Below are 118330 nucleotides of genomic sequence, written 5' to 3'. Positions count from 1 at the left end.
CCCACCCACAGAACTGCAGAATGGTCAAGAACACAAATTCTCTACAAACACCTACTACCATTTTCTCCATTTAAAAAGTTACATAGCGCCTTTCTTGGCTTAGTCTAACAGAACTCACCACACAAACCACCTAATGTGCACAGCAACACTTGTTTGTGCATGAAACCCCATCACGGGGAAAGAGGTAAAACGTTCTGAACTATGAGTATGTGGGGATAAGGGAGGGAGCAAGAAACCGGGGAGGGAAGGGAGGACAATGAGGTAGATAGAATTCAATTTTACAGGCTCACTCCCTGCAGAAAAGGTAAGTACATTCATCTGTAAAAAAATTAAAGATGAGGTAGGTTTGAATTAACGTTGTATTTTTTCATTTTCTCTTAGAAGAATTTCCCTGAGACAGTTTCTTCCTAATTCAAACACAGATTAGAAGACGAGAATTCGATTGTTTCCGAAGTCGACCACAACAATCATGCCATCAGGGGTGACAGCTATACCTGAAGGACGGTCCATCTGACCAAAGCCGCTTCCCTGAGTGCCAAACTTGCATAAAAAGCTACCATTGGACTCGAATATCTGCACCCGATGGTTCCTGGAGTCGGCCACGATGATGCGCCCTTCCTGATCCACCGCCACTCCCTGCGGGCGCAGGAACTGCCCGTTGCCGGTGCCCTCGGAGCCCAGGAAGCGTGCCGACTGGCAATCTGGATGGATGACCAGGAGCCGATGGTTGTTGAAGTCCGTCACTACCAAGTGGCCCTCGTGATTGAACGTCACACCTCTGGGGGAATCAAAGTGCTTCCAGAGTGCCCCTTCGAAGCCGTACTTGTTAAGGAACACGCCGTCGGGCCCAAACAGCTGAACGCGATGGTTCCTCGTGTCAGAGACCAGGATCTTGCCCTCTGCGTTGACAGCCACATCCCATGGGTAATTGAATTGCCCGTTCTTCGTTCCTTTCTCCCCAAACTTGAGAATGAACTGCCCCTCGAACGTGAAGATCTGGATGCGATGATTGTCCTTGTCGGCCACGACGATCCTACGCGAATTGTCACAGGCCACGCCGGCAGGGCGATCGAACTGGCCCGGCCGGGAGCCCAGCGTGCCAAACTTGTGATGGAAGGTCCCGCACGGCTTGAACACCTGGATGCGGTTGTTACTGCGGTCGGCGACGATGATGAAGCCTTCTTTGTCGACGCTGACCCCCCAGGGGCGGCAGAGCTTGCCGTCGCTGTCTCCCTCGCTGCCGAAGGACAGCCCCGGCAGCCCGATGCCGATGTAGCTGCGCCCGGACTTCACCACCACTTTGAAGGGGCTGTTCTCGATGTGTTGGTTGCACATCATCACGGACACCAGGTGCTCTCCCTCCAGCTGCGGACGGTAGCTGACCAGGTAGGTCCCGTTCTGCTGATCGCTGACGTCCGCCCCGAAAAGGTTTCCATCTGGGCCCATGACCACTGCAGAGATCATGTCACCCCCTGAAAGGCGAGGCTCCCCGTCGTGGTCGTAGCCCATCACGGTGAACGAGGCCACCTTGCCCTGCAGCGCACGCTTGAGACCTTCCCCCGTGGCTTTGGTTAAGGGGGCGAAAGCCCCGCTGCTGACAAAGCCCATTGATTTAATGGCCATATACAATGCCTGGTCAGGGGGGGTGAACATGATCCTGTCATCTTCCTGTGGCTGGAGAAGGCCTCTGACGTTCTTCAGCTCCTGCACCTGAGCCAGCATGCGGTCCCGAGCCAGAAGAATATCCATGGTACGACCCTCCTCCAGGACCTGCTGGACAGCACTAATGGTGTTATCCAGCTTGTTTAGGTTCTGACGCAACTTTTCAACTTGCAAGTACAGTGACTTGGCCTTGACTTGGCGAATCTTTTCCACCTTGTGGGAAACGGGGGAGAGAAAAGCACACTTGCATCAGGAAAGACAGACCACAACACAGATTTCCATCAGTCTCCCTGCTACATAAATGCCAGTTGGACAGTTGTTAGCTATACACAGCTGAGGAACAAACCTCTAAAAATGATGTAGACAAGAAGAAACAAGGAAAACTAATTACCCAAATTTAGGATTATTAGCCTCTCCTACCCTCCAGGCAAAACCATACATTCCTACTCTGCAGATCTGCTGCATCAGAGTGACATTTGAAAGCAAGACTCGCTTGCTTACCGGCAATTACTTGCTTCCTCAAATGCTATTTTGTTTTCTAGTAGCAAGGTTCTTGACAGATCATCCTGATGCACATCTCACTCAGCCCCCAGGGAGGTCAGAAGTTATTGCAGCCTCTCAAGAAGAGCAGAGGCTGAGGCTTCACTACCCAGAGCTGAGACAAATTTCAGAGGGTGGGTTGTTGTCCAGCTGAGCTGAGGCTGGGGAGTCAGCATCAGCTAATGCGTGTGGGCTCCTGTCCATGTCATTCCCCTGCCTGCCAGAACTGTTTTTGTGTGACTGGATAATACCAGACATCTATCTCCAGGGATTTTGAGGGTCCAATTAATTTAATATTTTCTTGTAAACAGTGGCAGTCATGCTGAGCTTGTGCTTTAAAACAGGATGCTTTGTAAATGTCACTTCAAATAACACAGAAGGTTGCTGCCAGCCCCTGCTTGAAGGACTGAAATTGGTGCAAAAATGTCTGTTTTGTAACTCATCTATATAAGCCTGTGTCTAAATTTACTTGTGAAAAAACACTTCAGAACACCTGGCAAAGGCACCTGCTTCATAAAACTAATAGAACATGTCTTTGATTTATTGTTGCAGAGGTACATCTCCCCGATGTCTGAATACCTTTTTGGCCACAGAACAATACCTGGAATGCATTTTAGTGAAGGAAGACTCAATGTCTGAAGACTCCTTGGTTGGACACTGACTAGATAACATATGTACAAACTTCCTATAAGTTGAGGGATGTAGGTTTTACCAGACTGTAAAAAAAAAATGGGAGATGCTTCTTCCAATAGTTGTTCAAGGCAAATTACTGATCTTAGGTCTCAGCTTAATCCTCAGACTCAGCTCTGGTATACAAAATTGTTTAATAGCATGTTCGACACAAAAGCTTGATAGCTGAGTTTTTATTTTGCTAAAATAATTTACCACCACATTTCCTTCTTAAAATAACGTTTTTCAAGTTGAAGAGAACTTGCTCTCAGTGCAGATATTCCAACAAAGTGCATTTGTGCAGCACCATAGGATAAAAAGAGCTTAGGGGCAGATCTTACTCCTCCTGCACTAGGAACACCTTAAAAGAGAAAGCCGCCACGCTTCCTGCAGAAGGTTAACAATGAAAATGAACTCATCTCCCTCAATCCAAATCCTCAGAAAAGCAGCATTCAAAGTACACTAACTATATAAAGTGCAATTTTAATCTTGCCATTGACACTTACAAAATAAAACAAATCTTCGCTTGCAGGTGACCACTGAATTACTTTTCTGGAATAAGAAACTTGCCTGTTACATCCTTTCCTCCTCTCAAAATACAACACATGCATTGTGGCTGAAATGAGCCCATCAGTTCAGAATTGTGCAGATACTCTTGCTGGAGAGCACTCTTTTGTTATACTAGTTAAAAAAAAAAAAAAAATAGAGGGAGGATGCTACCTTGATTGACAGTAAAGGTTTTTAAGGATGGGGAAAAGTTGGTCCCACAGAATTTCTACTAGCCTTTCTGAAAACAAAAAAAGGACAGGATAGGATCTACAGCTTTGCTCCTTTATAAGGAGTGGATTGGAAAACCAAATATACCATGTACCTGACTCTAGAGCAGCACATTTAAGACATCTTGAAGACATTGTTTAGAGAGGATCTCCCCTCGGGGCAGCTGCTGGGCCAGCAGAGGGAGTGCCCAGCCCACCTGTGGGGCTGCACTGCTCTGAGGATCCAGCAGCCCCAGCAAAAACCCCACCAGCAGCTCTGATTAAGGAAACCTGCAGTTTCCCTTGGATATCAGAATCTGGCTGTGCAGTAGTTTGAGTATTTTTTCAGTTTGAAAAGCACTCGTCAGCACTTACAAATGTAAAGGTGCATACCTTCCAGAGCAGCTCACACTCCCGCTCCTCCAAGGCCTTCTTATGTCTAGTGGTCACTACTTTGACTTCAGACTGTACCACCTTCGCTTTCATCTCGACTTGCTCTGCCACAGCCTGGGCCTGTTCAATACTCAGCTGGGGAGAAACAAAGACAAACACATTTAAGGCTTGACCAAAGCAATAAAAAAATGTGTCAGGGGACTGCTGGTTGCATTTCACTACGCCTGCAGGTAAAGGCGTAAAGTGACAACTCTTAGTTTCTTTCTAGGCCTTCACACATTTCATATACTGCAGCCTAAAAACTGACAGGGATTGCTTAAATACATCTATTACATGGAGTTTACACCTTCATTGTGCCTTGCACTAACACCACAGCGCTAAATTCCCTGTGCAATTCCAGCAAGCAGCTAATATGGTGAACAAGAGACTTGCACAGAAATTCATACTCATGTTTTCTTCCATGTAGAAAACCCAGTTTATCTATCCCCTCAAAACGGTTCAGACTGCTATTGTGTGATGGGTGCGCCTCAAGTGAAAAATGACACTGTAGGGAACAGACTGTGTGTCAATGCGTTTGAGCTGCCCCCCTAAAAGAGTATGGAGATATTTAATTTTAAAAGAAAAAACAAAGAACAAATGGTTATCAGTAAAAAGTATTCATATAGTTATTCACACCTTGGGTAGAGACTGAATTATTTCTAATATAACCTTGCAATGTTAGTATTTTAAAAGCATTCTGTAGTAGTATTCTGCAGAATGCACCCAGAAAGAATATGTCTCTTTTCCCCCGCCTCAAATTAAAAATGTTTTCCTCAAAAAATTCTTCCTAAACTACTCCCAAGTTCTACAAAATATTACAGAAAGGAGCATAAAAACAAAGATCAGGCAAATCTGAACGATCAGCTCCCAATGGAACAGGTTCAATAGCAATGGCTAACAATTTTTTCAGCCCTTTGTCATAAAGTGAACCAGCAGATGAACCTGTGCCCCTCAAAGAGGTTAAAAAGATAGTAACTTATTAGTTACAAAATTCTAGAACAAAATGATGGCCTGTGAAAGTATTCAGCCTAAAAAATAGAGGGGTTCTTACAAGTATACGTACACTGGAGGGGAGGGCACTGAGAGGGCAGAGCCAGGCTTTTTCCAGCAGTGCCCTGTGACAGGACCAGAGGCAATGGGCACAAACTGGAACAGAGGTTCCCTCTGAACAGAAGGAAACACTTTCTTTGTCTTCAGAAATGCAGGCTCATTGAAATCAGCTAAGAAGGAGCTTAAAGGCTTTCCCATACATTCAGAACCTTCAGGAAGATACCCTCATTTTAACTGTGCGTATGAGGATGTACCAACCTAAGAACTACCTGTTGCAACAATCTATGAAGTACCCAACGTGATCCAGCATCATCTAGAAAGTCAGACAGTACACTGTCATCATTCACTGAACAGTTATTAGGATTTTTGAACTCTCAGTTCAGCATCATCTAAGTTTAAGCCAAGAACAGGAATGCTAAAACATAAAAACTTAAATATACTTGGACATTTTCATTCCAGGTGAGTTATTTTAAGACAACTAGTCTGAACTAGACTTACTCTTCCAGGTCACACAGGAGATCCTTTCCTGAAAGAACAATGAAGACTAACTTGGCCAGGTGATTGCTCTCTAGAGATAAGTTGAAGACAACACTGACAAAATCAAACAGGACAACATTTCTATCTTTACTCCAAAGAATTCTCCTGCAAACTGTCAGGGGAAAACAGCAGTGCTACTTGACAGCCAGCCTACAGCCCAAGGCTCAGTAAGAGGAACATGTCTTTCAGCTCTTCCTCCTTCAAGAGCTCCCAGAGTCACTTTCCCTACAGTTTTAACAGGGAATGTCTTCAAACTCATAGCCTACATATCCCAGTCCCACTGGAGGCTGCCCTGGCCTCTCACAAAACTTCTGGCAGGCAAATTTGACAAAAAATGAAAATCTCATTACAGCATTTAGCAAAGGAGACATGAAATCACAACTGGCCAGGGATAAAGACTTCATAAAAGCCAGGAGGCTGCAGACCTAGCTAGAAGAAGTCACATATAACAATACTGCGCCTCGATTACCTCCTCTTTGCCATTCAAATACATAAGTTGCTCTACTGCATGGGAAAAGGATCCATTTCTTCCAAAAGAGACCTGTATTCCCATCAAGTACAGCAAAACACCTTCCTTCTCTTGCAAAGAGGAAGTGGTATCATCTTGAGAAGTGTCAGGAAATTATCCACTCATATTCCAATTTTAACAATGATGTCTGGGGAAGCATAAAAATCTTGATTTACTTATTTTTTGCTTTTTGTACTCAGTACCCATTTAGAACCGTGATCTGTATATACTTATCCTTTACTATACCTTAGAGATAAGAGAAATCCCAACTTCCCCCATTAATCTCCACTAAAACCAGAGTCCACCTTTCAAGAACTCCATCATAGCAGAAGGAGTAGTAATTCCCTGTGGATGCTGTGATCTTTCAGCTATAAGAACCAGCTATGCACAACTGGTTGTCTACTCATGTCATCATCTGGATTTATTTTTACTTGCCCAAGCATGATCAGCTCAGATCATAGGGGATGCCCAAAGTGCTATGATTCTAATATCACCCAGGATATTAGTAAAGTTTTGGTAAAATTCAGAGAGTCCTGCACTCTGCCCAAATAAGCTAGAACAGCCTAGGAAGGCTGACCAGCATCAAACAGCAGAGGTATGACAGGGGGAACAGCAATAGCAAGTTATCTATAACTGAAGCAAAACCCAAAAGCATAAAGTACAATTTTTGGGAGTCTTCTTCACATGGAAATCCCTTGTTCACTTTGATTACTGTAAGATGTCAGAGTTCTGCCATGAAAACTCACTCCTGCAGGCATTTTCTATGTGGAACTTGTCTTGGAGCAGTCAACTTTTTACGGAGCATGTTAAGCAGCAGTTTTTCTTGTTCTGGTCAGACACCAAGCAATCTTTTTAACAACAAACACTTGTAAAGAAAAATAGCTTTTATGATGCTCTCACCTCATGGCATGTCTTAATTTTCCCAGTGCTAGTGAATTAGATGGTCAAGCAGCTCACACACTCAGGAGACAGAAGACATGGCCTGTGTTTATCCAAGAATTCTGCTGGGTTACTGAATGTGAGATGGAAAACAACTGTTCCGTTTCCTGCTGCTGGCCAATAAGTAAATAATCTATTTGTACCTGTCCCTCTCCACCTGTGGCTTCTCAGGGCTCTAAAGATGGCCAATACCACTCCCCATTCTATTAGAGATGTCACCAGCGCTTTGTGTTTGTTAAAAACAAGTGAAAACAAGTAAAACACTACTTTGCAGTGTATCTTGTAAATTTCAGGGTTGAAACTGGTACTTTGAATTCCTCAAGAGTAAAACTGAAGTAGTAGCAGTCCTTGTGCAGGTGACACATTCCAGGGGGCCACCACACAAGGAAACTGCAGACAAAGCTTCCAGTGAGGCAGACAAATGTGTTTGCATGAAGGAAAGAAATGCAGACATCCATCATGAGCTGTACCACTGTATTAGGAATGGCAAAGTGATGACACAGACTCTCTAGCTTGGGTTGCAAAAGAGAGCAAGTTTTATTCTTCCAGATCTTCTTTTATAGACAGTTCTGAAAAGGTAAAACCTCTCACTGGTCATCAAACCAACACATCACCATCACTGGACAGTTGGGAACAACAGCCCTCGACCATTTCTTGCAAGTAAACAACAAGGAGACAAACAACACCTGCAAAGGTTGTTTTCCTTCTCCAAGGACTGTTTGGATTCCTCCTTATGATTTCCCAGGCCAGAGTGAGAAAGTTGTGTGACTTAATGCCTGAAGCCTAAAAATCTCTTATTTGACCACTGTCAGTTCCCAGAACTAGCTATTGCTACCAGCACATTTCTGTTTTGAGTAAAAGGTGGCAAACAGAGTTGTATCAGAATGTGGGTGTCCTTTGCAAGCTCCCTTTAGGTGGACATCTCTGCGAGCTCCCCTTTATCTACATTCCACCACCTCAGGGAAAAACTAGTGATGATCTTGCTCCAGTGGCTATGGCAACTGATGGTACAACATGAACCAATGAAGAAACCAACTGCAAGAGTCAGAAGTAGCAGGGTAGCATTTTAGAACTTGGCCATACTTCTGGATATCCATGCTGACCTCAGAGGTGCCCAAATCAGGACTTGTCATTTTTGTAGAATGGCAGCATTCAGTAATTTTTTGCATTTCCTGTCTTCTGTTGAACAACAGGAACTAGAGCCTCAAGTCATAAAAAAAAATTCTATGATTTCATGTTTATCTAAATATTCCAATGGAATATTTAATGTTCTAGACGCCAAAGTTTTCACTAGCTCTGCTTTTTTAAATGAGAAAAAAAAACCAAAAAATGATCACAAGCATAAAATGTTTCAGGAGAAAGAAAAACTGTTAAAAAGCTTGTGTACTGAAAAGCTACGACAGACGTGCTGATGTCCACGCTGTGTGGTTTCTGCTGTCTGATAGCCAAATCAAATCAGTCTGTCCACAGTTATGTCCACACAGCACACAGAGGCTAACTCAGGTCTCTGAAACAGCAGGGCCTGTTAATCCAGATGCTGAGCCATGATGTTAGATCACACCAATTCAGTCCAGGAATTTATCCAATTGAACAAACTGCAGCACAACATACCACAGTGGCAGCACCATGAGACACATTAAGGCTGCTTATGGTTATGTACGGCAACTCATCAATGCTGGCTTGCATGAACAAATTTGAAAAAGTCCTTAGGATTTTTTTATTCCATTCATCCATCCAAAGATGAGAGGGAGGTATAATTTTTCAGGCATTAATTCTGACATTTAAGTTTCCCAATCTCAAGTTTTCCAATAAATGTTCAAACCTCTGGAGAGAAAATTCAAAAGCAAATTTTGGTTCTGCTGAGGAATTCTTCAGTATTTGAAGAGTTGAATGGATGACAGGTATTGAATAAAGAATATTAAATATACACTTTCCTACCTCAGTATGTAGGATTTGCTGTTTAACCATTAAGGAATTTAAGACTAAGTTAGTCCTACTCAGAGGGAAGCAAACTGATGCTGAGATGCTTCTTCTCTGACAAACTCCTTTCTGGATTTTAAAAGCACATTAAATACAAAAAACCCTGAAGGAAACTTTTTGGTATGTCTTAAATTAGCCCTTTTCCACCAAATGGGAGGTGTTCCAGCCATAAGTGAATTGTTTTCAGTTCCTTAAGGCACAAAAAGATACAGAGGGCTGGTTTCACTGAACTTTTCCAGTTACTTATCACTGTGTCAAAGCAGGATAAAACAACCAGGACAAAACAATCTGTTGGCTTTCTCCAGCATCAAGAACTGGATACAAACTTCCTAATGTTCTTACACTAGAAAAATTAACTGGAAGATCCTACATAACTGCAGAGAAAGGTACCAGGATTAAGAAGCTTAGCAGTGAATTTGCAGTAATATTGGTGCAGCTATAGCACAAATCTCAGATGGACCAACTTAAAGGTTTCAGTCTAATGTGTGTAAAACACTAAAACATCCTCACTTGAAGTTTCTCACAAGGATAATTTTAAAAGAAGCTTTGATGGAGGGCAGGCTAGAGGCCAGGTTTACTCATGCCAGATACATCTAAACAATCATTTTGGTTTGTATTGCAAGAACAGACTTTTGGCCTACAGTTTTAGGCAGAACAGTAGTTTGGACAGTGACACATGTCAAATCCATCTTCCCCAATGACCATCTGCTCATGTGCTGCACTGAGGAACTCACTGAAATACCACACAAAACAATGACTGAAAGTACGAAGAAATTCAGCCTCTTGATATGAATCCCAGCTTTTGAAAAGCACACTTCATTTCAGAGTCTCAAACCTGCAAGCCTGACTTCAAAGCCATGCACAGGGCTGCCTGAGCTAACTCAATGTGACAACCCCAAAACGACCCCTCGCAGCCCAGCAGTGCCATCCTTCTCAGGTATCGGCCTCCCAGCAGCACAGATCCATATGGCAACCCACAGGGAAGCTCCCACGGAAGGGCAGAGGCTCCAGGCAACACACCAGCTTCCTCCTCTGGCCAGCCCAGCTTCTTACAGTACCCCCTCACCCCCCATAAAGGTGCTAATCTATTTCATACCACTTCCCCCACAAATTTGGGAGGGAAGCTCCTAAGCCTTTCAGGATAGATAAGAGAGCAGCTCCCGCTGTGTACTGCACATGGCCAGTCTCACCAGGCAGTGGAGATGCTCGCATGGTCAAGCACCCCAGCAAAACCAATTATAGCCTCAGCTAAGAAAGAATTCACTTTGTTTACCAATAAACCCGCTTTTTAAGACATCTGAGATGAACAAATTAAAATGATTTTAACATGTTCACCTGGAAATTGACCCTAAATGAACATGAGCACTCAGTGCTTTAGTGTTATGCTAGTGCATTAGATTACATGCATACATCCATACATATATACAGTTACACACGTATGGATGTATTTTAAGAAGGTGACATTTTGAAGAAGCCATCTATCTTTCACCATAACAGATTTACGTTCAGTTTGTGACCTAGTCCTTGGAAAAAATTCTGAAAGAAGACAGCTAAGTGTGCACTTTCACGAGGTAAAACAAGGCAGCGGGACACGCTCCCCATATAGAACAGCAGCAGTCCCGATTCCTCCCACACCATTTATCCAGTGTCAACTTTGGCTTTCATATCACCCTGTGAATCAATCCAAGTCTCTGAAAAGGCTGGAAAAGTATCCCAGATAGGAGCATAGCTTTCTGCTGAAATAAGACAGAGTCCTACCAGCAACCCAGTTGGATGTCGCTGCTTTCATTCCCTGGCACCATCAATGGTCCTTGTAGCACTGCAGTGAACCAGCCAGGGGGCTGACCCAGCCAAAAAGTAAACCCACAGAAAGGCTTCCCTTTCAGCTGGATCAGTTCACCCCACAGGCACAAGTTCTCATGTTAGAAACAGGCTTAGGAATGCAGGCCAGGACCTCATAGCACAAGGAAGCATGGAAAGCCTTCCATTACTGCAGAAATTTCACTCAGGAAAAACAAGCAAGCTTCTTGCTCTCAGGCTTGCTGTTTCTTACAGATGACTTCCACTTCCCTGAAAAGTGAGGTTTGGACTCTTCTGGAGTGACAGACTACATCAGGCTTCAGTGGATCAAGAGGTTGAAATGTATCCCAACTCACAGCATTTTTTTTTAAGTCTGAAAAACAATCTTTCCTCCAAAGCCGCAGGAAGAGCTTAAATAAACATTTCTTCCTAAAAGCCTTCAACTTTGGTTAACCAGATACTCTCCAGCCAGTTGACTCATGGCTTGATTTCCTCTCTCCTGCAACGCCCTTCAAATTCCACCTTTTCCCATTTACTCCCAACTACCCCTCCTCATCCATCCTCAGTGTCTCCTATCAGGGGAGCTATCACTTTCAGAGCCTATTAAGAAAGAGTTTATGGAACAGCAGTAAGTATCAGTCCCACTAAGAACTGTTACTACCACGTATTACTTTTCAAGCCTCTTAGAGCTCCAGTCTTGTGTTCCTCATATTACAGCTTGTACTGGCATTCAATTCTCTGTTGACTATTTCTATACTTTTAACAAAACCACTCAAGCCAATTTCTTTTAATTTAGAGACTACTTATTTTAGAGTTTGTTTTGAATTCATGCTGACAAGCTGTCTCCTCCCTAGGATAAACATATAGCTTCACAGCCATATTGTCCCAAGAACAAGGAGAGCTCTGCTCCATGGAAACTTTGAGTTAAGCACCTCTGCTTTTAACAGTATCACATGCTCTTCTGGCTGCTGCTGATGTTGGAGTAGCTGCCATGGACTGAACAATTTTCCTATTCCTGCACACGCACACAAAGATTTCCACCCTGGTAACTTTATCACTGATCTGATTGCTCACTACTCTTCTTCTGTGCAGTAGTCCAGATTAAAAACGCCATTAAATTAATGGCACAGCCCAGTTCTTGAAAACATGGCTCATTTTACAGATCTTTTACACAAGCTGCTCAGCTAGCACTTCCAAGACAGACTCTTAACCTGGATGGGCTGTAGCCAGACCAGGGCAAAGCTGCATGAGCTAAGTTCAGTAGAATTGCTTGCTCAAGATACATGAGTATAGTCAGAACCACGTAACTTTTACCTGCACCATCAAGTAACAATCAGCTCACTACAGTAGCAGGAGCCTTCAGCATAAAAGCCAGAAAAAAGGGAGAAACGAGCAAAGTAAACTCAGTGGGAAGAAAATCAGACACAAAAGCATTTATGCAATAGTAGCAGAGTGGTGATCCATGATCTCCTGCTAGCTTCCATTCCAAAAAACAGTCCTTACATGATTTAGCTGTACCAGTTAGATGATTAAGAGCCCTGGAGGTCAAAAGCAATAATTTAATTACTAATAGGCAAGCCCTTGTCTAGGACAGCCTGGAGAAATTCAGAACACCGCACCAGTGGTCTTTAAAGTAGTATCATTCCTTCCTTCTTGTCATTTTGGGGATGTGTGAAACATTTCAGTATGGATACTGCTGAAGAGCTTTGTAACCCAGTTTAAAACAGATCTTGCAAGATGCTATGTTTTCCAGGATTCTGCCTGAAGTTGGAGTGTAAAGTTAGCCATCCAGTGCCAAAAACTTGTTTACTGTGCAACAAGTTAACATCAGAAGTTGAAGGAAATGTCAACAACTGACTATTATCTATACCAACATAAACTATTATCATTCCACTGGTGCAAAGACTTAATGAGAGACCAATTAGTCGCTCTTGTTTCACGGAACAAGCTTAATTCCCTCATTTACTAGAAACAAGCAGCAAAAGGATGACAATGAGCTCTGGATTGTTTTAATTATTGTTTGTACCTTGCACGTGCCAGGGAAGCTCACCCAATTTGGAAAGTAAGATAACTCCCTATCCAGAGTCTCCCTATAGACAAAACTACTACTAATATAATATCAAACCTCCCACTAGGTATTACTCAGCAAAAGTAAGTAATTCTACATATCACAGCAGTTTAATTCCCTATGAAAACACCTTCTCTGGTTTGAAGCATTGTGCTACCTTCTTTCCAGCCCTTGCCAGGTATTAATAAATATATAATTAAATAGCTATAAAACACAGCTGAGGTAGAACACAGTGATAGGCAGAGTGTGCATCTGTGTGTGCAGAGCAATCCTCACATGGAGATAGCTCTAGATCCTCTAAGTATGCAGGTTAAGGAATTTCACACCAACCCAACAACTCATTAGTATTTTGTATTTGGTGGCAACACTGAAGACATAACAGGAGTCAAAGGTAGGCAGAGTGCTAGAAGCTATACAGGCAGGAAGATGCTCAAAGAAAGTCTCAGTTGTAAAAACAAAACCAGGTTTGGAGCTGCCACACAAGATCTTTCTGGAAATGCTTCACACTCAAGCGCATTTGTACAGAGCTTCATATATATTGTGATTTACATGACAGGATTATGCTGCAAGAATGCAAAACTCATATAACAGCACTTTTATTTTCAGCTCCATCGCCACTTCTGTCAGAGATCTGAGAAAACAGAAGGAGTGAGAAGACTGACAGCAGAAGCAGAGAGCTTTTTGCCTTGACACCTTGCCCTGTAACAGACAAGCTGGGGGGGAGAGGGGGGAGAAGAAGGAGGGGGAAATAAAGTATACAAGTTGGGAGTATCTTACTTGAATAGCCTGTCGTCCTTGCTGAGCATCTGCCAGGAGCTGAATGGTGAGAGTCCTGGAGTCCTGTAGGGCGTCTTGGAGGTAGATAAAGCTGTGACCCACATGTCGTCCCATGGTACATTCCCGACATATGGGGACAGAACAGGTATCACAGTAGAAATGCAGTACCTGGAAGAAGGAGGAAAAAAAAAAAAAAATCTCACTACATAGAGAAGAATCAAAAAGAAAACAGAGTCAGGATGTGTAAAAAAAAATTTTTCAAAAATATAAAAAAATCCAAAAGCTCAACTGAAAAGGAGATGGTTAGAGGCAGCAGCAATGGGCAAAGAGTTCACAATAGCTTCTCCACAGCTATCCTTCCCAGTAAACTCCAAATCATGCATAACAGTTGGATGGAAGTGTCATTGTTTTCTTTGCAATACAATACTAGGAAGAGTGTCCGCATCAGCTCCTCTTAAGAGCGGAAGCCATCTGCCAACACTTACAGATTGGAGATGGCATCTATGGCAAATTTCAGATGAAGACTTTTCCTGCAAATACAAACACCAAGTTCTCTTAAATGGGCCATTCAATAATCAATACACTGGAGAGCTGCAACACCAGCACTCCCACTGCTCACAAGGGGAAAACCAACCATGCATGCCAAGAACCATCCTCTCTTTTCAAAATATGCAAATTCCTTACGTTCAGGACAGTAACAATATTAGGCAAAACTCCCCCCTGCCACTTCCATCAACAAAGCAAAAAACCTTTGCTATGACAGTGTTTTCTATGCTAGTGATGCTTTGAGGTGCTTGAGTTGGAAAACAAGACTGGAACTTTGTCATGCCCAATCAGAGGATCTGAATGCTAGAGTGACCTGTGGCAACCACTAAATCCCCATTCTGCACACAAAGCACTTCCAAACCCTGTATTCAAATCACAACTTAGACCAAGATGCTAGCCTAGAAAGCTGGATCCATTCATCAGCTGTAGCTGCTCCCATTCCATCCAGTAGAGGGAAGTAACACACAGAAACAGCAACTTTCCACGGAAGCCTGTTTTCTTAGAGGGAAGCAGAAATCGGCTCTCTTAAGTTTTTGTTTCCAAAGATGCAAATGAAGGAGCACAATACTCCAACATAAGAAAATTCCATATTCAAGTCTTGCTGCTAACTACACACACTATTTTTCTTACAGTGTAATAATTAAAAATGTCTATTACCATGGAACAGTACAATGGCACAAGGTTTCCTATTAAGAACAACTTTTCCATCACCAGATATTTGAAGCCTACCTCACAGAAAGGAGCAAGAGCAGAACAAAGATTGGGCAAGTGTTTGATATGCCTGTCTTCTCCCAGCTGTCATCCAGCCACTCCCAACTCCAGCTTGATATGGTGCTTAACATCCCCCTTTCCCTTCTCCCTCAAAAGCAAGGGGAAGGACAGGACAGGTGACTCCCTTGGATTGCCTGGGCTGCATAAAGTGACATTTTAAGCTCCTATAAGCGCAACAGCTGAAGTGGTATATGGATTAATTTCTCAAAGGGGTATGTGTGTGTTCCTGTGCACATGTCAGATTTTACTAAGATCTGCCTCTTTTTTTTCCTCTGAAATTAAATTTTGCTGTAGGGAAACTGGAACAAGCTTATGTTTGCTTCTGTTCAAACACTAAACCCTCAAGCAGTGTCTCAGATTGCCATTTTCCCCAAGTAAAAAATGCCTTAGGTCTGAAATACATCGTTCAAACACATCGTCCTGCTCAACTAGAGGGATGCTTGTCCTTACACTGCGGTTGTCTAAATATGTATACAATGTTCACTTGCAAACAAAATTCCTTTTCTGTTGAAATTACAGGGAATGCTTATTACATGTTGCTGAATAACTCCACTTAAACAACTGAGAAGTTGAGAGAGAATGAAAACCAAGACAAGGTATCAAGTTAAGTCATATGAATCTGATATACTTTAAAAACATACAGCGGGGATTTGGGGCCTCAGTCAAGCAGAGCAGCTGAAAAGAAAATGGTGACCATATGAACAGAAGACCAGAAGCAAGTTAAATCTATTACTAGGTTACTATTAATACTCAATACCAGAAGCAAAAGCTCAGTCCACTCCTGCTGCAAGGTAACAGCAGCCACTGGGTAAAAGAGACACCCAGCTGTTCAAGCCAATGAAAAAACCAAGCTTAAACTGTTCAGCTACCTCCTGCCACCCACCAAAATGTGGTGGGAAACATCACTCCTGAATTTAGAATGAAGAGTGACAAGAACCATATTCTCATTTAGGAAATAAGGAGATTACACAGGACACGGCAGGGGAAGGTCTTGGGTAAGTACTACAGAGCCATTGATAAGGTCTTATTCATTTCTTTCTTAGTCAAACAAATAAAACAAAAAAGGTAAAAACAACCTAGATTTAAAACAGAGAGCAAAAGAGTTAGCAAGCTTGGGCAAAATGAGGTAGATATGCTGGTCTGATCTCTATCACTGCACTTTACCTTAAGTACACAAGAGGGGAAAATCACAAATGCACAGTCCCGTGTGCTCTCTGTGGGGAGGGGAGCTAGCCACCAGAAAAGCACTGAAGGTGGAGTCAGCTTCAAGGTGGACTAACAACTCCCCAGAAACTCCTTTCTGGGCACAAAGACAACAAGAGAACCCCCCAGACTTGGCAGGGGTACAAGGGCAGCTCTCCTCCTGTGGTCAGTGTCACACACACTGGTCAGGAGTGCCCAGCAGGCTCTACATCAGCTCTGCCCAGCAAAGGGGGCACACTCCCAGAGAACAGAGCTGGAAAGTCTTTGGCTGTGCAGGGGCTTTGTGCCAGCTGGGCTGATGGGGCTTGGGCACAGCATCCAACTTGCCTGTGCTTGCAGCCACGGCCCGGAGTTTGTTGTTAAGCTCAAGCCTGCTCACATCCCAGTCCCTAGGTCATGGCCACAAAGGTCACATACTGCTAGATTAAGTTTCTATGCCTGGTTCTAAACAGAGGGGGGCAGGGGGAGCCAGAGCTCCCCTTTCCCCCCATCCCTCAAAAAAGCAACTCCTTGTGGGGGGGGAAAGAAAAGGATAATCATACTGAGGATAGGTGTAGGACAATGCACAGCTGTGTTCTCAGTTCAGAACTGATGCAGCACATACAGCGCACCCAAAGCTGGCAGAGCCCCCTTCTTCCAGTTTCAGCAATGTGAGATGGGCTCCCCACATCTCACTGCTACTGCAGCATCCCAGTGCTCCCTCCCTGCTCCTCACAGGACAAATAACAGGGCTGGTCTTGAAGTGTGGATGTAGTAGGAGGAGGGAAAGGAGGAATAAGACTAAGTCTTCCTTAGTGGACATCAGCTTAGACTCAGTTAAAAAATTCCACACCACCTCAAATAAACCCAAACCAAAACAGGAGCTCCAACAAAACGAAAAACCAAAACAAGTGCCTCAAAGGAAAGTCCTAAAAATTTTCCCCCCTTCCCTATCTGAAGAGGCAGAGATGATACAGCCAAAAGATCCATCAGGCTGTAAATTAACTATTGTCTGGTTAATTTCACTATTTACCCAAACATGGGAAAAACTGGTTTATAAGCAAACACCTTCAAACATTGCTGGTTTTTCCAAACCACATGAATGCTCTGATGGGCAGCAGGGAAAGAAGTACAAAAGCAAAGACAGATTTCTCTTTTCAAAGAAATTTATAATCTGTGTAAATTGCATTTAATGAATTGTTTCTTTCTGTTGTAATTATTAAGTAATTAAGTTAAAATACCGTTTTAAAGATAAAAACTAGTGCCCTACAACACCCTATAGGGGGAAAAGATTAATAAGCAAGTTTAGGAGCTTTTATTTCTTTTTTAAAACTGTTCTACTACATTAATTAGTATTTTAGAATTTCCACCAGAATTAAGTGAAAAGAGAAATCAGAAGGAAGATGGGACTAGTTTTAGAGATAGTTAAAAGTGATTTATTTTAAAATAAATCAGCTATGGGTTGATTATTTCCCAAACAGGAAATATTTCCTGAATTGGTGGCATACAATTTTAGACACAAAACAATAAAGGGAGCCTACTTCAATTTAAACAGAATCAGTGAACCATGTTACAGGGCTATTCATCTTTTACAGCCACAGCAGCCCAAGAAATACAACAGCAAGGCCATAAATGTGATTGCTTCAGGAAAGGCTGTACAGTGCACCGTAAAAACATTTTACAACAGCAGGAATTCCTGGGTGTCGCTCTCCCCATTTTTTGGTCCATCTGCTTTCAAAGGGGGCAGGGGGATGGGCGGAGATGTTGTTAAACGTCCCCCGGGACTGCACAGCAATCAATCATCATCTGATGAATGGCCACTAAAGTTAAACCCTGACCCCACTCCACAATTCCCACACCAGCCCTTCTCTCCTCACTGCTGACCAGCTTCCAGCGTGCCCCCCCACCTCTTCCAGCCCTCACCAAAATTTCCCAAATACCAAGCCCCAGACAAAAGCAATGGAATGTAGTAGGGACCATGACAGAGGAGAATTCAGCAGAAACAGCATCTGAGGAGGCTTATCCTTACACTGTTTGAATAAATGTTCTTTCAGCAATACTCACGGTGCCCTTCTCCTCCCAGCTTGCCAACACTTCATTTCTCTCACTTTCAGAGCACATGTGCATGCAAATGTACAATAAAGCATGGGAAATCTAATCACATTAAAAATTTGTTTTCTGCCATGACATTTTAGTATCTTGCAAGGATTTTATTTAAGCCTACAATGTTAAGAATTTGTACAAGGCAACAAAACATAAGGTCACATTATTTCTAAAATGAAAGTCTGATGCTCTAAAAAGCTACCCTGTAATCTTAACCAACAATAAAAGAAGTCTACAGACAAAACAGTAGCCTCTTGGTTTCTACTTTTGGAAAAGTTTCAGTATGGTACTTATAAGTTAACTTAGGCTGACTTCATGATAAAAACAAATTTAAAAATCTTACTATAGTTAAAGTTTTCCATTACTAAAGGTGTTTTATTATCATGTTCCCTTGACAGTAACTCAAACACCAGTGGCTTTGTTAGGTAGTATGTAAGGCTTAGATGACTGAGTTTAGTATAAAGCAATTTTCCAATGAATTTTGGTCCTATTTCTTCAGCACTGTGGGGTTGTTTTTACCTTTTGCTTCCCTCCCTCCCTGAAGAAAAAGCTGCTTCCCTGCATGCAGAACTTCTTTTTTTAATTTTTTTTTTTTTTTAACAGTATACAAATTAACTAGTCCTCCTGAGTGGTGTAGAGTTTGAGACAGGTAATTGTTGCAGGTTTAAGCAAAAATAGTTATTTTTTTTACTCTGTAGGAAACTGGTCCTTAGTTTCCACCTCACTGGCAATTTGTGACAACTTGATTCACACCATGATGAAAGTAGTATTTTAGGAACCTTAATTTGAAATTTGAGTGCTAAATATCAGGACTGAAGACGTGGGCAAACCACACGACACATCAGAACTACAGGCAATTTCTCAGTATACTTTAAACATCTGGCATTCAGAGACACCAGTTAATGATCAAATTGCTCTTAGAACTTGTATTTTAACTTGATGCTCTGGTGTAGAAGGGGCTGGCTTAACACCCATCTTCCTCTCTGCATACGGTGGGTAATGGGAAATTGCACACCAACTCCAGAAGGTCTCCACAGCAGAGAAGAGTTACTTCTTGAACTTAGCTCAAAATTGTAATTACAAAATTTCTACAAAAGACGGGCACTCTGAAGTGTTACAGCTGTGTCCTACACAGGGCATGCAACACGCACAGGTAGCTGTACCAAGTGGCAACAATAAAACTAGTTTACTATTACCTTCCTTTGCTGCTTGGATGAACAGAGGTGGGTTTTGGTCCATTTAGAAATTCATCAAGTGCAAGAGGATCAATCAGCCCCCTTCTATTAAATTCACCTTGATTTCCCTATCCCACCTGGAATAATAAAAGTCCAGCTAACAGATGACTTGGCTCATGCAAGTCTGTTTATAGGAAATAAAGCTGTAATTCCACACGCTTTTTTTCCAGCACTAGTGTTAATACCCTCCCTTCCCCACATGCTCCAGTGGGTTCTGTTCCTCGTTTCTTAGCCACACAGGTATCTCTTGGCCCAGCACATGAAGAGGGGAAGGAAGCTCACAAATAAAACCCCAAATGTGAAACCACACACAGCTCAAGGCTGTCATTTCACTCCACAGTTAAACTGACAGCTACTCTGCAAGGAAGCCCTAAATCTCCCCCTGCCTTGCTCTTACCTCCCTCTCTTTACTGATTCAGTCTCAGTGAAAAGATCTGGGTATCTTCACAAAAAGCATAAAATTCATTTTTGAATAAACTATTTTTATCAGCTGAGCCTGGGATCAGAAGATCAGTAGGATCAGCACAGGGAAGGGGGAAGAACCCATAATTAAGGGCATAGAGACATTTGATGACAACTCTCTGGTACTTTGCCAACCTCACAGCTGGAAATCAGTGTAAATCTTCTCACTGATAGCATTCGTCTCAAGTTCTAACTGGAAGAGAACAGTATCTAACTGGAAGCAAGTTAAACAGGCTGGTAAATTAAACAGACTACTATACCCTTAAAATTCCTAATGTTTACCTTCTTCAATTCTCCTGTGATGTCATGAAGCCAGTAAAAACAGCTATTTATTTTAGAGAGGTGACAGCACTGAGTCAGTCAAACCATCCAGGCTAAAAGCAAAGATTTTTGAAAGACCATAGCCACATTAATCACTTTTGGAACACCCAGTAGGTATTAACAGTCAGCTGGGAGTGGAGCAGAGACCATTTAAGTTGCCTTCGCCAACACAAACAGCATTTGCAAATTTAAATGGATTTGGGGTAGAAGTGACAATCAAGTTCCACTTCAGTCTGAAGGCCACATGATCACTGGAATGGTGTGACAACAGGCTGCCAGCCGGGCCAGGAGACAGGAAGTCACACCTTTGACAAAGCTGTTTTAAGGATCTGCTGGCTCCAGCCTACTACGAAATTGCATCCTCTGTGTTTTAAGTTAAAATCTTACAAATGAAACTTCATGTGATGCCTGCAGCTTCTGGTTCCAGGCACTCACCTGGCACTGCAGCTCTCACCTCTTCCAGATGCACTACGCCCCCACTGATCCACTCTGATTATGGAGGGAGCACCACACCAGTCACTGGACTTTGCCCATCTCATCACCTTTCTAAAAGCTCCGGTACTAGGTAACTCAGTCAGCTGATCTAACTCACCACCTCAGAGATTCCAGTTACTGATGGAGAGGGCATCTTGCTTCCAACTTAACTCATTGGTCCAATTCTTCCTAAATAGGGATGAGCAAGGCTTAATACTATTTTATGTTAATACTGAGGTGATGCAGGTATAATTATCCCACAGTGGACTATTGTTTAATTATTACATAGTGGCAAGTCGACTTCAGCAATTTTCTTTTAAGTAAGTTGTCTGGAGTTTAAAAAAAAAAGAAAAATCTATATTTTGTTTTTTAAAAAGTCACAACATCTGTTTCAACATGGAAGCAGGTAAAGTAGCCAGTCTAGAGAAAGATGCAATGCTATCAGTAGCTAGTAGATTACTCAGCCCAAGATAAGTCACAGCTCTTTCACAGATTTCAATAGGGGAGACCAGCCTGTCCTTCAACATACAACTCATTAGCTGTTTAAATGCAGCTTCTGTGCCAAATCTGCATGACATGAGTAGCAGCAGGGTGGTCTTGGCACAGGGGACAGTGGGTGGATCTAAATATTCAACAGTTCAAGCATGCAAGCTAATAAATAGCCTGCTGTGGTAGCTGAGAGTGGGTCAGGACAGTTCTACTTTGAAGCCCATCTGTCCAAGGCACTGCTGTCAGTGTCCCTGCAAATCCTCCACTGAGACTCAGTAAACCCTTCAGCTCTCTGAAAACCTGTCTTAAAAGTTCTGATCCAAAGCTTGGCCATGATTTCAATGATGCTGTAAAACAGCAACAGGTTGACAACTTCTTTGCTGTTGCACAAGGTGTTTTGTGTTTTGGAGAGAACCAAATGTTAACATCTCTACAAACTCCTTACGTAACATGTTCTCCCCTTTCCCACACATTGTAAGAGCTTTTGAAAATTTTCCTTCTACGCACAGAAAGGGTTGGACTAAGAATCAGGGTACACACAAGGCTCCTGTGTCAGCTCTGTGACTACCATCAGTACAGGCTTCACCTCTCAAAATCCATATTCCTCAAACCCATGCTGTTCCCACACCAGTGCAGAAAACACTTTCTCTGTTCAGGTCCTTGGCAACTGTTGATCTTCACATGGAAGTATGACAGCAAGGATGCCATTATATGTCTCGCAATCAAATAGAAAGTTTTTGTCTCTCAATAAACTGGAGACAAACATTATTTCGGAAGGGAGTGGGAAGAGAAGCAAACAACCCTGAAGTCCCCAGATTTCACTCAAGGGCAGCTAGTCTTCATGCTGAGGACAAACCAATTGAGAAACAACATGTTAAGCAGATGGGTTGTGCGCAGTTTGACAGAGAGACCTCCCTGATCCCACCACAAACAAGTCTTGAGTAGGATTCATTCTTATACAACTAGTCCCTAGGCAATCCACCACTACCCTAACAAAATTCACTTTGATGCAACTGATTCCCATTAATATTGTCAGAGGGCTTCTCTGGGGGGGTCAGGAAGCCTCTCGGGCTAGATCTCTTAAATTCAAAATGTTCAGCTGCTAGGGAAAAACTGAGTATGAGAAGAAAGAACGCATTTATCCAGATAAACTTCCACTTTATCTGTTTGAACTTTGTGATAGGTTCTACTTCAGAGGTTTTTCTGGGCTTTTAAAAATTTTTTATTTCATGTGAGGTTTTGGGGCAGGGCTGGGACTGTTTTTTCCTTTGTTGTTTTTTTTTTTTTTTAAGCAGCTCTAGAAATCTTGGTTCAGAAAAGTATTTCTTCAGAACACGAGTTTGGACTTACTCTTTCACACAGCGTAATGCTTCAGCTACATCATCTAGTACTCATTTGGTACAAAGGAAAAAAAAAAAAAAAAAAAGATTGAAAGTATGTATTTGAAAACTCCCACAGCTGAAGCGCCACATGAATACCCTCTAAGTCAAACTGCAGAAGCTGGGGAATACTGAAAAACTAAGTAAGCATGAATGCTGAGCCCACTTTGCAGTTTTGTTGTCTCCTTGCTCCCCCCTTGCTTATGTGGCCATACTGACAATAATCACAGAGGAAAAGCACAGCAACCCAGAGACAAAACAATTAGTAGAGAACAGTGCTCAAGAATGTATAAGTTTTAGATAATGTTTTTACATGTTTACAGTTTTAGATAATTTTTACATGGAAGTAACATGAACATAAAACCAGCAGTAGGTAGCAGCTCAACATGTTTAATCTCTAATCTTCAGGTACATACATATTATTTAGGGGGGTTTATCTCCGTACTGATTACTTGTTCAAGTAATTTTAATAACATTACACCATCTCTACATAATTTTGAAAAAAGCTTCTTATAGATTTTAAAAGGAATACTTGTGTTAGGAAGGAAGACAAATGCATCTCCACATAACTTGTACAAGACACTGTCCCTCCTCCCCTGCTTCCCAGTATCAGCTCTCCAGAGAGTGACCCACGGGAGTGAATATCCCCGCAGAGATAGCACAGCAATTACCGATGGAGGATTAGGTTGCTTGCAATGAGAACTAGACTTTTACATATGCAAAACATTAAATACCCCTATCAGGTCTAAATTTCGTTTAAACTTCCATAGGATTGCTATGGTTCTGTTTTTATGTGCAGTAAAAGCAAATAACAATAAAAGCAATTTACCCATTAGGACATAAGCCAACCACCTGGGATACTAGAGGAAGGAATTCCTCCTCCCTGCGTTTTCTCAGTGGTAAACTTCCAGCTGGCTAAGCGTGCAAAGCAGACTGGGGAAGGGGTAGAAAGTGGCATCTTTTCTCCTCTCCTCCCCACCCCAGGCCAGCATTAGGCTCTGGGTACTGCTGCAGCCCCGATATCTAACAGGAACAGCACAGTTCTGCTGTTCCTCCCACTTCTTTCTCAAATCTCTGTCTTTAGGGAAAAGCTGTAACAGGAACAGCCATGGTATTGAACCCCCACAGCAGGAACTGTTAAATTTTTTCTTCTTTAATTGTGAAACAATCCATTCCTATTAAACAAGTCCAGTTACTACCAGTGCCATATGCACATCAAACTCAGGTCAGAGTAAATATGACCAACTATAGCCTTTTATTAGGAAATACAGGCAAGACGGTTGTCTGGGAAAAATGACATATAAACCCATTCCAAGTGTTTTATACTGCAATGTTTTTAGTTATTGCTTATGTGGAACAGCTTTTGTGGAAAGCACAAAGGCAGCACTGAACTGGCCCATTCTGTAGTTTGCCTTACCTCCTCTGCTTTCCTCTGTCCTAAAAAGCATTTTTACAACAACTACATACCCACATATGAAGTCCTTATAGAATAGGGCATTTAAGGGAACTTCCTTCTTCACCAAAACAGCCAATGTGAACATTTGAAAGGTATCTTCAAAAAACATTCAAGTTCTACCCCTATACCACCATCCTTTGAAAGACTAACACACCAAAAATATGCAAGTGTAAAATTTTTACTAGCTTAAGTGCACATGTTTTAGAGCAGGAAAAAAAAAATTACAACATGTTGAGGTTTCATTTGGGATCCCTCATAAATGAGGAATCTTAATTAAACAAAACCAAATTTGGATGGCATTAAAAGAAAAGACAAAATTGGTTTGCTTCAAATCCAGTAGTTTCTGGAAGTGTATTATTACAGGCTTCCTTAGCTAACACCATCAAATTGTAGCATCCACATCAAAAATAATCATTATCTGCTCCCAGCATAGGGCTTGGCACATACACTGGAGTATCTTATTCAGAGAAACAATGTTGTCCTTGAGGACCAAAGCTATGCTGCTTGGAACAGAATGTCAGACTGCATTTGTCAGATTAATACGCTTGTTACAACTCCTTTTAATTTTAAGGAGGATTATACAAATCACATTTTATGAAAGACTCCTGATGCAAGTGTTATCCTATGGGTGCTAGTGCACTATTACTTCCAACTGAACTCTCGTATTTAATGTTTGTTTTGGAAGACCTAGCTGTCTTAACAGCCACAGGGCATTTCAATAATCATATAACAAACACTACTGCAGGTTACTCTTTAATCCCTTGTGAGTGAATGAGTAAATTCTTGTCCATCTATCATATAATTACACAGCTCTGTAGTTACAGCCAAAAAAGGTACTGTAAATCATAAAGGAAAGACATCTAAGAATAAGAAAAGCTGTTCCAGGAAGTCAAAAGTGTTTGCACAGAATAATTTTTTTCTCCATCACCCTAAAAGAACATGGACAACAGAAAATTTTTTTAACAAGCCATTAAGACAAAGTGAGAGAATTTTTACTTATATATGAAAATTTAAATTTTCCACCAGGACTTAAGTGTGTCTTTATTTATCCCCCTTTACCTCTCTGACAACAGAGCAAAAGCAAAACGTCTGGTTTTGAATGAATGTCCTAGTCTGAATGAACTACCTACCCACCACATACTTATTTCCAAGTGGCTAAAACACAGGTACAAACAAGTTTAAAGCCCCTCTTCCCCCCAAGTGGTCTTTGTTGATTGTGGGAGGTTTTGGGTTGTTTTGGGTTTTTTTAATCCCTGAAAATGTACTTTCAGCATTTCTGTTGTAGATTTAAGAGCTGCACAGTGTCCTATTCTAATAGCCTTTTTCTTCATGGAGAGGGCTTCAGATTGCTCTCCTTCTGAATTTGGGAATGCTGGGAAGTGATAAGCTTTCCAGGATGAATATTCAAGTAAGTGGAAACTGACAGCATGGTTTGGGGACTGCTTCGAACTGCAGGACAGATGTGAGGTGCCTACAGATAATAACACTAATAACTACACTTTGTCACTGTGCCATAGACACCATCCTTGAGTGGTAGCTTGAGTTTGGGGAGAATGAGGACGATCTTCTGTCACAGTCAAGGTTTAAGTTATGATTGATAGGCACTATTTTTAATCCATTCCACGGCGCTCCTGTGGGGCAAGTAGACAGTGTGGCATTTCTACGAACACCAGAACAATTCTGCTAAGGAGCATTACAGCTTTGGTCTAACCAAACTTTAGTGGTTTGATGCCACCCTGTCATGGCTCAGAGCACTGTGTTTCAAGGACCTTTTTAAGAATTTAAAAGCATTCTGAATTTTTAAAATGCTTAAATACTTTGAGTCCCTCAGTGAAAGCACCAGTCATTTCAATTGAAGCATCCACAGTTTCACATTCCACTAGTTTTAGATTGCTTCTACATTGTGCAGGCAAGTTAGCCTTAACCTAAACTTTAACTGTAGCCTTGTTTAAGCTTTAAATCAGGATACATGTAATACATGTAAAGGATACTTGCTCAAATATCAGTGAAGGGAAGAAAAGGTATCCAGGCTGAACTAGAGGGAAATACTTGAATGTGATTCACTTTACCAAAGGAAGAAAGAAGAGGGAAGGGATGGCTAAGAAGGTTAAACCTTTGCCCAGCTCTTGAAAAGAAAAATACACATTGGTCTTAGTACAAAACAAAACAAAAAAAAACCCATCTACATTTTCTTCTGACACAAAAATTTTAAGGAAGTTAAATTCTAAGTTACAGTTCAAGTGCAGCATAAACACCTAAATTAGAAACAAGACATTTCTGACAAGGATCAGCAGGACTTTGATGCAAGTTTAGGTACATGAACTAGCCGAAAGGCTGGGTTAACACAAGGTATGGTCTCATACACCACACACATATCCTGAGGGAGGAAGTGGGTAGGCAAGGCAGAAGAAATTTTATCTGTGCACAATCAGCAGGTTGTGTTTTTATGAACGCTCTTGTGTACACAAATCTTGCGTGTTATGCCATGATCATTAATTTTTTATGTATTACCAAACTAGTCCTGTGTGTCCCCTGTTTACCAAGAAGCAAGTATGAGGAGGTCATAGATTAGGTTTATTCTCTAAAGAGGAAAAAGCCTTTCTGCAATCCAGGCACAAAACATGCTTAACCAGATTTCCAAGCACACGACAATTAAACTAGAGCCAATCCTGCTTATCAAATGAGTTTCAATTAAGCTACCTGCCTTCCTCCAGAAGATTCTTTTATGTACTATTTTCTCCCAAAGATAGTTATGCTGAATTAAAAAACAGGAAGGAGGTCAGGCTTTTGGACAGTGCTGTCATGCAGTTCTCTTGGCAACTGTGCACAGCATTAAACACCACGCTGGTTTCCTAAATTTGTAATAGTTAATTTATATTAAGACACAAACGAGCACTGGGACAGTGCAATGGGTGTGTGTGATTAAGAATGCAAGGGAGAATTTAAACTCCAGAAGCTAACACAATCACAGGTTTCAGGAAAAGCTGCGTTTCTTACCTTTGTGCTGTACCAAAAGGTGAACTTGTTACACCCCACACACCACCTTTGCTACTAAAGTAAAGGGAGCAGCTTCAAGAGCCACACACAGGCAAGTACCTCTGGGAGCTGACTGCCAAGACAGACCTACTGCATCAGGAACATCACTTCCTGTAACACTGCTTTCAAGTAATAACCAGACCCACTGATTCACTTAAGATTTAATGAGATTACAGCTTGAGGTGATTTGACTGGAAACCATAAAAGTTTTAGGAGCCCATCTGCTCTGCAAAACTAACCTCTCACACACAGGCCCGGGTATGCTCTGACCTCTGAGAGCTGCAGCATAGTTCAGGCAGGAATGAGTCCAATGGATGCTTGTGGTGGGCACACAGACCAGGCAAAACAAGGGATTTGCACTTTCAGGCAAAGAGGAGCTTCCATATGCATCAGTACACTCCAGGGGGAGCTTCCCAAACGATCAGCAGTCTTTTCATTAAGAAAAGAAGAGTCACCTCAGGGTGCTTTCCCCACCATTATCACACCATTAACAGCAAATGCAAATGGTACTGGCAATGGTAGCAAAATTACCGGTATTGCAAAAGCCTTATGCATTATTCACCTTGTGTATACACCAAAAATCCATGACAAAATACTCTCGAGGAGTGCTGTTTTTCGGGGGGGGGGGGAAGGAATTTTCCAATCACAATAAAGGGGTACATCAACACTGGTTTCCATCCCACTTTACACTTCTTTTAATTCCCTAACCCACGACAAGCATGTTTTCAACAAACAACTGGTCATTTTTTCCTATATTTCCCAGTATCAGAACAAACATTCACTTTTATTCCAGTGGAAAAAAAAAAATATTTGAGAGATTGAGGGTAGAATGGAGGGGAAAGAACTACTGTTTTTCCTCTGTTCCTTTCTAGAGACATGTGAAAAAGCAGCATTTCACTAAGACTGCTGTTAACGTCCTTTAGATGTGAAAGTTGGGACAAATATTCACATTTTGTTATTCTAAACCTGACCTTGGCTAGCTGTGGAAGCATCAGACAGCTGTATTTTGCAGCATAAGAAGTAGGTGCTGTTATTTTTCCTTCCCCTTGAAGGCTGAGATGTTTTGTTGTTTTGTTCTCACTTCAGTAACAGGCCTCAATATGCAAGTTACATCTGGAAACAGACAAAAGCCAACTGCCCAGCAGTATTGGAAAATTAAAACATTGGGTCAGACTCAAACGGACTAGGAAGCCAAAGGTCAAAGCAGCATTAAATCATTAGTTTCCCAGCTGCCACCAAGGCATGGAGTTGACCTTTGATTTTGTAAGAAGTGGTCCAAGCAATTTTCTGGTGGCAATATGGGCAATCTGGCACAGTGGAATATTATCCTTGAAAGGGGTTGGGTGGGAAGGAAGAGTTTAAATTCTTGCAGGCAAAGAGTAAACGAATTTTAATCTCTCTAAACCAAATTTGCACTGTGAATCCAAAGTGCAAATAACTAATATTAAATTATCAAGCTTTAAAGAAGAGACTCCAGCATTTGAAACATTCAAGTATCTTTTAATCATATAGCAGTGAGAGCGAGCAGAATTTAAGAACATAATTAATTCACTGCAGAGAATACTAGAATATTGCATTTTTTATCTGGGATGAGTTCAGTTTTTAGAAATTACACTTTAAAGAAGTTTACTTAGTTGTTTGTTTTGTTTTTTTAAACAGTACATCTGAGTTAGAGCTCATGTTTCCTCAGATGAAGGACTCAGAACAACACTTTCAGTCTACCTTTACTCCCACTACTTTTTTACTGAGGTAGGACAAAGTAACCAACTGGCCTCCACTTTCTCTTTCTCCAGCTTCTCTGATCTTAAACCTCATCTACTACTGCCCTCTTTTTCCAACTGGTCCTTATAAACTGCTCAGCTGAATGTTGGCACGGTAGGTGCAGAGTCCTGGTCTGGCTGCTTCCAAGTTCCTAGAAAGGGTTTGGTTTTATTGCTGCTTGGCAAAGGGCAGCACAGGTATCAAAAGGGGCTTCCGACCGACCAAGGGACACTTGAAGAGCGAGCGTGTCTCAGCCTCCATTAGCAGCTGAGCACACACAGGGAAAACCAGTTTGCATGCAATCAGCTGCTCAGGTATTTCTAGGTGGATTTAAGACATTTCTATGCGTATTTAAGCAACTTCAAGCAGTTTCTTTAGTCTAAGAGGGTCACACAACTGATGCGTTATTGCCGGGGCAGTACAATTATACGCTGTTGTTTCCCTTTGTAACAACAGCACAAGCTTTCCAAACAGAACTTAGAGAGCTCCCCATCCTATGTCAGTGTCCCAGGATTATTCTCTGCCAGCTCTTCACATGTGAGAAACTAAACTACAGCAGATACTTTAGGCATGGACTGAGTTGTATATCCACAACCTCTGATGAGGAAGGGGGAAGAAGAACATTTTCAGAGAACCGTCATTTGGCACTAGCAACTTCAGTAAAATACCTCCCTGTGCTGTAAACCACATGGTAAACTGTAAACCAGTTGGTCAGGGTTCTTTCATATGCAATCACTGTTTTCACCAGCAAGGTGAAAAGCACACCACCTTTAAGATGTACCTTAGTGGATAAGGATGAGCAGAACCACCTCTCCTCCCACACCCCTTTTTTTCTAGGAGAGTTTTGTGATCACGGAGACAGCACAAACATAACATATTCTGAATATACAGACTGCTACAGACAGTCCACTGAGCTAAACCACTCTGCTAAGACTTCTCTCTTCAAAGGGTGTAACAATCTCAGACAAGTGAAAGACTATTTAAATCTGTTTTAATAACAGATACTACCAATAGAACGCTGAAAGACCACACCGGTAATTGCTTAGAGAAAGCAACCTCAAACTTAGTCTACTTGCCAAATCAAAACATACAGATGGCACCAATCTTAATCCTTTCTGCACTCAATTCAGGTAGCACTGAAGGAGTAAAACAAGTAACCAGAAGCCTTCTGTTACAGAAGGCACACATTTCTCATCAAGACCATTCTGAGAAAAATACAACTGATTTTTTTTCTTGGTTAGTGTTCTGGTTTACTCACACAAACTGAAATTCACTGCTGAGACACCAGGGAAGAATCACCCTCACTTCATGCGGCCTGAATGTGCCCACTGCTTCCCAGACAGAGGATAGGTTCTACCACTGTACATCTTCCCTCCAAAAGAGAAAATCAAAGCTTGCATCAGGTCTGCAAGCTACTTCAGTTAACTCTCATGGCTGTTGCTGTACTGACTTCCGTGGTTCCAAGAGGAGTGTAAGACCATAGAATCCCAGAATGGTTGGGTTGGAAGGGGCCTCAAACACCATCTAGCTCCAACCCTGCTGCCATGAGCAGGCACACAGCTTCCACTAGACCAGGCTGCTCAGGGCCCCATCCAACCAGGCCTTGAACGCTGCCAGGGATGGGGCATCCACAGCTTCTCTGGGCAACCTGTGCCAGTGCACAACCACATTCTGAGAAAAGATGTACAGAGCATAAAAGAGGCCTTGCTTGAAATAGCTCTTTCAAGCATCTCTAGTTTTAAAAAATAATTCTCATACAAGCAGGCCAGTTGCCAAATTACATTGGTTTCAAACTGGAAATAAGGCTATTTCTGCATATTGGGATACTGCACTAACACAGCTTCTGCCAGAAAAACTTAGAAAATCTAGCTACTTGGGACACCTCCTTACCTGAAAAGAGAGTTCTGTTTCTTTGAGCTAGAAATGAGACTTGACAACGCCCTAGAATTCTTTGGGGGTTCAGGTGTACTCCCTGGACCAGAGTGAGGAGCCAAATGCTGGACTAGCACTGCAGCTAGTCAGTCAAGTGCTCTTCAGCAGAAGATGGCAAGGGGGTGGAATAGAATAAGGTGTGAATCACGCAGGTGTGACTGACTGATTGGCCCTGATCCTACCTCAGCCCTATTCTGACTGCCATGTGAAACTGAAAAAATCTTCTCTGCTTATACTGGGTGGGGGGAAAAAAATTCCATGAAATTTTCCATGAAAAGAAAAAGCTCCATGTGTAAATGGAACTGGATACAGGACTTCGAATTTAAAGTGGAAAGACATCTTGTATCTTGAAACCATTCACAAAAAACTCCTGGAGAATCACCACTATTTTTTTTTTTTTTTTGCAAGCATGTAGTCTCAATGCTGAAAACAACTGTATGTATGCCCACACAGCTGAAGCTTTACAAACAAGTCAATAGATTTTATTTTTCCTGATCGAAAAGGCTAATAACTGCCAAGACAATCATCAAGATAACACATGAAAAGAGAAGACTGTTATGCAACTACCCCCTTCCACACCCCAACTGAAGAGGCCCCATTTGATATCAACCAATGGCAGTAAGGGACCTTGTAGCCTTCTACAAGGAAGCTTGAGGAAAAGGAAGACAGACCTTTGGAGCTGGAACAGGGGGAAACAAGAGGCCTCCTTCTGTGGCTGCACATTCCTCCTCATCTTCCCTACTGCGTCCCTTATCACTAGAGCCAGATGCTAAGGGAGCACAACAGCCAGCAGCAGCCAGGGACAATAGCCTAGATGTTCGGGTGTGGTGGCCAAGAGCTGCTAAAAACTACTTAATGCAAGGTCTTGGGCATGGCTGAAAGCACCCACAGCCCACGGGATCTTCTGAGAGGAGAAGCAGGAAAGATGCACAGCTCCCTCCACCGAGCTCCAGCCCACACATGCACAGTGTCAGAGCTATCAGCCTGAACCTGCCTTCAGTGCAGGCCATTTGTTTTGCTTTGTCTATTACCAAGCAGACAACAGACCCGCTTCCACCTTCACAGAGGTGTTCTTTAGAAACACCTTGCCTAACAACACAACGAAAGTGATGCCAGCAAAGACAAACGTGGAGCTTCCTCTGCTAGCAAGTATCCTGTATTATCTCAGAATTCTTGCCCCCAATTTCTTTGTGACAGCAAAATGCTGCTTTGTGATGTGGCCTTTTTGCTTGGTCCTACCGCACAGCTCTGGGAAGAAGACATTACAAGCCATCATAGTTTTCTTACTGGGAAAACAGTCCCACAAGACTTCCTCAGGGCAGGAAACAAAAAGGAATTTGGAGATTCCTCCAAAACCAGCAGTTAACAAAAGCTAGTAATTCCCACAGCTTCAGGAACAAAGGGCTATTGTGTCTGATGTTCAGGTGCCATGGGCTTAGTGGATGGGCTAAGTCAGATCTCTCACTCCACAGGACAATGAATTTATCACTACACATAGACAGAGCTTCCAATCAGTTTGCTTTTGACAGGATAACTATACCCAGTTTTACTTTCCGGCTCGTGGTCTGCTTCTAGCTTTGTCAGTTCTGCTATTCAGTAATCTGTGCATTGTCAGTCACATGGCTCAGTGCCCTTTGGAACCATTCTGAGCCTCGACTGGGGTACAAAGATATCCCCAGATAGCCCAGAGTAGCACAAAGTACTCCTGGGAAGTGGTACAGACATCTAGCATTCCTCTGATCTGAGCAAGGCCATTGCACCTAGAACAGCTTATCAGCCAGCATCACTGCTCAGAGATACAAGGCAGGTTAAACGATCTATTTCCAGGAGATGAAGTCTTGAGCAAGGGCTAAGAATGGAAGACTACCTCTGACATGCAGCCTCACAGAAAAGAGGTTCTATGAGAACAGGAAACAGACTCCTTTTATCCCACTGCCTTTCTTCAGCTTAACTCTCTCCCTTGGAGCTGCTGTTAACACCTTAGAAAAGGAAGCACAAGCCGCAGCAGCCTTCTCAAAACCAGACCACACTTGGGCACAAGTGGGCTGGAACAATTAGGTCATGCACAAGTAAAATTTGAATTCTAGAGAGGTCTACTCCTGTGAAGTCTGGTTCAGCTGCCAGTGACAGGTAGTAAGGGAATACAGGGACCCGGGTGATTTGAACAGAACAAGTCTTCCTTTCTGTAACTGATACAATCTGGGACTGGCTGGCAGCAGACCCTTGTGCCTTAAAGTCAACAGCTCCCTTAATGGTGTAACGAAGATGTGGGTAAAGACAAACACGCAGCTTTCTCTACTAGGAGGAACCCTATATGATCCCATAAATACCTTCCCTTCTGCTGGCTTAAAAAAAAACACTAGAGGGAAATTAAGAGTCACATGCAGTATTCTTGATACTGCCTTGCCTATGATGGAAATACTGCCGATAAGATTAACCAAGTGCTCTAATGTGGTAGATCAGTAGCCTGTGAAAGCTGCAGTGAGGTAAAGCTTTAAATGTGACCTTTCTAAGCAGAGCTGATCTTGCAGGAAGTTGCATGCTCAAAAAAAGTAATTCCAGTGAAACAGAGGCACTCAAGATGCTTGAGATCTGGAGCTAATACATACCAGGAAGGGATTTCTTTTCTTGGGAGAAGGGAGGAGTCAAGCAGGAAAAAAGGAATAAAGCTTACTAAGAATGTTAACAGCAGACATTATATCTAATTTCTTTGCATTCCTTCCCCCCTCCTTTTCCTCCTGTTCTTTAAAAAACAGGAGCAAACTTGTGAGTTAAGGATTCTGATCAATGCAACATGTTAGGAAAAGAGAGCAGGAGGTCAAGAGGAAATGATTAATCCTGTGCAGAAGACTGGCAGGATGGGTCCTGGAATGGCTTACCAGAACAATGCCCCCACTAATAAGCAGGTCAAAAGACCCTTACAGTGAACAGAAGCCCCAGTTACACTGTACATTAATATTCTTCCCTTCACCCAAAGTTATATTTGTTCGTTGAAGCCACATTCAAAAAAACCCCAAGTATTGAATTAGAAGACAGGTGAAAAGTTTTGGTGCCAGACACAAGCAGGAAATCTGAAAGATAAAGGATTACAACTTAACAAGTCAAAGTGTAAAGAGCTCCACTGTAAGAGGGTATTTGCAGAAGGCTTTGGTAAACTGAGGACAAGGCAAGAGCCCTCTATTACAGATTTCACACTGACTTTTGTGTTCAGCTCATGCAGTAGACCAATGTCTCTTCTGATAAAGACTGCTCTTCTGTTCTGTTAGCAGCATAGTTTAATGTGCTGAAGAAAAAAAAAGAGCAAATTGACTGCAGGCAATACTTGGGACCTGAAGGTACACGTGGTTCAATGTTTGCTGCAAGCAGTAGCTGTTTAGTACTGTAGTTTCATGGCATCAAACAGAAGAGATTCAATCCCAAGAGGCTCCAAGTTTCAGGTAATTATCCCAATCCCACACCACTTCTCTCTTCCAGTTTAGGCAGAATCACAAGTCCCCAGGGCTGCACTGTGGATGCTGTCAAGGGAAGTCAGCTCTATTTCCAAAAAGATTCTGAACTTACATGAAGCATCTATCTATTCCACGATGCAGCACCCAGTACAAGCTCAGACTCGTGTTCACAAATACACACCAGAGGTTTCACAAAAGCTCCAAGGTTGACCCAAGCAAACCCGCCTCTTCCAGAACCACCACCCCCCTTTCAAGCACCCTCCCAGTTTAGACAAGCAAGCGTCAGCACCTCGTGGTGCCAGCAGAGAACTGATGTGAAGACTGCCCTGAGAACTCCTCCGTGTCTATAAAGGACGGACAGCTCATCAGTCAGCTCAGCTGGCTGATACAGCCCGCTGTACTGACGATGGGGAAGCGACAGGAGGACTGCCACAGGTGTAGAAACCTGTGCTGATGCACAAGGCGGCGGTGGGAAGGACGAGCCGGGCAGAGAGGAGCGGGGCCGGGCCGCCCCTCCTCCCCGGCACAGCAGCATCGCCCTCGGCTCGCTGGGGCCACGGCAGAACCAGCGCCTGGAGGAGCCAGGGGATGGCGAGGGAACGCCCTCCGGCAACAGCATCGCCCATTGCCTTTGTAGCAGCAAACAGCCTCCATTTTGAGGGGCTGGAGACACTGAGGCCGGGCTGGAGGAGGCCAAACTTCAGCTTCCAGTGACGAGGAACAAAAATGGGGAGATTGGTTATTAGCGCTGACACGGTGTTGTTAATGCCCCCGACGTTCCCCCAGTTGTACACTACTGCTGTGTGCAGGGAGCGTTTATCCTCCCACCCCACACCAGAGGAACAGGGCTGCACACAGAGCTAAACATGGGCCAAGTGCAGGGTTTTTGCAGTGAGACCAATCCTCACAGCATAAATATGACAGAAACTCAAAATTCCTCAGCTTTTGGCAAACTGAAAATTAAAGCAAGGGCCGATCAGTAATACATTAATCTCCATCTCTACCCCCCAGACCCCTGTTTTTCTGCAGGGGAAAAGGCACAGGCTGTAAAATGGGACATGACATGGGTTTCAAATCAGAGAGGTCTTAGGGCATTAGCAGCTCGTTTCAGACAGGGAACTGCACACCTTTCAAGAGAAGTCTGAGAAGAAAGCTCCAGCTTCCTTGTAAGATTTTTTTGGATTCAAAGGGCTCCACGGCTCTCTTGGTTGAAGACAAATCTAGCTAGTGTACATGTCAGCTTGTGCCAGCACTGTTAAAGCCACCAGTAAAGGCACAGCCTATTCCAGTTTGTGACCTCTCTCAGTCTGCTGAGAGCCAACAGATGTCAGGCCACTAATTTTTATTAAATCAGTCAATTAAATTGAAATCTACCCCTTCAAGTCTGGAAGAAATTGAGTCAGAATTATTAAATCCACTTTTTGCAAATCTGTTTTCCTATTTAATCCAGCTTTTCACGAGGAAACACCTTTTTAAAGTACTCCTTTTGTTCTAGGAGTAAGATACCCAGTCTACACCAAATCCTGCAGCATGCATTAAGAGAGACTGCCTTGAGGTAGAGACTGTCTTTAAAATGCATCTAAGAACCAAACTTCAGAGCCTTTGTTCCAGAGCACAAGCTGAAACCACCTGAGAGCTGGGTAGGGTTATACATCTCTGCACAGAACCACGAGCCAGTCTGCAGCCACACGAGGTTAGTGGAAATTAAAACTCCAGCGAGCCGACCTGCTCCTTGTGTGCGAATTCACAGGACAACCCCGTGTGGCTGGCTCAACATGACAAACACAAGGATGTTAAAAAGCCAAATAATTGTTATCTGAAGCTCAGTGCATGTGCTGAGTTAAGCGCAAACATCCATTTTGCTCTGCCTCCCCACACAAAAGCCAGGAAAGTGGATTCCAAAGTTCAAGCACTGCAACTACAGAGGAAATGCTGAAACTAAACAGTTTCACTCTAGCAACATTTCCACAGAATTTAAAGGACTGGGTTCTTGGACACCCAAGTCACACCAGTAACATGCCAACTATTTAGGGTGCATCTCCTATATACTTACTTTCATGACTAAAAATATCACAGCTAGCAATAAGAGAGCTCGTACACAGAGCTATTCACTGCAGTATAAGCCTATTAAAAATGAGATGGCTAATATGTTCCTTAACCAATAAAAGTAATAGCAACCATTATTTAATCAAGGGATAATAGGAACTCTTAAAAGAGCAATTTCTTCTACTATTTGTTTCTCCCCTGTTCCCTGCAGTTCATTAGATGCATTTTCCAGTGTGGGGGGTGGTAAAGGCACTACTAACCAAAAGTTAGCACCTCCAGCCAGACACACACACAGGTTGTGATGCAAAAACATCAGCGTGTTCCCATGAAGTAAATACAGCCTCCTCCTATTTTGTGTGTAACAAGATATTGTCACACGAGCAAATCCATTTTAGCTATGGCTGAATTTTATGAACAGGATCAAGTTGCATGGCTTTCCCCCCCACCCCCACCCCCAGATGATGAACCTTTAAAAAAACAGAACCACCGCCCTACATTTTTGTAACTCCATTCTTGACTGGCAGAGATTGCCGTTGTTCCAGCCCTAATCCTGCACTCTAAAAGTATCAGATTATTCCCCCCAAAATAGGAATTACTCGGTCCTCCATCTGCCCCACATAATTACTCTTTCCCTGACAGTCACCATCTTTTTCACCACAAAACATCAAGCACTGCTTAGGTCCAAAATCAGTTTTTAATGCTCTCCCTTTTAACACAAGTACAAAAGCCCAGTCTGCCATCAGTGTAAGTATTTATGGACTTGCAAACCTCCAAATTCCACCTAGAGTCACACTATCCTCTTAGAAACTCTTCCCAATGGCTGTCTCAAAGCAAGAGCCCATTTTCATCAAATTGGAAGCTGTATGAGGGGAAACAGGCTTGTGAACACCACCATGTTTAACTCATTAGACTTTTTTCAAATGTTTTGGATTTTGACCATTTCAGGGAGGGAGGGGATTGAAAGCATTTACCAGCAAGAGCCATGATTGATTTAAAAACAGTTTAGAGAAACAGACAGAAGCAAGTGCAGGGCTTCCTTTCAAATTTGAAAAGAAACATATCTTCTTGTTGGCCCTCCGGTCACATTCGGTGCTGTTTTTTCTTAGGACCATCTAAACAAGACAGATGTAGCCAGTATCCAGGCAGCAGCTGAAGCCTGAGCACTAGAAAGGCTCTCTGGGGTGGGGGATGGAGGGGGAAAGAGGCAGAAGAGAAGGAGGAAGCCATTTGGCTATAAAAAGGATCTTTCTTTCCTGTTGAAATGCAATGGTAAAGAGTGTCAAAATGGCTTAAGGGTGGGGAGGTCAAACATGTTTTGAGATGTTAAAAACTCTTAAGCTTTGTGAAAAAGGCTGAAAAAAATCCTTAAGGTAGGTTTTTGTTCTTCCATGCAAAATACTTAGCCTCGAGCAATCCTGAAATTTCCACTGAAATTTCCATTATCTGTTCACTTTTATCACAAATTAGCCACAAACTATTCCGTTAACGTTTTATCCTAATGAATCGGCCACTGCAGAAACACTTCTGAAAATTAATGTTTCCCAGCAATTTTTAGATGCATCACATATTTGCCAATCCTTCCTCCCTCCAGCAAGCCTCCATTTTAAAAAATCTGTCACTACTGCTTATACAGTGCAACTGACTCTGCACTAAGGAAGCTGAAAAACAGTCGCTAAATAGTATTTTCATTAATGCCACAGCAACAGCAAAGCACACCTTTAATCAGTATGCCATCAAAACTAAACACATCACAGAAGGTTTTCTGCTAAACAAAAATATTTCAGTAACTTCTAGACTATCAAATTACTTGTCATTTAAATCCAATAATGAAATTTCAGCAGTTCTAAACCTTGATTCATGAAGGCAGACAGGAAGGCTTAAAAAGCTCATATAGTAACTTTCACCCTTTTCTGTTACTTCACTAAAATCTGCAAGAAGGAAGCATATAGCCTGCACAGTGAAGCCTTATTTGCTACGGCTACAGAAGGTCTTTAAAGCTCTGCAGCTTATTTTCTAGTTTGTACTGCAGTAATACAAGATTCTGTGTTTTTTGGTGGTTTTTTTTAAAGTCATTTATTTATATGAAATAAGAGCCAGTGGAGTACTGACTGGCACCCCAGGTCCCTGTCCTCTCCTACTGATGAGGAAGCCAGGCTCTTCCTTACTCTCCTTCTCAGGCCAGTCACGCTGGTTCTTCTATAAAAGTCTCTCCCACAAGAGACTCCAAACCACCATCTCAGGAGTTATATTTGAAAGTTCATTCACAGGAAATTGGATTTACACCTGCCTCATTTTTGAGATGTACATAAAACAGGGATACAACAGCACAAAGCCTCTTCCCCACCATGACCTCCCGCCCCCACACCTGAAGGGGCTGGGGTAGGGGGTGTAGGAAGGAGAAGGGGTTTTGAGATGCAACTTTTGAACAGATGCTGGAAACCCAGATCCTCTATTACCATTATGGAGCTTAAGTTACACACGAAGAAATTAATTCCAGTTGCTAATATAGGAGTCAGGATGTTGTCAGCATCCTGACAATCCCACTCAACCACTGAAGTCCTCTCATGTTCTGTAAGCACCTTGTTTCTCTCTCAAGTTTCTGCATTCCACTAAAACTCACTGCTTGAGGTGGGGCTTGCACGAGTTGGTATTACAGCCCTCTGGGCTATGGGTGCCACTGCTTTGCACCAGAATTTTCTACGGGAAACGTCCTCTGAGAAGTGGCTACTCAGACTTCTCTCTCACAAGGGCAGGTTTCAGCAGGAGCTCTTCCCAGCACTCCTTGGACTGGCTTGTTAGTAAAAGCCAGCATTAGGGGTGTTCCTCAAGGCTCAGTTTGTTTGTTACTGGGCTGAAGAAGTCACCCTTCTGTGCGTATTCTTGGGAATTAAGTTCACTGCGCAACCAGACAAACATGTGGCAGGCAAAACACAGGATTTTTACAGAAAAAGACAAAGCTGGTTACAGCAAGAAAAGGCTTTTGGGTAGAAGCATAACTTCCCTCCTAACTGGGAAGTGTTCTGGAATTCAGGGCTAACTGCTATAAGCCCCCACAATATAGGGAATCCTGAAGCTGCAAGATTTTAAACTACTCCTGAAGTCAGCTTCACTAAAACTGATAATAGAAACAAGGTCAGAACCAACACAGCCTTTCCCCCCCAACTGTAGAATTCAGCATTTGTTTAATATAGCTTTGATCAAAACCAAATAAAGATCAGCAGAAAATACTTTGTCAATTTCCTTTTAATGGCATAAAGGCTGAATCCCTTTTGTGACAGACATTACTTTCAGATGCCAGCACTGTTGCCAAATTGTGTGGTCAGCTCATCTAATGAGGGCAGAAGTCCATCTTAACTTAGTATATTTTTAAGGGATGTATACTGCAATGGGTCAGAATTGAAAGTCACTTCACCAGAAGTAATATTCCATCTTTCTTTTGTTATAGGGTAGAATGCACAATTATTAGGATCTCCATACAAAATCTCAAGTCTACAATATGGTACAATTATGGCTTTCACTACACCCCCACCTAATTATTCAGAAACACTGCACCAGAAAACCTCACAAGAAACAACAAAGTTCTTCAGAAAGGTCAGGATGGTGAGTAGCCAAGAGGTGGCAGTGTTCCTATCTGGTAAACAGGAAAAAGACTAATTGTTAATAGCATTCTATTTGGGGAGGAAGTCCAGTGGCATCAAAGTGATGGACTGCAAGAGGCAGAGTTTTTAAGCTGATTCTCTCCCCCTTTCAGCTGCAGCCCAGTTAAAACTGGATATCCTCTGCAGGCACTACAACCAGCTCCTGGTCAAAGCAATCACCTTAAGAAGCAGTAGTAGTATACTACTACAACATTCTAGTTAGAGTAATTGAATGCATCTAGACAAGAAAGTGGGAATATTTTAGTGCTTTAGTAGGCTTCTATAAATGAAAGCATTTTAAGACATTGTCTATGCAATCGTGGAAGTCTTTTTAATTGACAAAGAATTTTCAGATTTGTAATATAAACTGTAGCTTAGACTTAGCACCAAAAAAAAAAAAAAAAAAGAGTAACTGTATAAATCGGTACTTAAATTTCACTTGGCATTTAAGCTAGCCTAAGGAAATCCCAAGACTGCCTCACCTCTGAATTTTTAACATGGTTATTGAACACTGGAAGATGAAGTTTCAGTTCACATGTTCAGTGCAAAGGTCACAAGCTCTGCAAGACCATGATCAGAAACATTCCAGGGCAGCGTTGCTTAATTCATGGCAACAGCTTTATTTAACAAAAGCACTCGAGGAATGGTTTCCCTCCGTAACTCCATACGGGATCAAACACAAAATAAGTCAGCTTACTCCAAGAAGTGGCTTCTTTGACCACATGAGAGCTAGGTGTTTTGAGAATTTGTTTTGGCTGGTTTTGTTTCTTTTTGTTTGTTTAAACCTTGATTTACAAAGATCTTTCATTCTGAAAGCATTTCCACCTAGCTGCAGCAGAAAACGAGCAATGGCACACATATTTGGCAGGAATGCCTCCCCTGCCTGGAGAAAAACAGATACCTGAAATGGGGGAAAACAACCCACAGGCCATGATATTCTGACTCGTACTGACCTAGGAAAGTATCTTCCAACAACAGCCATTTGTTCCTAGTGAATGACTAGCAACAGTTTTACTGGGCTAGAAAGGGGTTTCTGAAGAGAAGTTTCCTTTCTTGGAAGTGTAGCATTTTGTATCATTTTACATCATGCTGCTCAGAAAACTTGTGCTAAACTTTATTAGAACATGTGCATCCAAAACAAGTTACTAGGTTTGGAGCTGTGTCAGTCACCTTGGATTATTTCCCCTTACTACCTCCCTCCTTCAGCAAGGGACTACGTAGCTGTCTGTCAAAGTATCTCTGCCAGGGGAGCCAAATGGAAAACTGCCCATCTACATCCAAAACCTCAATCCACTAACACAGGTGTTGACTATTTCTTTACACATGCCTTAAGGAAAATTCATACCAGGAAGCTTTGGAGCAAAATCACACGCCACTACATATGAGAAAATTGTTCTCAAAGGGAGGAATAAACTGCAAAAAGCTGACAATTAGGAAGGGGTTATAATGAGGGAGGTTATCGTTATCCCAAGTAGTTTGTGTGATTTCCATCCACAGATAAGACATATATACAAACGCACCTGAATTCTGCAATGAGGTTAACACTGTTCTCATATGCTAAGGAATAACTGGATGAAAGAAACCTAAGATTTCCAAGATAGCATTCCATGTCAGTGAGTCTCTCGTCTGCTGACAGCACATTTGGATAGCATACAGCAATCTCAGCTGGGAAGTATCACTATTCTATTTTTTTTACTTCGGTCTTCGTTTAGATATGCAACACTTCCTCTTTCCAATCTATCCCCTAGCTGGTGAAAAGTGTTTCCTTTTATGTTTCCTCCCTAGACGGTGTTAAAATGAATTTGAAATTCAAACAATAACACATTGATGAAAATATTGTCTTCTCCTGTAGACAAGATCATACTGAATTTCATGCATTATATGGTATTTTCAGTTGAGACCATGATTTTTTTCTGTTGCTCATAGTAGAAAACGAGTATTAAAATCACGTAAGACAGGACACCATCAAGGCTTCTCCGTGATAATTTAAAAATTTAAGTGGAAGGACACACTGTAGACCAGGTTCTCTAGAATACATACTAAACTGCTTTTTCTTTTTTTCTGAAACAGCTGTATTGAACACTGGTGAAGACAAAACAGCAGTTCTGACAGGGTACTGGTTCAATACATTATTCCTAGATTGATTAACTGTCAAGATTTATTGTTCATTTAGGAGAAAATAAGTTGGTCTTACTATGCTGGCCAAACCCTCATAAATACTATATAAAAATGATGTTTACATGCATACACTGACAATATATAATGAAGACAAATGAATGGCAACAGGAGAAGTTGAACAGCTGAGAGGAATGAACTCTTGTTCCATGTTCACACAGTGACGTGCACTACCAAAAAATATGACGTTTTAAAAGTGAGGTGCTTAATCAAAAGAATGCTTTATAATGAAGGGCACAACTATGGCTTTCACTAAAAATTTATTTCAAGCATCCATGTTATTCCACTTCCTTCTCAAAGTTTAAGGCAGAGCTGGGGAAGAAAATGAAATGAACAGGTTTGGACAAGAGAAAGTAACCCTCGCTACATCTTCAGTCCTCACCACTGAGGAGTTTCATCAGCCAAAGCTCCTTCGCAGCCCCTGTTCTGTGCTGAAGGCTGGCATTAAGAACAGGTGCCAGAAGTGATATCATAAACAGAATAAAAATGCTATTAATTGTATTTACAAGGATGTTAGAATGACGTCATGCCTTTCAATTAAGAAACTGGTTGCCAAATGAAGCAGCTGAGTAATGCCTCCTCACAAAGTTTCTGCAGCTAGACAAGCAAATTGGAAACAAATTAAAATAAAGCTATAGTAGTTTAAACACCCTAAATAACTTCTACAGCTATTAAAATTATGGTACTCTCTGAAGAAAAAAAATACAAGTTAACTGCTTGTGTCTAAGGACTGAGATATGAAAATGAAACTATTAACTTAAAACATGGCTCAAAGTTGTTTTTTTTTGTTGCAGTTTGTGAAAGTAAGCTCATGTTAACACCTCTACTTTTAAATTATGGTCCTCCTGTTTGTTCTCACAGTGTATAAAATTTTTTGGCATCATTGCCAAGAGACCAAGGTAGGAGCACCAGTAAAGACTATTAGTAATCACGTACTACTTGAACTCACTTCACTGGCTCAGAGGCATAGGAAAAGAAATGAAAGGTCTGACAAGGAAGTGTTCCAGTGAAAGAAGAGCCTCTGGATCTAAGCCAAGCCCAAGTATGCCACTACAAGCTCAAGTGGCCAGCCACAGAATCCAACTACTCCAGTCTTTGCAAAGACATGCTGACCTTACCTATATCCGAGCCTATGCCAAAGCCTCCTACAAGGGGAAACAAAATGCACACATTATATTAATTATAACTGCAGTGCTTCAGAACTTCCAGCAAAAATCTCTCTAGTAGTTCTCTAGAAGACCTAGCTTCCTGAATTATAAAGAGTTTTCAATTGTTACTACAATGTACGAACATGCACTAACCAGGTAGCAAATATGTAACAGCATCAAGGCACACAACTGCTCCCTGGAAATACTATTTGAGGAATAAGCCAGTTGGAACGAGGGGCCCACATGTACCCCATCAGGTTCAGCAGAAGATTGGTTTAGAGGCTTTCCACTTCTTTTGGTAAGAGACAAAGGAATTAGGCTGACTTGACACAGCTGCTCCTGAGGAACAGTTCGGATTCAGAGGCATGCAGTGAACTACCTTTGACAAGATGCAAAGGTGGGATAATCCACCTTTGCCAGAAAAGCAATAACACGAAGATAAAGTCCTGTTTGTTTTGACAAGTCACAATTGTCTAAAACTTAGGAAGTTTATCAAATTTGTATGCATTGGGAAGTGCATACAAATGGAAAAAGCACATCTCAGGAGCGGCTGGAGTTTGGAGCGGACAGCCCTCCAGCAAACTGCCAGCTACACAGTAAATCAGCTCAAAACACTTCAGCCTTGCTTCCACTCAGCCCAGCCTGCTTAGACTGCCCACCATGAAGTTCCCTAAGAAGCATCCCACCAACCACCAGACAGTAGTTCAAGAAAGGGAGCCGTGCTTCAGCAACAGAAAGCTCAGGGGCCGCACATTAGTTATCCAGCAAGTCTCAAGAGCCCTCGAGAAAACTGGTAATGATAGAAGGGTGCAGGAGCTACCATGGATTATTGTCAATTAAAATACACGTTGTCTGGAACAGAGAAAGAAGACAGCACCTTCATGCTAGGAGAGGGCATGTAGTTACCTTTTGGAACTCTGTCAACAGCCACCATTTATAACTCTAATCCAATTCTTAATTCTAATCTTTATCAATGCTTTCATGATATTGGGGGAGGCAGGGATTATTACATCCACCTCCTCACAGACAATTGTATTAAGTATAACAAGAGGGGAAGAAGCAAGGAGAGTATTAAATCTTACCCCCATTACCATTTTGGTACATACAAGAACAGCACTAGAAAGACTGGGACCTCAGTGTTCTAGGAATTCTTTTGTACTTCATTCTTTCCAATTCCCTAATGTTTTGTTATTGTTGCTTGTTTGGTTGTTATTTGTTTCAGGGTATAATCTGCTCCAGACCACTGCCTGATCTTTCCAGTACCAATTTCTTTATTATGATAAATTTGGCTTTGTGTTTTCTTTTTAATTCCTTCTTCCATAAACTGCCCCTCTTTTCTTCCCATCCAATATTTGCCCATCCATTTAAAAGCCTTTAACAGAAGTTGACACCAAATACATCCTATTGGGACACAACTGCAACACTGTAGGTACTTTTACAGTAACTAGCATGGGGAAATTATTTGCCATTATTTCAGTCTAGTATTCAGTCAATTCAACCAAATTCTCTTGCATCATTATCTGCACAATAGTGTCCCCAACTTGCAAGCACTTCAGTGGGAGAAAACAATTTTCATTTTCCCCTACAAATAACCACTTCTCTGAAGGGAGGCTGTCCGGTTCTCACAACAACTTTAGCTAGTAGCTCGCTGATCAGTCAGTCATCAAATAAAGAAAATCTGGTTTCCAATTTGCTCATCTAGCCACAAAAGCTGTGTTTGGGACACTCAGCCGGCTCATTCGGCAACCGGTGTCTTAACAGAGAAGCCATGCCTTTCTCAAGTAACATCTTTGTATGGATCAAGTATTCTTGAAATTTGAGTGACTTTGTCTAGCAGGCTGCAGACCCCCTTCACGCTCCAACTTCAATGTATTAAATCTCCAGTGCCTTTGGGCACACCATATATAGCGGTGGGGGCGGGGTGTGCTGCAGGGGGCTGGAATTTAACCCTTTACCGGCACTGCTTTTAAGGGTGGAAAAAAGAAGAAGGCTTGGAGGCATGCCGCTCCTTCTTTCTATGCTCTTAAGAAAGTTCTTCCTCAGAGTAACAGACCCTCTCTGCCTCACATACACACACACTTACTAAAACATCCCAAAACTATAGAGTTGACTTCCTAAGCACAGCAAGACCCCAGGAGCTACCTGATGGCTCTCCCTTACACCCTCCACAGCCTGACATGGCATTATTCAAGGTCACAAATTCAAGATCAGCAATAGTAACCTTGTCAGGCAACCAGTCCTGACTCACTCACTGGTGCTTCACTCTACCAACCCTGACACAAGACAGGGGCATCTCTCTAGTCCCTGATGCAGCACTAGGTTGGAGTACAAAGCTTAAGGGCATCCATGCAGACAGCTTTCAAGCTTTCGCTCACACTCAGTATTTAAGGGTAGGGATTTTTATTTTGTACACTTAACTGTCTGACAGTGTGCACAGCAGAGTAAAAAGAACCACTGAAGCGAAAGGGGAGGGAAAAGAAGAGGATTTTAAGTCTAATAGCTAACATTTTACTCTAAATAATAGTTTTTGCCTTTTGCTAACCACAAGCAGCTGAACAAAAGGCTGTATAACATTAGTTTTTTAGCATATGCCAGCCAGTACCTAGACATCCACACAGAATCCACAAAACCCAAGACAACATGGGACATGGGGAAGTTACAGCCACAAGCTCAAGCACTACCATCCAAGAAGCACACATAAGTTTGCTGAATTTGAGATCCCTGCCAGCCTTTTAATCCAGCCAAACACAGCATTTGGTAGTTCTGCACATTCACAATACCTTGCCTAGCAAAACAAAATATTTACAGTAGATGGTAGTTTATAACAACATTGGCTATCCACAAAATATATGGGGTGGGCATGTAATAGTAGCAGTCAACTGAAAGAGATAGGGTTTAGCAAACTTCACAGAACACCTTTAAATATTTTGGTTATGTGTGGTGCCTATCCAGAATTAGAGGGAAGATGATGCAATGCAAGTTCAGCTATTACCTTTAGCTCATTAAAGCACCCTTCTCCCCACAAGACAGATTCAAGGGCGAGTGAGCATTTGCTATTCCCATATCCCTGGAAAGCACTGGTATGACAGCAGCCTTGTGATTGCTTGTGTGATCTTAGGAGAGATAGTACTGTAGTAACACACAGGAGTAAAACATAGCTGCTGAGGTGACAACACTCACCTTTGGCTGGATTAATTTATCTACTTCAGAAATGAGTTTAAAGGCAATTCACATGTTTCTTCAGTTGAGGTCATTTTCTCTGTAGCATTCAAGGCATACCTCACAATCCCCAGAATGCTAAAAGCTACCCAACTCTGAAAAGTGACTCGCACCCATTGCCAGTCCAACAGGTTTAGAGCTTGCCTCAAGTTGCCTCCCTGCTGCTGGGAGGTAATCCATTTTCTCCAGCTCAGCACCAGTGCAGAGGCATACAGCACAAAGCACACAGAACCATAAAACAATAAGCACTTGAGGTTTCCAGTTCAAGTCTTAGTCACTTCAAAAATATTTCAACCACACATGAGGCAGACTGCTAACTAGTCATCATCCTATCCAAAAAGTTCACCATCTGGGGTTTTAGCAGTGCGTATTACACGCTCAAGTGAAATAACAGGAATGGAGCTCTTATTTCTTAGAGCTGAACACGTAACTATGAATTAATTCTTGTGTCAGTATTGCACACATATCCAAGATGCCTGAACAACACAGAACATATATTCATGAGCCTCATCCATGGGTACTGGGTTTTATTCCTTTTCATACTATGCTATACAGCTAGACCATTCAAAGCTGGCCAACATTTCTAGTTGCTAAAAAAGATCAGGAGCTATATGGACTCTGTAACTGAATTTGTTTTGTTGAGGGTTGATAGAGAAAGAAACAAGTAGCTGAGAGCATCAAAGGAACTTGAGTAAAGAAGCACACTACTGTCTTAGCCACATACAATTTCTCTTCTTTAAGATGGTAGAACAAAGAGGAAAGATAAAATAATGTCTGAGGTGACATTATGTAGTGAAGAAGTTTTTGTGCTCAAGGTAGAGGCTGGCACATAGTGATGCTCCAATTCCTTAACATGTTTTTGTTCCATTTCTTGGTGACTTGATTTGGATGCACAAGCCTAATTTGTTAGGAGGACCAAACCCATCCCACCCACAGAGGCCTGCTTCAAGCACAGCCAGAGAAAGAAAACAACCTATGGAAGGAACTGGAGCTGAGCTGAGCCCATGAGGAGAACAGCTGAAACAAAGTTAATATGCTTAATATATTTCAGGATCAGGGACATCCATTCAGTACATTAACCAATACTTGGATTGCCAAGCAGTAGCCAGTCCCATTCCCCTCCAGTATTTCTACACTCCAAGTTAAAGCCTTGGAATGATAGGTTAAAAGCATTAGTAAAAAATATGGGCTACATAATTACAATCCAAGATTATATTTGTAACTGCTCTACTGAAAGTGGATTACAGCTGAAGACAATAAACCCCTTCTGTGAAATCTTATCTGTGGTAACATTAGTCTTGCATTCAGTGCATTGTTCGTGCAGCTTAAGATCTATGCTCTCAACACATCGTGATTCTTTGTCTGATGGAAAGACACCAACAGCTTTGCAGGAAGGAAGGGAGTATGGGAGGAAAGCTAGGAAGAGACTGGGTCAAGACAGTATTGAAAGAGGAATGATACCTCCTTGACTTTAAACAGAGGAACTAAGTAGTTTTCCTTTAAGGATGCCTGGTCTAGCAAGTGTGTTTACATGCTCTGAAGCTTTAGCTGAAAGGAGAAACTGCTACATGTGATGCAAGATTTTGTCACTAAATTGAAGCAAAAATTCAGCCAGACCTTCTCCCCCAGTTACAAGATATGCTTCAAGACATCAGTTCTAACAAAACCATAATTTAAAAAAAAAAACAAAAACACAGGTACACAGTAGTCTAGTTTCATGCCTATTTATTGTATGCACATCTCCAGTTGTATGTTCTCTAGGAAAGTCACTATGACCTCAGAGGTCTATGCTGCAGCCTGCAAGCACAATACCCTTACACACAGCAATACTCTTGGGTTTTCAAAGACATGTTGTTCCAAGTAAAAACAGTCCATGAAAGTTGCCTGAACATCCAAGGCATTGCTGCTTCTTCCAATTTTCCCTCACTGGAAATTGTCTGAAGTCTTGTTTAATTAAGCCAGTAGCATAACAAAATCACATTATCACCAAGAGAAAAACCTGACAACTTTGCTGTATTTACCCTAAAATGGTGAGCGGATTTCAACACCAGTCACTGCAAAGCAGGGGTGTTTGGATTCTGTCCAGTATGGTATTAAAGCTGTTTAAAACATGAAGTTTTAATTCTCTTCCTAAAGAAGAGTTAAATAAAAACGCTTCTGCATGCAGGGAAGAGCCAGGACATAAAGATGTGATGGGGAAGAGGTATCTAAAGTGAAGGTAAGGCAGAATAATCCCAGAGGTTTAACACCTGATAGCTGAACAGTATTTGTAAGTTAAAAAAAAAAAAAAAAGGTGAAAAAAAGATTATTTCAACCCCTTATCCTAGGGATGTTAAATCCACATTCCATAAATCACATATGACCAAAATAAATCACCACCCTGCTTTCTTTATCGGGAAAAAGTTAAAAAGGAAAACATAAGTGTCAGTAACCTAATCTGAAGCACTGTCTTCAGATGGGCACCTGTATGTGCATTTGATACCAGAAAAGACACGGTAAGTATGATAAATGAAGGCTGCATGAGTACAAAGAACTATATGCAGTTTCTTACATACACTGGAAGTATAAATTTCTCTAGATCATGTGCACATTTTTCTTTAAAGATGAAGCTCAAGCAGTCACAACACCAGCAACACAACATATCACATTTTAAGACCACTGCCTCAGGATGCACTCCTAAAATTCTTAATTGTTTTGTTAGGCAGCAAAAACCTTAAACATTACCAAGAGAACCAGCAAGAGGCTGTAATATAAATAACCCTGGAGCAAGAGATGGAGAACTGGAACTGGGAACTCGGGCATACTCCCTCTGCATCCGCCAACCACTGTGGCGAGCCTCGTGGGTGGGATGGCACTGGCAGCACCAGGGAGCAAACCTCAGCATTTGGCAGTATGGAAAGCCATTACACAAAGGCAACCACGTTTAACCTACCATTCCTGTCTAACCACTCTATACCCTCCTTTGCCCTCATACCAGTTCAGCTTGCAATTAAAATAAACTTATACCAGCGCTAGCAAAAGGGAAAGTTTTCTGTCATGTTAAGTGAGTTAAATTGGCTCACAGAAGAATCTCCTGAGCACGCACATCCGTGAGACGTTAAGACAGCTTGCTCCCTATTGTGAAACCACAGCTTTACCCTACATTAGAGCAGCTTAGACATAAATTCAATCAGCAAATTTAGCCAAGGTACCAGGTAAGTAGCTTTCAGTTCAGCTGACTGCTATGCAGTTGAATGTTTTCCCCTATACACTTACAATCCTCCAAAAATTGCATCTTTCACAATCTGTAAAACAATAAGAAGGAAATAATTTTATCTGTAACCTGAAAAGATAAGAAATCCAGGAATATACACAACCCCAGGATTCAACATAGCAATCTGATTTTAGCAGGTGTTGTCTACATGCTCCAAAAGCCTCATGAACTATTTCAACTCACTTGGCAAGAAACTTAAGAGTTTGTAAATTAATCTGATCAGTTAAGAACCTGACCAAAGATAGACTTGATAAGAGGAAAAGGGAGGAACAGTGTGTCCAAGGACAAGGGGAGAAAGACTTTTAAAATCCTTTCTTGCAATGGAGGGAGCGGAGCTGTGGTGCTACAGGGTTTTGTCATGTTTGTCTTGGTAGTCCAAGAGCCACTTCTAAAATGGAATTCATAGAATAATGAGAACGAGAAGGGTCACACACCATTAAGCTGACTGAATTTGGCAACTCCACACTTTCCCTAGAAAGTGTTAGAGGTCTGCTGTTGAAGTGTTTTGACCATCCGCCACTGTCATCATGAAGTGTTATATTAAAGCACACAAGGAATGAGCTCTGGCATAAATGAAACCCCAATTATTCAACTTGCAACTTGTGGCATTTTCCACTTTCTGCAAACTCACTTGAATCCAGATAGTTTATCAATACAAGCCAAGCGTCCTACAGCTGTTCCAACGTATTCTAAAATCGTGGTTTAGCTTACAATTTATTAATACTTCCAAGAAAAGAAAAAGGTGCTCTTTCAGTCAGAGATGAAACAATCAAGAACAAATTGACGTATCAGGTAGGAAATTTGATTTAATTATGAGTAAGACTAAAGTAAAATCTTTCTCTAGTCTTAGTCTAGTTGGTTTTTATAACATCTAGCTGCTACTGTAGCAGTGATAGTTCTGTCCATACAAAAAAAACACTGCAAGAAAAAAAAATCAGGGTTGCAACATGGTTACTTTTATAGAATGCTTTGAAATATCCGAATTTAAGCATTTCCCCTGCCACCATGATAGCATTTTACATCAGACACTGAGGTTCCCAGTGGTAAACCACCAGACTGATTTCAACAGCAGCTCTATGACAAAGAATTGGCTTTTGCTTCCCCCCCCACCCCACAACAATTTTATTTGTTTTCTTTCATGCATCACTATCATATCTGCATGCACTGCCACCCCGAAAGCAGTGTTCAGGGTTCCACTCTCTTTAATGTTTGCCACTACTCTAACAGTCAATATTCTCTGTTTCAGAGACTGTTAGGTACTCAAAGCACACCAACAGCAGTCAACAGCTCAACTGTGACCAGAACCATCTTGACTAAAGAGACTACACCAGACATCCCAGTTAAAAGCTGAAATCTGCATTTCTCTGCATTAAGAGGATGAGCAACTACACTGATCTTGTCTGGCAAATGTGTATGTGTAGTCTTGTTTTGAGACTTGGAACACCCAGTAAGTAACCACCCACGGTGCTATTTCCCTTCTCACTCGAGGGAGTCTCAAAACGAAGGTGGAATGAGGGAAAATTATAGGGAATGGACAGTGGAGGGGTGGAAAGACCAGAGAGGAACAGGACGAAAGGCGACACGTGAGTAGCAGTATTAGGACAGGAGAATCGTGTCCTAGGCAAGGAGGCACAAAACAAAGGAGCCAACAAATTTTGTGCAGAAAACCCTCAGGGATGGGGTCAAACTCCTTGTAACAGTGTAAGGGGGAAGGAGAGCTCTGCATGTAAGAGAACTACTCTTCCAGCATCTTGCAGATGAGATCTGCCTGTGCCCAAAACTCACCTCCCTGAATTAATCTGAGGGAATATCCTGCTCACCAGCTTTTCTCACATACTGAGCAGAACCAGAGTTTTTAACTACTAGTATTAAGGTTTCAGGCTACTATTCCTGCCTTGCATTTTAGGTTTGTTTTTACACTATTAGCCGAACAAAGTGCTTAAGTGATGCACTAAGTATTCTCCTGGAAGGCTGCCTTTCTATTATCGTTCCTTTTACGAGGCTGTAAATAGCATTCTTTAAACAAGCAATAACCCTCACAGTTTTGCAGCCACCCTTTCTTAGAAAAAAAAAAGTTGTACACCTCACTCATATTTTTAGCCAAAGTGATAAAGATTTACAGGACAAACTGTTCCCAGCAGTCAGTCTCTCCCAAACAATTCCCCTTGAATGAATAAATACTTGCAAATACTGATCAGGCACATCCGCATTAAGGAGCCCACCAAAACGCACTAATCAAGAACAGTAGTAGATCATTAATTTGCAGAATAAAAGCCTTTCTCAACAGGAGCTGAAGGCTTGAAAATACTTGTTTTAAAACAATTTCTAGGTCTACAGGACACAGGAACACCCAAACCCAATCTTTTAAGAGGTGTACCCTTTTCAGAACACACTGTTGAAAGTAAAATCATGTATGTAAAACAAATTAAGCTTTTTCAGAAGTTACTTCTAGTACAGCTTAAGCAAGGCTAAATACCTTTGTTCCCTTTCCAATTTAAGATTTTAAGTTCACAATATACCTTGGAGCTCCAATCCCAGCTACTCTTTTAACTAAGTGATGAAGAATATATTGCATTTAAAGCTGGATATTCTATGTTATGGCCAAAAGCCCTCAATTGTTTCACTTTTACACACTGCAAAAAGAACTTTCATCCTACTGAGAACAAAAAAACTAGAAGCTTTCTAGCCTGTACCACAAGACCAAAGTTATACTCCAAAATGAATGCAGAAAAGATGGCTTTTTCTGGTGTCTTAAGAACATCATGCTTCATTTCAGTCTAGCATTCAGTATTGCACAAATACTTTAGAAAGCACACTCTTAGGGAGATCCTGAGATGCCACAAAAAGCTGTAAGCAGTCCCGTTGCCATAACGTTTTTGGGTTGCATTTTTTTTTTTTGTTAAAAACTTGATTGCTCCTCAGTCACACTTCATGACCCCCAAATGTCATTTTAAGGTCTTTCTTTTTCCACAGAATTCATACAGTCTGTCCTCTGCCACTACAAACTTTAAGAAACACAGAACGCCAAACCTTTCTAGAATTATTTCATAGCTGTAGCAACACTAGAGGAGACAGAAAAAGTGCCCCTGACAACTGAAGACAAAGGCATCACATTTCCCTAGGCTGAATGCCTTCATCTATCAGTTAAGCAAGCATCCCACAGGAAACTCTTGTACTACTACCCCTGTCCTCAGGCAGGTTTTCCCCTGAAGCCCCTTGATGTGCAATTTCATCCTGGGAGGAAACTACCTCCAACACTGGTTACTGGAAAATTCCAGCAAAAGCCCCTTGCGTTGACCCCCAGAGCAAAAGGGGAAAGTCAGCAGATCGCCATTTTCATCAAATGAAAATTCAAGTTTCAAACTACCACAGCAAGAAACTATCCCAATGAAACTTAAGACACTTTCAAGTACATTTTGAAGAAGCCACTGCCTCTTTTAAGATCTATGAAACAATAATTAGGGTCACCAGAACCAGAACTTGCAAAGCCGAAGCGTTTTAAATTAACACCACATAAAGCTAGTTCCTGTTTTTGCATCAGTAGATGTTTGCCACCACAGAGGCAGACAAAATGTTGACCAAGAGCAGTAGATGCAGCTGGCATGTGCAAGCATGAGTATCTCTGCTAACTTTTTCACTACCTTTCATTTCTTTATAATTAAGTAATCAAAAATATGTCCTTTTCTCAACACAGTTATTTTCCTTCCCTATTTATTCGTTTTTCTTTCTCCAGTAAGTTACACACCGAACACGACTGTGGAAAGCAGATTCCTCAAGCCAGTTTAATTAAATACTGGGACTCTGGGGCACTCTAACCTTTTTTTTCCGTCCATCTCCACGGCCCCGCCACCCCTCGGTACGCGCCCGACCAGCTCCCTCCCTCTGAGGGGCACAGCGCCCGCAGCTGCCCAATGCCCCCGCTGCAAACCATTCACGGGCAGAGCGGGGCTCCGCCGGCCGCCTCCGGGGACAGCACGTCCCGCTCCTCGCGGAGGGTCCCCCCCGGCTCACCTCCTCCTTCTCCTCCTCCTCCCGGGCGGCGGAGCGGAGCAGCGCCCGGTGGGAGCGGGGCGCTGCCGGGACGCTGCCGCCCCTCCGCACGCCCTCCCCGGTGTGTCAGCGGCTCCCGCCCCCTGTCCCCAGCCCCGCGGCCGGTCCCCGCCGCCCCCCGGCAGCGAGCGATGCGGGCGGGGGCCCTCTGGCGCCGGCCAGGGGCGGGAACGCGGCCGCCCCTTCCCTCCCTCCGTCCCTGCCGTGCCGCGCACCGCGCTCACCTCGTCGTCGTGGTGCTGGCAGTAGCTGGCCCGGTCGGGGAAGACGGAGAGGATGTTGTACGGCGAGGCGGGATAGGGCGGGCTGAGGGCGAGCGGCGCGGCGGGGCCGGTGGCGGCGGGACCGGCGGCGAAGCGCTCGATGAAGTGGTCCTTGGTGAGGCGGACGCGCTGGTGCGCCCGCACGCAGTTGTCGCACAGGTGCTCCTGGCAGTCGAGGCAGCGGGAGCTGGCGGCGTTGCCCTCGTCGCAGGAGCTGCAGCGGGGCTCGCCCTGCCGGCTGTGGGGCCGCCGCAGCAGGAGCGCCGCCGAGCCGCCGCCGCCGCCGCCCGAGGAGGAGGAGGACGACGACGTCGAGGAGGGCGCGGCCGAGGCGGCGGCGGCGGGCGAGGAGCCGGCGGCGCGGGGCGGCCCCGGCGGCGGGCGGCCGTGGGGCCCGGTGGTGCCGCCGCCGCCCCCGCCCGGGCCCGCGGCGGGGCCGGCCCCGGCGGCGCGCCCGTTCTTCTGCTCGTGGGCGGCGGCCGCCACGACGACGACGTCCAGCAGGTTGCTGAGGAGGAAGTTGGAGGAGGGCAGCGCGTCCATGCCCGAGGGCTCCGAGATCACCACCTTCTGGTCGCAGATGGGGCAGCGCAGCTTGAGCGCGTCCCCCGCGCCGGGGTGCCGCTGCGCCTCCAGGCACTGGCGGCAGAAGGCGTGCAGGCAGGGCAGGACATGGAGCCGCCGCGGCGGGCCCCCGCAGGAGGAGCCGCCGCCGCCCCCGGAGGAGGTGGAGGTCTGCGAGGAGGACGAGGAGGTGGAGGAGTTGGACGAGAGGGGAGCCGGCGAGCCGCACATCTCCTTGCACAGCGGGCAGATCTGGAAGTCGGACTCGGGAAACGAAGCCATTTGCGATGGGCCTGACTCCCCGATGGGGGGCAAAAACGTGTCTCTCCTCCCTCAAAAAAAAAAAAAAAAAGAAAAAAAAAAGAAAAAAAAAGAAAAAAGAAAAAAAAGCGTGGGCGGAAAAAGCAGGGGCGCGGGGAGAAAGTAGTTCTGCAAGCAGCTTACGAGCAAGCTGGCATCGATCAGTCGTTTTGCCAAGTGGGATCGATGGGCCGGTTTTGCAAATACGGTGTCATCGATCCGGCGGTCTGCAGGGAGCTGGGTCCTCTCCTCGTACGTCGCTGCTGCCGGGCTGGCTGCTGCGGGGAGGGGGGAGTATTTTTGGTATCAAGGTGTAGCTGTCCCGTTCTCCCTCAGTAAATGGATCCTTTCTTCCCTCTCATGTACTTAACCCCCGATCCCCCGTTGCATTAGACAAATTGTATCGATTCCCCGATCGGTCAATACCTCACACAGTCTTCTCATCTCCCCCTCGGGTCAGCAGTTTGACAACGTGGTTTGGTTACTTGTCCTCTTCCTAAACGGAAAGTGCATGGGCGCCGACCGCCCGATCCCCGCCTCATCCAGCGGGGACCGAACTCTGCCCGCCGGGGCTCGGCTCCGGTTCCCACGGCCGCAGAACCGGGTCGGGGCGGCAGTGCAAGTCCGTCTCGGCCGGCCGGGTGGGGGGCAGCAGGGGCTTAACTCAAGTTTCGCTCTTTCTTCTTGGGGCGTTGGGTTTTTTCCTCTTTTCCTTTAAACCTGTGCTTGTCGGGGGGGAAGGGGAAATTTCGTTTCAGTTCCCCCCCTCCACTTTTGCAATCCAGAGCAGCTCTAGGAGAGAGAGAGGCACTGAAACACAGTAGCCAGGCAGACTTCTCCGGCTCCAGTCTTCCCCCGCCGACGCCTGCTCCACCACCGCATGACTGGGGGGTGGGGATGGAGGGCGGCGTTGGTGCCCACCCCACCGGCAGAGACTCACGCTGGCGGGACGCGGAGGAGGAGATGGGAAGAATAAAAGGGCTCCGAGGACGGCCAAGAAGGGCAGTCCCCTCTCTCGCCTCTCCGAGTGCCGGCTCCCGCCGGACGCCTTCCTTTACGCGGGGCTTCCCGCGGAGGGCAGCGCCGAGCCCGCAGCAGCCCCGGCACACACGCGGTACCCGGCTGCTGCCGCCCGCTCAGTGCCGCGGGCTCGGCGGGGCTCGCAGAGGCTGCGGCGGCCGGGCAGAGGAGCAGCGGCAGGTCCCCGCCGGCCGCCCTGAATTATTCATGGGGGGTGTATTATATTCGCTCGCACAAATTGGAGCCGCTGTGCAATGCTATCCGAGAGCGCTACGCTCGCCCCCTCCTCCTCCTCCTCCTCTCCGGTTCTCTCTCGCTCTGAGCCCCTGCAGCGCCTAGGATCACATTTCCTTTGTCATCTCGCCTCTTCGCGTGGTGTTTTATTGAGAAAACAAAAATAATATAAAACCCGAAGAAGAGGCGAGGGGAGGTGGGGGGTGGGGGGGGGGGGGGCGGCGGGGGGAAAGCAGTGAAAACTAAAACGCCCGCCTCCCCCGCGATCTGCCGAGCCGAAGCCCACCGGCCCCGGGGGGTGAATTAGCAGGAATTACCCCGTGATGCGGCAGCACCGTCCCGGGCGGGGTGGGATCCGGGGAGAGCCATCGCGCCGGGCGCCTCCCCCGCCGGGCGGGGTGCGGAGGGCGGCCCGGGGGGGGCGCGGGGCTGGCGGCGGCGCTGGCTCCGGCCCCCCTGCGGCCGCCGGGACTGGGGCGGTGCGGCGTGCGGGAGCCTTTTAAGCTCCGACGGCGCGGGCTGACTTCCGCCCGGCTGCGGGGGGCGGCCGGGGGGCGGCGGCGGCGGGCAGGGAACATTCGCCCTCCTCCGGCCCGACCTGCCCCCATCCGCCCGCATCCAGCCCCCTTCGCCCACCCCCCCCATTTTTCAATAGCGCCGGTTTCAGCCCCGGGGACCCCCCTCCCAGCGTGGGTCTGACGCGCCGCCGCTCCGGCGGTCGCCAGACCCTCGCGCCCTTTTTGGGTTTGGGATGCGAGCGGGGCTCCGGGGCCGTTCTTTGAAAGCACCGAGGCGTTAATGCAGCTTTAAACATTAAGGCTCTCGAGTACTTGTGTTCTGACGCCCAGTTTAGGGGTGACGGGCTCCTCTCCGCGCTCTTGCGGTTGCCGCCGGGTCTGCCGTGCGCGGGCGGGCGAGCCCGGGGGGGGTTTGCTGCTGGGCAGGGGCAGGCGCTTCCTCTCCTTAAAAGTGACGCGATGAAGTTAGCAAAAAATTAGCGGAGATGCCGTTTGAGCTGCTGCGAGACCGCACTTAAATAAAAATCCGCAACAATTATTTTGGTTCTAATTAAATGCCCCGCCAACAGGAACGTGTGGGTGGAAAGTTTCGCCTCTGCAGCACGACCGAGTGGCCACCCTCTTGGATAGCGGAGCTTGCGGTAGGAAGAGAAGACGCGTGGCATTGCACCTTTAACAAGGAAACTGGAAATCTGAGAAATTTTGAAACGTGGAACTGGTTTAGGGATTGGAAAGTTAAAAAAAACAGGAAAAAGGAAAACAATGGGAAAATATACGGATTAGTGAATGGAAGCATCTGTAAATAAGCAAAATAAACTCAAAACTAATTACTGTTCAGTAATGATAATAAATTCTCAGAACCGCCACAGAATAGGCAAACTGGTTATTAAAAAATATATTGAATTATGTTTGTCCTTTGTTTAGCCCTTAGATGTACCAACAACTAATGCTATTTATGCCTTAGACACGCAAATAATGCTAATTTAAATTGTCTACCTAAAAATGCCTTTTGTCTTCTGCAGACAGGTACTAAACAGAGCTCAAGCCATGCCTGTGGGGATCTCAAAAAGCCCTTCAGAGAACTGAGAAACTCAGGAGTGCTAGCACCCTTATGTAACACCAAGCAATGGGAATTGTTGATAAAGTCCATGGGGCAACACACGTGCATTAAGTTGTTTACAAGCATGAATATTTGTTATGCCCCTCAGTAGAATATTCTGCTGAGAACTTCCCTTATGTATCACTAAAGGATTTGGCTCTGGGGCTCTGTTCTTTATGTTACAAGCCCATATGTTCACATTTGAGCATGCAGGTGAAATCCACCATAGCTTTGACTATCTAGAGGTTAAAAAAAATCATTGAGCTTTGCCTCAGCTCTGTTTGTCCTGTGGTTACTGCAGGGAGTTATGATGCTGCAGAGCTTGTCCTTTCCCTGATGAAGTCAGTTGTGAAGAGCGGGAACTCCCCAAACAACAAGCGCACGGTTGATCTGTTTGGGTTTCCCAGATAACGCTTTGCAGCAGCTCCCTCAATGAAAACTGTCATCTTTTGTGTTCAGAAATATTTTAATTGGGCAGAAATTCCCAGATGTGTGTCTCCAGGCATATCTGACACCCCTGCCTCCCTCAGTGACAGCTGTTTGCTTTCCAGCAAACCTGCCGAAGGGGGCAATTCTGTGCATCAGTGCTTCAAATGGTCCTTAACGGGCTCACGATCTTACCTATGCTCTGTGGAAGGTCCTTTTTGCTGACAGGATCCACTGTGTTTGTGCCAAAGCTCCCAAAGCTCGTTTACATCTTACACCCTCCCTGAGCTTGTAAAAGGCTAGAAGCAATTCACTATCCCTGAACAGAGGGTCCTTATTCTCCAGCTGTCACCCTCGTTTTGGAGCACCTCTGTCTTGCTGAATCAAAGCCCTCCTTTTCTTCTCTCTCTCCACTTCTGCCACTGAAGGAATGCAATATTTTGAGGCTTCCCCCAGCTATGGATGGCTTTCTGTCTTCACTATGCAAAATGCTGAAAGAAAGCTAGAGGGAACACACCGGTGTTATAATCCTTCCGAAGCACTGGCTGCTGGAACACTTGTGCGCTCGACTACAGAGCAGATAGCACCGTGCATTTTTCCACTTAATACATTGACTCAATGGTTTTCTATTCAGTTATGTTGTTCTGCTGTAAAAACACCCTCAGCTCTCCTCAGAGTGAGGTCTCAATATATTTCATTTGTTTTCTAAGCTGACAAACACATGAGTGAATAACAGCGTGGGGGCGATAGGTGAAGTGCGGGAGGGTTCTCATTCCTTATTGGACAGCAGGATGAGAACTTATTTTTATGATTTTTCCCTGGGAAGCTAGTGCTTCGCATTTTCCCTTTTTGTTTCTTAAAAACAAAAGAACAATAGCTATCCTGTTTAGCAGGGCTATTGTCCCTCTATGCCAAATAAATGAAATCTCCCTGCTTATATGAGTGTCTGAGACATTTCTCTGCATTCTGCTGGTTCTTCTTTGTGTCAATCTGCTGAGGTTTCTCGCATTTTATCCCCCTTTTTCCAGTCTTTTTCAACCCATTTCTCTGATCTTTCCTTTGTCCTCCGTTCATACACTGTTGCTGGTCTGAATTTGAAACAATGTAGTTTGTAGTAAAGGCAAGCCCATCTTTTAAAATGTGTTGAAATCATAGCCGTGTCATGATAACGTCAGAACTGTGTTAAAACATTAACCATTAAAACATTCTAACAATGCTAAAACCTGTGCATGACTGGCCAGATCTTCAGAGACACTTAACAAGAATCAAAATAGCTCTGAAGAGACAGGCCATCTTCTACCTAGTTGAAAAATCTCTATTTGGCAACATTTGTCTGTCCTTGACTAACTGCCCAGCCACTGCAGCTAGAGGATGCATTAAAAATGCCTTTTTTTTTTCCCTTAATTTTTTTTGTGGAAAATAGGACATTAGGGCAAAAGACTGGACCTGAGTCATTCTCTGGCATCTGCTTAGAATGCCAGGATGTGCTTTCCACTTGGAAACTCTGTTTTCTTGAAGGAAAGCATCTGCTTTCTGCCAGCAGCGCTACAGGACAAACAGAACGGTGTTCCTGCCAAAAGCAATACAGCTGGAAAACCCAGGGGTCTGGAGGTTAAAAGCTTTGTTAAGTAGAACCAGGTAGAGTAATGGTGAGTTTGGGGATATTTTTCTGTAGTTTTAGAGGCAAGCATTCACAGAAAGAGCTCTCCCCTATGCCACCTGCGTGAAGTGGTCCAGCAGCCTGATGGGGTTTGCCCTGCTGTGCTGAGCACCAAGGCAGTGCTGTGAGCTCAGAGCTCAGCAGGTCTTGTGAGCAGGAGTAGCTGAGGAGCTGGTGTAAGCCCCCAAATGTGCACAGGTAATGGTAAACTGGGAGGTCTGAACTCCTGTTATCACTGTTCCTGTTTTGCACCCAAGGACCCAGAAAACATTTCCAACTCCAATATTGGTGTACCACAGCCATAAAAGAGCCTGTGCAGTGGTTCATTGCTTCAAATTCTGCAGTCTTTCCTAAAGATTACCAAGACCTAAAACTCTCCCTGTCCTGTTGCCCCTGAGAATCCCCTTCCTTGCTTATCTCTTAACAAAGAGACAAGAGACACAGCATTACAACCTGCTTGGGTCTTTGCCTCACCTGCTCAAGAATTCATCTAGTAAATCAATGTACAAAAACATCACTTCCAACAGATCTACTCACAAGGAAAGCCTTTAGCAAGATCTTGATGCTGGTGTAGCATTCGGAGATTTCACATTTGTCAAATAGTGCCAGACAAACGAACGAGGAAGGTTTTGTTGTTGGGTTTTAGCTCACTGTTAGTGACTTATTCATTACACTCAGAGGAATATCCATATTTTTTTTTTGGTTTTCACCACAACTGTGCTCCATGGACTACTGTGCCACTTAAGTTCAGCCACTTTAGCTCTGATTTGTGCTGGTTTTTTTTTCTCCTTCCCTCATTTTTCCTCTTGCGAGCACAAACTTCTAAATTTGCCTCAGATTCCAAATTTGCCATGCCTGCTCCTGCACACTGACTCTTGCTCAACCATATATCTGTCATTGGATCCATTAGTAAGTACAGTAGTAAGCTCAACTTTCTGCATGTGTTGCTGAGCTTCCTGTAGGATATGCTGGATCTTGAGCAGGGTGGAGGGCTGGGGAGCAAAGAAGCAGTAAGTGTTGTCCCCATGGTATAAATCATTGGAAACTGGCTTGCTCAGCATATTAATTCAAGCTCTTGACACCCCCCTCCTCCACCCATCCATCCCCCCCTACAGCAGGGTCACCTTGAGTTTAAAGATGTGCTTGTTAGGGTGTGAAGGGATCCAGAGAGGAGCAGAGAGAGCCTCTTCTGCATACACATGCAAGTGAAATCTAGAAATCTTGTTGGTGTGCATCTTTGCATCAGTACAGTCTTCAAGGCCTGGCTTTGGGAAGCAGGGATCTTGCACTCCAGCAGCTGACATGACTTTTAACCCCAGAGACACTACCAGGTTTAGGCATCAATCCTCTATTCCCAGAAAGAAGCAAACACCTACTGTCTTGCTTTACAGCACTAAGCTCTGCAGGCAACTGATGCAAAGATATAATTTTTCAATGTATAGGAACTATAGGAAGTTTTGGGTTTTTTTCACTTCTACTATAATGTCTCCCAGAGCACTTTAATGCTTAGGCCTTGCTCTAGCTTTCCTACTGCACAGTATGCATTTGAGAAAAAATTAAATTACCTTTTTTTTTCTTTCTTTGCTGTGCATTCTGATAAATTTTCTTCTTTTCAAAAATTCTGTCTGAAAACATTAATTTCTAACCACATAGTGGGAATTTAGCATCACAAAGGATTTTTAGCACCTTTACCTCCCAATGACTGTCTCTCTAAAACCAATTTCTTCTTCCAGACTTCTCAAATCTCTCGCTATTCACCATCTGTTCAATCAGATTTCTTGTTAGGCTAAGTACCTGTGTTGGCTTTAATCTTTGATGATGACAGCTCAACTATTGCCCCCCAAGGATGGGCTCAAGGCCAGAGGATGCAAATGTCTGGTTCTTCTCACCCTGATTCTGTTCTAAACAGCTTTCAGATGTGTTGCCTACCATTAAGAATGGTCTAAATCCATGTCTCAGTCACAAGAAGTGACTTCACTGACTGGGAGTGAAAACTGATGCTGGAGCAGTCTTGAAGGTTCTCAAACTCACCTTCAACAAAATGTCCCATCAGATCACTTTTCCCTTTCGGGAAAGGCTTGGCAAAATAGACATACCTTGCAAACATGCTCTACAGGTCAAGAAATGCATGTTCTGAGCAGCTGGAGGTGTAAAGCAGGTGCCAGCATTATGGGCTAATAACTGCAAAAGTTTTATTATTAGTCTTCTGTTTCCTGACACTGCTTCTGCTGAGATACCTCACTCCACATTTATCCTCTCTGCCCAGTTAACTTGGCTGTAACTCAAAAGTTCTCCTTACCTTCGCTCTTGCTCACATCTGCAAGATCCTTTTAGTCGGCTGGGGGAGTGCCTGTAACAGCGAGAGGTGGTGCATGCTGACGCTTAAGGGAGAGTGGCTTGTCAGCTGCTAATGCTTCCCCACAGCTGTGTAAACTCTGGGCGCAGGCAGCTGTTCCCCTCCAGATCTGGCGGCGGGAGCTGGGAAGACTGGCACCCTCAGCTATTCATGACCAGCCCCCAAAGTGGGACGTGTGAGCGTCCCCTAACACACTGTGGCACTGCTGTGGCTGACCTTGTGCTGGGAAGGGTGAAGCACTTGTGCAGTGTGTAGCAGTGCAGGACAATAGCATCTCCTATCTCTTTGAATGGTTGTGAAGGTCACCTACGTCTTAAGGCTGCCTGCATCCAAGCACTGCCTCTCTTCCCCCTTCTGCCTCCTCCTCATTATTCCCTGGGGAGTGTGGACAGATCGCTTCTCCCTCAGGGTCACGCAGTGTGATTCCCTGAGCACTGGCAAACTGTGACCTCAGCCAGTGGCAGGCTCCCTCGGATGATTTCATGTAACATCCAGCATTAATCCTGACCCACATTCAGGTGCTGCTCTCTCCTGCAGCTGCTCTGATGGAGACAGGTCAGTTCCAAAGGTATAAATTGAATAGTGAGATGGAAAAGCAGTGCTATTTCTGCATTGTCCTTAGCAGGAAACATGCTTTGGAGCTAATTTGGACCTGAAATGTTCAGGGTTTTATATGTTAAAACTAACACTGGTCAGGGACAGTACATACAAAAGGTAATGTGCTCCTTTACGAGAGGGAACGAATAAGCAAGCAGCCAGGCAGGGCGCTAATCAAACTTTCTGGTTTATGTGAGTATTTATTCTGGTTATAATTGTGTTTCCTGTAGGGAAATCTGCAAGGTGGACTCAGAGGAAGCCTCTGCTACCTTGCAGCATGCTATTCCTCCAGGCTCAGGTTACAGGTTGAAGTTTTCATGTGCTCACAGATACGCAAGAGGTTGGAGTCTCCAGTTTTGGCTGGAGTCTTCTATCTTGGCTTCTCTGCAATGATTCTGGGAACAAGGAGTGACCTGTGAGGAGGCCTTTCCCCTCCTCACCACTCCTCCAGGGAGCCTAGAAGGGAGAAGTTCTTGGCCTGACCAGCTCTCTCTGGCAGCAGGAGAAGGCAGCTGCCTCCTCTCCTGCGTGAGACCCCAATGGCATCCCTAGAATCCTTCGTAAAAGCGGACCTACAAAAACAGCCGATGAGTCACATCACAGCCCAAAGCCCCCATCGTGTGCCACTGGGAAAAAAGGCAGCTCAAACCCTTTGGATGAGAGTCTCCTCCCAGAAGATGAGCCCCAAGGAGCTGCACATTTCTTGGAGGCTATTGAATGTCCCTCTGCACGTGCCTCCTCGCTGTGCACGGAAGGGCCCTGCGCCTTGCCGGTGTAAAGCCTTCCCATTATACCTCCATCCCAGCAGCTATAAATAGGCTGGGGGATAAGACAAAGGGAAGCTTTCTTAAAATGGAGGATACCACAGGTCCTGTTTGCAGGAGCAGGAACTTTATAGGCATTCAGGGAAGTTTTAAAGCTGTTGATTTAGCTGACGCTGTAGGTCTTAGAGAGGGGAACGCTGTCACTCTGAGGATCTTTTCCTTTTTTTTGCTGTATAAAAGCAGAGAGGGTGTTGTCTCTCCTTTCAAATAAAACCCACATACATTTACGGTGATGGATGTCTGCTGGGAAGAGAAGTTTGTATCTCTTCTGTTCTCTGCTAGCTGCAGAGCAGTGGAGTTGTGCTGAGCCTGACAGCCCCTTTTGTGAACCACTGCCTGGCAGTACAGATGCTCCTTTATTTAAATAAAAGCAGCCAGGGGGCTTGTGTGGTCTCTGCATGCAGACCCTACCCTTCCAGGGTGTTTCACAACTACAGGCCTTTGGATGCTACTGCAGGCTGGAGAAGTAAAAATAAGGAAGGAGGGAGCGAGCCTCAGGAAGCCAAATCAAATGGCGGTAGCAGCACCTCAGGAAGCTCGCCCAAGATGGTGGGGTGCAGGGCAGGTGAAGAAGATCAGAAGAGTAGGAAATCAGGGAAACAGATGTGGCGATGCCAGGCTTTGGGGAGGGAGCTCCTGAGATGCAGCACCGGCATTCCCATGCGTTTCCATCTGGCGGTGAAGGAAATTATGTAAAGTGGAGGGGCCAGGGGCCCCCTTTCTTATTTTATTTTTTTTCTTCCAATTCTTTTCTCCCTTCACTTCCCATGATGCAATTAAACAGCCATTGCTGACATCATCATGTATGCATGCTGAATGCAGGCATTGTGTCTCGGCTGCAGTGCTGTACTATATATAGATTAGTTGCCAATCTCTGCTATGTATCAGCAGGGAAGACACCCCAGGAATTAAGAGAGCAGTTGCACTGTAGGACTCCTGACTTTTGTCCTGTGGCCTCAAGACACGGTGGACTATACAGTGGAACTAGAAATAATCAAAGATAAGTGATTTGGAGACCAAGACAGGAAACTTTTGACTGATTGATCTGCAGCAGTGGTAGGGAACAGTATTCTAGGTTGTGATGCATGAAGCAGGAAGACAATCTGATCCCCGCGTGTTGCTAGCTTCTTTTATGTAAAAATGAGTGGTTAGTCAGTAATCTCCTCTCACCAGACCCTATGCCAGGCAATATTAGATAGGCTGCTTCCTTGGCCTTGGGTAGATGAAGAAGAAGAATCCACCTGGGAATTGTTTTGGCCTTGTGGGCACTTGAGGGGGCAGTGTCAGTGACCTCCCCTCTGTAAGTGGTAAAAGCACCCTGCAACATCCTGTTCAGAGACCAAGCAGAGCAGCCAGCGCCTGCCCTGCCCTTGCCAGTGGCACTCAAGTACAACCACTGCTCTATCTGCTGCCACTACATCCCAGGAAATCTCTCCCACAATGAGCCTGGTCAAGTGACCTTGCCAGCACTAGGTTAGGGAAATTTGGTCTTGTGCATTTCCAGCGGTAGCATTTTCTTTTGCAGCTCTGTCAGCTCCTTCTCCCTCCCACCCAGCCCTTTGGCAGGAGGTGACAGGAGGTGCCTGAGCCAATCTAACAGCTCAACACATCAGAAAGGGGCAAGTCCTGCTCTCCCCTCCAGCTCCTGCTCTTTGCTGCTCATCTGTGGACACCCCAGGCAGCTGACAGCAGGGTCTGATGAGTGCTGGAGCAGAGGAGGTGATGGGATGGGGAGCTGGAGCACGAGGGGGTCGGGGGTCCTTGGAGGTAAGTGAACCTCTGTGTCAGCAGTGAGCTGTTAGATTGACTCAGACAACAGACAATTTGAGGGTGTAAATTGACCCTGAAAGGAGAGCTTTGATGTTAGAGGCTTTTTTCTTTCTTGTTGACTTCACTCCAGGCCAAATTCCAACTAAACCGTGGCCATAGCAGCTTTCTCAATCATTTCATGGAGTTCCATACCAAGGTGATGAGACCGAGTGTTGCCACAGCCCCAAGGCATTCACCTTCCTGCCCTTACACTGCCCATGGGCCAGTCACAGCATCTCTGTTCCTAAAAGACATTCAAGTCTTCACTGAGTAAATGGTACTTTTTGTCACTCTTCTGGTAGGAATTTAAAAATAAGTCAGGTAAAAATGTTTATTTCTTGCAGCCCCTGTGACTGCTGCATTGGTAGCAGGCACAGAAAATGCTACCAGGGTGGTTTCAAAAACCTTCAGAGGTGGAGGTTCCCTAGCCTCTCTGTGACCCTGCTCCCGTGTCTGACCCACCCATCACAACAAAGGCTTTTCCTTTCGTCCAGGTGGGACTTTCCTTGCTGCAATTCCTGACTGCTGCCTCTTGTCCTCCCAGTCTCACTTTCCTTCACCTGCTGGTTATGCACTTGCCCATCCAAGCCAGTCTGGAATTAGCCTTCACTCTGCTGTCTCATGTTGAGGCCATTGCTCACAGGGACCCTCAGGTCCTTTTCTGCAGAGCTGTTGCTGCAGGTAATGCAGGGAGTTATTTCAGATGAGGTGTGGGACTTTCCATCTGTCCATGCTGAACTTCATGAGGCCCCCATTACCCCATTACTCCATCCTGTGCAGGTCTTGAACAGCAGCCCTGCTCTCCAGGGTATCGACCTCCCCCTGTTTTGACATTGTCTCTCAGCTTGTTGAGGAGGTGTTACCCCTCAGTGTGCAGGTTGTGGGTGACATTGCTGTAAACCAATTAAGGCCTCAGTTTAGACCCCAAAACTCACTTACGGACTGCCTGATGGACTCTGAATCTGTGACCACTTCCTCCAGAACCTAAGCATCCAGTTTTTCACCTGCTTTCCAGTCCATCCATGCAGCCCATATCACCTTAGCTGAGCTACAAGGATGCTATGGGAGACCATGGTGGAAGGCTTGCTAAAGCCAAGGAAGGAGACATCCAGTGCCCTCCTCACCCCGGCAGAGCAGGGCACTTATTTGACCAGCAGGGCAGGCAGGCTGGCCAGCCACACCTCACCCTTGGAGAGCCCATGCTGGCTATTCATAGCCACTCTCCTGTCCATCACAAGGTGGACAGAGAGTCCCTCAGGACTCATTTCATAATTTTCCCAGGCACTGAATTGAGTCTGACCATCTGGTCTTTCCCCAGATTCTCCTTTCTTACTTGGTTTTTGTTTTTGGGATTTTTTTTTTGTTTGTTTGTTTGTTTGTTTTGTTTTGTTTTTGAAGGCATATCTCATGTCGAGCATCAGTGGGCAGATCAAACACAGACCTGGCTGAAGCTGACAGATGTACAAAGCAGCCTTCAAGTATGATAAAAGCAGCAAGTGCAGGTCCCTGTGCAGAGTGAGAGCTGCTGCAGAAGCCACCACGCTCAGCACCTCAGTGAGCATTGTGCAGCCTGGAAAACACAGGCCAAATGCTCCTTGTGGGATAACACAAGGACAGTCACAGTAAATAACTGCAAATTAAATTGCAGAACTTTTGCAGTTTGACCAATAAATAATCCATGGTGGTACAGTCTATTTTCAAACAATTGAAGAATTCACTATATTGGATTCTTCAGGTTGAAGAACTACAGTTAGTCCCCTGAAGTATTTCTGTTTCTGCTGGTACTTGTCAATCCTTTCAATTGCATGTATATTGCATAGTTGGATGAGAGGCACAAATTTGGATATGAGAATTTGGTCCAGTTCAAGTCTCTCTGATGTGGCTATTTCAACAGTGAAAACAAAGGCAGTATCAGATCAGGTGGGGAATATTGTGTCATTTCTGGAGATATGAGGGAATTCTTTGTATTTCCTGGATGCAAACAGTATTTCTACTTGGTAATACTGGATCACTTTTCACTCATTTTTTAAAAAAAATCCCAGACATGAAAAACTATTTTTTTAAACTGATTTTATGTCTTTCCTTGATGTAGCTATATATAACACCCTAAAACCTTCCACCTAACTGGCTAATTGTATTTTGTTTTCAAGAGAGAAATGTTTTAAACTTCCCATAATATTAAACAGCTCCCAAAGATACTTTGAATATTGATCAAAGGCATGACATGGGGATGTTTGACTCCAGGACTGTCAAAAAAAACTTCCAGAACACCACTAGGAAACTGGGCATCTCAGGGTGCCTGACCACAGAAGCTGAGGGTTGAGGCAGCATCTACACTGCCCTTGGGCACTCTGCCACACTGGCCCTGGCAGGTAGGCACTCTGAACCGAAAGCATAAATTTGTCTTTTAGGACGAAGCTTTGAACTTTTATTCTCTGATTGTGCAGATCCCAAAATCACGTGGAAAAACTGCTAAAACTGTAGCTCCCCACCAACAAAACAGCAAAGCTTTTACTTCAGTGCCGAGCCCGAGGTGCTGACTCTCTCAGACCTGAGGGTGTCTCCAAAAGCCAGTGAAGAGCTATCTGATCCTGCCAGCAGTGATCTGCAAAGCTATGAAGCCCTCTCTGCTTTTCAGGTTTCTGATGCAAGCGCCTTGCATAACACCGCAGGCTTCCAGGTACAGGGAGCGTGGCCAGCCCACAAAGCAGAGTGCATATCTTAAGCCACCTTGAGGCCAAAATACCCTGACCTCTAGATGATCTTTGGAAGATGATGAATAATGTATTGCATCTCCCAGAAGGCTGATTTCTGCCCGTACAGTAACTGACTGTTCCTGACTTCCACCAACCGTGTCAGCTTGTATATTTTCAAAAAGGGTTCTGGGGTTATTGAGGGGGAAAGCCTGTAAGGCAAGGGAAAAATGGCTTCAAAAAGAAGTCAAAAACTATTGCAACCATCAAGTGGGTGTGACTTTTGGGACACACAGTGGCTGCAATGTTGGGATTCCCCTGAGCATAAAATCTATCAAAGAAGAAATAAGGCTGGAGAAAGACAGCGGGAACTGAGGGCTGGGAGAGAACTTTCAGGGAGTTAATTAGTGCTATGTTAGTGTTTGTGGGTAAGCAGACACAGTAAGGACATACATTTGTGAGGTCATTTAGAAATTCCCAAAGAAGGTCTCTTTGCTGGCAAATGCCAGTGCTGACACACTACTACCCTCCAGGAGAGATAATTTACATGTCACTCATTATGGAAAAGTTTATTGGACATTACCCTTGGACAGGGTAATGTCCAAGTCCTTTGGTTCAAAGAAATCCCCAGGACTGCTTCAGACTAGCTGCCTGCCATCTACAGCTACATCCTGCTGGGCTGGGGCTGTTTGCGGGAGCCATTGGATCCCCAGGATCAGCAAAATCATCTCCTGGTGAGGGAACTCCCTACGGTGGACAAGAACCCTCCCATGCAAGGGAAGGTTTGTCTCTGCTCTCCCTTATCCTGGAGCTGCAATTAAAAAAGTTCAGAAACAGCAGCTTCATGTCACGAGTCGCAAAAGTGACTTTTAATTCCCAGGGTGTATTTTTAAAGTAATTTAGTGCTTAGAAGTTTACATTTGTTTGGGGACGGGTAGAGCTCCTAAGCCCTGCTTTGGTGCTTTTAAAAATGTGCCATGACAATTAGCTGCAGATGTGTTTTCGGGGTAAGAAGGGTGCTACTGGAGATTCCCCTGCTTTTTTCAGCTAGACCATTTCCTGGGAACAAGCTCTGCAAAATGTCTGAGCTCTCACCCTCCTGGATGGCAGGAAAGGGCTGCACTTCCTTCTGGTGCGGCTTTTGGGCAGTGCTGCCCTTTGATGCTCTGTCCTGCTCCCCTTGCCATCCTTCTCCCAGTGCTCCACTGGGCTGGCTGCCTGCTTGCTCTAGCTGGCTGCTCACTGCAAAGCTGAGGTTGTCTTAAACACTTTTAATAGTGGGCTGACCTGCTATTCTTAAATGAAAATATACACTTAGGCACAAAAAATGCTTTAGCTTTTGGGGAACAGCTAATTTTTGGGGAACCACATTTTCTGCCAGCATAACTTCTGTGGAGTCAATGCAATATCTTTTCCAATAAAACCTTTGTGCAGGGCATCACATCCATTATCAGGATTGGAACTGCTTGCAAATAAGAGCACAGACTTCTTTTGAAACAATAAAAAAGAATGCTTCTGTGTGATTAATTATATATTCATTGTGCTCGGGCTGACACCACTTGTGATCCTTATGTGCTTTCCTCAATTACATTCTTAAGCACTTGCAGAAATTCAAGCACCTGGAGACCTTGGCTTTCTTGGCTGGATGCTGCTTCTGTTTAGCCTGATGCCAGGGTTATGCTGCAGTGTGTGCTACAGTGTAAACAGGTAAAACTACTGGTTTTGACCTAAGAGTGTTTTGTCTCTTATTTCTCTTGGGGTTTTATCTTCTGAAATGGTTCTCTGGACTAAGCATAGCTCCAAGGTCTTCTCCATGCTTTTGGAAGATAACATCCGCCTTGTTGGGACTTGCTGATTAAACTATGTGGGAATGAAGGGCTGTGTGACTCTCCAGCTGCCTTAGGCCTGCTGGGATCCTTTAACAGCCTGGGTGACACAGCAGGAGCTGGGACTTCCAGGGTCTGTGCTGCTGTGCAGAGAAGCTGGATGATCAACTGGAAGAAAGCAGGGATGCATGAGATGGGAACCGAGTGTCTCAGCACCAAGGGCAGTGGGTAGGAAAGCAGCTCCACAAATACGGCTCTGAGTATAGACAACCACTACAGGAGAGGGTGTGTGGCTCCCCCTGTTCCTCTGACCAGTGCTCACCCCTCCCTGAGGTCAGGGTAGGCTCCCATTGCTCCCCTGCAGGCTGCACCCACCTGGCTGAGCTCAGGCAGGGGCAAAGCTCACTCCTGGGGAGGGCTGGGGTGGACACAAAACCTCGCTCAGCCTTTTTCCAGCCAGCATCTTCTCTCACAAGGAAAGATGACAAATTGTTTGTTAAATTATTTAAGATATTACTGACTGGTTATGAATTATTTAAGTGTTTATTACTTACCATTTGGATGGCAACTCAGGGCAGAAAATCACAAGCCTTTCAAGAAACCTGAGGCCAGCCTTTGCGTGCCAGACATGCCGGGGACTCGGGGGTGAGCCGAGGTGGTGGGCGCAGCAGCATCTGGTGTGAGAAAAGGCACGGCTGGAGCCTGGAGCGTGATGAGCCTGCGCTGCTGCAGATGGCTTTGCCACTGGTGCTGCAGTCTCAACCTCCTGCCACTCCTCCCAGTGCTATTTTTATTTAATATTTGCATGATGGTCGTGCTAGAACCCCTTTACAACACGTGCCATACAACCTACAACAGAGACAATCCTTACGCTGGTGGTTTTCACCCCATTACTGCAATTTTCTTACAGATTAAACTATCTTTAGGTACGAGAGGACACTATGAGGCATGAGTATGCTAATTCTCATCAGCAAATGTATGTTTTTTATGGTCTTGCTCTGGTAAAGATATTTGAAATTTTTTATACTGGCCTTATTTCCTTTTCCTTTTCAGCCTCCCTCATGTTTTTTGTTTTTTTTAAATTTGTTTTTTGAAGCTTTTTTTTTGTTTGTTTCTTCCTTTTTGTTTTTCTTTTTGTTTAAATTTTCCCATTCCTTGAAACTGTAACCACGTGCTGATTATTAGGACTTCTGGTCAATGCATACTTATCCTTTGTGGTCAACGTTCACGAGTTGGAGGTTAGTGATCAAAGGAAGAGTCTACCTTATCTTCCAGTGTTATTTTGAGGAAGACAAAGCAAGGAGATAAGCGTAGTTTGGACATGCAGCTCTGCCTAACAACGTTACACTGCCTCCACATCAGGGTCGAGACAGTCAGGATTGGGCACTGGTTAAAATACAACTACTTGGAGCAAAAATTCTGCTGGTGGGTTCTGACCAAATAGCATGGCTGCTCAAAATTGCAAAGAGGCTCACAATTACCCTTTGGGCCGTGAGATGAGCTTGGCTTGCAGGCGTAGCTATATCACAGCATTCAGAATCCACAGGGTAGCCAGCAATTGCTGGAAATCTCTGAAAGTGTTTGTGAAAACAGTCAGCTGAATATGTTTGTCCTTGAAATGCACTGTTTCTTATTTAGTATCCTGTGCTCATTTTTCCTCCCTTGCAAACATTTCAGTCATTCAGCCCAGGAACTGATTAAACCACCCAGTAAACACAGTACAGATGTCAAAGTGAAAAATTCACAAGCTATTCATAACAAGCCATCTGCTGAAAATAATTTGTTTAAACTATTTGGGGAAAATTTACGAAGTAATGAAAATGCTCAGAGATATTTGGGAAGATTCTGACTACCAAAAATCATGAAAGGGCCTAATGATATGTTTTGGCTACAACCAAAACCTTTACAGCTCGCTGCAGAATTTGAGATACTAAATGCTTTTTTGGCCTGCCATGCTAAGTACTGGCTGCTCAGTTTTGAAGCACGTAAGCCTTTTTCACGTTCCTGATTGCCCTACAAGAACGTGCAGTTTGGGCATAGTCCATGGTCTGATCTATATCCCCAGGGTGATAAATGGCCAAGCTCCCACTCAGCCTGTATTCAGATTATATTGGAAGCCCAGCCTTTAGAAATTCAAGCCATCCAAACAATACCAAGTCATACCCAGCCTTTGCAGACCTTGCTGAAGAAAAGACATACCTAACCTTCAACAATTTTTCATTCAGGTAAATTGCTATTTTTCCTTGGCTGTTCAAATTATCCTGGTCTTCACAGCTCGTGCTGAGTTCCAAAGACGCGCTCTTTCTTGTGCCACGGCTCCAGGAGCATGTTTCTACATTTTCTGCATGTTTCCTTTGCCTTGGTTTACACACTGGTTCTTTGACAGACACCTGAGCTAGCTAAAGTGGGTTTTGTGTGTGAAATGCAGATTTGGGCCCCTGGGAGATATATTTGCTGGTACATCAGAGATCTCAGTTTTAAACCACAAGCAATTTCCTGAAGAAGGCTTAAAGTGAAATAAGAAAGAAGGGGAAAAGATTAGTATCTCCAGGGGACATTTTCCAGCACATCACTTAAATCCTCCTCCTCAGCCTACAGGCTGAGTAAAGGTTAATCCTATAGCAACTAAAATCCCATACAATCCACACTCCCTCAATGTACACAGTTCCAGGAGGAATTCCTCTGACTGAGCAGAGTTGGCAGCCTCACAGAAAGGTATCTCAGCTTAATGGCCACAAGTCAGTGGGTATCTAGGTCCATCAATCTCCAATGGATACAAAAGTCACACAGGGACATTGCTGCTGTGCATGTGCAGGATGGAGGCTTCCTATGTGAGGAAACCATGTGGACCAAGAAAAGACATCTCTGAAAGCCCACACCCTCTTGGGTTGTCAGACCTTTCCTTCTGGGATTAATGGGCCTGGGGTCAAACAGATAGGTAGGTCCTCAATGAATTTTTCAGTAGATGTTATATCTGAAGTCTGTGTTTACTGAGTTGTTCCTGTGTCCTATTTATTTTCTTTGGAAACTGTCAGTATAAATATTCTAAATAGACTGAAAAGTCCATAAGTAAAGTTGGTTGCTGAATTTCACCAGTGATGAACACATGGAAATTTGTTTTATGTTTGTAGTCAGAACTTGTTTTCCGTTTTTAAGTGACTTCTGATATTGAAGTCCTAATTAGGTACTTTTAAATAGAGATGAGCTAATGCATTGTCCAGCTGCTCTTGCCACTATCCTCTGCTTGTTGATAGTTGCCCATCTGCTCTTTGCCAGCTTAAAAATAAACATCCACTACTAAAACAAAAATATGTTCATTTAGGCTATTATCCTCATACTACACAATCCAGCGTTTTCCATCTAAAAGTTCATTCTGTTCAATAAAAAAAAAAAAAAGCTACCAAAAAATGCAGTAGCTTGTGTTACCAGAGGGACAAACTGCACTCACTTCACGAAAACATGCCATAAAATGTAGTTGCCAAACGAAAAGCTCCAAAACCCGCGTGAGACTACTTCCCTTGATCTTTCGCCTTCTAACACCCAGATCCACGAAGCTGTTGGAGTGTCGGACTCCCTTTGAGTACGGCGGGAGTGAAGCGCCTGGGCGCTGTCATAAAGCTTTGGTCTGAGGGTCTCCAGCCTTGCGCTGCGCCCTGATGGAGCTTCGGCACGCTTCCGATGGGAAACTTTGGGAAAACGGGGACCCCCGCTGCGGGTCTTTGGGTAGAGCCCCCTGTCTGTTTCCCCGGAGTGGGGCTGGCGGATCGCGACCCCCCGGCACGGAGCAGGCGAAGCGGGGAGCTCGGGCTGGTTCCGGAGGCAGAACCCGAGACACGAGCAGCGAGCGCACGGCGCGGTCCCGGCGATGCTCCCGGGCAGCGCCGCTCCCTCCGGGGCGCGTTCCCCCTCTGCCGGCCACCCTGGGCCGGGGGGAGAGGGGCCGGGGGGAGAGAGGCCGAGGTGTCCCCAAAGCTGCGGGGACGCCGGCGGGGGGGCGGCGGGGCCCGGGGTCCCGGCAGCGGCAGCCCGGGGCCCGGCGGGTTCGGCGGGGCGAGAGCGGCACCCAGCGGCACCCGGCGGCACCGGGACCGCGACACGGACAGGGGACACGGACAGGGGACACGGACAGGGGACACGGACAGGGGACACGGACAGGGGACACGGACAGGGGACAGGGGACAGCGCCGAGGGCTGCGCCACACCGGAGTGTCGGGGGCACAGCGGCACCAATTCAGCAGCACCTGTGGCGATAACACAGCGGGTGATGGGTGCGAAGCGACGAAGGGATGGCTTGGATTGGATGTAAGGAAAAAGGAAGGTGTTTTACAGCGAGGGGACTGAGATGCTGGCACAGGTGGCCCAGAGAGGCGATGGATGCGCCGTCCCGGGAAACATTCATGGTGAGGGCTGGATGGGGCTCTGAACAACCTGATCTAGTCGAAGACGATCGTTTCAAGAGGTTTGGAATTAGATGAACTTTAAAGATCCCTTCCAGTCCAAGCCATTTGATGAATTTATGATTCTGTGATAATATGAGTCTGTGTTTTGGTGAGTCTATTGTTCCATGACTCCTAGCCCATGAGGGCCTTGAGAACTGGTGTGGTTTTCTGCTTTTGTTTTTGTTTTAATAAAAATCACACACACACGGAGGAGTGGCAGAGGCCTGAGGAAGCCAGAGGCTTTGGGACCTTTCTCTCGCTGTTGTAAATATCAGTGAGCATAGTTTCTCTAACCACCAGCTTTGTCCTGAGGGAATCCTACCAAGAGGGAGCCAGAGGTGCTTCAAGGCTGGATTGCATGAGGCAAACCTGACCTTTCTCTGCCAACAGGAGAAATGGAAGAGGAGATGAAAATCTGTCAGATTTAACTGTAATCCCAGCCAGTGACATTTCAGTGGAGCTGCTTTGGGCTGGGAGTACTGCACTTAGGAACAGATTTTTTTGGCAAAAAGAATCCACTGCCTTAGAGTAACAAACACTGTGTTAATAATGTCTAGAATGGTCTGCATGCTTGTGTGAACCAGCCACAAAGCCCACAGCCCATCCCTCGCCTTCCTTCTCTGGGTCTGATCCAGAACTGTGCCAGTTCTGCCAAGTTTTGCTCCAGCTGAACTCCTAAGGCAAGTGAATCTTAATCCCACCCCTGTTTAGGTGTCAAACATTGCTGTCTTTGTAAGAAGCAACTGTTGATAAGGATGATCCAACTGTGGCTTTGGAGAAATGATAGATAAATAGTGCTCAAATGCCTGCATTTCAATAGAAGTGATGTTTGGTGGAAAAAATATTTTAGGAAAACAACCCGTATTTATTATTGGTTTAAATCTCTTTAGTGTGATTACAGACTGGGCAGACAATCTACTTTTCATGTGGTGTAAAGGAATCCTCCTAAATGAATAAAATATGGGATATGTTAAGAGCTCAGCTTAAAACCTAGCAAAAAAGAGGAAAGAAAAAAAGCAGAGAGAACACAGGCAAGTCCCTGTCTCAGCTCTCATTGCCATCTGAGAATTCGTGGTTGGGATCCTATGAAAGAACAACCCCTGGTGGGACAAGAATTAAAATTAGAAGAAGAAGAAGAAAAAACCCTAAAATACAAAGTGACCCATGAAACCTAGCCTAGAAAAAAGGAGGGCCACCAGAGGAAATGAAGTTAAGGATATGTTTGGAAGGAGTTTGTTTTCTCAAAGCCTTCCGTTTCACTGGAACTGATTTAAAACCAGGCTAGTGTTTCAGCAGCAGCAGCAGTTGTAGGAGTGCAAGAGGGGAGTCTGCCACCTTGGCCTCTGCCAGCATGCCTCACACTGAGCTGTTTCTGGGATTGGGCTCAGAAGCTGTTCATAGGACCAGACCTGGAGGAAAAGCTGCCTTTTCCTTCTGCTGGCCCAAGTGATGCTGCACAGGGGCACAAAGGTGCCCCTTAGCCCGGCTGCAGACAAACCCAGGAGTTTGTTGCCCAGCAGTTTTCCTCACTTGCAGGAATGGTCAGCAGTGATGCAGGACTGTGCCCACCAACACAGAGATTTGTGCAGTGCAGGAATTGAATCAGGTTTTGCTGAGGGATCAGTGCCTTGCCATTAACACCTTTTGCATCATAAATGCTTGTGGAGTCATCATTCCCCTCTCAGGTCAATGGCTTCATAAGTATGCCTATCTACTTATTTTATTTACTTCTTGCCTTTGTTGTAAAGACAGCAAATCACTGAATAATTTATTTTTTTTTTCAGGACAATTTGTCTATTCAGCTCACTTACTGTCCTGAAAACATCACTGGAAGATCATCAGAAGATCACTGAGTAAGCCATCACTGAGCTGACCCTGAAGTGCTGTGCCAGAAAGTTAGCCCCAAGGTGGTGTTCAACACAGCAAATTCCCACGAGGAGATCGGGAATGGATACAGGAGGAAAGAAGGGGTTTATTCCAAAGGACATGAGGCCTCAGGGAAGAAAGCCAAGCATGTTGTGTGGTGATGGTGAGACAGCCTTACTCCTGGTAGTGACTTCAGCCCTGTGAGAGTTCCATGTTGTGGCTGAAATAATTTTTTCCTCATGGCCAAGTGTTTGTTAAAGCAACACCCTGCTTGCCTGTTGCCTGCCTCTCATAAACACACTGGGCAGGGGGAGAGGCAGGACATCAAGCCAGGCTGAAAAATACTGTTTTTGCAGCTTCAGCGGAAATGTCACTCCTCCTGCAAGTGTACCTGGTTACACAACACACTCCTTTCCCCCAGGCTGGCTGTTTCCCAAAGGCTGGGCTGGCACAAACCGCTAGCAGCAGTGCTTTTCTTCTCACACTGCTGCTCCAAGTGGGCCACATGTGGGCTGTTCACCTCAGAGCACAGTCCTGTTCTCCTCAGTGCAATCCCACTCCAGCCAGCATAGCCTTTCTCCTCTGCACACTCCCACTATTACCTTCTCCTTAACCACAAAACACTTCTCTCCCCACACTGGGGAACTCTGTGGGGACCATGGCAAAAACAACTGACCCCTGGGGATTTTGTAGCTCCTTCCTGGGTCAGGATGGCCCTGCAGTGGCAGGTGGTGCCTGCTGTTGCATCTCTCCCAGTTGATGGCAGGCACATTTCCTGGATGTGTTTTCCAGTGGCCCAGGTTCCAGCCCTCCTCAGAGGTGTGGTGGGTGTCCGTGATGTCCAGCCATCTCAGCTGGGCGTTGCTGACACCATTAAGGAAACACATTCCAAGGGATGGTACAAATAATAGATAAATTATGGGGAAGTTTCTGCTTAGCAAGGATCTTTACACTTGAAATACTTGTACCAACCATGTCTGAAAATAGTGGTGTGGACAGGGAAATATAAATTACACTGCCAAAAGCCGAGCTGGGTAAATGCTGCAGTGAGGATGTTTCAAGTTCATTAACTCTTTACAAAGCCATGCTTATACTGATTTGGATAGAGAAGCATCTCCAGAGAAGGGGTGCAAATCTGCCATCATGGTCCAGGGACTGAAAAGCCTGGTTGTCCCTTGCCACAGCACAGGTGCCTGGGTGCTGAGCCGCACTTGGGAACACAACATCTTACTGCAAGTCATGGCTGAGGACACTTTATTGCTTTCTGTCAACACCCCAGCACTGAGCTAGGAAGTAATATGTGCTTCTAGTGATGTGATCCCTCAGACAGCATTTTAAATCAAGCTTCTGTCTGTGGGGAGGCATGAGAGATCCCGTGACACCATTTTTATTTCAGGAAGAATAAAGGCATTCATCTCTGCAACATTGGATAGATTCACTGCCTTATCCCAATAGGGCATCTTCACATAAACAGCTGAATTAAACTGCAGTCTGGATAGCAGTCAGGGGTAGGAAACTCGGGCACTAATTTTACTTCTTCACTGAAACTCCGTGTTTTATTGCTCTGAAGGAGAGTAGCCAGAAATTTGTGCTGTGGCTTCCAAATAATGGCACTAATTTTCCTCTGAGTCATTTTTGTTTGAATGCTGATAACTGGTGTTTATATTTTTAAGCCCAGTTGTGGCCAGGACTCTGAGAAGAAAATCAAATGCAAATTCCAACCTTTATTTTCAAGGAATCTAGCTGAGCTGTGGATGGCAAATTTCAGTTTAAACCTTTAAAATGCAGTTTTAGCTCTAGGATGATTGCACCACGGCTGCCAAAAGCAGAATGGTGATAACAATTTTAATACCAATGGGGAGAGATGATTTGAATTAAGCCTTTTCTCTCAAGTGAGAAACGACAGACCTTATAAGGACCACAACTCTGCCATGGTGGAGCTTTTCATGACCAGTCATAGTCACAACCTTCCTGAATGCCACGTAAGCTTTGGAAACATTATCCCAATTTTACAGGTGTGAGACTGTGGTCCAAGACTCGGTCTGGGACCTCCCCTGAGAGCACTCAGCAATCCTGCAGTTGAGCTGCAACTTGTGAGAATCACTCCCATGCCCTTCTCACCTTCCTTGCCCTACACCAGCATCCTCCATGCTGGATCTCACCCTCTGCCCCGTGGACTGATGACAGCCCTTAGATGGATGTGCATGCACTTCCCAGCTGCTTTGAGGGAGGGCAGAAGAACCAGCAAGCTCCTCTGGTCCTTGGACTGATTTAAATTCTCCAAGTGGTAGAAAATAAAGATAAGGAGAAAAAAAAAAAAAATCATCAGTGTGTAGGGTGGAAAGCAAAGCTGATGAAGGATATAGATTTGTATGCTCACCACAGCCTATGGTGTACTTAAATAACATAGCAGGGATTTTAAAAATCCAATCCTTTTATTTTAAAAGGAAGCACCACTTGTGAATATACAGCTGTGTGAGTTAATCATTTGGAGTTATTTTTAGTTCCTTGATTTGTTTATGCATTTTGAAAGCTGCTTCAGCCTCAGTGGGTCTAACAACCCAAGAGGACAGGGAAACGTGAAGTGCATTGTCCTTGTATCTTTTCTCCTTTTTAGGTTTTTCACCAATCTGATTTTTTTTCCAGGTCTGTTTATATTACTGCTGGATCTGAGTGTGTCCATCACCACATTGTAAAGATGCAAAGCTGCAAAGCCACACATTCACAGAAGGTTGCTGCCTTATCTCACCTTTTCACAGACCCGGCAATTTTCCTTATCGTTGGCAGCAACTGGGGATAAAATCTGCATGTGAACTGCCTACAGCAGGACCTGCCCTATTCACCCCGTGGGATAGGACTTCCCTGCCTTCTCTCTGCCGGCCCTTTGCAGTTTCCAACAGTGTCCTGGCTCCCAGCAGCTCAGACTGCCGGGGTAAGGGGAGAGCAGGCAACCACTTCTCCCTCATCCCAAGCATTGCTACTGGAGACACAGTGGTTTAGCATCTCCCACCTGGCACCAGGGTTATTTATGCAACATATTCCCTCTCCTTTTGTCCAGAAGGCTGCATCCCTCTCTCCCCACGACTGGGGTGACTACTGAGGAGAGAAATCCAGAGATCCAAGCCCAGGGCTCCATCCTGCTGTACCTTGCTGGAGACAAGTGCTGCAGACGGCTGCAGCTGCTCGGAGCCAACTGGGACGGCAGTCACCGGCCCCCACACACCAGCTGAGGTGCCTTCCTGAGGCTCAGGTGTCCTCAGGAAGGAGAGAATTAGTGAGGACTTTAATGCTGGATTAGGCTGCCCCAAGTTTTCCCTTTTTCTCCTACCAGCAGCTCAGCCCATGGAAGCAGGCGGTGTCCGGTGTGGGTTACAGCCTGGGACTGCCCCTCGGAGTGGCCATGTCCTCTCCTTGACCCACAGCCCCTATGCCTCTCTGAGCACCTCGAGGTGGCTGATGCCTGGGGGTGTGCCCCAGGGCACCCCAAGGGCACAGGGGGCTTTTTCCTCTTCAGTCTGTCTTTTTCAAAACCCATTCACCTGAACATGGGTAGAGCCTGCCGTGCTGCACATTCAAAATGCTCTCCCCTGTGTTTTTAGGCATTCCCTTTTCTGATGAAACCTTTGGGCTATCCCAGCAACCTGCCAAGAAATCTGCAGCCATCCTGGGAGACTTCAGTGGCCCTTAAGCCCTGGAGGACTGAACAATCCAATTCTGTGCCCTTGCTCTTGCTCCACAGAGGGAGACGTGCCATTCCCCCTGTGGTCAGACCTGCAACCATTGATGTAACTACTGGGAAACTGGAGCTGATGACCTGTTGAGTGGTAGCTGGTATAGGCTTCTGGGCTGGATTTAGACAGCTCAGCATGCTGCCCTTCCACAGCAGTCATGTGAAAATTTGCAGAGAGGAGCAGGACACTGCAAGAATGCCGTCTTTCTGGAAAACCAGTTCAGTGTCTGAATGAGCTCATGCGGATTTGGGACAAAAATCCCATAGTCACAGAAATAAGAATTATAAAATATTTAATGTATGATTTATCCCTGGGACTTAGAGATTTGCCAAAACCAATGTGTGCCGAAAACCAGGAGAACAGACAAGGATATCACTTTTTCTCTGTTTCTCATCTTTCCTTGAACATCTGCTACTCATTGTTGCTGGAGGGAGGTTTGGGATGAGGAGACACACCAGATCTGACCCACTATCATAATTCTTTTACTTTCTGCTATGAGTTATTAACTTTTTAACCCCAGCTGACTTTGAACAACTCAGCAAGGCTTATCTGCCACCCTCCTTGGGAGCTGGTCCTCACCTTCTGAGAATTGCCCATTTGAGTTTCCTCCTGATAATTCATCAGTATTTCCCAAAGGATAATTAAAAAGCTTTTGTTAACATCTGTCAGGTCTGCCTGCTGAATTGAACACATCTTGGAGGCAGTAGTTTGTTACAAATATATCTGTGTCAAAAAGCCAGAGCACAATGACCCTGCTGTGGCTCCCATGTCTAGCAAAGGTGCCAAGTCCCGAGGAACTGAATCTCAAGAGAGCAGGCTCCTCTGCTGCCATGTGGTTTCAGGTAACCTGTGCTGTCCTCTCACAGAAGCATTAGCAGCAGGATTGACAAGCCAGGAGGAATCCAACTGCTTTTTGTGGAGACACAACCTTGGAGAAATCTCTGGCCCTGGGGATTTGCTTTTCATTTTCTGCTCTACAAGTGCAAACAGAGAGAGAAGCTGCACCTGGGCTGATGGCTCCTGACCCTCCTCCTGCTCGAGATGTGAAGCAGCAGGAGCCTGAAAATCATGGCTGTGACACATTAAGTAATTGAGTTCCATCTGCCACAACAAGAACCATACTCTGTGCAGCACTACTTGGCTGCTGGCATATAAAGTTTCTCAAGGACAGCTGAAGCAAAATTCCCACTTTGAGAAGCTGGTGGAGCTTTAGGATTTCATGCAAAAATGCCATGAGGAATCAGTGTTTTTCACAAGAAATGTTTTAAAGTAAGCCCAATTCTCCTTTAGTCAGTGTGATTATCCCAGGCTTCAGAAAGGTTTCGCTTCCAACACACAGGAACTTCATAGGATGAGTCAGAGTAGGTGGGACAACCTCATGGCACAGACCCTGAACTGAGCTACAGGGTACAGAGACAATCCATAGCTCAGGCCACAGACCCTGCCTGGGTGTAAATGTGTCACTCCAGGACAGCCACTCAGAGCAGAACCCCAAGGGAGATGGGGCACAAGCATCTTTGGCTTCTGTTGAATGTGTCTGAGGTCCTGGCACAGATTTTGCATTGGGTCATGCCGTGGGCATGTGCTTCATGTACCAGAGCCCAATTCATTGCACACTGCCCATGTTCTTGTTCTCCTGCCATGCTGCTGCTGTGGGTAAATGGCCAACGTCAGCCAAAGCTTTGGGAAAAACCTCAAGAAAAACATCCAAGAACCCAGCTCACCAGCACAACTCCTGGCTGCTTGGAGAAGTCACACTGCACATCACAGGGTTTGGGTCCAGCCTTCTCAGCTTAGCTTGGTAACCCTGTTCAAGCCACTGAAGATGCTCAGTTTGGGTGGATATCGGAGCAAGTTTTCCTTGCACAAGCAAGACAGATTCTGGGAAAAGTTTTCATCAAATTTTAGGAGAAATTGCAATCTGTGCTAATAAAAATTCCCAGATTTTTTTTGGCCTGACACGAGGTAATCCTGTGACTTCCAGCACTAACACAGCCCCACTCATTTCAGCAGTCATGTGGCTGACCAGACACAGTTTGGTGAACAACCCCTCACAACTCCAGTGGGAAAAGCGAGCCTTGGCAGCCCCCACAGCTTGGTAAGAACAAGGTTTCAATCCCCAAAATAACATTCCTTAGTCACCAGCAGCGTGGAGCTGCTGTGCCAGGGTGTTCTAAGCCAGGACACGCAGTGCTCAAGTCCATAAAACCTCTTGTCAAAGCCTTTGGGGTGCTGCTGTCCCTGGGAGCCCACAGGCATCCTGATGATGATGTCCCTGTCAGCTGAGGCACAGTCTGTGTGAGCCCCATGGGAACAGCCTCACATCCTTCCCTGGGGCTGCGTGTGGTCTGGCACTGGGTGCTTTTAGTTCTGATTCCCCAGAGGTGGATCTGGCAGAGTGAGGGGGAGGTGTGTTGGCATTTATAGCAGCAAGAATTGACCAGTATGAGGAATAAAAAAAAAAGAGATCAAGGGATCCCATTCTACAAAACCCAGGTCAGAGTGGCATGAGTGCATTAAAACTGGGGTCTCACAACACTGCCTCGCCTTTCCTCCAGTGGGTCACGTAGGGTGTTTTGGAGATGGTGGCCCCCACACAACCTTTTTGACTGTGACCAGGGGTCCCTGCTGCCTGGGGACACCTTACAGGTTTGAAGATACCAATGGCCATGAACTTCCCCATGCTCAACCAGGAGTACCAAGGGCTCATGCAACACCTGATGTCTTCCACTTGGCACCACTGGCCAGGTTGAGCCAGTCTCCTACAAAAACTTTTTAATCAGCTGGCATGAGTTCCCATCTGTGTGAAGGAAACTTCCTACTGGAAGGATTCAGTTTTAACTTTTTTTTTTTTTTTTTTTTTGAAGCAGCTCTTTGATTTATATTCTGAGCTAAAGTTTTTAAGGATACTGAGGCAAATCCCACTTCAGATGGTAGCTTCTGGGATTGTAGATGAAGCAATAACCTGTAGTAAATAAAATTACATGCACCAGGTTTTCCACACATCATTATGGAGGAAGCCATGTGCCCAGAAAAGATTTACGACATACAGAAGCAGAAAACTGCAGAAGCAATGAACATTTTAAAGCAGAGAATATGATTGTTTAATAGATAAATCTTTTCTGAATTATTATTTCTGAATTTCTATTATTCTGAATATACCCTTTCAAAGTGATCTTCTAGTATCAATGTTATGGATTTTAAAAAAATATCTGCTATAGATCCCCATGCATCCATCTAGGATATTAGTTGATGGCAGGACAGCTTGTGCAAAGTGTGTGCTCCTGGAAAACATTTGCTTTCTGTGTGACACCTCTCTGTGTGCCATGGTTATTTTGGGCAAGGTTGGGTGGATTGGTATAGAGACAACCGGCTTTGAAATCCTCCGCTGTGCTTTACAGGGAAGGATCCCAGGGATGCAGGATGCGGGAGGAGGGCTGAGGCACAGGCAAGCCAGAAGGAAGCACTGGGAACACGAAGGTGGGAGTTTTATAGGATAAAAGCAAGGGACAAGGACAAACTGAGAGGACAAGTAAAATGCTAAAGACAGAGTGCTACATTGCTAAATATTTCAGGCAGTTAGAATAACCATTCACACCTCAGAAATGCCATGGTTTACTTAACATGCCATTTTTTGCCCTTTTGCCCCCCGCTCTGAAGAGAAGGGAGCAGCTGCATGGCATCCCCAGAAACCCAAAGCCTGCCCCCTCTGCCCTCTGCAGAATAAATGTGTTATGGGAGCTTTCCTTGCAGTATTTGTGCTTTGCCAGCTCCTGCATCTGCAGGTCAGGACACGGTGCAGATTTTGTCTGCCCCTAGGACACTCTGAACTGACGGCACCCATGGGTTGGTTTTGCTGCACTGTTACGTTTTCCTGCTGCAATAAAAATTAAACCATTGAGTAAAATACTCCCAGTAGGAAACACAAAAATCTGCAAATGGAAAAGGTTTTGTTGCCGTGCCAGCCCCATATGCACTGATGAACAATGAAATATAGTGACTTCTGCAACATTCATAAATGCAGAGTGTCGGGGCAGACTTAGGGCTGGGAGAGGCAGAGAACAGTCTCTGTGGATCTTTGGTTGGATCCAGAGGGTGGACTGTGTGTTCTTCGCTGCACCAAAAGGAAAGAGAAGGCAGAATGTGTGTCCTGACTCATACCTGCACCAAGAGCATATGCACAAAAAATTTACCAAAGTTTTTCACGTGTTATTTGAGCGGGGGAAAAAAGCAAAGGAAGATGGAGGGATTTCTCACCAGTCAGGAAAAATGAGAACATAATTGCAAAGATGCAATATCCTCTACCTTCCCTGCTCCAGGTCTGGAGTTCCAGCATGAAATGTGCTGCTTTATTTGCATGTTATGATGGGGACAAAACCAAACAGAGCAGTGCAGCCATGTGGGCCAGTCATGGAAAGCCAGCATTTGTGGGCTCATGAAAGGAAAACTCAGGGTGCCTCCCTGCACCCACCTGGTACAGAGTGGGGCTCAAGCACCCCAAAATCAGTGTGGCTCTGGCAGGTGTCCCTGTGGAGGGGGTTGGCCCTGAGAGGTGACTGCAGTGAGGAGACAGGGATGGAGCCCTGGGGGCCCACTGGTGCTTTTCCCCAAGCAAGGAAGGAGCCGGCTGCAGGCGGCAGGAAGGCGGATGGGGAGGGATAAAAAGGAAGAACCCCCCGAGCAGAGGCCACAGCTGATGGCCGTGCCCAGGGCGTGCGCCCTGGCTGCTCCTGGTCCGGAAACGCCATCGAGGGGCCCAGCGAGGGCGAGCTACGCGAGGAGAAAAGCAGCCTCAGAGCATGTCTAAGGTCATGACACTTGACCCTTCCATTTCTTTTCCTTTTTGAAACCTGATTACATCTATTTTTAGGCCCGTGCTTGGGGAAGGAGGGGGAGCAGGGGTGCGCTGACCCTACCTGATGGTGCAGCTCTGCTGTGTTCCCTCCTTGTGGCTGCCCCTGTTTGCACATTGCAGCGGTGGCCCCATGTGCCCACGCACACTCCAAGTCACTGAGTGAGCCAGGGGTGGTACCAGGCTGCTTTCACCACCCCAAAACCCCTGCTTGGCATGTGTGAGGAGCAGTAGCATGTGTTACAGCTGGTTTGGGCAGGGAGTAATGCTCCACAGTGAGCAGCTTCCAAGAGGATTTGCTCTGGGTGATGGGGGAAGACATGGTTTGGTGCAGAGGAGTGAGGTTGCTTCAGACCTGTTCTGAATTGACATAACCCTGTGGGTGCTGCTGGTGAGTGAGGGGCTGCTAGGAAAGTATTGGAGCGGAGGAGGGACTTGGGTATGTCAGAGTCAGAACACAGAAATCACCAGCTTTGAGACTGATTATTGCAAACCAAGTTAGGCTTTGGGTTTTTAGCTTTAAGGCAGGCCAAATCACACTTGAAGCAACAAGGAAAAGGGTGTGAAATAATCATGGGTGGTGAGAGGAAAGCTTGTTCCCAAGACAACATTGTCTTCATCAAGTATAATGTATGTCTATTTTATTTTACCATTTTAGCTTGTCTGAACAATCAGAAAAATTACAACCCCCCTATAACCTTCTGTCAGAGTGTTTTGCCAGGCAGACCCAGTTTTTCTCCCACTTCAGCTGCCTGACTGCCAAGAGCACAAAGGAGGAAAGCCAGGAGCTGGAAAGCCAGCTGCATAGTGAGCATCCCCAGGTGGGGCTGGGCTTTCCCTTCTTGCCCTGGGACCTGGTGTTACTTCACCCAGCATGAGTTTTGCATCCTGCCTTTCCCACAGCTCTGGCCAAAAGCAAGCTGGGAGCAGCAGCAGTGAGAATAAGGGCTGGGGGCTCTCCAGTACTTTGTTCTGTTTTATACATTGGCATTTGGGAAAAAATAATGCTGAAGTCCAGTTTGGTGATAGTGGCTAGGAGAGGGGTGGACTTGGCTCCCCAGGAAGCAGCTCCTGTGATCATCAGCCTTCAGCTTTCCAGGGGGATGTGAGATCATGCCCTAAAGGGACTCTTCCATGGGGAAGCACTAAGTGCTGCTTGGTCTTTCTGTATGGCAGAATCCTTCTCTTTCTTTTTATTTTAAAGCAAAGGTTTTTCTGCCTGCCCAAGGCCTGACTTGTTTCACATCACCCATGCAGCAGCATCTCACAAACATTCAACCAAAAGAAAACATATCGTGTGTCTGCTTTCTAAGATGATATTTACATGTTATTTCATACAGCAAACACACACATATGCACACACAGCACCTTTCTGCTTTGTGTTTTTTCTTTAAAAGGTCCAGGGTATGGTCAACCAATTCTCTTGGCTGCTTAGCAACAGGCAATTGAGCCTGCCTATCAATTCTCAGTTTATAATAACCTGAGGCAGACCTAGATTTTTGTTTTCCCTTGAGCTTTTGTCTTCCCTTCCCTCTATAATAAATACCAGAAATGTAGGGGCAGCATGTGTCAGAAATCCCGCAGTGGAATATCTTTCATCGCTCTGGCAGCGCTGCTCCTCTGGCAGGACAGAGCTCCAGGTCCCACACGCCCTACTCTCCTTTGTTAAAACATTTGAGAGATTCATTCTGCGTTAGACCACACCCCATTGCAGATTTATCACTTAAACAGCTAAGTTAAAATTAGAAATTTTCTTTTTTGTGTGAAAAACAAGACCCAAAGAGTCCACCTGGATAACGAGACTGAACGCAGGATACACAAATAACCTGGATATCTCTGTCTTTGAAGAAGCTATAAAAAAAAAGACAGAAAATAATTAATTTTACTGGCCGATGGAGCCCTGAACAGCATGTCCTGCACTGTGACTTAAGGGGCTTGAGCTGAGGGACCTGGCCGTGTCCCTGGGGAAAATGGCAATAGCAGAGCATGAATAGGTTGGGGACAGAGTGTTGTGCCTTAGTGAGTGCTGAGGAGCTGCTGCCTTGTGTTGGAGGAGGGCAGTGCGTGGTGATGATGGAGAGGTGGGTATTCAGCCCACCCTGGGAGTTGCCTGATGGGCAGTGGGTGGGATGTGGTGGGGTCTCGTCAGAACCTTCTTACAGTGGGAGGGAAATGTCATATTGCTTTTGTTGAAAGTTCAGTTATAAATGTGCTGAAGAATGTACCAATCTATCTTCTCTTTCATGTTGTGCTCTCCTGTTGGGACAGTAAAATTACAGGACAAAGCAAGCTCTTCCTTTCAAAATAGAATATTACGGGGAAAAAATTACTTTTCACAAAATATGTGCATTTGACCTGTTCATAGCAGAAATTAAAAATCTGTAAAGAAATCCAGGACACTTGGTGCACTACTGTTTCAACAGTGATTCCTGGAGGCAAAGCATCCAACAGGGATTACAGAGATGCTACTCAATCCTTCAGGCAAGGGGAAATATTATAAAACACATTAGCTGGCTGTCATGTAAATGAGAAAGAACCTCACTGAAGCCACACAAGGGCTTGTCATCACAAAATTGACAGCATTTTAAATGTACATTTAGCTTACACTAACTCTGGTGCAATTCTCCACTGGAAACCCACTTCTGCAACTGTTCATAAACTTTTGAAAGTTTATTTATGGCTAAGAGTATATGTTTAAGAAAATAGAACAACCAAAAAAAGCAACAAAATATGGGAACAAATGCTCAGACAAGAGTATTTTAGCATCCTGAATTCAACTCTGGCTCTCAAAATGTTGACATTTTCCTGGGTACGCTCTTCCCATAAACCCTTGTACATTTATGTACCTGTACATCCGGTGCACAAAGTGGAACGAGACCCTTTCCCACTGCAAGGATGCAGCTCTGGCAGTATTTGGGTAAAAAAGCTTTGCGTTACCAAAAAGAATCAGCAACAACCACAAAGTCCAAACCTGAATAACACTGAGGATAGAATAAACGCAGCTAGGAGTGCAAACTGCTGAGAAAATGGCTCTGGTGTACAGGAAAATAATTAGTACTGAAGCTTTGTGTGTCCTCAACTATTTATCATGCTCACACACGTGGTGGTATATTAAAATTCTTGTTGGCAAAATGTTCATTCAAAATTAAATGATGCTTTAGCCTCATCATGAGGATTTTTGTTGCACCAAATCACGTTTGTAATAAACCTTTATTAAATGTGATAAAATATTACACAGCTCAAACAGAGAAATCCAACAGGGAAATCATGTCCATTTTTGTTAAACTAAGTAGCAGAGCTTTGTCACTGGCATTAGAACAGCTCTGAGCTTTGCTAGAGATATGTTCTAGAAAATCTCCCCATAGCTCTTAATGAATAATTGAAGACAATATATAACCGAGACGCTTGTTTGCTACCTCCAGATTTGGATCCTAGAGGACCATTAAATTAATTTTTAATAACCTATGCTATGGTTAAAGTTATAGGACACAAATATTCATTCTAAATATACTCATCATGTAAAGAATAATCCCAAGGTTATGGCTAAGAAAGCAGAAAGGGAAACATTAGCACAGCTTACAGCTACCCCAAGTTATTTTTCAGATATCGTCTGTTTGTGCCTCTTACCTACATGTTCCATGTCTTTAACAGTGCACCATGGTGTGAAAGCTCACATTTTCCAGGGCTGTTCTCCTTGCTTTAGTGGTCACCTTTTCCCTTCAGAGGCTGGGAACCCATGAGGCCTTTTGAGTGTACAGGGTCTGCACAAGATCTTACCCATCTAAATTATTTAATCCGTGAAGAGGCAATTTCTGTTAGTGCCTCAGGGTGCTGCTGCAAATGTTTCACAAATTTATTATCCAAGAAAAATTCAGTATAATAAGTTGTCTGCAAAATAAATTTGTAGAGAACAATGTAATCATCAGGAAACCCAGCCCATTTTAAGTAATTGCTAACTGCACCTAGGCCTCCATTAATCACTGCATAATTGTGTTTCACCTAATATTAACTCTCTCCTCAAGAAAGGCTGGTTTATCTTTGGAATAAATGAAGATAATAAAAGAAGGGAACAATGAGGGAATGACAAAATCAGCACAAACTTTACACCAAAAAAGAACAGAGGAGTTACCAAGTACCCCGTGCCATGGATGACTCAGTAGTTGTGTAGAACTTCTACAGTTTACCACCGAGATGAGCAGCATGCAAGAACATATTTGAAGGCAGGTAGACTACATTTTGTGGGGCTGTGATGGAGCAGGAGGGTTTAGGACACTGTGCCTGTGCCCAGCAAAGCTTTCGTTTCGTTTCGTCAGAAGTGGAAAGCAGTTTTGAAACCCTGGTTTGCAATTTCTTGTATGCAGATACACTGTGTTCCATATACAGACTTACGCAGTTTTACTTGGATGAGAGAGTATCTTTTCATTTGGTATTTGAGAGAGTGTCTTCAGAAGATTTTTCAAATAAAAGCATGATTACATTTCAAGGCTTCTAAGAGAGGCTCATGAGCTGAGAAGGTCCTTTAGGACTCCTTGAAGATATCTGAAAATACCTGCAAATTGCAGTAAGGTCTCTATGGCTTTCCCCTGCTGCTCAGTTAGGGATATGCTACTAAATTATAATTAGAAATCTCAGCTGCATTAGGAAGGAGGTGGGTAAAAACTTGAAAGTGCCAAGCTGAAGCAATCCTAAACTTGGTTGTTCCTTTTCCTCATTTTTAGGCCAGAGCATAAACTGTAAATGAAATGTGGCTCCTGCTGAAAGATTACAGTTATGGTTTCTATACCCAGTAAAGAGGGAAAGAACCATACAGTTTATATAATTTTTTTTTTTTACCTCCTGAATTTGGCCATGAGGGGTTTAGACCTGCAGGGCCTGTTGTCCCACTCACTTTTCACCATCTCAAAATGAAGCACAGATTTCTGGCTAAAACCAGAATGCATATATATCCCTCAATTTATAGCACAGCTTAATTTCCCTCCGAAGTCTGTCATGCCAGGGCAACAAAGACCTGAACAGTGAAGAAACATTTGCAGCCATATGGGTTTTCAAATTCTTATTCATTAATTTGATTTTTTTGTTTGTGGTATTACAGAGTGCAAGAGACTGAGCTATTCCAGCCATCGTACAAATACTGACCAAGAGAAGCTTCCCTGTTACTAAAACCTTTGTGAACCAGTTAGTCACATCTAGATTAACACTTTGTGACCTTTTAGAGAAAGGTCTTGCAAGCTCAAAGATTAAACAGAGAGGAATGTGCATCTGATCATGCAATACACTAATGGACCTGTGTTTAAATATCACCTGGCTGAAGGGATTGTGTATTTCAAAGACAGCAACATCATCCTCCAAGAATCTTCCCTTATTTGAATTATGCAAAATTGAATCAGAGAATTTACTCAAAACACCATAAGCTGTTAATTCTGTCAGCAGTGCTACAAACTCAGGTAGTAATTTAAGAAAGGCCATTTCTCACTTTGGTTTCCGAGGTTATTTTCATTTTTATTTTACTTATTTATCTTTTTTTAAGACAAGCAGGGCTCCTCAGGTCACTCCACCCGGGAGATTGCTGTGATCAGATGTCCTCTCCTGGGGCTGTGCAGGCAGTCCTGATGAAGACAACATCGGCTTGCCCCTGGTAGCTTGGCTTCTCTGAGACATCATCTTTACAGCAGCCTGCTAGCAGAATGAGCCCCAAATCGTACAGTCTACGAACAGCAGTGCCCTAGCTGCCAATTGGTGAGAGAGATCAAATTCAAGTCACACCTTGTGCTCCTTGTTAAGTGCTTTATAGCACTTTGAATTGCATGAAATTGAAGGATTTGCATTTAGTCTTCTTTTTTCAGCACTCTGTAAATTTGCAGCTCTGTCTCAATGGGCTGTCTGAAATCAATGCAAGATGAAAATGGAAGTTACCCATGCCCTTGGATGATAACACAAGCAGGAGGATAACACAACCACTGAATCAATGAACTTGAAACATCCCATTAAAAAAAAAACCAACTCTGAATGAGAAGTTCCCAGGAGCATGACAAACCAATGGGTAAAATAACGTGTGGGCTGGACAAAGCACTATCAAGGAAGCGCCTTGATCTTGAACTGTGGCTGCCAGATCACAGAGCAGTCTTGAGGGAGGACATCAGGTTCCCATCCGATTGCTGCTTTTATTGAATGGTCCCAGAATATCCCGTTACCGAGAGAGAGGGTGCACACAGCTACCACAGGCATTAGCTGACTACTCAACTATGTCCCTGCAACACAGAAAAATCAAATGACAAAGGAGATGATGAAAGAGAAACAATCAAAAAGAAATTAAAACTGACTGGTATCTTAATCTACAGCAAATTGCCTTGTGTTGTCCCAAGTAGCTAGGTAGGGATGTTGGTACTAAATAAGAAGAAAATTAACCCTGTTCTTTTTATTTAATCTTGATGTTAAGAACCATTCATGTTGCCACTGCAGCCATTATATTTGCCACAAACTTTGGTTGCTCTCACTTTTCTGAAATCTGTTAAAATCCAAGAGAATTTTACAAAGAGGACAAGCAGCTTAATTTCAGGCATATTGGGGGAGTCTGTAGTTAACAAAGTTCACAGCATAGACATTTAAACCTGTGCTCTTTTGGTAAATACGTTAGGAAAAGCAAAAGGGTTAAAAATAATTTAAAGTCACTAAAATATGGAGCCACACAATAGCCAAAAGCTATGGAAATAGAAGATCACAGAAAAGACACTTTCAGAATATAAAAGCTGGCAAGAAAATATTAAATTTCAGCTCTACTAAATAAAATATCTTCTAAATGTTTTTTGCCTTAAAGACATTGCTGAGCTCATAATCAATCAGTCTGGCTACTTAGACACAGTGCCCCATCGGAGGATTTAGCAAAAATGAAGTGCTAAATTATTCAGCATTTAAGCAATTGTGTAAGGAATATGTAGCTGAAAAGGACAAACTCCAAAACAAGATTATTTTCCCATTACATCAATATATACTATATGTAGTTTTAACAGGGTTTTCCAGGGAGATATCTAGACATTTTTTCCATGCACAGAATTGAGATCCCAGCTTTTAATCTTGTATTTTAAAGTCAATTTACTCTAGTAGTTATATGCAGCTGAAAAGGACCACCTCTCTCAACTTTTAAAATTAACATTTTTACTGTATTTACAGCTATGTTTTCTCTTTCTCAGTTATGCTTCCTTTTTATAAGCAATTCCCAACAAATACTCCTGCCCTTCTGTATTACAAATTTGCATAATGTTAAGCTTGTAAAGAAATACTAGGAAAGTCTCATCTTTGTATTCATGTTCTACACAGATACCGTACATGAATATGTCCAAGGAGTCACAGAGATAACACTTTTCAGACAAATACAATATATTTTCAGAAAAACAACTGGAAATTACTACGTGTAAAAACTTCAGTTTCCTCAGAAAGGTTTTTCAAGCTGTCGTGTACATAAACCAGATGAGATTTACATTTTCCATAAAGAGTTTTGATGAATTTTGGATATGCTTTGATACATCAGCTTTAATCTTCTGGAAGACTTTCCTTTTTTAAGTCTTCCTTAAGATTCATTATCAACCTTTTGAATGTCTTACAAAACATGAATACAAGCCTACCAATGCTGGAGACTGTATCCCAGCTGCTAATAGCCTTAAGAACAATGACAAAACGCACACTATTGCATGCAATTTCATGCAATTTTCATACACAGCTGTTAAAACACAGGCAGGAGTTCTGTAACACTGGAATTCACAAAGAACTGATACTGTAAAATGGTACACCAACACCTGACAAAACGGAAAACGTTGTTTGCCAGTGCCTGCATCTCAAGGTCACAGTATTAAGCGGCATCAAAATAACTTGTTAAGGTGATAAATTTTGTCTCAAGCCCCCATCTCTTTTATTTTAGCATTGAATTTCCTTCTGGCAGCTGCACTAAAATACTAAACCACTCTCAGAGGCAGAATGACATGATCTGGACATCACGGTTTATTGACTCATGACGGATAACCAACGCACATTTCAATTCTTTGATCAGTGGTAGGGTTTCATACTTACCTTTCAAATGTATGCTGCAAATTTCTGAACAGTAGAAAAACTCAAACCTAAATCAAACACTAATGATTAAAGCAACAAACCAACTCCACCTAATTTAATATTAGGATTTGCTTTTAAAGAGGATGCCTCTTGAAACTTCATACCAAACGTTTTTAGTTGTTGGTCACAGAGCAAGCAGAAGTGTTGTACTGCATAAAAGTACAGTAGATGTCAGTACTCATTCAAACATATTTTCACAATGAGGTGACAGCACTGTCTGTTGAACAGAATTTGAGGTGTTCTGCACTATTTAAAAACACAACAGTTTCAATTTATCATCTGTTCCCACCCTTCCATAGTGACAAAAGATTTTCAGTTCTAACCTCTTTTTTTCCCCTACCATATAAAAAATATTAGAAATCAAAATGTAATTTTGACAGATCTAACCCATACACATTTACCTAAATGAACAATTCTGTTACTTTGGTGACAGTCTTCAAAAATCAAACATGACCAAATAAACACCTACAACAAGCACATTTTTCCCCCACTGTTTTTCTATACTAAAGGATGTAAAGAGGCCCATATGTTTGTAAAGGCAACTTGATCATTCAGCAGCAAAAACTTACAGAAAGTGCACTATAAAAAAACCACTGTTAAGACCCAGACCTTACACTTCTGAATTACTGACCTATACTCAACCTTCATTTTCATATTGCTAAACTTCTGAGTAGTTTTAGACATTTCATAATGTATCTCCTTCAGAACTCAGGAAGAAAAACTCTTAACAGAAGAGGGAACCCCCATGGCATGTCAGACAACCACCTCCGTGGTGGGAGGGTGGCAGGACTGAAACTCTGGTTTTTTGCAGAGCCAAGACCCCAGCCTGGAGGGGGAAAGAAAGCTGCATCACCAGGAAAGAAAGCTGCAATGTTACCCTTTGAGGGCTGACACATTCTGCCAGAGGATTTTGGCTATTTTCCCTCAGAAGGAATGGTGCAAATTTCAGACGCATCCCAGACTAGAAATGTTTTACAGCAGCTGCTTAACCGTTTCTACACTTAAGTTCAGTTCCATTCCCCCTTGTCAAGTTTTGCCTTCTCCAATCCCCATTCCACATCAGGGTCTACACTACTTGTGGAAACATCCCATGCTCTATTTCATAAAGGCTCTTTTCTTCTCCAGCCAGTTCCAGTTGTCCATTCTGTGCTGCAAAGAGAAGGTGCAGTCATCACTTTCAGTGGTGTGTCAGTCCTTACAGGATCACCCCAGGCTCTTGTTTGTACCCACTCACCTTCCCTCAGACCTTTTATCATCTCCTCTACAGTCAAACTGGACAGCTGCTTCTTCCCTCAAGCTCTATAAGGGGTCATTCAACTCCAGAAAGAAAAAAACTTGCTGATACAGTCTTTTTATTCCCAAAGACACCCTAATTTCAAGGAGCTGAAAGAGGGAATGTTGCTGGGCTGCAGCTGATGGGACTGGCTCACTTGCTTAGCACAGGGGGGACACAGAGTATCAGCAGTGCTAGATGGACTGAGGGAGGGCATGAACCATGGAAATTAACCACTTAGAAGAAACTGTCAATTGATCTTCAAAACTTCTCCAGGCATTGCTGGTAAATCCCCTGGATTTGAAGGCCTGAGGAAGTCAAAGCTTCTGTGAGACCACAGTGGGGGTTTTTGCTTTAAGTTTGACATCTTAATAAACAACTTGATACTGAGCCTTCTAACAGGAAAAAACAGAACCACACCAAATTCCCCTGCTTAATACAAATCAAAATACAAGGCAAATAAGCATTTGACAACGCCTTTTCTTTTTGCCAGTTATGGTAAATTCAAATCCAGAAATGTTAAGCAGTTGGTCTTTCTCAAACGATATTTTGCAAAGTAGTAATTCAAATACCAAAATGTAACTTGGCATGTAGCACAATAAAAAAGTGTTGACATGCATTCACACTTTATTTCATTTTTTTTCAAGGAATAAAGTACCAGTAAGGATCCACGCGTTTGCCATACTGCAAACGCCTTGTTCTTACTGAGAAATACTTACTCTTGCAGACAATCCCACACAAATCAGTGCTTCCTTCCCTTAGATGTCACATTAAACTACTCAGGGTTTAAGTGTTGTGTATGGGATTTGCAATCTGTTATAGTGTAAGTAAAGAGGATTGTCGGTATTTATGGATCAAATGCCGGAAAACAAGAAGAGAATGACATCTGCTTTAAAGTAACCACAGACAGTAGAAATGGCATATTTTGGAATTCTAAGGCAACAATGTTGGATGGACCAGCCCGTGAAATTCTGCTGTAGAGTCCAAGTTAACTGCTTTCTACTGCAAAGGAGAAATATTCTGATTTTTTTCCCCTTGTATTTTTTTTTCTAATTCAGTGATAGGCAGCAATATGAAACGACAGCATTTTCTGCACTCAGTGAACCCCTTAAGACAGCATGTAATGTCTGGCTGGAGCAGCACACTCTTTATTTAAGATGATCTATCTGGCGATATTAATGTATATTAAAAATACACAGGCACATTTTTGAAGACTTGCACTTTAATGTATTTTCAGAATTCACTACAAAAATGCGGTTTCACAACTGTAGCCATACACTGGGACTTCTACGGTAGTATGAATAACGTACAGATGTCTTTCCCAGGACTACCAATACTGCGCAGTGTGCTAATTGTCTAGGACTGCAATCCTTTCTCAGCAGCAGTTGGAAGAAAATTTGTGAGCTGAATACTGATATCAAAATACAGATTTAAATAATTTACTCTTAAAAACATCCATATTTATAACCTCTTACAGAAAATAAAACAATTCATCTGATTATCAGATACATCCCTCAGTTTTTCCAGTTCCAAGGTATACACAGGTCTCCATCCTGCAGCACAGAGTAGAAATGTGAAATGCAAAGGTGCATGCCTTGCAGGTAGGGCAACGATTCCTCCAGCAGCCTCTTACAACACTCTATCATCTGTGCACTGGAAACACTGGGTTCCTTATACAGCCGCTCCAAAGAAAATCTTTCAGTGGAAGTATTGATTAGCTCCTTCTCTGTAATCATCATCCTAGCAAATGGAGACAACACAGTGACAAAATTACAACTTCATCTCTTAAAAACCCTGCTTTGTAATAAGCATTTCAATATATATTGAACATATATTAAAAGAAGAAATACTGAATGGTGGATCTGAGATTTTTGTGCAGGTTGATACACGTGTCTATCTCAGAAGTCAGAGTGAGCATTCTTCCAAGACTATGGGCACCGCATGCCCATGGACTCACATTTCAAAGCCCATGCCATCACATCTTTTTGCTCACTAAGTAACTGGGAAAAACACAAAAATAAAAATCCTGTGAGGCTCCATTTTTAATGTAAGGAATAAAAATATGTAAATAACATTGGAAGTTTAGGTTTGAAGTATAAAATCATGTTCATAATTACTCTGTCTTAAACCAGTACTCTCTATGTCATCAAAACCAACAACTGATAAGTAAACTGATGCATATTAAGTGTATTAGTAACTTCCCAATTGCAGAACTTTGTTGATGCGTCTGGACCCAACGATCTTAAACGTCTTTTCCAATGTAAATGATCCTATGAATTTTGAATCCAAAGCTTGCAGATGATTTTTTTCTTCACCCCAGAGAAATAAGACACCACATGGCAAACTCAAACTACTCAGAAAGAAAGTTAATGTTTAGATTTAATTAAGTCACTGGAGCTGTGACTGATCAACTGATGAAGACAGTTCAGGTTCAGCCAGCCCCACTAGCTTGGGCACTGTGCCACAGGAACACAGCTGCACTTCCAAGCCAGCCTGGCTGCAGACACAGCACCGCTGCTGCCCTACAGCACAGACCCTGCGCTAGACAGGGAGGAGCTACAAAGCAGCAGCACCACTGGGATGTGAATCAGCCCAAGCTAAGCACAGACACAGCTACTGAGATCACTTGCCTCATGTGAAAATGCTACTTACTATAGGGCCTTGCCACTGCTCTCCAGAGCTCAGGATGGGACCTCTGTGTACCTGCATGGCACTGAGCTCTGCTGAGGCACTCCGATCACTGCCCAAGAACCCAGCCCACTCTGGCAGTCAGTGATGAGCCAAGCCAGTGAATTAACTTAGAGCAAGCCTGTCCTCTCTATGGACCATTTCCATGCCACCTTCCTGAGTGCATTCCCAAGCACCTAGACACCAAGCTTTCCAGTTCTGTGAAAGCTTAGGCTCCCTTGAAGGAATTTGGTTAGCTGGAGAACTGCAGGATTGTTTTCTATCACTTCCACAGGGAAGCTTACATCTTTATCACCACACAAACCTGATACTTTACAGAAGCATGGGAAGGAGAATCCTGCATTACTAGAAGACTGACATTATCCACACAGATAACAGAACTTTCTAGAGCAGCAGCATTTGGATTTCCTTGTGCATTCAGGTCAGAATTACAGCCACTCTATGATGTTTACTGCATACAAAACATTCAAGTCCATGTGCAAAGTACAGCCAGTACATATCAAAGTATTTTCCTTCATTTTAGGACATCTTTAACCAACACACATGAGGCTAAGGAAAATCAGAAGGACATGAATGAGTCCAAGGAAGCATTAAGTGGAAAAGGAGTTTTCACCTTTGATAAAAGACAAGTAAGAGGAAATACGGCACAGCTACAAAACAAAAGCAGAGGTGATACAGAATGACTGTCTTGTATTTCCTATCACACAAGAACAAAAGAACGACAAATTAAATCATCAGGCTGTGGGTCTATAAATCACAGAACACCTCCTCCCTCTTTCATATACACATGCCATATGTGATTCAAATATGCAATTTGCTGCCATTGGATATTTGGAGCCACAAAATGCAAATTGGCTCAAAAAGTAATAAGACAACTAAGAGGGGGGAAAATAAAAAGTCTATTGATTGCTATTAACATGAGATGTTTCCAGTTTCAAGTACTTTTTCAAGTGCAGTCAGACAGAAACTGAGAAGGAGTACGGAGTAAAAACCCACCACATTTTTTGCCCCATGCATAAAGCCTCTCCAAAAGCTAATGGATGATGGGGACAGTCATTGTGAACCAGTATAGTTGTTTACTATTTCATACAAACCAGCAATCATTCAGCACACAAGATATGCATCTTGGCTCTTACATTCTTACAACACAGCTGCTTGTACTCTGAGGGCACAGTTTTCCTGGATTAGTGTCTTTATGAAGTGCGGTAGCGCAAGGATTTTTGGAGAGTGAGTTACCCAGATGCAAATGCGTATATTTGCTACAACATCCCTCCCAGAATCTATAGACAATACTTTCCCAGCTGTCACATGTGGACAGTTACATAGAGAGCTATTCAGTAGTTACAATTTATATGGCAAAAATTTAACTTCCAAGCTGGACTAGCGTTGTGGAAAAATTCCAACAAATCATGTTTACTGAAGTCCACCTGCAAAACATATCTTTCCAAGTAATGGCATCTTAACAGAGCTAAAACCATAGAGCCTTCAGCAAGACTCATACTTAAAATAACTTCTCAAGAACATATCTGTATCTATACATCATGTATACACTCGTGACAGTGTGATAGTTCAAAAGCTTTCCAAAACAGAAGTAAAACCTTGCAGTAAGGACTTCTGAAAGGAAAAGTACCACCCACTTACCTGTAACAGTATTTTACTAAAAAACCTCAGTATCTCTACTTCATCCTCAAAGACACATACAGGGTACAAGGTCAAGAACCAAATTCACAGTTCTGATGGATATTACAGAGCATGGCCCTAATATTAAGTATGGTGCTGTGACTCCCTACCATAATCGCTCTTGTGTCACTCACATCTGTGAGAATACCCACAAGGTGCTTCTCTCATCATTCTTCCTGATTTTTTTTCCTTTGCTTTGTTAGGTACTAATTCATATTTTTCTCAACTAACTGACCAACAACTAGAAATACGATTCTCTAGTTGGTCCCAGTTATTTTGGGTTTAGATTTCAGTGCTTTTTTTGTCACATTTTAATTAACATTAATAAAAATTCCTGCTTTTCTTATGCATAACGAAGGTGTTTTCCACTTTCTCTTTGGGGACATAATTGTAAAAAGAATTATGCCATTTTGTCTTGTAAGCAGTCCTAAGGTGAAGCAAAGATATTTTACTTCTGAATGATTGTCCCTACGAGGTGAAAGAGGGTATTTTCTAATAACTGTTTGCATTTGCTAATGCTGTAATTCTTTACTTAGTAAAGCTGATGGGTAAAGTTCTATTTTAGAAACAAAAGGGTTTTTTTCAGCAAAAGAGTATGAATACATTTTTTAAAATTCTCCTCCTTCTCCAAATAAAAAACAAGACATGCAGAGATTTTAAAGAGCTAAATGTATCGAGTCACATGAACACTTACTCCTCCTTTCTTTTCAAATTCTCTCTTGCTTCCTGTGCTTTAGCAAAAATAAACCATTGAAGAGCTGCTGGATCACAGACCGTTGGGATCATAAAGTGTCCAAATTCATGTAAGCTTGGTGCATATCTGTCACTAAGGAAACATGGAAGTAGAGAATAAGGTATAATTTTTTAAATGCAACTATTTATATAAATTACTTTCAGAAAAAATCTAAAGATAAAATAAGTTAATCTCAATCAGAATAATTGATAAAATGTTATCAAGTTTGGTTCACAAGAATAGAGAAATATAGTAGGTTACGCTTTTTTAAAATTACATTTCAAAAGGCAATAATACTCAAAAATAAACACCATCACAACAGCAAAAACTTTTGATTTAACCCAGCACAACACTCTAAAATAGACAGAACTCTGAGTCCAACTTGAATGAAATTAAGCAAAATTTTCTTCAGTCTGGTTCCTTTTTAACCCGTAAGAATGCACTTAAAACCTTCAGAAACAAAAACACTTCCACATAATAAAAATCCCGAGATTATATCACTTTTCTTCTTAGCAAGAGCAAAAAGCAGTGTAACAAAAAGAAGAAAGAGTAAAAAAGCTCTAAAAGAAATCAACTTTTCCTGCCAACACCTACCTTTCCAGAATCATTTGCAAGCCTCGCAGACTGCGAGGATGAAAAGGTAGTCTGCTGTCACGTAATTTATTATAGAAAGAGTTCAGAGTCTCAAAGTATTCTTCTAGAGTCAACAGAGGTTGTAGTTCTTCAATATATATTACTTGGATGCCTCCCAGGAGTTGGCTTATCCGATCTTCCAAGAGCAGCAGCCTTTTTTGAAGCTTATAATAATTTGGCAGTCTCTCAAAAATCTGTGCATACACATGAACAAACATTTTTTATGTTACAGAGCTTAAAGGTTAATTTTAATAAATTAAAAAAATAACAAGAAACCATAAAAGAGACTTAACAATGCAAACATAGGACCCAAGGGGAAAAAATTAAAATCAAAGAATACTAAAAGTGAGAAATATCAACTGTTTTTGTTTTGGGACAAGATATAATTTAACAAGTACAAAACACTTTTAAGTATTTTCTGTATTTATAATATACATGCTCCAAAACATGGATGGAAGTGCTCTATATAGTCAGAAATCAATCGTTTCACATAAAAAAATATAAAATCTGACACCTATACAGTACATTTATTGTCACAGTTATAGTGGTAGAGCTATTCCTCATACAGTAGTCACTACCTATCATCTACCCTGTTGATATTATTTTAAAGTAGTTTTTCATACAATAAAAACAAACATTACCGCTGGAACAAATCAAGTGATTTCAGAACTATCTCTTTAGAAACCCAGGAGAATAGCAGAATAGATAGTAGATAGTTCTAATAGTAGAATCAGAACAGCTTTTGGCACAATGAAATTTGGTTGGTTCAGCATTTGCATTTGTTATAAAGAAAAATACCAAAATACTTTAAATATTGTTGCTCTGACCAAGCATTCTACAGACTGCAGAATACTGACTTGGACAGTATTCTAACCACTTCCTTCTTCTTGTAGCAAAAAGTAATAGCACTTAGGACTGCTTTCTAATATGAGGTAGAATTGGACAAACATGCTCTCTAGAAACCAATTGACTCACCAATCTCAACAAGATTTTCACTGACTTTCTGGGTAATGTTTCACATGATCTTCACTGCATTTCAAAATAAAAAGCCCTTGATTTCAGGTTCAAATATACACCTCTCTTTTGTCTTCCTAAGCAAATACCATCACTACAACTAACTACACACATTGTTCCATCTGCTTGGCATTTTATGTGGCTTTATGACCTCTCTGGAAAAAACCCACAGCAAAGGTTAGAAGGACAAAGCATTTATCTTTTCAAGGAACTCGGTGCTTATTTCAGTATAATCAGAACACTTTCATTGCAGTGACTATCAATACTCTCAAATCTCAGGAAGTTTTCTATTAAATTCTAGTTTCTCCGTTTAAATTCTTAGTAAATTGTTCACACTAACAAGCCTTGGTTTGTTTCACCTCTCCCCCCCCCCCCCCCCCCCCAAGTGAAAAATATATAGGCAAAAATTCAAACCACTACCAAGACTGACTGTTAACTTTTCATATATTCACTGACTGGAATACAGAAATAGAATATTCTGATATTCTAGCAGGGTGAAATTCCCAACTATGAAATTCCACCAACCTCCTTTACAAAGAAGTATTTTTTGATAGAATTATCAGTAATGTTTCAGTAACCAAGATTAAAGAAAAATTCCACAAGTGACATGTTGATATTGCTACATATTTAGTTTCTGTCCTTTGCATACAATGCTATCATTGAGGATGTCAGAAAGCTTATCAACTCTGAACTTTACACAAGCAGCAGCAGAATTGACATAGTCACTAAAGATAAAATTCTGCAACATCCACATTAGTTGCCTAAAAGAACAAAATGGAGTGACAGGGTTGGTTAGTAGTCATTGACTGAAATCATCAGTTCACAACTCCCTTTAAATCTCAGATTTACAAAAGATCAGAATAAAATCCACTAGCTTTTCATGGGAATGAGCTCTCACAAAGTATTCTGCCAGGACTCACTGCACAGACTGGAACAGCGCATAACAAATTAGTTTTCTTTATATCTAATCAGAAGTAGTACTGACTTACTAATGAAAGCAAAGATCTAGCAAAGACTGTTGTTAATGACAGCACGCACAGGATTAAATTTCAAATGCAATGTACACCATTATGCTAAACACATTAGCTAAGTGTTTGCTTTAGATCACTCGTCGGTTATCTGCACCTATTAATATTTTTGTTACAGTTTAAAAAAGGATGTCACAACAAGGGGCATTTTCATTTAATTTGAAATCTTCTTACTTTGGTCCAGTGATGGTGAACATCCATGGTCCCCAGCATTATGTGACCTGCTGCACTCATACCTGAGCGGTCCGTAAAAACCACCGTGCGTCCTAGAGATTGAACAAAGCTCTTTACTGATTTGGCTTACTGCAATCATTCTTACAATTACTAAAGATTTAACTAGGCTGCTAACATGTCATAAGCAATGCATTTCTGCAGCACAAATGCACGTGAGGAGGTGCTTTTGTTATTTTGAAAGATTCTTGAAAAGTGCAGTTAAAGAATTTTTTCCATACAAACCTGACCCGGCATTTGCCTTCTCTCTGTCTGAACTTGATAGATTTTTATTTACTTCTTTTTTTTTCTTATGACTGCTTTTAAAATATGAGAAAAACTCATCAAAGAGGATATTCAAAGAATCTGTACAAATCATGTATAAAGTAGGAAACACACCCTAAATGCTTGAAGCATATACAAAGTAAAAGTTGCTCACATAACTATTAATAAGGCTATTCAACTCTATTTCAGAACTCTCAGCAGCATTCAAGCTGTAAGAATTTTTATGTCTTTATTCTTTTTCAAAATAGAGACAACATAAAAGGCTAATTCCAGGTGGATTTTTAGGGTGATAGATCAGTTTTGAGTGTATGTTTTTTTAAGTTGAATACAAAGATCCTCAAGAATTCTTTAGTGTAAAAGTATAGGCAACTATTTAGCAAAATAAGCTTCCAAAAAAGTCTCCAGTGTGATGTATTAATCTACAAGACGAGGCTTAAGTAGAAGCTCTTGCTCTAAGAAATCACTTTTCCAAAATCCCAAAGAAAGGGCAATACTGACTTCAAGGCACCTAGTCCATCCTTGTACCCTAAGGCAAGATCAACTGTACTTTTATAATTACTGACAGGTATTTATCAAGTGCATTATTAAATATCTTCAAAGATGGAAACTACAACAGGTTCACAAGACAGACTTCACTAATGCTTTCAATCTTTAGCATGCTCAGGAAAAGAAACTAATTTGAAATCTGATACAATTTAAAACTACTGCTCATTGTCCTTCCCATTCTGTCTTTTAGCAAAGGATTAGGTGAACCCTCAAATGGAAGTCACTCAAAACTGAATATCTGCAGACAGGCATAAAATGTGGAACTACAATTAGAGGAAATAGCTAATGCCACAGGTCAGACAGCTATATGAGAAGAACGGTAGGTCAGGTATACAAAATATTTTAGTTTTTCCTGAGAAAATACTGACTTTAATACAGTTATTTTATGGAACACACATAAGAAAAGAAAACAGTAGCATTTTAAAGGTATTCTAGTAAATCCTCACTAGGGTTAGAGACCTACTCACATTTTTGTCTTGAATCTACCATGGGCAACAATCTACTGCTACCTCCACCCTTTGAGAGGTTCAGATTAGATTTTTTATCTTCATTGTTAATATTAATTCTGGTTCCTTCAACAGACTCCACTTGCATTTATTAAGAAATAAACTAGAAGCTGAATGCAGTAAATAAACTCTAAGGAAAGGTCACTTTAAAAAACACCCATCAGCTTTAAATGTAAGTTCTCACCAGCTTTTCAGTAAGCCTGACAAGTTTCTTTATGAATTTACCAAAATAATTTAGAAAAAGAACTTGATCTCCCTTGTCACAGAAGAGCCATGCTCATTTCTGAATCAATACTATATTAGGATATATGAAACAAGCAACAGAAGTACCTTTAACATTCTCTAGTATTTCAGGTCGCTGTTGGACCAAGCGACCCAGACTGTGCAGCTGGCTACAGCGGTGAGCAATGCCCCAGCTTCTCTGCCACCTAAATAAAAATGTAATTGAAAGCATTTAATCCTTAATGTTATAAAAATAAAAAAAAATCACAGAAGTTGAGATGCAGCTCAAAGCCTTTTAACACAAGCAAAATAGCACAACAGTAATAAAAGCAAAGGCTACTCAAAAGCTATCCATGTCATATGCTATTTGAACTGATAAAAAGCCTAAATAAAATTCCAGTGTTTCTTAAATTGAGTCACGAAAAACAAAGGAAGCCAACACCAACAAAAACAATATATAACCAGGTAGACAGAACTTGTAAATCTCTCCCCCATTAAGAAGGGGGTAAGTAAGAGAACAGCACCAGACAACCCAGTATTTGGTTTGGTCATGAAGCATGCAGTTTGTTTGGACACTGTGTAATATTTGTCCAGAGGAGCAAATACAGTATGTAAGGACATTGTTTTATTTTCTTTTTTTTTGGTTCCTAGCCCAAAACATTACTATGATTCCAATGGAAAATTGCTATGTATCATTCATATGTTACAGAGGAGTAATTTTTGTTAAACCATTCAGGAGCCAGGTGTTACCTTGCTGGCTTTAATACACATAGTTTTGATATCTTTTCCATCACAGACCAAACAGACTGATTGCTAAGCAAATTTCAAAAAGCATCTAAATTGTGAATTTAGTGTATTGAGAAAGTGCACCCTTTTACAGACTTTTAGTTGATCTATAACTGTCTCAAAGTGGAAAGTTCCCATTCCTTTACTGTATTGTGTCTGTCTGGAATGGAGTTAGTTTTCTTCATAACACCCATATTTTATAAACAGTGATCATAACACATCAATATTCTGGCTGTTGTGCAGTGCTAGCACAGTGTGCAGGTCTTCACTTTTTCTTCCCACTCTGCTCACCACCATCAGCAAGTAGGCTGGGGTGGACAAGATGCTGGGAGGAAACACAGCCAGGCTGGTTGACTCCTACTAACCAAAGGGATATTACAGACCACGTGTCATGTTCAACAATAAATGCTGAAGAAAAGGAGAAGGAAGGGGGACCCTCATGGTTATGGTTTGTCTCCCCAAGCATGCTGAGGCCCAACTGCCCAGAAGTGGCTAAACACCTGCCCATCAATGGGGAACAAATAATTAATTTCTCCTTTTGCTTTCCTTGAACTCACAGTTTTGCTTCACTTCAGCTGTTAAACTTCTACCTTAATCCACAAATTTTCTTGCTTGTGCTCTTCCTATTCTCTTCCTCCCATTCCAGTGGGGGTGTACAGAAAGTGTGGGTACTCAGCTGCTGGCTGGGGTTACCCACATCATCTCATCTAGGGAAACCTAACCAGCAAAACCTTCCCTCTTTGGGATGCAGAAAATGGCACTATGCCACAGTACTAATGAGGCAATTTAATCAAACACAAGTAATTCAAATAATTATTTACTGTTACCTAGCAATATCACTTTGCCTTCAGCAGCACCAGACGGGAACAGAAAAACGTGACCATTTCTTCATCTGTCCTAAACTTATCCATGGAATAAAGCCAGTGACCCAGTTATTTTACAGATCTCTGTGAACGCTAGCACGAGGCTCCAGAATCACAAGTAATAGTGTCCTATTAAGATACCGGCTTGTCAGATCTCCAACCCTCACATTCTTTCCTGAATTATAACAATGTAATTCATGGCAGATAAATAACTCTTCATGGAACACAGTAATTTTAATATATTTTAGAAGCACAAACTATTTAAGAAAATTAATATGAACCATGAATAAAATCAAACCTATGTGTTTAATACTGAAGACTGTTCCAGAATGTTAAAAACCCTCGCCACAGCACAGTTACAGAGCATTAGAAATTGTGTTCAAAAAGCCTGGCTTCAGCTTAAAGGAAACCAGGGTCTTTTGCAGGGTGAAAGGACAAAAGCATGATTTTAGAAGCTCCAACTCTCTCTTTCCTGGTTAAAATAATAGAACCTAACAGATTAGCCCTTGAAATAATCCCTCAAAGTTTATTTTTCCATTTGTGAATACCTTTGCTGCCACTTTTCCCCACCCTGAATATCTCACTTCATAACATCCTCACTCAAAGGCATAAAAATTAAAAGGATCACAAATTATTTTCTAGGAAATATTCCAAAGAATCAGGATCTCCAACTGCACTCAGATCTTTCAAACAACAAAACTCCTCTGAAGAGTGAGAACCTAAACACTAGAAGAAAGAACATTTTAATTAAGCATTGACAGGATGCCACTATGCACCGTGTGTGAAGTTGCATTTCACTGCTGATCTAGTTACCTTTGTAGATATTAACCTGAATTCAGGAAAAGCAACTTTAACCAGCGAAATATCCAAACTAACACATACACACCAGTTCTACTTCTATGTTTGCCTCAACTGGAGCCTGTTTTCAGTTACAAATAGGAGGTCACTTGGAGCAAACTGTAACAGGAAACTTTTGTCCCAGTAGACTAATTCTAGAAAAATACTCAGCGCAGTAGCACTTCTTCATATATGAAATATATGTTTTGATACATGAAATAGATGTTTTGCTGAAATAAGCTTTAAAAGTTCATAGCATAGTATTAGACAACAGTTCCTTGCTTTGACTGTCTTAATCCAAGTTCAAGTGATCTAATTAATTACCTGATATCTGAGAGCTGGAGTTCATGAGAAAGTTCAATTTTTAAACGTTCTAATTCTTTTCTAAGCGGCAAACTCTTTTTCAGCTTTTTTACTGCACTTGCCTCATTATCATCTAGCCAGGACCTGAAAGAGGAGGAAAAATACTCAACAGTGGAAGCATACTGCTGTATGATCTATCATGTAAGCAGTGCAGCTAACTCAATTCTTACTGCCAATACAAGTGTTTCAAGTTAAATTATCAGGTAAAGTGATTTTTTAAAAATAGTGGATAGAAGATAAAATTGCTAAATGCTTCATCTTAAGATATCTACAGAGGAAACCCTGGCACTTAATGTCTTTGGAGAGGACTAATAAATCAAACAATCAAAAACACTGACAGTGTTAAAACTGTAAAACTTGGATGTGTGTATAAAAGGCATAAAACAACAGATCAGTGTGATTTCGGTGGACATCTTCAGAACTCTGTAATTTAATTCAAGGAGCTTCCATGCATGTGCCTTTAAAAAAAAAAACTCAAACAAACCAAAACACCCCAAAACCTAATAAAAAAAAACCCCAAACAAAGTGATCATTGATCATAGTAGACTATAAGATATGGGAGGTGGTACTAAAGGGCTAAGTTAGGTAAATTTTACAGAGCTGACATGAACATAGATTAAACAGGTCAAAGTTTTATAGTTTTTTTGCCAATAATCACAACCAGACAAACATGACTCTTTGAGTCATCTAAAATTTCAATAGATAATTCTGTTTCTAGGAAAAGGTTACTATTTAAGAGACTTAGCCTTTGTTCATAGTATAAACTAATTTTCATACTCCAACTTTTGCAAACAAGTAGTTCCATTCTCATTTGTATTTGAAGCAGAAAAATTCAAACTCAAGTAAAAAGGGAGGCCTGATGACAGCTATGTATTAAAATGAGACTGTTAATATCTAAGCGTCCGTGGCATTCCTTGTAAATGTGTAAAAACACATAAAAATATTCTCTAGCATGTTAAATCTCAGTTAAGTGTTTTATGATTGTGTAAATTACAGTAGTTTTATTTCTGAGGTGGTATGCAGGACAAGGGGCATACTTTGCTCTGAAGACCCTTCCAGCACAGTTCTGCGTTCATTTCAAAATGCAAATGGCACCTAAATCTCATTGTTACAAAAAGTTTTCAAGGCTCCAAAATGCCTATGTGTCCCAAAATGAGCATGTACAAGCTCTTTAAACCATGAACTTTACTACAAAACATGCTACATGTAATGCAAATTCAGCATTTATGACTACATTGACTTAAATATTAAGGTTTTCCTGCTGAACAACAAAAGAGAAGCACAACACTAAGATACCATGAATATTAAAACCTTTTAACCTTAGTTTTCATGTATTATCCCACCCTCAACAGAATGTGATAATGAAATTGGAACAATAAAGTTAACAGACATATAGCTTTGTGTTACAGAAGTCCTGTAAGAAGTAAGAAGCTATTTGGAGCAAGTGGAGCCCCTGTCTCTTTTTGAATGGCCAGCAATATTCCATATATCTGAAAAACTGGATCAACCAAAACTAGATTGACCAAAAATGACTGCTGGAAAAGATGCAATACTTGAGCTTTGCTGGCACTGTAGTTATCCCAGGAGCTCATCTGAACTCTAATTATAAAAAGCAGGGCAAAATTACATGTTGAACAATAAAGTTTTGTATTGTTCAGAATGTTTAGTGCCTACATTTAAAAAACTCAGTGTTAGAATATGACCAATTAAGGTTTTAAAATTTCAGTTCAATGAAAGCATTACATACAGTAAAGTTGTTTCCACTCTCTGGGCTTGCTCTAGTTCCTCCTCGGGATCCTTGAATCCAGTAAATGAATAATAAGTCTTATCCCATTTGATAGGTCTGTTCACTGTGCTTTTTGCTTCCTTGTGGGGCTGAGAGTTCACATTCAAACTCTGAACATGCTCTGTAGACAAACTGCAGGAGTTGAGAATATCTAATACTGTGCTCAGGAGATCCCTAGTATGTAATGTAAAACTGACTGCTCGAAACCCTGTAAAAAACAAGTATTATTTGATAAAAAGGATTTAAAATGCATTCCCATTTCTTTCCCCTTACACAAGAAGCTAAACAAGGCACAAAATGTTGGAAATTATGATGATACTGTTATTTCAATACTTATTGCAAAATTCACAATGCAGTTTAACTATGTTCCATCACTTAGCTACAGGGCCTAATTTCCCTAATTAGAAAATGAGCTTTTGACTCAAGAGCAGAAGACAGCTTCCAGTTCAAATGTTATGTTAAGGAGACCAGACGTAACATTACCATTTTCTTGAAAACCAGCATGATTTTATTTTCTAGCATGAGGGTCCCTCACAACTTACTCAAGCATTTTGACTGTCAGGATATAGAATATAATGAAACTCTTTTGTTAAGTAAGGCATATTGGTACTGGAGACAAATATGTAGAATAAAGTTAATCAAAAGCAACATTCTAAAGTTGGCTATATTTTATGTAGTCTCAATGGTAAGAGACAATTAAGTAAATTGAAACTTATCATACCTAGATGATGCCATGCTTAGAGAGTAAGTTCCTGCTGATTCTACAAGTGCCCTGACATTGTGTGCTACACATGAATTGCAATGAGGACAAGGACCCAACTGCTATTCCAGTTACACATGGCAATGGTATTAAAAGCAGGAATATTATAATTTACATCCATGTTCTAGACTTATACTGTAACTTGACCTCAGGGCTGTAATGTCTCACTTTTTCAAGGCTTTTTAAAGCTTAAGATGTTTAATTACTTGGGATGGTCCCATCTGCCTGATCTAATACAGATTTTCATGGTTTGACAGGATTTCATTCAGTTGAAAAGTTGTTATGACTGCACAAGACTAAGCAATGGTCTGAAGGAATTTAAAAACAGGAAGATACATTCTACACGATATAAAAGCACCTGAAGCACTGAAGGATTCCTGAACATTAGAAGAGTTTGGTTCTCTTTCTCTTACATAAAAAGTAAGCTGAGTTGGTTTAAAGGAACGAAATCCTGGTTTCTGTAGGTTCTCCAAGTAGCCATTTAGCCTCTTCAGAGAGTTTTCATTTACTTCCTGTTTTAAAACAAAAACAAACAAAAATTACATATATGAATTTAACCATTTTTCATCTTTTTCACCTTTTTAATCTTACATGCAGAATAAGGTTTCACAAAATGTCATTTGCTTTTAAGAAGAAGTAATATGGTTCATTTTCTCAGCATTTATAATTACCTTGCATGAATAAATTTGTACGCTGTACATACTTGTACATTTGTGCACATTCCAAAACCCACTGGCTTTCAAGCTTAAAGAAATTAATTGATTCAAATATAATGCATAGCATTTCAAAGGGATAAAGTAAAATGTATTACAAGTTAGCCTGGAAAGATTCAGTATTTTCTTTATAACAATTAGAAACTATGATTAACAAATAGGGGACTTCTAAGCGACCTATCCTTGCTAAAAAATAAGGAAGTGCATCTTTTTATTCTCTGTTACCAATCATAATTAATTCTAACATTACTTTTGTCTCTGTGACAGCTAGAAAACTAGAAAATTTCCATCCTTGATATACAAAATATTTACAAAGAAAGCATACTGAAGTATTTTTACCCTCTCTTTGGGATGCTGGCCAAAGAAATCTGGATGTACAGCAAAATAGAAAGGTCTGAGAGCATTGATGGCATCAGCGCCTGACAAAGTTCTTGACTGAAGAACACACTGCAGCAATATCTTGTCCAGACATAACCTAACAAAGTAGTAAAATGTTTATGTATGCTACCAATCAAGTGACAAATTGATACAACTACATTAAAATGTGACAGAATGGAATAAACATTCATAGTTCCAAGTACAGTAATTTAAAACTGGAAAATTTAAATTAGGAGTCTGCATTCTGGATCTTTCCCCTTAGGATTAATATAGCTGTATTTCGACAGTGCCAATCCAATAGGTTTGAGAAATGGTGGATGCTAATGGTTGAATAAGACATGTAAATAAGTACAGGAATCTCTCTACTTTCTCAAATATGCCTCAAATAAAAATTCCCCAGTCAAGTAGTTCAAATTGCAAATACTGGCTTTAGTAGTATTTTTTGTAGACATTGCTGAAGCTGCTCTTAAAAGCTAACCCTTATTTACCTCTGAACCTACAAATTCAAAAGCCAAACCCAGTATTTTTCAAGCAATGCCAAAAGAATACTAAATTTTACCCAGGAATAAGAATCACAATTCAGTGAAAAAAAGTTCTGCATTAGTTTCTGAGCTCCATACTTGTGTCCATTAAGAAAAAACCCTACTTTCCTGAACATACTCTTTTATAGAAAACAACAAGTAAAAAGACAATACTTTTTGCCCTTTCATCCTCATGAATTGCAAGAAACCGGGACTAGAAGAAACTTAATGGTAGGAGAAGATTGGTTTACCTAAGATCAGAAGGAAAAGTTAAATTGAAGAAGTTCTAGGAAGTTCAGAAAGTTCAAATTATTGAATGCTTGCAATTAGCTAGAAATTAAACAACAGTTCTGTAATGAGCACATCTGTGTAACAGAAAACTGAAATGGGAAGAAAAACCAAGTCTTGCATTAAAAACTACCAAAATATCCTGCCATAGCTCAAAGGTAATATTCAGGTTTAGCACACTAAGAGGTGAGACAGTATACATAAAAGCAGCAAGAAAATGTGAATGGGAAGATATACAACAATAGGTTTCTCCTTCAGCTGGTTTCACAAGGTAACAAATTCAACAGGCTTGTTTTGGTGATCAACATTCATTCATGTCTGCAAATCAGAAAAGCAGGGACTCTGCTCTGTTAAGCACTACAATGCAGTTTCACTTCTCACAGTATCATTCAAACATCCCTATAAATAGGAATATATATCACAGATTAGAGACAAAGCTGCTTCCAACACATAAAACTAGTAACTATTAATAATAGTTAGCAGGACTATTTTACAGAGAGCTATTTGTCCAGAATCCTAGACCAAATAATCATCCTGGACAAAGAAAAGTGAGACTTTCCCAACTGCTATCAATAATTTAAAAAAAAAAAAAAATCCCCAAATTTGCGCTCACACAATAAGCAGAATGTTTTATTTTAGCAAATGATAAATGACATCATTTGAGTTGTCAAGCAGAAGCAGTGACCCTTACTTTACCTTTTTTCTGTCTACCTTCCCAGCTCTTCAATTAGAAACATGAAAGCAGTGAAGACTAATTTTTTTCTGCCTAAAAGGTGGGCCAAAACCCTCGTGTTGTAAGAAGGCCGATGGAATTCCAAATCCACTATGACTTAAAAAACAATTTTCATGCATGTAGATGAAATGTTAGATTAAAAAAAAAAAAAAAAAAGCTAAAATATATTACTGGCAAACACTTCTGCCTCCTTGTTGGCTGCATCTCAGAGACTCTAAGACTAGTCATCACTACAGCCCATGATCCTACTCAAAACAGCAGGAGATGGTGAAGCGCCATATCATCAGCAATTTAATATTATTAGGGAGAGTGAAAGCTCTTAATGACAAAATCATGCCACAGTTGCCCAGGAAAAACACCTCTACTAGACTAAGCAAGACAGGAAGCAAAGCACTCTGGATAAAAGTCCACTTGGTCATATGCTTTACAATTTTGGAAGCACCAAAATAATTGTCTTGCTGAGAAAAAAAATAACAATTTTTTCTCTTTTTTTCAGGTATCAAGTGCACACAAAACAGCAAAAGGAAAAAGATATTTCCAGCAAAGGAAAAAATAACCAGTTACTCTTCTGATTGCAGCTGATTGCCATGCAAGAAATTCACATCCTCCTAGACCAAGCTGCGAGGAGGAAGATGAGCTTGGTTTTCTGTTCACCTTATTTGTACACCATTTCCCACATCCACTCTCAAGCTACACTGCATGATGTTTCCAGTAGTTCAGAAAAAAAGTTCAACATACCTGGAAACCATTAATCATACTTCTGAGTTTATTAATCCTAAAATTCCATCTGTTATTCTACATGAAAAATGGCTAACTATGGCTAACTTTAGTTCCCTTGTTTTGTATCTAAACAACACTGTCATGCTAGAAGGAAGGCTCAGGATTCCAGCCAAAAGTCTATTTTGAACTTGCTTAAAAGAGAAGTGCTCAAAGGCCAAAATTAGTCTGCGTGACAGAAGGAAGAATTCATTCACTGAAGGTGAAAGACAGAACTCTGAGGCATCTTTCAACTGAAGTGACAAAGTAAGTGAATAAAAATGGGTTTAGAGGGAGAAAACGTAAGAAAGATGTTTATGTCTTCACTCACAAGGAGCAAAGATTGTTCCAAGAGCTTCATTTAAATCCGAAGAGGAGAGAAAGGCTTCGTATTAAAATCAAGGTCACAATCACTTAGAGGACAGCGTCTCCACGAAAGACATGAAACACAATCTCTACCAGAACACATTATGCAATCATACTCCAAGACTGATTTAATTTATTGGTTAAATTATTCCCTACAACTTCCTATTTCTTCATCTCTCCAAAGTTCAACTTTTTGGCGTATAGCTTTGGCACTGAAAAGCTCTGTTCAATCAAGTTCATAGTTACAGATGTATTCACACATTTTGAAGCACTAAGCTTTAATAACTAAATAACGCAGTAATATACTGGATATCATATTCATAATTCTCATAGTTAAGCCATTTTAAAACCCTTGTTTTGTTGAGAGACTTTTTAGTGTCTCACTTGAGGACAGGCCTATGGCTTTGGAGGATTTTCAACTGCGGATGCTCTGCTGAAAGCTTCAAGCTGTAAAGATGAGAATGTCAAAGAAATAAGTATGAAACAAAAATACCAAACCAGTTTCCCAAATATGCAAGTCATAAGCAAACACTGAAACATATTCTAAAGACAAATTAGGTCAGTAACATGCCATACCTTCTCACGGTTCTCAAGCAGCAAAACATTTCAGCAACTTAATGGTGGAGCCAAATTTCAGCCATCCACTAACTCACTTTAAAAAGAAAAGGAAAAAAAAAATCCCTTTTAGAAATGGACATGAATATCTTCCCCTGTTACTTACCAGTGCATTTTCTAAACCTTGGGTGATAACTTTTAAAGTCATAATAGTAATATAAAATTGAGCAACCACATATAAAACCTAAAGCTTTGTGTAAGAATGCTTTCATTTTCCTTCACTAACAGTGAGTCTTGACAGCATTAAGAGTTGTTAAAGTATCTTGATTTGAGAATGAACATTTAAAGGTACTCCAGTTACGGAAAAAGAATTCCTAAGGATTTAAAAAGCAAACAAATAGAAGCTTTCTTTAAATACTAACACATGGAATTCTGTGTAAACTTTTAATAAATCCTGCACTCAAATATTAATACTTTAAAACACATGTGCCAACTACTTTATGGGAGGGTAATATACAACCAGAGGAAAAATCACTGTCATACAACAATGCCTGGGAATCTTTATCAAAGGTTTACTGACATTCATAAAATTGAATTAGCAATTCTTACCAGTAACTTCTGCACTAGGCAACTGTAGGCTAGAATTTGCCAACAGGAGACAAACCACTTTGCATGTCAGAGTGCGAATAAATATACACCTAATTATTAGGGATTATGAGGTAAGCTCCCTATTTGCAATGTTTTCAAGCTTGTTTTTTTTTTAAATACACTTTGCACTTATCAAAATAACATGCCTACTACATACAGTGTTTTAAAGAGCCTGAGATGAACAGCTACCAGAGAAACATCATCTGTGTTCCAATACAGTCAGTACCCTTCCTATACCTACTTTGCAGAACACCTGAAGCTTCAGAAGTGCGTATTACTAATACAAATATACTTAATCAAGGACCTAAACTTTAACTAGAGGTAGATAGTGGAAGGAAAAAAATACACTGAGCTAAAAAATCCCCAAAACATTTGATAGTTTTTGTCTTCTGATTTTCAGGTAGGTGAGCAAAACAGTAACCATGTCGTCTTCACTGTCTGTAACAACAGACCTAATCATAAATTAAATACATTAACAAGCTCTCCGGTCATAAAAGAGTTTTTCCTCACTGTAATTTTAGCTTCAGGCATTTGGGTAGAGGATGGAAAAAACTCAACAATCTCACTTAGTCCGCGGTGACACTTTATATAACCAGACAAAAGCGTCATTGTTTCTTGCTTTAAATGCTCTATTAACTGCTTGGAAATTGGTACACTGCTTAGCTGAAAAACAAAACCTCCTGGGTTTGACTAAGTTTCACCTGCACCCCACCTCAAAGCCAAACCCGCTGAAACATAACAAAATATGAATTATGTTGCAGAAGCCTCTGGCACCACGGCGTCGCACATCGCTGCCACCCCACCCCCGCTCAGACCGCTCTTGTCCGTTTCAGGTGTTTACCTACACTTGAGGCAGCACGGACAAAACAGCGTGAAAATCAACAAGATGACAGCGCTCAGAAAATAAGCTCGGGCGAACGTGACTCGCTCACTGCTTGAAAGGAAACCAGCTGCAGTGGTCCGACCACTAATAATTTTAACTACTGAACACAGAGCCCCGGTAGAATTCGGTTTAAGATCCACTAAAGACAAGGTCCTCCCAGAAGGCGGCGGAGCTGACCGCGATCCGGCTCACGGGCCTTTCGCACCCTCAGGATTAAATCGCGGGAGAAGGAGCCGCCGATGCCGGGTCGGGCCGAACCGAGCTCGGCCGAGCTCCGGGGCCGCGCGTGCCCGCGCGCACGTACCGCCGCGAGCCTGCCAGCGCACGGGCAGACCCCGGCCCCCGCCCCGCCGGCGGGCTCCGAGCGACGTGGCCCGGCCCGGTTTCCAAGCAGACGCCCCCACACACCGCCCGGGCTCGGCTTCGTAACGGCCTCCAGCTGCCGTCCGGGCGGACCCCCGCGCCGGAGAACGGTGGGCGGCGCTGCCTCCCCTCATGCCCTCCCCTCGCGGAGAGGCGCGCCGAGGGCCCCCGCCCGACCCTGCTTACCGACGCGGCCGGACGGCGCCCGCCGGGGCTCGGCCCCATCGCCCCCGCCGAGGGCCCCGGAGGGGGCGGGCCCGGGGGATTCCCGCCGGGGGCGGGGCCGGCGCCCCCCTGCCCTCCCGCCCCCTGGCGGCCCCTCCGCTGAGCAATCGTTTGGGGGGGCGGGGCTCCCCCGCCCCGGCCCCGCCCCCGGCGTCAGGCGCGCGCCCTGCGGTCCCCGCCCCTCAGAGGCGCCTGAGGGAAGCGACCCCTTCCCACTCCAGAGGCTGCTGTGCCCGTCGGTCCGGCTATGCCTGCAGCGGTTCCTCACGGATTCAGAAGGGGAAAACCTCGACAGAAGGAATGAGTGCTCCTTTGCTGAGGGGATGGGTGCAATTTATCCAAACACTTGCGTGCGCTTCACGTCACCTTTTGTTCTGCAAAAACACCAGGTAGGCGAAGAACCAGGCGTGAGCTCTGCAGTGCCGAGGGGAATGCAAGAGCTGCTTTCCTGCACTTACATATCATCTGTTAGATTGCAAAAGACCTCTGAGATCATCAAGTCCAACCTGTGACCGAACACCATCCTGCCACTAGACCGACACTGAGTGCCACGTCCAGTCTTTCCTTGAACACCTCCAGGGGTGGCGACTCCACCACCTCCTTGGGCATCCCATTCCAGCGTCTAATCACCCTTTCTGTGAAGAAATTCCTCCTAATGTCCAACCTAAACCTTCCCTGGCACAGCTTAAGACTATGTCTTAACGTTAATAATGCTCGATGTACACATTTACTGCATACACATTTATTGCATACATTTATAGATCTATTTTTCTTCCAAGGTAGTTGGTGTCAAAATGCAGCTGATACAGGGACATGGACCCTTATAGCAAAAATGTCTATTGCTGCCAGTGTACAAGAACAAAGGGATATTAAATGTTAGGGACTGGCGTTATTTGCATGCAATCTACTGCATTTCCAGGCAGAAAAGGTTAAAAAGAGAACTGCCAAGGTTTAGGAACTATCTGTAGTTCAGTGAAGCTTTAAATCAAGTTAACAGTCTCACAGCCCTTGGGGGATTTTCATAATTTCCATAATGTGCAGTGTGTTCTTCACTTCCCAATAGAAGCCAATCAGTTATGTACGCAAACTGGCTGGACAATTATGCAAATGAAAAAATAAATTTAATCGATTCAACAGAAAAGCATGCTGTTTGTTTCACCTGGAATTAATTTTAACTCATTGAGGAATAAACTGGGAGAGGTCATCAGTAAGTGTCATTGTGCCAGAAACCAGCTCCACTGCTTAGGGTACACATTTTCAAACAGAACACCCCCATCCTACCCCAGCACAGGAAGTAATTCCTGCTTTTTAGCTAAGACTCAACATTTATTGTGCTGGTGGGAGTACCACTGTGACTTTATCTCAACATGATATTCCCTATCCATACCCAGGACACATCCCACTAGCTCAGCAAGAGCTGCACAGATTTCCAAATGGAAAGGTTGTTTTATACCAGATAAAATTACCATCTGAAAAAGTTTGTATTTAGACTTCTTGAGCCCTAACAGAGAACTTTAAATAGTCTTGCTTCTTAATTACAAGTTGCTACAAGTGGCAGATGGAACTGTTATGTCCTTGCTTCTTGTTTCTGTTTTGGTCCTTGGTCTGTGGAAGGTCAAAAAATATCATCAGTTTCTCCAATCCCATCACATGCAAAAAAAAAAAAAAAAAAAAAAAGTTATGTAGGAGTCAAGACTGAAAAATATAGAGCTGGATTTGCAAAAACAAAGCCTCCAATAAAACCACAAAGATGCAAGATGCATCTGGAGAATGCAAAAGGACAAGAAATGTGAATAATGGCTTTCACTGTGGCTAAATTTCACTAAGCTGAGGAGTATGACATTGAGACATTAGTAATTAAACTTCTACTACTATAGCAGAGACATTTAATTTTACTATTTCTTCTCAAGTGAAACTCTCATGAACATCAATTTGAATTCTTCAGGGAACTGAGCACTGTAACCCTGGCTGTAGCTTCCACTTCCAGTTAAAGCTGGAAGCTGGCCATCTCCACAGCTGGGAGTTTCAACCCAATTTATTCACAAGCATTTGCTACATTGTGTGCTCTGGTGTGGTGAAGAACTGCATAGTCTGACTGATTTCACACTTAACCCGCTCATGCCATGTATCATTCTCCAGTGGTTACAAGATACTAAACTCACCATCTCTACTTTGCTGCTTGCCTATCTTGCTGCATATCTAAGAGGGTTCATTACAGGAATCTGAAGAGAATTAAATTATTCGATGAAAGTACAGACTCAAATATTTTGAATGCTTTATATAAATATTAAGAAACTTTTATTAACAACTTAACAACTCCTCTAAAAAATGCTCTCTCTCCCTCACCCATTGCTCTTTATAAAACACCATGAAACGATCAAGGTCTTATTTCCAGCTTCTCACCTCCATCCCACATTTTGAAACTCTCAAAATTATCAATATTTTGAAGTAAAATTGTGGTAAGTCTTCCAAACCACATTATTCTGTTTTAGTTACAAGAAACTGTCCATACCCAACAAAAATAATCCATCCAAGAGCATAGTGTGTAATCAGTGAAAACTGAAGAACAATTTTCAGAGGGAATTCCTCACACATCTAACAACATACTGAAGGAGCACACCAAGCTACTGAGCTACTGAGCACAGCACAGGGAAGTTTTTATTTGCACA

At 43.0% G+C, this 118330-nt stretch overlaps 2 protein-coding genes across 4 annotated transcripts; both read right to left on the bottom strand.

The window, feature by feature from the left end:
* Window positions 1–257: 257 nt before the first annotated feature.
* Window positions 258–55723, bottom strand: TRIM71 (tripartite motif containing 71). The gene is made up of 6 exons (XM_005518980.2): window positions 55396–55723; window positions 55114–55247; window positions 54067–55001; window positions 13718–13885; window positions 4020–4154; window positions 258–1875 (listed from the first exon to the last, which is right to left on the bottom strand). Exons 3-6 carry the CDS (start codon window positions 54949–54951, stop codon window positions 424–426), a joined length of 2640 nt encoding a protein of 879 aa, XP_005519037.2. The 5' UTR covers window positions 54952–55001; window positions 55114–55247; window positions 55396–55723; the 3' UTR covers window positions 258–423.
* A 39773-nt stretch (window positions 55724–95496) lies between these two features.
* Window positions 95497–115703, bottom strand: TCAIM (T cell activation inhibitor, mitochondrial). 3 transcript variants are annotated; one of them, XM_005518981.2, is made up of 11 exons: window positions 115623–115703; window positions 113564–113639; window positions 110285–110420; window positions 109591–109744; window positions 108434–108680; window positions 106648–106770; window positions 103946–104043; window positions 102243–102334; window positions 99988–100220; window positions 99355–99486; window positions 95497–96032 (listed from the first exon to the last, which is right to left on the bottom strand). In XM_005518981.2, the coding sequence occupies exons 2-11, from the start codon at window positions 113590–113592 to the stop codon at window positions 95807–95809; spliced, it is 1470 nt and encodes a 489-aa protein (XP_005519038.1). In that variant the 5' UTR covers window positions 113593–113639; window positions 115623–115703; the 3' UTR covers window positions 95497–95806. The 3 variants fall into 3 exon arrangements, with proteins under 3 accessions (XP_005519038.1, XP_014103881.1, XP_014103884.1); XM_014248406.2 differs by lacking the exon at window positions 115623–115703 and adding an exon at window positions 115032–115184; XM_014248409.2 differs by lacking the exon at window positions 106648–106770.
* Window positions 115704–118330: the final 2627 nt, after the last annotated feature.

Source organism: Pseudopodoces humilis, chromosome 1 (genome assembly GCF_049639895.1).
Source record: "Pseudopodoces humilis isolate 2021_Gansu_Grassland_sample_001 chromosome 1, ASM4963989v1, whole genome shotgun sequence".
Taxonomy (NCBI): Eukaryota; Metazoa; Chordata; class Aves; order Passeriformes; family Paridae; genus Pseudopodoces; species Pseudopodoces humilis.
This window is presented reverse-complemented; position numbering and strand designations above follow the sequence as displayed.

Bases quoted from the DNA above. Each gene is read 5' to 3' on its own strand.
- TRIM71 (XM_005518980.2), bottom strand. From the start codon at position 54,951: ATGGCTTCGTTTCCCGAGTCCGACTTCCAGATCTGCCCGCTGTGCAAG. The intron at 4,155-13,717 runs GTAAGATACTCC...GTTTCTCCCCAG, and splicing joins AAGGACGACAGGCTATTCAA to CTGAGTATTGAACAGGCCCA. The intron at 1,876-4,019 runs GTATGCACCTTT...GTTTCCCACAAG, and splicing joins AGTGTGAGCTGCTCTGGAAG to GTGGAAAAGATTCGCCAAGT.
- TCAIM (XM_005518981.2), bottom strand. From the start codon at position 113,592: ATGTTTTGCTGCTTGAGAACCGTGAGAAG. The intron at 108,681-109,590 runs GTGCTTTTATAT...TGTTTTTTACAG, and splicing joins GGAATCCTTCAGTGCTTCAG to GGTTTCGAGCAGTCAGTTTT. The intron at 99,487-99,987 runs GTAGGTGTTGGC...ATGTTTCCTTAG, and splicing joins TTGCAAATGATTCTGGAAAG to TGACAGATATGCACCAAGCT.